The sequence below is a fragment of the Eucalyptus grandis genome, chromosome 6 (assembly GCF_016545825.1).
Source record: "Eucalyptus grandis isolate ANBG69807.140 chromosome 6, ASM1654582v1, whole genome shotgun sequence".
NCBI lineage: Eukaryota > Viridiplantae > Streptophyta > Magnoliopsida > Myrtales > Myrtaceae > Eucalyptus > Eucalyptus grandis.
Window position 1 is genome coordinate 2,567,859 of NC_052617.1, and position 136,202 is coordinate 2,704,060.

The following is a 136,202-nucleotide window of genomic DNA, read 5'->3' on the forward strand; positions in this document are numbered from 1 at the left end:
GCTATGCAATTAATATATATATTTTAGGACTTAAAAATTAATCCCTAATTTTTATGCAATAAGTAAATGACTAGGTCACCAAAATTTAGGTGTCAACAGGAGCGAATGGAAGGATAAATATAAGATGAGATGTAGACCTTCCAAGGTAGTGGTACTACAATGGCGCTACTAGTAACGTTAGTGTAATTAAGTCCACGAACTTACAAATTTTGATTGTGTAGGAATTGAGATGACACTTTCATATCTTGATTGGTTTCTAGCCAACTCTAAATAGGCTAGTGGTGACTTCTAGATTTACTTAGGTTGTTAAAGAATTAAAAGAACGAAAAATATAACGTCATGTTAGGAATGAGCTTTGGAGAACCTACACTCTTAATTGATAGTCTTTTGGGGTTGACATTTGATGGACTATTCGGACCATCATTTCGATGAATTGCTTGGACTGTCTTTCAAGCAATACTTCTAAACTCTTTCCAGAAACTGAATTTTCGGGAGGGTCATGACAAAAATGCCTTGTTTGTTGTTAAGTCTCGGGTCATGAACCCCTAGAAACTTGAGATTATAAACTAATTCTATCTAGGGTGAGTCTAAATCTATGCATTTAATGATGATGAAACTAATCAAAGATATTCTAATTAATTTTCAGTCACTTAAGTACTATAAATTTGAAAACTTGATAATTTAAGTGCCATTAGCGATTTGCCCTAATTTGACATGGACATCAGTCATTCTACGTGGAACCATCATCAACATGGACAAGTTTTGTAATTTTTTTTGCTCACTTATACGCTAAAAATCTGAAAAATCGATCACTTAAATACCATCAACAATTTGCTTACTCGGTAAATCTGCCATCGGCCTAGCCCAGATCGGCAAGGGCCTTTGTGCCCTTGCATATAGCTGGTTAGGCCATCACAACCTCACCGTAAAGGCCCCCAGCCGCAACCGGTGATGGCCTTGCCCAAAGCCTTCACGGTCTCACCAACCAAAAGTGAGGTGTTTGCGGCCAACTCACAAAAAAGAAAAAAATAATTAAAAAAATCAATTTAAAAAAATGCAAAAAAATCCACATAAGGTTATTTGCTAGAAATGACACTCAAATTATTGATTTTACTTCAATGTAACACTTAAGTTAGCTAAAAAAAAAGTTATGGTATTCAAGTAAGTGTCGTATAAAAGTTATGACATTCCTATTATATTTTTTTCAAGTCTAAACTAACCTAAGTTTATCAACCAAACTAGCCTACTTAAATCCAAGCTAACACTAATTAAACTCCTCGGGACGCCACCCTGGCTCTTAACCATCGGTCTTCAAGCTCTCCGCTGCCACCATCATCATCAATTTTCACCATCCATTTCATATAATTCATAGATTTACTCAAAACAAATTATCAATAGGCTCATACAAATCAATCAAGAAATTTGGCTCGGGAATTTGATTTCTCCCATGCAACTCGATTAGCCCCACCGCCTCCTAATCAAACTAGGGGTTCATTGATTCAAGCCAATGATTATTAACCCACGTTTGTGTTCACAAAGAAGTAGGTTAACGTCATTAATCTCTAATAAGATTCTAATCTCCCATCTAAACTATTTACCAAAGGACATGCATATGTAGTCTATCATACACCGAATCATTCACATGCAACCACATGCAAAGCTAACTAAGTCAAACAATTAGGCTAATTAGCCTTAGGAGTCAAGCAAACAATTAGTGAACCAAGAGGGTCACTTCTCAGTTTTTATCCTCATCTGCTAATTATGTTTTAATCTGATTAAGGGCCGTAGTGAAGTCAAAATTGAATGAAATTAGTGGCAATTGAAAGCTTGGAGAGTTTAGTTTAATGTTCATGAAGATCATTTTCTCCAATTATGAGCCAAATTTCTCAATTTAACCCAACTATCTTGAACATGACTTGCTTATGATCGACTCTTGAAAAATACAGGAAAATTATTTAACGAGCTAAATCAAATTTGACATACAACTAGCCTTGCATGTTATATTCAAATTTCATGTTTTTAATATTTTGCAAATAAATCCCCCATCTTAGATTTAATTTAATATTTCCCCAAGGATTCACATGTAAACAGTTTTGCACGCCAGTAAGGAACTTATCAAATTCATGCAAAAATGACCCCCTAAATTCTATTAAAAACATCTGAAACCTTCTAGATTTACAATTAAGGACCTACTCAACAACTTTTATTTTTAAATTTTTTGCAAAAAAGGCATCCAAGTTTCTCAAAATTGCTAAACACTTCCCAAGGACATGGGAATAGATTTTTTACATCAATCATTTTACTAGATTGAGCTAGAACATTTTTGGACCAAATAAGCTCCAACTTTTACAAGTTTTACACAATGAGAAAGCTTATGATCTTATTAGCAACAACTTTCGTTTTAGATAAATCGATAAACACTTGAAAGTTTGTTAGACTCGAGTTTTGTAGAAAAAAGCTTTGAATCTTCAAACTCAAATTCAAGTACATTCAAGCATATTCAAACACATTCAACCTATTCTCTAGGACTATAGTGTATCTTCAACATCAAGAACATTGCTCAATTTTGTCAAACATTCAACATCAAGCAAATCCTAATCCACTCATCTATTAATAAAATAATCCAGAAAACCTCACCAAATCTCTCCCAATCAACATTCATCTAGGACATGACCACACTAAGCTAATAAATTATCAAAATGAACATCGAGGACTACACTAGGTGGTTTGGCTAAACATGAACTTAGGAGAGGATTAATATGCAAATTCAAGCAATCAACTAAACTACGCTTAATTCTCAAGAATAACTATCCTAACATGATAATTCTAATAAAAACAACATGCAATTCCACCAAATCAACTTCTATAGACATGTAAAGAGTTCAACTATCCTAGAAAATTATGATCTCGAAACTTCTTAACATGTAATAGAACATTTATTGTATGAAACTAATCCTAATACATGATCTAACTTCTGACTATCAAATTTTGTCACATCTTAGTTGGAATTGAACATAGATCAAAGATTTTCCTTTGACTTTGAACTATGTTCATCCTTTCAATTTTTGGACAATCACATGAAATTGACTACTAAAGCATTATTGAACCTACCTTTGATCATTGGAATTGGGTAAGCAATTTCAGAATTGGCCAAAACTTATGGACTTCCAGTGATCAATCAAGGAAACAACAATCACCAAAACCTCATGGACACAATGGGAAGCTCAATCACAAGAGTTGATCAGCAAGGAATGGCCAAAAGGAAACTGGAATTGATGAAACTCCAACGAGGAAGAGATTCTAGCGTGAAGCACACACCTAATTTGAGAGGAAGAGAGTGTATCTTAGGAAAAATTCGAATATATGATGCAATCTTAACCTTTGATTAATCTTATGGCTCACATTGATCCCTCAATAACTAAGATAACTCCCTATTGACTACAATTTTGACACATGGATAGATGACTTGTCACTTTAGATGCTAGGATTGAGATGCTAATGAATACCTTTAATTTGCAAGTTAATGACATGGCAAGGACAATTTAGTAATTTTAGGCTAATAGCAATTTTGTAATTTTTGCAATGTAAGGAGAGAGGGCACTGGCCATGCTTGACATTTTCGACCCAATGGGCCAACCTAATCAGGTTGGCCTGAGTTGATCCAAGATCCTTCAATTGTTACTTTTGCTCCTAATTTTTCTAATTGGACTTGATGTATTGGTTAAGTGGGTTGGGTGAACCAAATTAAGGATTAGCCTAATGGATTTGGGTCTAATTGAGTTGACATGAGTTGACCAGGTCGGCTTGAGGCCTTCTAATTGCCTTAAATTCTCTCAAATTAGGCACATGGGTTTGGTCATCACACTTGACTGGGTTCAATATTGGATTTAAAATTGCCAAAATTGAATTAGCATTACTTCTGAAGGACCAATAGAGGTCCTAAATTGGCATTGGAGAATTAGTCCACCTGTCTCAAGCCTAATTTCTTAGAATTCACTTGAATTCCGATGTGTTACACTCTAGATAAAATGCCATGAAGAAAATTATTCTAAAAAATGATTTGGAATTGGCTGATTGATGGTCAAAATTGTTGGTTTGATAGGCAACTCAGTTCCCAGTTGTTTTCTCAAAAAACTACGAATCACAAGTCTAATTAAGGGCGTGTTTTTTTCATAAAAAGTCAATGATATAAGAAAATGCGGCAAAAGTACGCTTCAAATGCCAAAAGTTGGTATAAATTGATACTGAAGTACCAAAAGTTACGAAAGTGACACTTAAGTGCCAATTCGGCCAAAATCCGGTCAAAATGCTAACGTGCACAATTTCCGGCGAAGTAAGTGCAAAATAGCATCGTTTTGGTGTTGCGACACAAGAAAAAATTAATTAAATTTAATTTAAAACTAAATTTATATAATACATTTAATAATAAAAATACAAATATTAAAATATATATATTATTTTTTTAAAATGGAGGTAGTTGAGGGTCGAGCCCTCGCCGCCACCGCCTCATCAGCGAGAAGGGCTGGCAACAGAGGGGGCGGGTCGATCGGGGTCGTTGGCCCCTAGCCAAGGCCTAGCGACCCCGGCTAACCCTCCCCCTCCGTCACCGGCCCTTCCCGGCGGCAGCGGCGAGAGCTCGCTTAGCCGCCTCATTTTTCTTTTTTTAGATTTTTTTTTAAAATTTTAAATTTTTGTATTTTATATGTTTTAAATAAATTTAGTTTAATTAATTTTTATATTAAATTTTTACCACATCAGCACCAAAACGACACCGTTTTGCGCTTATTTCGTTAGAAAATCGCCACATCAGCATTTTGGCCGGATTGACACTTAAGTGATTCATTTTGCTCCGATTTTGGTACTTAAGTGTCACTTTTGGCACTTAAATGTCCATTTATGCAAACTTTTGGCACTCCAGGGATCTCAGTGTCAAGAAAATGCTTTTTGGTAAAACATTTTCAAAGAGTACATTTAGGTTTCCTTTATTTAGTTACATATAATTGAAAGTGTTTTATGATGTTTAAATATTATTGGAAAATGATTTTAATCTCATGATTTTATTTCAGCAAAACAAGTTGGAATTTTTAATTTTTAAATTTCTAAAAAAATCAATTTTTTGATTAGTTTGTTTCTCTTATTTTTTTTATTTTCTTTTCCAAAAATGATTTCTTAGTTATTTTTAATTTTCTTTTTCTCTCTTCCTCCACTACTACCTAGATGCGACAGCCACAAGCAAGCTTCACCTCACTGAGATCAAGCGAGTTGAGAGCTTGCCAACCTCGAAGGAGCTTAAGCTCGCTTGGATCGACTAAGCCTCAAGCTTTTAATAATAGTAATAATAATAATATAAACAATGAAAAAATTGAATTTAAAAAATTATTTTATAGGCAAAAGATTACCGAAAACCCTAAACTTTGCCCAAAGTGACACATTTACCAAAAAAAAAAAAAAATTATGACGTAAAAAAACCTAAACTTTTCAAACCGTGACACATTTACCCCCATCAAGGCCATTTTTGTCTCTTTTTTTTTTTTTTTATGTTTTTCCCTTTTTTTTTTTTTTTTTTCTTCTTCTTCCCTACGCCGACCATGGATAGTTGGCAAAGGGAAGTCGGCGTCAACGAGGGCTGCCCTTGTCGGTGTCGGGTGAGGGCCTGGGCTGGCTAGGGCTGCCCTCGCCGACATTAGGCAAGGGCCTCCCTCGCGCTCTCGCCTGACGCAAGTGAGGGTTGCCCTTGCAAGCGTCGGGCGAGGGCCATCCTCGCTTGACGCCAGTGAGGGCATCCCTCACCAGGCCCTCGCCGACGATTTGGCGAGGGCCACCCTCGCTGGTGACGAGCACCCTCGCCGACAACGAGCGAGGACGTCCCTCTCCGATGTCGGGCGAGGGCACCCCTTGCCTGATGCCAGAGATGGCCTAGTGACAGATGCCCTCGCTGGCGTCGGGCGAGGACAGCCTCGCCCGACACCGGCGAGGGCAGCCCTAACCAACCCAAGCGAGGGTGACCCTCACCCGACGCCGGCAATGGCAGCCCTCGCCGGATGTCGGCTTCTCTCCACATGGTCGGCAGAGGGAAGAAGAAGAAAAAAAAATTAAGAAAAAAAAATTAAAAAGTAAAAATACCAAAATGCCCTATAATTTTGGGGTAGATGTGTTACACGACAGAAGTTCGGGGTTTTTAGTGTCACAAAAAAAAGTTTAGGGTAAATATGTCACGGTTGGCAAAATTCAGGGTTTTTCACATCACAAAAAAGAGAGGGTAAATCTGTCATTTTGGGGAAAGTTTGGGGTTTTCATGATTTTTTTCCTATTTTATAATAGTAAACTTTTTATTAACTAGGGACCTTAAGATTAGGAGAACATTTTGGAAAATATTTTCCAATTTTTTCAAAGGGGAAATTGTCTTCCTAAACTTAAGTTTTGTAGGAAAAAAAAATTTTGAGTAGAAAAAAAAATTTCGTTAAATCATTTTTCTAAGCAAATAAGGAAAATGTTTTACATGAAACAAAGTTGCCCTAAAGTTGAAAGGGATTTTTTTTGGTCGAAAATTTTTTTGTATTCATGACTTAAAAGGATATATGAAAAGCACATACACTTCATAGTAAAGCAAATCAAAGTAGAGCAAAAGCGAGAACACTACAAATAAAGCCAAATCTAGAAAATAAGGAGGATTAACAAAGCCAGACCATCGCCTGCGATGGCTCAATTAGATAAGCGCTCCCATGATGTCTACCTAGGATGGACGAGTTCAAATCCTGCGGGTCGCATGGGATCTTAGGTGCGACGTCGGGGTGGTGGGTACTTCGCTAGCGTCACTCCAGGATTTACCCACCGGTTGCCGGCTATACGGAGTTCCCTGGTGTTGACACCTAAATTTTGACGATTTAGTTTATTTATTTATTACATAGGAAATTAGGGGTTAATTTTTATTAATTGCATAGCATATAGATTTATATTTGCATTTATTTTGTTATTTGCATTTTATCTATTGGACCGGTGGCGGATGAATTCGAATTTAGATGGATCGGGCCACGAGCGGAGTTGGCAGCTGGCCAAGCCCGTTTCTTTTAATAATTAAAAATTATCTCATGGGAATATAATATTTTGAAATTTTTCCGGGATATGAATATTTTGGATAAGAGCACATGTGTGAAAAATATTGCGATTTATCTTTATGCGAGATTTGGATTTTGAGAAAATACTCATCGTAATCTTAAATCTTTATCAATAGTGATCGGTTGGTGAAAATGTATCGCGGATGTAGATTTGAAGGGGAAATCGAAAGCTTATCTCTTACCCCTATAAAAGCAACCGTGTACGATGACTAGAGGGGGCTTCTTTTTAAAAATTTCAGAAAAAAAGTGAAAGGGGAGAGAAGCCATCCGTGGAGGTTAAAAGGAAAGAAGAGAAAAAAAAAAAAAGCAAAAAAAGCTTCTGCAGAAAAGCGAATGAAGAGGGAGAGTGACGTGAGAGAGAGGTAAAGTGAAAAGGGGGTGATTTGACCCCTACTGTTCATCGTCTCCCCCAACTTGCTGCCCACGTTGCTGCTCCATCCGTGACGCTCGTTGCAGCTCCATCTGCACTGCTCAGAGCTCCTTCGACTCGCCACGCTGCAGGACGTGTGTGCGACCACCACCGCTCCTCGCCTTCCACGAAGCCCGACGCCCTCCTCCGCTTTTCGCCGGTAATCGATCCGCTCAACGTCGCCTGCTGTTACTCGGAGCCGAAGCCCTGCGACCACTGCCCATTCCCCTTCTGACGTTGCTGCGGCTCCTGTTCTGCTCGTTGTCGCGCCTACTGCATCTCCACCACCGCCGGCAGTTGAACCGCAAGCCATCGCCGCTCCGCCGGTTGTCCGCGACCGCCCAGCGCCGATTTGCCTCTGACCAGTCCGACGAAGCTACCGCCTTGCCGCACCGCAACCCAGCCGTGCCGACTCGTGTGCCCTGCTCTGAGTACTGCCCGTGCCCCAAAATCGTGACGCCACTGGAGCCCCAAATCAGTCGTACCGCCGAGCCGATTTGCCCTCTGTTGCTGCTGCCGCCCAGTCCGCGCCAATACTCCGACGCCGGCTGCCCACGTTGCTGCTCCAACGTACCCCGACGCCGACTGTCTCCTTCGCCCGTGCCGCCCCTGTCTCGCCTGACCCGTGACCAGCCGTGCCTGCTGCCGCCCTTGCCGGAGTTCCCCTTCGCCGGACCGATTAGCCGGCTCCCCTTGGAAATCCACGAGCGGTGTCTGGAAAAGAAGAAAAAACAGAAAAAAGAAAAAAGAAAATCTGATTAGGTGGTTTTTCTTTTCTTTACCCTTTTTTTTATATATTCTGTTTTTGTGGAATTGTTCCTTGGCATATTATTGATATCCCAATATGAAATAGTCCTCAAGTTTGGGATTGACAAATCGATTTTCGCGCCCGAAATCCGACTCGCAATCCCTTATAAAAATCGACAATCTAATCTCAAGCCCGATATTCGATTCGCGATTTAATTGAAAATTGGTCAACCCGATCTCATGCGCGAGATATGGTTCACTAATTTTTGGATATCAATCTTATCTTGTTTGATTTGCCATTGTCAAGTTAGTTAAGTCGAATCTTATTTTCGTAAAATAAAAATCAAAAAAAAATCTTAATTAGGATTAGGTTTGTTGTCATCTTGCATATTTAGGATTTGCAATCTTATTATGAATTTTTAAATAAAATAAAAAAGGTGCATTCATTTAGGTTGTTAGTTTTTTTATTTGAATTGCATGTTAATTATGTGAAAATTTTAATTTCGAAATTAATTAAAAAAAACCATAAAAAATCATTGTGCATATTAGGTTAGAATTGCATGCTTCATTTTAAATTTAGATCATCTTTTTAAGATAAATGGCATTTTAGATTTAGATAATGTCTTAGTTTAAATTAGGATTTAATATGACTTAATCCCTAGTTTAAATTAGATAGAATCTTAATTTAGCTAGATCATTTGAAATTTCATAAAATTTGTCTTAGGATAAATTAGTTGCAATTTCTAGGATAGATTGCATTTTTTTAATAAAAATGTCATATGCATATGTCATGTAGAATTAGGGCATTCTTTGCACGTCATTGCATACTAAGATTGCATATTATTGGTTTAGATAATTTCTCCTAAATAGATTGCATGCTTATTAGGAAAATAAAAATCATATGCACGTCATATAGAATTAGTTTCATACAATGCACGTCATTTAGTGATTTTTGTTAGGTGCATTTAATTAGAAATTGCCCGTCATTAGAATTAGGTCATTAGATTAATTTAGATTGCATATTTAAATGTTGCATTTCTTAAATTTCGAATCTCATAAAAAATACAAAAAAATTATTTAGAATAAATCATCTCATGCTTAGGATAGATTACATGCTTAGTTATGTCATATTGCTTAAGTCATATAGCTAAGTCATGTTGTCAAACCACCTGTGTTCGCTCCAGGCCACCTTTCCAACACATGGAAGGGGAGGTGAGGGGTTCAAATCCCCACCTCCTCGGGGGATGGGGTAGGGACGCGTAAGTTTCGAGAGTGGGTTGCGACTCCCACGCCCGCAAGAGGCAGGCACAAGTCTGGTGAGTGTAGAGTAGGATTAGAGTAGGACTAGAGTAAGACTGACCAAAAAAAAAAAAAAAATGTTGCCATGTCATATCATTTCATGTTAAATTAGTGGCATGCATTGCATATTGCATGATTTTCATTAATTAAGTGAAAACAAGACAAAAATTGCGTGTTAATTAGAAATCATATTTAGGACTGCCGATGTGAATTCTAAATTAACATTGCGATGCTTTCGTTGCTTTGAGGTAAGTTCGCATCATTTATTCATTTGCTTTCTTGAGTGTTAAATTGGTGGTATGCGCACATGTATGATCACCTCACATGTTAGGAAGTTTATTTAAAATCAATTCAATTGCCAAACATTTTTGAAAATAAAAAGAATGGTACCGAAAGGGCATTAGAGAAATCTAATGTAATCAAGTCCCTGTACCCTTAGTCTCTGGTTCGCAGGAGTAAAGTAATTCTCCCATTATTTTACTTAGGTGTCTAATCGATCTACCATAAACTGATTAGTGGCGACTCCTAAATAAAATCAATTTGCATGTTAAGAATTCGAACCTAAGTCGCGAATTGGTATGGGCTTGGGAGAGCCCGAGTTAAGTCTAGGCTTAACAATTCATTAGCCAAACCCTAGGTGGTTCACACCCGAAAAATTGGTCGCGACAGCTTGGCGACTCCGCTGGGGAACTTGAGTTGAAATTCTTAGTGGACTTAGGCCAATTTTCTTTTTTAAAAATGCTTTTGTTTGGCAGCGAGGATTCCAGTGTACGTCCCTAACATTTAAGGTGTTAAATGTTCTTGCGGATGGGAGGTATAAGGGGAAGTGTTTGTTAACCTTTGTTTTGCGGGAAGGTGTAGGAATGTATGGTTTATTTTCATGAACGAAGTGTTGCTTGATATAAACTGTCGTGCATGCCTTGCATCTAGCACTACACTATTGCACACACAACCCGCCGCCGGACCTGGGCCGCATAGGATCATTTAGGATGGTATTGAGATGGATACCACTTCGACCGCATGCTCGCGGTGAGTCGCCCATCTCAATCCCGAAATTTCTTTCATGGTGTCAAGAGTACCCACCTCGGTCCGCATGCCCGCGACCTGGGTCGGCTCTTTGACCAAGCCGGAGTCATGAGGACCCGACATAGTCCACACGCCCGTGGCTAGTCTGATCATCCTTGTGGCTTCACCTTGATAAGCCTTATAAAGTAGAAATCGAGCCACTTACCATGCGCATGTCTATGTGATTGTCAATCATTGGTAAAGTAAGTTCTCTAATTTTTGCCTTTGCAATTTACTTACTTTGTCACATTATTTTGTCGGTCCATGGCATTAGGATTGTCCCGAGCTTTGATTAATATACAATGGGGACACCGGACATTCGGATCATTCTCTCTCCAAAGGAAGAGCTTAGCACTTGGTGGGACAAGTTAGATCAGAATAGCCGTCAATTCGTAGAGTCACATATTGGTCGATTGCTTCCACTGCTGCGTATCATCATCCATGGCGGCCTTGTCCAAGCACTCGCCCACTGTTGGTGCCCCGAGACTTCTACCTTCATCTTCGGCGGTAAGCATGAACTCACTCCCACCTTGGAAGAATATAGCATCGCCATAGGAAAGTCCTTAAAAGCTGAATTGATAAGTCCGCCTATCGGAATAGATCATGTTATGGCCTTATCTGATTTTCTGAGAATTAAAGAAGATGACTTAAGAAAGGTTTTAAAGGCCCATCGTAATGCATGTCCTTTATCTTTTCTGAAAGAATGTTTTGAAAAAGGCACCTCATTTCAAATGCGTAGGATTTTCCTCTTAGCTTTCTTTGGGTTTATAGTATTTCCTTACTGCAAGAATGCTATTAACCCTTTGATTGCTCAATTTGTTAGGCAAGTGTTAGAAGGAAAAATTTTGTAAACACTGTTTTAACTGAAACTTTTCTTTCTCTCACTCGTTTCAAAAGAGGTGGCGATAAGACTCTCCATTCCTCTCCCGAACTTTTACAAATCTGGTTCCTTTCTCATATAAAAGATTTGGTGGTTCCATGACTATACATGATGTTAGTAATGTTAGTCACCCCATTATGAGATTTGAGAACAATCAAAAACATGCACCAGATTACCATTATTCTAGGTGGCTAGCTTTCATGAAAAAACCAACTCCCAAGGGTTTCCTATGGCATGCTAAATGGTTCCAAGTTCGGGTAGCGAGACTCTCGTGTGGAAGAGTGGGCCCAATCCCTCTATTGGGATTCACTAGAGCATTGGAGTACTATCCGACTAGAGTGACTCGTCAGTATCAAGTCGTACAAGAGCTTCCCCCGGCATTACAAGCGGATCCGCTCCAAGTTAGCTTCGTTGATGGAAGCCGAGGCCATGAAGATTCCATTCTCACCATCAAATCGATGTGGGACATGTGCCGTCCACAAAACTCAAATGGCCCGAGGAGGAATTGAAAGGCAGGGAAATGAAGTACTATGCCTCGATTAAGTATATCAAACGGCACAAGATTCCTGAAGAGCTGCTTCCAAAGATACCGGAGGCACCGTTGAAGATCACCAATCGAGCTGAGAATAAACGCCTCAAAAGAGTTGCTGAAAAAGCTCAAGAGGAGAATAAACGATTGCGCCGAATGGTGTCTCGAGTGTATATTGATCAAGCTAAATGAAATGCTTGAATCAATCTTGCTATTTTTAGTTTTAGATTAGGAAGTTTGAGTCATTTACTTTCCTAGTTCATTTGTTTAGGACGTTTTGAATTTCTATTTCAATAGGTTTGTCAAAAGCTCCATTGATGAATAAAGTTCTAGAATATTGCCATGGATCGACGTATTTTCATATGAGAATGCTTATTTTTGTTCATTTCTTATATTTAGGTTATAACGGATCCATCACGTTCGCCCATCATCACGCGATTAAGAGCTAGAATGGCCGAACAAACCGAAATGCGTGATCGTGTCTCCGCTGTGGAGACTCAACTCCAACAAGTACTCGCCTCTTTACAACTTGTGACGGATCAACTCCAATTCCTCCAAGCTAATCCAACAGCTGCACCTGCTCTTCCTGAAGTAGTTATCCCGAAGCAAACAAACAAGGTTCAAACGATTGACGACAACATGCCCGAGCTGGAAGATGACCCAGTCATTGTTGGAAAAGCCAAGCTTGACGGCGTTCCTAAGACAGATCAAGATGAGCGTGTTGCGAAGTTGGAAGAGAAAATGAGACAGCTGCAAGAGTCACAAAGGTCCCTTCCGTTCGACCTCTCGGTTTATGAGAAGGTCAAAATGCCGAGCAAGTTCAAAATGCCCGAGTTTGAGAAGTATGATGGCACATCTTGCCCAAAATCTCATCTGCAGATGTACCACGTGCGCATGGCCCAAAGACGTCAAAAACGAGCCCCTCATGATTCAATCATTCCATGCGAGTTTGACTGACCCGCATTAAACTGGGTACGTAATGAAAATGTGAACCTCGCTCGACACTTGGAACGAAGTAGCGACGCATTCCTCAAACAATACAAGTTCAACATGGACATCGCACCTTCCCGAGAAGACCTGGAGCGGATGGAAAAGAAAAGGAGCGAGTCGTTTAAAGAATATGCTATGAGATGGAGGAACCTGGCGGCTCAAATTACTCCTGAGCCTACCAACAAGGAGCTGATGAAGTTGTTCGTGAAAACCCTTCCGTCCGAGTTTCGTAACAGAATGGCCAGTACATACGTCGAAAGTTTCAATCAGCTTATTCCTGTATGAGAGCAAATTGAGATGGGGATAAGAGAAGGATGGTTTACTGAGTCATCTAGTAAAAGATTCACTGCCAAGAAGGAGAAGGAAATGGATGTGGATGTGAATGTGGCTTATAGCCAAGAAAATGTCAAACGTGCCCCGACCATCCAAATGAATCCAAGACAACCGCAAACCACTAGCCGCCAATCATTTGCCCAAGCAAATAATAGAAGGCAATTTTCTCCTCTCCCTGGGTCTCCATCCCAAGTGCTGACGATCCTCCGAAAGAAAGGTTTGCTTACTAATGAACCAAAGCGTCCCAATTGCGAAAGCATTCGCGGTTATGACCCAAAGAAAGAAGTGTGACTACCATAACGGTGAATTGGGGCATTCAACTGACGAATGTTTCACCCTCAAGCACAAGATCCAAAATCTCCTGGACACAAAGGCCTTCTCATTTCAAACTGCTCGGCCAAATGTCCAGAAGAATCCGCTACCGGAGCATGAGGGTACAAAGTGAATGCTATCCTAGAACCCGAAGTTAGACGGATCAAGAACTCGAAGGTGAATGTAGCAGATGCCTACAAGGGACTGGTGAGAGCTGGTTATTATCCTGATCAAGAGGATGTTCCTTTATCGTTGATGAAGGAAAGAATTGCCAAAATGGTGGATGACGGCATCATCGTGTATGCTGACCGTAACTGCGTGGTTTCCACCATTTCCCACATCATCATTGATTGGGAGGAGGAGCAGGCTGCTCTCGATAATGGTAAGGAAGAAGTAGATCCGTCACTTGCAGATATGCCCCCGCTAGAGGATGCAACTGATGAAGAGGTTGTGATTGAAATACCTCAGCCGTATGAGTATGTCAATAATAAAGCGGTGCCCTGGTCTTATGACCTAGATGTTGACCTCGTTACAAGGTCTGGTCGAACTTATGCTCCAAATAATACTCAACCTGCAAAGCCTATCACTGACGAAGAGGCTAAGGAATTTCTGGCTGTGATTAAAGCAAGTGAGTATAATATCGTCGATCAATTGCGAAAGATGCCCGCCTGCATCTCTTTGCTCGAGCTCATCCAAACCTCCCCGTGCACCAAAAGTCGATGAAGGTGCTAAGCGAAATTCGTGTACCGAAAGCTTGAAGCGGATAAGTTGGAGGATTTTGTGGGATCATCCTTCTCAAGGACATGATTGCTTTTTCGATGAGGAATTCCCTCTTGAGGGTAGGGGGCATAATAAAGCACTCTACATATCTCGTCAAGCACAAGGTTTCTCATGTGTCCCGAGTGCTCATTGATAATGGGTCCGCCTTAAACATATGTCCATTGGCCACTCTTCACCGCCTCAAAGTAGACCTGTCCAAGGTACATGCTGCGAAGACTTCCGTGAGAGCTTTTGATGGAACGAAAAAGGAGGTAATCGGGGAAATCCATCTCGACGTGCAAATAGGGCCGGTCATCTTCAACATTCCCTTCCAAGTGCTGGATATCCCTACCGCATTCAATTTTCTGCTAGGTCGTCCCTGGATACATACTGCTGGTGCAGTTCCTTCAAGTCTACATCAAGCTGTGAAATTTGTGATCGAAAGGAAGCTAGTCACTGTGTATGGTGAGCAAGACCACCAGATTTATCACGAGACGGCTATCCCCTATGTAGAGCCGGATTCTGAGCTCGAATCAAGTTACCACTCATTTGAGTTAGTGTCTACCATACACGCTTCTCGAGGTTCATCGCCGCCCACTCCTGAGGTTTTAGATGCTGCCCTCATGGTAAGAAGAGTAATGGTTGGGAATGGTTTTGTCCCTGGCAATGGTTTGGGAAGAAATGGTCAGGGTATTCAAAGCCCCATTGAAGCCCCTCGAGGTCCCGATCTGCTGGTTTAGGGTACCATGGAAGAGGTGGAGGAAGTTCCGGAAGACGAGAGACAGGGAAGGCATAACTCGCCACCCGAGCAAGGGCGAGGGAGGCAAAATTTACCACCTCCAAACATTCATGAGACGTTCCACGGTCCTCCAATTATGATGCAACATGAAGCTGAAGTAATGGATACTCTCGGACAGCCAAGTGGGAAGTTCGACTATATGGTGAAGTATTCGGCTCCTCCCAGCTTTTACTTTGATGCCCGCAATATAGTTCCAAGTGGGTGGGATGGCATGGATGATCCGGCGCCTTCAAGGACGGAAAACTCTGACGACACCCTGGAAGGAATTTCAAGTTTGTTTGATGACCTCTCCATTGGAGCCATTGATGGAGAACCTCTGGAAGGAACAGGCTCTCGCCCACAAGAGTAACCCATTTATCACTTTTGTACAGTCCCCAAGGTGGGAATTTTTATTGCTTTCTAGGAATTGTTTTTGATTTCTTATTTTTCACTTTCTTCTTAGGACTTGAATTGCATTTTCCATTCAATAAATTGTAATTGATTGATGAATTTCAATAAAATTACAAGTTTTATTTTGAGGGCATGATGAGGTACACCAAACCAGCCCAGGATGATATCCAGCCGATAAAACAAAATCAAAATCCAAGGAGAATTCTCGAGGCCCGGCTTCATCATGCTTCCTCGTGTCAAAATGTTTAAAAAATGCTTTTGCAAAAGAATTTCAAAAAAAATTTACAAAAAAAAAATGATTAACCCTGTTTGTCTTTTTGATCCTTCTATTTCATGTTTCAGGGATGATCATATAACATGCGAAGGTATGGAAATGGTCCAATCCAATGCAACGAGTGCTGATAATGATCCTGAAGAGTCGATCAATGATTCCATTGAAGATTCCATTGAGGTGCGGCAAAGCTGGGAACAACATGAAAAAGCCAAGACTCTCACATCCGAGCAGACCGTCACTATTAATTTAAGTGACATTGAAGAAGCCAAGGAGGTGAAAATAGGGGCGAATCTCCCCAAAGACGAGGCTGAGCGCCTAATTCAGTTACTGAAGGAATATCAGGACATCTTCGCATGGACCTACGCCGACATGCCTGGGTTAGACCAATCAATCGTGGAGCATTGTTTGCCTACTAACCCGGATGTGCCTCCTAAGAAGCAGCGATTGCGAAGAACTAAGCCTGAGCTCTCGAAGAAGATAGAGGAAGAGGTGATGAAGCTTCTAAAAGTCTGATTTATTGAAGTCTCGCAATACCCTGAATGGGTAGCAAACATCGTGCCAGTGATGAAGAAAGACGGTCGAGTTCGAGTTTGTGTCGATTATCGGGATTTGAACAAGGCTAGCCCAAAAGATGATTTCCCGCTACCTCACATAGACGTCCTTGTTGATAGTACTGCCGGATTTGAACTATTCTCATTTATGGATGGTTTTTCTGGATACAATCAGATAAGGATGAGGGAGGAAGATAAAGAGAAAACTGCATTTATCACTCCGTGGGGAACCTTTCACTATAAGGTCATGCCCTTTGGACTCAAGAATGCAGGGGCAACTTACCAGCGAGCTATGGTAGCACTATTTCATGACATGATGCATCAAGAGATCGAGGTCTATGTTGATGATATGATCGCTAAGACTCGACCTGGGAAAAGCCACGTCGAAACCTTGAAGAAATTGTTTGATCGACTCCGTGAGTTCAAGTTTCGTCTAAACCCCACTAAATGCATGTTAGGAGCAACATCTAGTAAATTAGGCCCCGTTTGTTTGCGTTTCTTTTTTTTGTTTTTAAACAGTTTTTCTGTTTTTTTGTTCCTGGGAACAAAAAAGGAACAAAACGCGTTTGTGTGCGTTTGTTCCTTTTTTGTTCTTTTTGTTTCCAGGAACAAAAAAGAAACAAAACAAGAAACACAAATTTTGTGTTTCTTGTTTCGAACACAAATCGAAACACTTTTTTTTTTTTTTTTCTTTTATTTTCTTGTTCTTCTTTCATGGCCGAGGCCGGTCGCCGCCTCGGCCACGGCCGGCGATCGGCCGACGAGGGCCGGCGGCCTCGCCCGCCACGGCGAGGCTCGCCGGCCCGGCGAGGCCGACGCGCCGTAGCCGGGCGAGGGTCGGCCTCGCCATGGCGAGGCGAGCTCGCCGCCCCCGGATCCGGCGAGGCCGAGGCTCGCCCCCGGGCGAGGTCGGCCTCGCCGGATCTCGCGAGCTCGAGCTCGCCCAGCCATGGCGAGGCCGACCTCGCGCCGGCCTGGGCGAGCTCGGCCGCGCCGGATCTCGCCAGTCCGGCGAGGCCGAGCTCGCCCGCGGCGGCGAGCCTCGGCCTCGCCCGCGGTGGCCCGGCGAGGCCGCGGCTCGCCGGCCGGGCGAGCTCGGCCTCACCAGATCAAGGCGAGGCCGACCTCGCGCCGGCCCGGGCGAGCTCGATCTCGCCCGATCCGGCCTCGAGCTCGCCCGAGCCGGCGAGGCCGAGCTCGCCCGGGGCCGGCCGGCGAGCCTCGGCCTCGCCGGCGGTGGCCCGGCGAGGCCGCGCCTTGCCCGCCGCCGGGCGAGCTCGACCCTCGCCGGCCGGTCGCCGGCCAAGGCCTTGGCCGGCGACCGGCCAAAAGAAGAAAAAAATGAAAAAGAAAAAAAAAAAAAAAAGGAAAAATAAGAAAAAATAGAAAAATAAAAGAAATAAAAAAATTATCCAAATTTACCAAACATGTTTCTGTTTATTTTTTATTCCCGGAACAAGTTTACCAAACGCGTATTTTTGTTCAAAAATTGTTCCCCTGAATGTAAATACTTTTTTCTATTTCGTTCCTGGAACAATTTTTAAACAAAAAACACAACCAAACGCGCCCTTACTTGGGTTCATTGTGAGCAAAGAAAGGGATTGAGATCAACCCGGCTAAAGCTAAGGCCATATGTGAGTTGCAGCCTCCATCAACAGTGAAAGAAGTCCGGAGTCTTTTGGGGAGGTTGAATTACATTGCTCGATTCATTTCCCAACTTTCTGAAACCGCCAAGCCATTCTTCAAGCTCTTAAAGAAGAATGCACGAGTCAACTAGGATTATGAGTGTCGAAAAGCATTCGACAAGTTGAAACAAGATTTTGATGAATCCACCAGTTCTTGTCCCGCCATCGCCAGGTATCCTTTGATTCTTTACCTCACTATTCATGGTGAGTCATTGGGTGCGATGTTGGCTCGGAAAGTCCCGTCGATAAAAAGAACGAGCCGTTTATTACTTGAGTAAAAAATTTACTGTCTCAGAGCTAAAATATTCTAATGTGGAAAAGACTTGTGCTGCATTAATGTGGGTATTGCATAGATTGAGACAGTATACACTGCATTACCAGATGTTCCTCGTAACTGAGAATGATCCTATCAAGTATTTACTGAACCGGCTAGCTTTGGTGGGTAAGTTGGCTAAATGGAAAATTTTGATCTCGGAATTTGATGTGCAATTCATGCCACAAAAGTCGGTTAAGGGTCGAGTAATTGCCGATCTATTGGCTGAGAATCCGTAAGCCTCAAATAATGACGATCGTTCTTTGGATGACTGCATTTTGAGTGTAAATGAAGATTCATGGACAATGTTCTTTGATGGAGCCGTGAACTTGTCTCGGTTCGTGCATCAAGCGTTTTGATATCCCCTGCACGGACAGCATCACCCAGTAGCTGCGAAATTGATATTCCCATGCACTAACAATATAGCCGAGTATGAAGCTTGCATCCTTGGGCTTCAAGCTGCGGTCGAGATGGGTGTAGCCAAATTAAAAGTGTTCGGGGATTCCGCGTTGATCATACTCGCAGATCGTAGGTGAATGGAAGACTAAGGATGCTAAATTGCTCCCATATCACAAGTACCTAGAAGATTTGATCAAGGAATTCGATGAAGTTTCATTCGAATACTTATCGAGGTCTCATAATCAATTTGCAGATGCACTCGCAACTTGATCATCTATGTTGCAAGTCACTGATGGATTAGAAGTTGAACCATTAAAGATAGAGATTCTTCCAAGGCCGGCTTATTGTATGGTAGTGACAGAAGAGCCTGACGGAAAATCATGGTATTACGATATCATGAACTATATCCAAAAACAAGGATTCCCGAGGGAAGTACTCACTGATAGGAAGTACATCATGAAGATGGCCTCAAAGTTCTTCGTTAGTGGTGAGAATTTATATAAGAGATCTTATGATTCAATCTTGTTGCGGTGTGTGGGTGCAGCTGAGGCCACTCAAATCATGCAAGAAATTCACGAAGGAATATGTGGCCCTCATATGAATGGACACATGATGGCTAAGAAGATCATGAGATTAGGCTATTATTGGCTCACGCTAGAAGGTGACTGTATTCAGCATATTCGAAGTTGTCATCGTTGCTAAGTCCATGGTGATAAGATAAATGTTCCTCCAACTTTGTTGTACCAGTTTTCCGAGCCATGGCCTTTCTCAATGTGGGGGATTGATGTGATCGGCCCAATAAACCCAAAGGCTTCCAATGGGCATAGATTCATTTTAGTGGCCATAGACTATTTTTCAAAATGGATCGAAGCTACATCCTTTGCAAGTGTCACTGCTCGCAATGTTGTGAAGTTCATCAAACGTGACATAATTGCTCGCTATGGTGTCCCTGAAACGATTATCACTGACAACGGGACAAATTTGAACAACAAGCTTGTTGATGAGTTGTTTAGCGAGGTCAAGATCAAGCATTTGAATTCATCCCCTTATCGCCCTCAAATGAATGGGGCTGTTGAAGCGGCCAATAAGAATATTAAGAAGATCTTAGCTAAGACAGCCGAGAATTATCGAGACTGGCATGACAGATTACCCTTCGCACTGATGGCGTATCGGACATCGATTCGTACTTCTACCGGGCAACTCCTTTTGCTCTGGTATACGGCATGGAGGCAGTTTTGCCTGTGGAAGTGGAGATTCCTTCCCTGAGAATATTATCCCAAGTGGAATTATCTCGAGGCGAATGGTCGCAACAAAGACTTGAACAGTTGAACTTGATCGATGAGAAAAGACTGAAGGCTCTCTGCCATGGCCAAGCATATCAACAGAGTAGCCAGATCTTTCAACCGAAAGGTGCGGCCGAGACATTTCGAGGTAAATGATCTTGTTTTAAGGAAGCTGTTGCCAATTTTTCCAGATCCTGGGGGGAAGTTTGCTCCAAACTACAGCGGCCCATATGTGGTAAAGAAGGTACTTCATGGTGGTGTTTTGATCTTGGCTGAAATGGATGGTCGTGTGTTTTCTACTCCGCTTAATTCGATGCTATCAAGAAGTATTACCCATGATAGAATTTGCCATGTCATGTTTTGAATTGCAAACATTTTATGATGAATAAATTGCCTCATTGAGTTGCAAATTCAATTGTCTAAACTTGTTGCAAATCTTGCATTTTTCTTCTTTGATGAATTATGTGAGATGGATTGAATGTGTGAAATGGGATACTTTGGAATGATGAAAGGCAAACCCTATTCCATACACTGTTTCATACACTAACCCCTAGTGAGTCGTGTGGAAAAATTTCATGCCTATGAGGAAAAGGGTGATCTCGCAAAGGGTACGCCAACTAAGGTGATGAGAGGCAGTTTCTTCTGCTACCCAAAACACTACAGGTATATCCATTGTTCAGCCCTTTGAGCCCACACACATGAAGAGCTTTTTAAATTATCCCTGTCAAGAATCGTCTTATATTGGGACAAGATTTGAAATGAATGATAGGAATTTTCTTACTCATACTTGCATCAATCTTCGAATATTGCTTTTACAGTATGACTTGTACGATAATTTAAAGTGCCTTAGGACGACGAAGAGCAGTTCTTTCTCTATCCTATACACTTTATTCATTGCATAGCCCCATTGAGCCCATGAATTTATTTCACATTAAAACCTAGTTGGTGACCATCCCCCCACACTGGGGCAAGGAAAGAAACCACAAGTAGCATGATTTACAATGCTGATAAAAATGAAGATTTTGTCCAAAAAAAAAAATGCAAAAAATGGGGCATGAAAAAGCAGTGTGCCTGGTAAAAGCAAGGCCAATGCCCAAAGAAAAAAATCAAACACTTGATGAAGTGAGCCGTATCCCCAACAAGGTGGTACTCAAAAAAAAAAAAAAAGGCTCAAATATTGAGATGTTGCAATCGGTGGAGTCGTGATGTGAAGAAAATCTTCGACGATAGGGAGGAAAATTGTTGGAAATATCAAGATGATCACCAACTTTAACCCCGTAAACACTTTTTGAGCCAAATGATCCTTTCGTTTCTCAACCCATGAACCCAACCTACGTTACGTCCCTTACAAAGTCTCTTCAGATTAGGGCACTTGAATTATCGTAAAAGTTCATATGTTTGAAAGCATCGCTTGAAGAAGTGCGAGTAAGATAATTTCTACTTCATTTCTCATGTTTCTTGGCTTGTAAACCCCAAGATGATTGTGAAATATCGCTCATTTTTCAATAGCCTTGACTCAAATAGTCTCCTTTGCTAAGCCGTTGACCAAGCCCGCATTACGCCCCCGTTAAAGACCTCTCGGATTGGTAAGTTCGTACCACTTGCGAGATTACTCGGACCCTTGTTTGGCATGATGACAAGTGAGATAGAGCTGATTGTCAAAAATCCTGCATCAAAGGTCGATAAAACAACCCATTTTAATGAGGATGAGTGAAAAGTCCTTTCAGACCAAGAGGTCCCTCATTTGACACATTCATGACACTCATGTGCTCGAATGGAAATTAGGTGATGCAAGATTAATGGAAATTATCATGAACCTCCATTAAATTGATGCATGTTTATGATCACAAATGCATATTGCTTCTCCCGTGACCATGTTTTGCGAAGACATTTCCCCAGAATGAGATAATACCGAGTAAGTATATCTCTATCCATACCTTAAATACTTGTCATTGTGCAGGTATTCCTTTTTAAACATACCGACACTCAATTGAGTTGTCCCCCAAAGAGTTCTCCCCAGATTCAATCTTATTAAGGCGACCGAAGAATGGTTCGGGTCCTGGTCGGATGATTTCTGTCACAAGGCTGGGCGACCGAAGAATGGTTCGGGTCCTAGCCAAGCAAAACCCCGTTTAGGCGACCGTAGAATGGTACGGGTCTTAGACATCATTTATTGCTCTAACAGGCGACCGTAGAATGGTACGGGTCCTAGAAAAGCAATTTCCCCGTTTAGGCGACCGTAGAATGGTACGGATCCTAGACAAAACCTTTCTGTTGTACTAGGCGACCGTAGAATGGTACGGGTCCTGGGAAAGCATTTCCTTACAAAACATTTCTGCTGTACTGGGCGACCGTAGAATGGTACGGGTCCTGGGAAAGCAGTTCCTTACAAAATATTTCTGCCGTATTGGGCGACCGTAGAATGGTACGGGTCCTGAGAAAGCAGCTCATTTTTGCCATACTGGGCGACCGTAGAATGGTACGGGTCTTGGGAAAGCAAAGATCTTCACAAAGTCATGTTACTATTCTAGGCGACCGTAGAATGGTACGGGTCCTGGACAAGTAACACCCACTACCTCGAATTACTCTATCCTCCTCGAAGGTAAGTTATTTCAGGTAGGTTCATCTATCATTTGCATTAGCATTTCCATGCATCATATAAATTGCATTAAAAAATGGAAAAAAAAATCATCCATTGCATACACATAACCAAAATTTAGGTCTCAAATTATCTTTGAAGGCAACCTCTTCGAGCTCACCTTCAAAGAGGGGCAGCTTGACACCTAAATTTTGACGATTTAGTTTATTTATTTATTACATAGGAAATTAGGGGTTAATTTTTATTAATTGCATAGCATATAGATTTATATTTGCATTTATTTTGTTATTTGCATTTTATCTATTGGACCGGTGGCGGATGAATTCGAATTTAGATGGATCGGGCCACGAAGCGAGCAGTTGGCCCAAGCCCGCGTTTCTTTTAATAATTAAAAATTATCTCATGGGAATATAATATTTTGAAATTTTTCCGGGATATGAATATTTTGGATAAGAGCACATGTGTGAAAAATATTGTGATTTATCTTTGCGAGGTTTGGATTTCGAGAAAATACTCATCGTAATCTTAAATCTTTATCAATAGTGATCGGTTGGTGAAAATGTATCGCGGATGTAGATTTGAAGGGGAAATCGAAAGCTTATCTCTTACCCCCTATAAAAGCAACCGTGTACGATGACTAGAGGGGGCTTCTTTTTAAAAAATTTCAGAAAAAAGTGAAAGGGGAGAGAAGCCATCCGTGGAGGTTAAAAGGAAAGAAGAGAAAAAAAAAAAAAAGCAAAAAGCTTCTGCAGAAAAGCGAATGAAGAGGGAGAGTGACGTGAGAGAGAGGTAAAGTGAAAAGGGGGTGATTTGACCCCTACTGTTCATCGTCTCCCCCAACTTGCTGCCCACGTTGCTGCTCCATCCGTGACGCTCGTTGCAGCTCCATCTGCACTGCTCAGAGCTCCTTCGACTCGCCACGCTGCAGGACGTGTGTGCGACCACCACCGCTCCTCGCCTTCCACGAAGCCCGACGCCCTCCTCCGCTTTTCGCCGGTAATCGATCCGCTCAACATCGCCTGCTGTTACTCGGAGCCGAAGCCCTGCGACCACTGCCCATTCCCCTTCTGACGTTGCTGCGGCTCCTGTTCTGCTCGTTGTCGCGCCTACTGCGTCTCCACCACCGCCGGCAGTTGAACCGCAAGCCATCGCCGCTCCGCCGGTTGTCCGCGACCGCCCAGCGCCGATTTGCCTCTGACCAGTCCGACGAAGCTACCGCCTTGCCGCACCGCAACCCAGCCGTGCCGACTCGTGTGCCCTGCTCTGAGTACTGCCCGTGCCCCAAAATCGTGACGCCACTGGAGCCCCAAATCAGTCGTACCGCCGAGCCGATTTGCCCTCTGTTGCTGCTGCCGCCCAGTCCGCGCCAATACTCCGACGCCGTCTGCCCACGTTGCTGCTCCAACGTACCCCGACGCCGACTGTCTCCTTCGCCCGTGCCGCCCCTATCTCGCCTGACCCGTGACCAGCCGTGCCTGCTGCCGCCCTTGCCGGAGTTCCCCTTCGCCGGACCGATTAGCCGGCTCCCCTTGGAAATCCACGAGCGGTGTCTGAAAGAAGAAAAAAAAAGAAAAAGAAAAAAAAAAATCTGATTAGGTGGTTTTTCTTTTCTTTACCCTTTTTTTTTATATATTCTGTTTTTGTGGAATTGTTCCTTGGCATATTATTGATATCCCAATATGAAATAGTCCTCAAGCTAGGGGATTGACAGTCCGATTTTCGCGCCCGAAATCCGACTCGCAATCCTTATAAAATCGACAATCTAATCTCAAGCCCGAGATTCGATTCGCGATTTAATTGAAAATTGGTCAACCCGATCTCATGCGCGAGATATGGTTCACTAATTTTTGGATATCAATCTTATCTTGTTTGATTTGCCATTGTCAAGTTAGTTAAGTCGAATCTTATTTTCGTAAAATAAAAATCAAAAAAAAATCTTAATTAGGATTAGGTTTGTTGTCATCTTGCATATTTAGGATTTGCAATCTTATTATGAATTTTTAAATAAAATAAAAAAGGTGCATTCATTTAGGTTGTTAGTTTTTTTATTTGAATTGCATGTTAATTATGTGAAAATTTTAATTTCGAAATTAATTAAAAAAACCATAAAAAATCATTGTGCATATTAGGTTAGAATTGCATGCTTCATTTTAAATTTAGATCATCTTTTTTAAGATAAATGGCATTTTAGATTTAGATAATGTCTTAGTTTAAATTAGGATTTAATATGACTTAATCCCTAGTTTAAATTAGATAGAATCTTAATTTAGCTAGATCATTTGAAATTTCATAAAATTTGTCTTAGGATAAATTAGTTGCAATTTCTAGGATAGATTGCATTTTTTTAATAAAAATGTCATATGCATATGTCATGTAGAATTAGGGCATTCTTTGCACGTCATTGCATACTAAGATTGCATATTATTGGTTTAGATAATTTCTCCTAAATAGATTGCATGCTTATTAGGAAAATAAAAATCATATGCACGTCATATAGAATTAGTTTCATACAATGCACGTCATTTAGTGATTTTTGTTAGGTGCATTTAATTAGAAATTGCCCGTCATTAGAATTAGGTCATTAGATTAATTTAGATTGCATATTTAAATGTTGCATTTCTTAAATTTCGAATCTCATAAAAATACAAAAAAATTATTTAGAATAAATCATCTCATGCTTAGGATAGATTACATGCTTAGTTATGTCATATTGCTTAGGTCATATAGCTAAGTCATGTTGTCAAACCACTGGGGGTTCGCTCCAGTGGCCACCTTTCCAACATGGAAGGGGGAGGTGAGGGGTTCAAATCCCCACCTCCTCAGGGGGGGATGGGGGTAGGGACGCGTAAGTTTCGAGAGTGGGTTGCGACTCCCACGCCCTGCAAGAGGCAGGGCACAAGTCTGCGAGTGAGTGTAGAGTAAGATTAGAGTAGGATTAGAGTAGGACTGACCAAAAAAAAAAAAAAAAAAATGTTGCCATGTCATATCATTTCATGTTAAATTAGTGGCATGCATTGCATATTGCATGATTTTCATTAATTAAGTGAAAACAAGACAAAAAATTGCGTGTTAATTAGAAATCATATTTAGGATCTGATGTGAATTCTAAATTAACATTGCGATGCTTTCGTTGCTTTGAGGTAAGTTCTGCATCATTTATTCATTTGTTTTCTTGAGTGTTAAATTGGTGGTATGCGCACATGTATGATCACCTCACATGTTAGGAAATTTATTTAAAATCAATTCAATTGCCAAACATTTTTGAAAATAAAAAGAATGGTACCGAAAGGGCATTAGAGAAATCTAATGTAATCAAGTCCCCGTACCCTTATCTCTAGTTCGCAGGAGTAAAGTAATTCTCCCATTATTTTACTTAGGTGTCTAATCGACCTACCATAAACTGATTAGTGGCGACTCCTAAATAAAATCAATTTGCATGTTAAGAATTCGAACCTAAGTCGCAAATTGGTATGGGCTTGGGAGAGCCCGAGTTAAGTCTAGGCTTAACAATTCATTAGCCAAACCCTAGGTGGTTCACACCCGAAAAATTGGTCGCGACACCTGGGTATAAAACAAACAAAAAAACAAAGCATCAACAAGGTTAAGCATAAAATCGTTCCAAAAAAATAGATTTTCAAGCAAAATAATTAGTGGCCAATCACTAGATGTCGTAGTGTCGTCAATGATGAGCATATGTTGGAAATTTCTTCTCTAATAACTACAGTGTTGTCATTTGCAGTGTGCACCGCGATTTGGCTTCCTCTACACCATCGTCATACAAAGGCAACTAAAATAGATTGAATAAACACATCTAACCTTCGGAAGAGTAAATCTTAATACGGATTGAATTGATGATTTTTCGAAGTTTTCAAATTTTTGAAAAAAATGTTGACGGGTTGACACTAGGGGTTGACCAAAATCACCTCAAAGGTCAACTTTGAATTTTTGAAGGAATTAATGTCTACGTTTAAACACAAAATGGGATGAAACTTGAAAAATGTTGAAATGCACTTAAATCACTCTTTTTGCCCCATAAATGAGCCATGTGGCAATCAAGAATCCCTCGAGTTTTTATTATGTGACTTGTCGGCTAAAATGAGGTGTCAATAAATTTCATATTTTCAAGGAACAAGATAATGGCAAGCCATGGCAGATTTAAAATTTTTAGGAAGCAGCCATGACGTGACCAGAGAAATAGCACCTGAATCAATCTCACAACACTTGCACCCTAATCTAACCATCATTCTTGTGCCTAAGAAGCATTTCCACCACTTGGCTCATGGTGGGTCTGGTGTTTTTATCTTCCTCCACGCACTTGAGCGCGACCTCGATCAAGACCTCCATTTGCTTCAAGTTGTAATCGCCCCTGAGCGCAGGATGCACCATCTCTTCCAGACGGGACCCCGTCCTCCCCGGTCCCTTCATCTTATTCCTCGCCCACTGGACAAGTTGGATTTGCTCGGCATCCCCTCTGCTCTCCAATGAATCGACACTCGTTGTCGGGCTAATTCCAGTCACCATCTCTAACATGACAATCCCGTAGCTATAGACATCCACCTTGGACGTGATGGGCCGATTTGAGACCCAATCGGGAGCCATGTATCCTCGAGTTCCTCTAATTCTTGAGAAGTTGGAATTCCTCACCTTCCCCCGGTCCATTAGCTTGGAAAGCCCAAAATCCGCAACTTTGGGTTGGTAGTCGGAGTCTAAGAGTATGTTCTGAGGCTTCACGTCGCAATGCAGAACCCACTCCAAGCACTCCTCGTGGAGATAAGCTAAACCCTTCGCGGTGCCCACCGCAATGTCAAACCGCCTCTCCCAATGAAGCTCAGGTGACGACAAGTTCTGTGCCAGCGATCCATGTTCCATGAACTCGTATACTAATAGCCTGCGCTTTCCCTCGGCACAGTAACCCAACATCCCGATCAAATTCATGTGGTTCACCCTCCCGATCGTGCTAGCCTCGGCCAGAAAATCGGCCTCTCCAGTTGTGGCATTGCTGAGCACCTTCACCGCGACGACCCGATCATCCGGCAATAAGGCCTTGTACACGATCCCGGCTGCGCCTCTCCCAATCTCCTTGCTGAAATTCCTCGTTGCCTTTTTGAGCTCATCATAGGTGAACCGCTTGAACCCGGCTGCGGCGTTGAGATAGCTCTGGTGCGCAGAAGTAACGTCCCGCTGGATCCTGATCAGGAAGCACCACACCAAGAACACCACCACGATCTCAATCCCCCCAACAACACAGGCGAACCAGAGCATGAAGCTCAACCCACCGTCTTTGCTCCTGTCCAAGATCTTCACCGCCGAGGTGGGAGGGCAAATGTACTGACTCCTCTTCACCAGCTGGTCCACGGGGAAGGTCATATTCTTGGGGAACTTGATGAAGGACTCGCCATCGAAGCTGGACAAGTTGTGGCCATTCAGGAGCTCGATCTTGGGGTAGCAATCGGTCGTGCCGCCGGAGCCCGACGAGTAGTACACGAATCCTCGGCAGTTGCACAGGCTCAGGCAAATCTGCCGGCACTTCGCGAGAGTGGTGTTAGAGGTCATGTTGTAGTTGTAGCCATAGAAATCGACGTGCTGGAGCTTCACGAACCTGAACTCGTCGGGGACGCACCCGTCGGAGAAGGTGAAATCGGGCACGCAACCGGCCGACCAGTCGCCCGGGACCTTGGGGACGTACCCAGGCAAGCAGGAGCAGCTCCGACCCTTGGCCGGGTCGTAGCTGCAGAGGCTGTTGTTGCCGCACGCGCCGTGGATGAAGCAGGGCACGCTGCTGATTGCCTCCCACGTTACGGCCCAGACAGTTGAGCCCGGCTCGCGGCTGTAGACCCGCAAGTTGCCATCGAAATCGAGGGTCATCCTTCTCTGCGTAGCCGCGACGCCGTAATCGGAGGTGTAGAACGAGAAGTTTTCGGCGAACTGGAAGCGGCCGAGGGGGTCGAGCACAGTGATGCGGCTGTTGTAAAGGGGTCGGCCAGAGTGATTGCCCGGGCGCCAGTCGTTCGGCCAGTACCGGTCCGACTGCGACGGGATATCGAAGATGAGGCTGAGGACACCGTCGTCCTGGAAGTAAAGCTTGTAGAACCCGGTCGAGTAGTTGTGCCGGCTCCGAGCGGAGATCAAGGACATGTTTCTGGCGAGTGGCTGCTGAGGGAGCAGGGTGTCGGTCGGCGAGTCAAAGCTCTGCCACAGGACGCCGCCCCAGTCATCCGTGAGGAAGAGGTTTCCGGTGTCGTTGAGGCGGAGCTCAGCGGCGGAGGGGGAGCTGGGGCCGGAAGACCAGACCTCGGCGCCGGCGTCGGTGAGGACGAGGTTGCCCGAGTCGAGGAGGGATAAGGCAGAGCGGCGGCCGTTGACAGGGGCCTGACGATTGGCCATCCAGACGGGCGTGCAGGCGGCGCCGGTGCAGGGGGGGTCGCTGAACCAGACGGCGAAGCCGTAGGCGTTGTGGCCGACGGGGAAGAAGCCAGCGGAGAAGGCGCCAGAGGGGGAGACGAGGAGGTCGTCGGGGTTGTCCACGGAGAGGGACGCGCGTTTGGCGAGGCTGGGCAGAGCCGACGTGGAGAGCCGACAAGATTGGAGGAAGAGGAAGAGGAAGAGAGGGAGAAGGAGAGAGGATGGCGGAGCCATTAGGACTCGGGGGCGAATGGCGGGTGCAGTGAATCTCGGCGAGGATATATGTTATATATATATATATAATAAATATATACACACACACATGTACACATACACACGGCAGAATAGTGTGTGAAATGTTGACGGCTCCGCATCTAGAAAGGTTTGTCGCCTTGTGGTCAACATTGACCATGGCGTCCACCGTCTGTCCATGCACTGTACACTCACAGTCTCACACGCGTCAATTCGGTCGGTTAGATATCGTCTCCCCGGTGAATGGTGAATGTGAAAACACGTGTTTCGCCGAAAATGATTATTGACAAATACTTTTCACCAAATATTTCATCTTGGCCTTTTGAGTTAATTGGATTCCGTGATGACTTGGATAAGAAACAATGCGTATGGAATGAGTTACTAACGCTAATCGAACCGAAAGAGTAAAGAAATATGAATAAGAATGATAAATCGATAAATTGAATAATAAAATTTTATTAAGTGTTATTGAATGCAGATTCTTTACAATTAATTCTGTTGAGGCTTCTATAGCCCCATACAAAGTGTAATCATAGATATGAGGTTATCTTTTAAATCACATACTAGATTGCTCCCCAGATTCTACATCTCAACTTAATTGCCTCTTTTGCGCCAAAATTGGTTTATCGGGCCTAGAATAAAAGGAAAGCCCATTAAACCTAATTTGCAAGAAAGCAACCAGTTATCAGAGATATCAAGGGTTCGAAATTAGTAATTGCTCGAGAGCAAAGCGATAAGAATGGAGACGGCTTCAAGGGTTTGGTGCCGACAATGCTGTGGATAAGGCAATACATTTATTGACATGGTATTAAAGTCTCCGGAAGTAGTTTGAGATTGAAGATAATAACTGTTGGAAAGCGATTACTTGTAAAACTAGCTGTAAATTCACAAAGAGACATAATATTTTTCTTTAATTCTTTTGGCTTGTTTATGAAAAGTATTAAAAAATCATTGTCTAACTTCTTTGTTTTCTTCCGAATTAAATTCTTCATTTAAATACTCACGGTTAGGTTCAAATTCTTTTCAAGAACAAGAACCTTGGGATCTACTAATTGTGAGTAAGTAGGAGAGTGATGAAAAAAGTCTGGGTTATCCAAGTTTTGTTCATTTTGGTCTTGTTGATAAATAGGCCTGAGAATTCCAGACCGATTATCAAGACCCCTAACACTAAGATTATTGGGTCGATTAGAAGTTGTAGCCCCATCATGATTTTTTGGTGGAAGATTAATCATAGGAGGGAGGTTTGGATGGAGATCAATTGATCTCCTAGAGGAAGAGGAAGGAATGGATCTTATATCAAATGATCTTCTTGGGAATTGAATGGTTACTTTTCCTTTCAAGATGTTGGACTATATTTGTTGGTTCACTATTACGAACAACCTTGGGAGGAGTTTGGTCTTCTAGCTCCCATTGTTTGGGTAAAATAATATCATTCCAATTTATAGATCTAGGAATAATGATGTTGGCTCTAGTGATATCAGATTGGAGTAAAAGAGTTTCTCCTTTTGGACTATGTTTAAAAGCATTAATCCCAAAACATGAAATTATGGCTTTATAGTGAACTTTTGTAGACAAGAGTAAAAGAAATTGACCAATGGACTTACTAGGCTACCAACTAAAGTTGACCAATGGACTTACTACCCTACTGGGTTTAACTACCAATACATCTTATCTAAGGCAGGTTCCAACCAAATTGGACAAACATATTAAAAGAAATTATTACGTTAACCAATATACCTCCCTCTTGGCTCTGATACTAGATAGCCCTCAGGATCTAGGGTGCTACATAGAGGATAAGAAATATTAAGTTAACCACTATATATGTATGTATACATGTGTATATATATGTACAGTTGAATAGTGTGTGAAAATGAATCAACGGCTCCTCATCTAGAAAGGTTTGGCGCCTTATGGTCAACCCTGAGCAAGTCACCCATTAAATGCATGTGATCATGGTCAATGGTCAAAAGAGGATATTTTGGATTGATCTCTAGATGTTGATTATCGTGAAATATGGATCGTTGTGTCCAGAAAAAAGGGGCAAACTATGAGGGAGGTCTTGACCGGTTTTAACTCGCTTTCCGTCGCGTTGCCTTTTATTAAAACGGGAGACTAAACTTATCAATAGATAGTTTCATTTTGATTTTATTTTCAATGAACTCGCTTTCATAACCGACAAGTATAAATGTGACGAAAAATTTGTGTGGCTACTAGCATGACAATGCTAATAATTATTGAACTTGCATAATAGCCTAGCAAATTTCTCAGCTTTTTGAATTCTACATCAAATTTACCCGCTTTCTTTTACAATAAGTAGGTCAACATAAGTCTCAAAAACACCATTGCACTTTCAGTTAAACCATACAAGTGAAAAGGATTTTGTTAAGGCTTGCGACATAATCTTAATTAGTACATACATACATACATACATACATACATACATACATACATACAGATATGCCTCCCCTCGCCGTTGTCATTTATGGATCACTATTGGAATGTGTGAGGATGACCTGTCACTTTTATTTTTCTTTTTCTTATGAAATTTCTCTTCCAGTGTTAAAACTAGAGTAACTATACTTGGCTTGAGATCTCAAATTTCAGACTTTTTCTTACTATGAATTTTCATCTCCCACTATTAATCTCTAATTTTAGACTCTATGGATTTTTGTCTCCCTTTTCTTTCTAGGAATTTTTGCCCACTATTGCACATCCAAAACATGCCACCCTCCACCGTCCTCTCTAGGTCTCCCCATCAGACTTTTGTTTCTATGGATTATGGTCTCCCTTTTCTTTCTAGGAATTTTCGCCCACTATTGCATGTCCAAGATATGCCACCCTCCACCGTCCTCTCTACGTCTCTCCATCATACTTTTGTTTCTATGGATTTTCGTCTCCCTTTTCTTTCTAGGAATTTTCACCCACTATTGCACATCCAAGACTTGCCACCCTCCACCGTCCTCTCTACGTGTCCCCCATCAGACTTTTCTTTCTATGAATTTTGGTCTCCCTCCCCATGTATCGATGGATGGCACTGAGAGATTCACAAGTCAAAGTCAAGAGTGATATGACTGTCGTGAAGGCGGCAAAAGTTAAGTAACAACTGCAATGTTTAATGGAAGATCCGGGCATCATGGGGCCGAGGCGTCTGAAGATAAGGTCAACGTCAAACAATGCGTCAGTCACCTGACGTGGGACACTCTGCTGCATGATAAATCCCTCATTTTGACATGTCGCTGCTTCTCCTAACGTGGGTAGTTGAGGAGAGACGCAATCGGGTCTAGACAAAGGGGTGCAACGTGTCCGCTGCGTCGCTTCTCCCCAATAAGTTAAAAAGCATACTAGAAATATATCGTTTGCCCCGATCGAGATTGGCCCGGTCTGGTCGGTGGCTCTTCGCACGCAATATCGAAGTATCGATTAGAAAAATAGTCAAAATTGGAGCCTATTCGGTCATTTTTTTTAACCTCATCAAAGAGCGAACGGCCAAAAAAAAAAAAATGAAATATAAAAAATTATCATTAAACGCTGCGGTTAATTATTCGGCAAAATATACTCATTGAGCATGATTTCAATTTATAAATTTAGCCATTTGATGTGGAGGATGTTCTTGAGTTGCAGGCATTTTCAAAAAAAATAAAAATTGCAGCTATAATCTAGCAAATTTGAAGTAGTTTTTGCTTTTTTTTACATTTCAAGTTATAGTATATTAAAGGCCCGATTGTTGATAGTGAATAGTGAAAAGTTTTTAAGTATGAGAAGGTTAAGTATCAAAATAATACAATTGTCGAAAATATATACAAGTCAAATCTACTTGATATAATTTGATATTCGATTTTGAATTTTGCTTTCACTGCTTGGTAACTAGCATAAGTGATGGTCATGATAATACTAAACTTTTAACAAACAATATAGGATAGTGAAATTAATATAAAATCTTATGGTCGTATCATATGCATGTTTCATTAGCAAACTTTAAAGGCATTGGTAATTTATTAAATGAAAAATTGAAGATCCAAAATTATAAGCCAATTCTTTCATAAAAAAGATCGATCAAACTCAATATTATCAACTGATACAAGATGTCTCCATCAGCAACATATAAAATACGAGATAAATAATTTTGAAATGGTATAAAAAACTTGACCAAAAGCCTTTATGAGAAGATAGTAGGTTGCAATTGCAGAATTTGTTCTCACACGTTGGCTGATGGGTTTTAGCCTATGTAGCACGGACACGGTGACACGGACACGCGATACGACACGACACGACACGCGACACGTCATTTCTCAAAAAGTAGAGAATTTCGACACGTTCCGACACGTTAAATATTAAATAAATATTTTTATTTTTAATTAATTTGATTCAAATTCACAAATAAATAAATAAATAAATAAATAGTTTATAATGAATTTATACTAGTAATATTAATAAATCTTACACTTTTTTTATTTCATTATCCCAAATTTACATTTATTTTTCGAAATCCCCCTCTCCCTAAATTTACTTTTATTTTTAATCTCATTTATTTATTTTTTCTGATTAAAAAAATCCCCATTAGAGTCCACCCAACTCTCTTCTTTTCCTTATCCATTTCCCCACATCCCCAAATTTATTTTCCTTTCCCTCCCCAGTCCCCACCATCGTCCACTCCCCCACCCAAATTTATTTTTTTTTTCCTTTCCCTCCCACAATCGTCCATTTCCCCATCTGTCCGTCACTTTCCCTCCCCCAAAATAGGTACCCATTGCTCCTTTACTCCTCCTCCTCCTCGCCGCTCGCGACCCTTCCTCTTCTCCTCCTCCCTCCTTGCCGCTCACCGCACGACCTCCTTCCTCACCAGTTGCCACTCCTCACCGCACGCACGACCCCCTTCCTCGCCGAGCGACTGCCTTCCTCTCCTCTTCCTCTCACCTTTGGTCCTTTCTCCCTCGCAGCTGCAGCCTCGTCGGATCCATTGCAGCATCACAGGGTCGGCCCTCGCCTCAGTCTATGCTCGGCCGTCTCTCGCCGTCGCTCGCGGTCTACTCCCTCCTGGACACGCGTGTCAAAACGTGTCGGGCAAAGGTTGACCACGTGTCCGAGCGTGTCGGACATGCTCTGACACGTGTTGGACACGACATGGAAGCACGGACAACGTGTCTGTGCTTCATAGGTTTTAGCTGGTGCGATTTTTGGAATATTGGATGAAGGTTTAGGACCATGAGGTGGGCCTAGACAAAAATTCGGTGCCGAATCAGTGGGCAAGTTGGGCCTGGGCGAGGGCCTTGAGACGGGGCACGACCATGTGTTAATTAAAAGCGATTATGAATAATTATTGTTAATGATTTTACTTTGATATATGATATTTGTAGGCGCTGAAAAGATAAGATAATCCCGAATTTCTATTAAAGCAAAGAAATACCATAGAACTCAGGGATTAAGCAACAACCTAAAATAACACAAACACCAAAATGAATTTTATTTGATTTCCATTTCTATTTTTTTAGCTAGAAAGTCATGAAAAAATTATAACTGAGTCTATGTGTCAAATTTTGTATATTACGAAAATTTCAGGTGTCTCGAATTAAAAAATAATAATCAAATTGCATATTCATTAATATTTTCTCTCAGCATAAAGTACAAGTCAATCTAAATACGAATCTTTTCATCGTTTATAAAGTGGCACTTTGGTAAAGATAAATGTAATGGCTAATAAGCTGTCATTAAAGACCCTAACTCCTCTCTCTTCCAATCAGATGGAGCACCTCTAATATTGCAACCCAGGAGTTGCCAGTTAGGGTTGCCTTGGATTCTATGATCTTCCAAAATCCTAAGTTCGAATAATTTACAAAATAAAATTTGACTAAAACTAAAATACTAGACTAGAGTCACCACTGATCAATTTAGGTAAACCTAGACCGATTAGATCTCAAGTAGTGTAGGGGAAATCAAACCAACTCATTGCATGCGTGAAGGAATTGGTCAAAAGCAATCTAGAAATCTTAGGTCCATGAGCCAGTTACGCGTGGGACAGATTAACATCCTAAGATGCCTTTTTTGGGCACCACAGCCCTACTTTTGGTTTAATCACGTGTCATTTGTAAGTTAATTTTCCAAGTACACATGATGCTTTCAAGAATTTTGCCAAAACACTTATCTGGCGACGTTATCGATCAACGGAACCATTTTCCCATGTAGGGTGCGTGACTCCACTTATGCGCGCCAACGTGAATCTGGACCGAACGTATATGCCAGTATCTAGCCCCCTTGGCAAGAAACATTCGATTGGACCGGACTTAAAAATGTAGGCCGACTTGACTTTGGACCCACTAACTCATGGATAGGATTTTATTAGCCCGCTTGATTTGGTTTTGACCCGCAAGACAGTTTTCCAAGTCCAACTCTATCTCTCGTTTCTTCATTGATCCCATCCACTAGTGTTCAGTATTCCCATTATAAGCATTTCTATTAAATCATCATAAGATAATTAATGATTTATTGAAAAAAAAGCAATACAATTTTCAACTTGTCATTAAAGTCAAAACGGGGTTAATATCATCAATTATCCATGATCATATCTCTTTCTCTATCCAATGCACCTAACGTGTACATCATCTAGATAATATACAAGCCATGTAATCTCGTCTTGGTGAGCCACCTTTATCATTATTAATTTTGATATTCCCTTAATTTCTAAAATTATAAGTATATATGTTGACATAACTGGTGATGGCTAGTGTAGAATCGAATTAATGAATTTCTGTTTAACAAAGCTAATGCTCTTCAAATTTTAAATGAACAAATAGTTTATTGCATGTTCATCAATTCATCTTCTTCTTTTTTTCCAGTTATTGTCACTCGATTGGCGGTTGGCACTTGACCCTTAATCATTAAGTGAGATTTGAAACTTTGTGAGCTCTCCTGTGACCCGAGTCTAATCATTCACGACATTGGCTCCTTTTCATTTGTTTACATGTTCTAATTTTTTGTGGTACTACATCATGCCTCGATTCTTCCTATCGAATTAAGTAATTGGGCATGCTGGTACTGACCTAATAACAATCCAAAAAGTTGGTGTTAGTGATGATGCTTCTTTGCCGTGAGTTCCTCCATGTATGAATACATATAAAATCAAGAGTCATAACTTGCATGTTTGGCATTTTTTTTTCCACAGTAATTATAGTTATCAAAATGAGTGCTCCTTTTTAAAAAGATGTTTGATCAATGTTTCATAGTTATTAGCGATGAGCGATCAACTGTGGACCAACCCAACTCGGCCGATCTAGCTCCTAGAGGGATTGGGCTAGTGCTTGATCTCAAGATCCTCGGGCCTTGCACTATGCGAGATAGCCATTGAACTTGGAAGTTTAGGGTTGGTCCAATTCGGATCAACCTTGTACATATGATAATATATGATATATTATATATTATATTATAAGCTTTTGTCTACTCTAAACCCCTAGTGCCTCCTTCTCTATTCTTTTTATAGTTCAATTTGCCTTGTAAGTTAGAAAATAGAAAGAAACCCAGCCCTTATTTGAAAAAAAAAAAAAAAAAAAAAAACTCATCACTCACCTTGGCTTTGCTTGCCTCTATTCCCCTGCATCATAAGTTTGTTTTTATGATTTGTTGCTTTTAGCAAGTATGAAATATCCATTGTTACTTACTTATACTTATATTCGATATGTATTGGTATTCATAGTTTGACTGCTTAATGTCACATAATTGATGGAAATATAATTTGAAATAATATATTTGTCCTTTTAAAGAACACAAAAAAAATGAGATAAAAAATAATCAGTTGGTCCCGAGTGACCCTAAAACCGAACCAAACCCATTGGGCCAAAATATCAAGCATGGACAGCCCCCTCTCTCCTTACATTGCAAAAGTTACAAAATTGCCATTAACCTAAAATTACTAAATCACCCTTGCCATTGCATTTGATTGCAAATCAAAAGCATTCATTAACCTCTCAATTCTAGCATCTGAAGTGGAAAGTCATCTATCCATGTGTTAAAATTGCAGGGGAGTTATCTTAGTCATTAAGGGATCAACATGAGCCATAAGATCAATCAATGGATAAGATTGCATTATATATCCGAATTTTTCCCATCAAAATGCAAGATACATTGTCTTCCTCTCACATTAAATGCCATTCTCACTAAAATTTTCAGTTCCACAAACTCTCTCTCTCTCTCTCTCTCTCTCTCTCTCTCTCTACACAAAAGGTTGTGCTTCACACTGGAAATCTCTTCCTCATTGCAGTTTCATCAATTCTGATTTCCAATCGACCATTCCTTGCAAATCAACTCTTGCAATTAAGCTTCCCATTGTGTCCATAAGGTTTTGGTGATCGTTGTTTCCCTGAGTTTTGATCAATCTTGAGATCGCTTACCCAATTCTAATAATCAAAGGTAGGTCCAATAAAGCTTTAGTCATCAATTTCATGTGATCATCCAAAGATGAAAGGATGAATATAGTTCAAAGTTCAAGGAAAATCTTTCATCTATATTCAATTCCAACTACGAGGTGACAAAATTTGACAGTTAGAAGTTAGATCATATATTAGTATTACTTTCATAGAATAGATGTTCTATTGCATGTTAAGAAGTTTTGAGATCATAATTTTCTAGGATAGCTTAATGCTTTACTTGTCTATAGAAGTTGATTTGGCCAAATTGCTTGTCATTAGGATAGTTATTCTTGGGAAATTAGCCTAGTTTAGTTTATTGCTTGAATTTATATAATTCTATCCTAAGTTCATGTTTGACCAAATAACCTTATGTAGTCCTCAATGTTCATTTTGATAATTTATTAGCCTAGGATGATCTCATGTTAGGTGAATGTTGATTAGGAGTATTTGATGATGTTTTCTGAATTATTTCATTAATATATGAGTAGATTAGGATTTGCTTCATGTTGAATGTTCGAAGAAATTGATGAATGTTCTTGAGAGCATGTTGAAGATACACTATTGTTATGGAGAATAGATTGAATGTGTTTGAATATGCTTGAATATACTTCAATTTGAGTTTGAAGATTCAAAACTTTTTCTGAAAAACTCAATTCTGAAAAACTTTCAAGTGTTTATCTTTTTCTTTTCTTTTTTTTTATTTCAAATTTCAAAAATGGTGTAAAACAACAGTTTTAGCCCATAAGATCATAAGCTTTCTCATTATATAAAAATTGTAAAAGTCAACCGTTTATTTGGTCCAAAAAGGTACAAGCTCAATCTAGTAAAATGTTTGATGTGAAAAATTTATTCCCGTGTGCTTTGGACATATTTGGCAATTTTGAGGAACTTGGATGTCTTTTTTGCGAAAAGTTAAAAAAAAAAAAAAAAAAAAAGTTGTTGAAGAGGACCTTAATTGTAAATCTGCAAAGTTTCGTGTGTGTGTGTGTGTTTATAGAGTCTAGGGGGTCATTTTTGCAATGAATTGGACAAGTTTCTTACTAGCCTACAAAACTGTTTACATTTGAATCCTTGGGGAAATATTTAATTTTGTCTGTTTCGTGTGTGTGTGAATCCTTGGGGAAATATTTAATTTTGTCTGTTTCGTGTGTGTGTGTGTGTGTGTGTGTGTGTGTGTGTGTGTGCGTGTGTGTGTGTGTGTGTGTGTTTGTTTATAGAGTCTAGGGGGGTCATTTTTGCACTGAATTGGACAAGTTTCTTACTAGCCTACAAAACTGTTTACATTTGAATCCTTGGGGAAATATTTAATTTTGTCTATTTCATGTGCGTGTGTGTGTGTGAGTCTAGGGGGTCATTTTTGCAATGAATTGGACAAGTTTCTTATTGTTCTACAAAACTGTTTACATTTGAATCCTTGGGGAAATATTTAATTTTGTCTATTTCGTGTGCGTGTGCGTGTGTGTGTGAGTCTAGGGGGTCATTTTTGCAATGAATTGGACAAGTTTCTTATTGTTCTACAAAACTGTTTACATTTGAATCCTTGGGGAAATATTTAATTTTGTCTAAGATGGGGGCTTATTTGCAAAATCTTAAAAACATGAAATTTGAAGATAACATGCCGGGCTAGTTGTTTGTTAAATTTGGTGAGCATTTAGCTCCTTAAAAAATTCACCTTATTTTTCAAAAGTCGGATCATAACCGAGTCTGATTCAGGGTAGTTGAGTTAAATTGAGAAATTCAGCTCACAATTGGGGAAAGTGATCTTAATGAACATTAAACTACACTCTCTAAGCTTTCAATTGCCACTAACTTCATTCAATTTTGACATCATTAAGGCCCTTAATCAGATTAAAACATAATCAGGCATATGAGGATAAAAATTTAGAAGTGACCCTCTTGGTTCACTAATTGTTTGCTTGACTCCTAGGGCTAATTAGCCTAATTGCATCACTTAGTTGGCCTTGCATGTGGATGATTAGGTGTATGATAGACTACATATACATGTCCTTCGGCGGGTAGTTTAGGCGGGGGATTAGAACCTAGTTAGAGATTAGTGACATTAACCTATAACTGCTTTGTGAACACAAATGGGGTTAATAACCATTGACTTTAATCAATGAACCCCTAATTTGATTAGGAGGTGGTGGGGCTAATTGAATTGCGTGGGAGAAATCAAATTCCCAAGCCAAATTTCTTGATTGATTTGTACAAGTCTATTGATGATTTATTTTGAGTGAATGTATGAATTATATGAAATGGATGGTGGAAACTGATGATGATAGTGGCGGCCGAGAGCTTGAGGATCGACAGCTGAGAGCTAAGGTGGCGTATCAAGGAGTTTAATTAGTGTTAGCTTGGATTTAAGTAGGCTAGTTTAGTTAATGGACTTAGGTTAATTTAGAATTGAGACAAGTATAACAGAAGAATTATAATTTTCACACAACACTTAGTTGAGTGTCATAATTTTTTCTTGGCTCACTTAAGTGTCACATCAAAGTAAAATCGATCATTTGAGTGTCATTTCCGGCAAAATATCCTATGTGGATTTTTTGAATTTTTTTAAAATAATTTTTTTAAAACTTTTTAGTTTTTATTTATCTTTTTTCCGTGTTTTTTCTATTATGTGAGTTGGGCGCAAAGCCCTCACTCTTGGCCAGTAGTGTTGCGAAGGCCCTAGGCAAGGCCATCATTGATTGTGGGCGAGGGCCTTCAACGTAAGGTTACAATGGCCTAGCTAACCACAAGCAAGGGCATGAACGCTCTCACCAGATATAGGGTAGGCCGACAGTAGATTTATGGGGTAAGCAAATTGTAGATAATACTTAAGTGATCGATTTTTCAAATTTGGGATATATAAGTGAGTAAAAGAATTATAAAAATTGTCCATGTTGGCGGTGACAATGCTATATAGGATGACCGGCGTCCATGTCAAATAAAATAAATCGCCGATGGCACTTAAATTATTGAATTTTCAAATCTGTGGCATTTAAATAAGCGAAAAAAAATTATGGCACTCAAGCGAACTTCGTATGAAAATTATGGCACTCCTACTTTACTTATATGGTTTAAACTTTAACAAATAATCTAGCTTAAATTCTAATTAATAAAATCAAATTAGACGTAGCATCACCTTTTAATAAATGGTTAGAATATCTTGGATTAGTTTCAACATCATAATATGCATAGATTTAGATGCACCCTAGATAGGATTAGTTTATAATCTCTAGTTTTTCAGGGTGCATGACCGAAGACTTAATAACAAGGCATTGTTTACGTGACCCTCCCCAAAATTCAGTTTCTGGGAAAGAGTCTAGAAGTATTGCTTGAAAGATGGTCCAAATGATTCATCAAAATGATGGTTCAAATAGTCCATCAAATGTCAAACCCAACCAGACCATCAAAAGAGTGTAGGCTTTCCAAAGCTCATACCTCACACGACGCTAGATTTTTCATTTTTTAATTCTTTAATGGCCTAAGTAAATCTTGGAGTCGGCACTAACTTATTTGGGGTTTGTTAGAAACCAATCAAGACATGAAAGGGTCATATCGGTTCCTCCACAACGAAAATTTTTAAGTTCAGGGACTTAATTATGCTAATGTTACTATTAAAACCCTTGTGATACCACTAACTTGAAAGGTTATTGTCTAAGTAGTCAAGCGCGTTTTTACCAATTATGACCTTAAGATATCAAAGTCACCAAGTGTTCATGCATATATTTGCGAGGGGTTTATTATAATCCTAAACTAATCCTAACCATTCTAGAAAGAAAATTAACAAACAAGTTATCGAAGTGCAATGTGGTAATATAACAACTAAGTATTGAAAGTGCAAGCATTAGGCACACAAATATCATAAGGACTTGCGGTAAGGTATGAGAGAGAAATCTCGATACTCATCGGGCAAATAAAATACATGGCCACGTTTTTAAGCCTTGGGACATGAACCACCATAAGTCTGAAATTAGGGACTAGATTCTATTTAAGGTAAGCCTAGTTCACTCACTATTCAACAAACCAACAAGCAATCGATTAACTCCAGCCACTTCCTAATCAAACTAGGGATTTATTAATTGAAGGGAATGAATATTTTGTGTTTGCAAAGCAGTAAGATAACATCCTTGATTCCTAATTATACTATAATTATCGTTCTAATCTACTCGTTGAAAGATCATGCCTTCCTAATCAAGATTGAAAAAAACATTTCATCATCAATTCGATCACCTCCTAATCAAATTGGGGAAACATAATAATTATCATTAACCTCCATTTGTGTCCGTAAAGCAATAGACTAATATCATTATCCCTAATTAAATTATAATTTCCTGCCTAAGCTAACCACCGAAGAACATGCATATATGTAATTGAAAGGCAATCGAAGCATCCACGAACAAGGGTAATTGAACATTTCGATTTTAGCACACAAGTCAACGAGCGATCAACCAAGCAATGGCATGAATCCACTAAGAAGAGAAGAAGTAGCATTTTCCCAACCAAATTCCCAAAATTTCTACCTTTGGATTTATTAAAAAAAAAAAACATTAATATTATTATTTTTAATATTTATTATTTTTTAAATATTAAAAATCAGACCTAGGTCGGGCCGAGTTCTTGAACCCAACCCGAGAATAGAGACCGAGTCCTATCCTAGGCCGCGATCATGACCGGGCTCCTAAATCGAGCCCAATTGGATCAAGGCCTAGTTTCTTTTTTGGCTTGACCCTATTGGTGCCAATTTGTGGTTTCAGTCAAATTATGCCAAATTTCCATGATTTTGCCAAAATTGACTTTGGAATTGAGTTGATTTGATTTAATCGAATTTCAATAGGTCTAATTAGCATTATTTATGAAGGATCAATAGGACTCCTTGAGAATTGGTCCACCTGTCTCAAGCCCGATTTCTTAAAATTGACTTGAATTTCAATGTGTTACGACTTTAGATCAAATGTCACCAAGAAAATTATTCTAAAAAATGATTTAAAATTTGATGATTGATGGTCAAAATCCTCAATTTGATTGAAATGTCAAATCCTAGTCATTTTTTGTGAAAACTATTGATTACAAGTCTAATTAAGGGTGTGTTTTTATCACGAAAAACTCAATGATATATGAAAATACCTTCTAGTAAAACATTTTCTAGGAATACGATAAATTTTCCTTTGTTTAGTAATATTTGATTAAAAATATTTTATGATGTTTAAATATTATTGGATGATAATCTCAATCTCATTATTTTATTTAAGGCAAAAACAAGTTCGAATTTTTAAATTTTAAATTTCTAAAAAAATCAAATTTTTAACTATTTTATTTTTCTCTTTTTATTTTTATTTTAGTTTTTCAAAAAACTAATGTTTAAATTATTTTAAAATTTCTCTTTCTTTTCTTTCCATTTTCAATTTCTCTCATCCTCTATTGCTACCGAGTAGGGACAGCCACAAGCAAGCTTTGCCTCGTCGAGATAGGGTGAGTCGTGAGCTTGTCAATCTCGACGGAGCTCGAACTAGCGAGCTTGGGCTTGCCTAGATTGGCCAAGGCTCGAGCTTGCTGGCTTGTGTCTTGGCCACTTGCCGAGCTGCTAATAGACATGGAGGCACACGGCCGACGGAGGAAGAAGGGGGAAGAAGGAGAAAGGAAAAGAAAGAAAAGAGAAAAGAATGAAAAAAAAAAAAAGGAAAGAAAAAGAAAAGAAAAGAAAAGAAAAAATCAAAATCAAATATAAATAAGTAAATATTTGATTTTTTAGAAAAATTAATTTATAAGAATAAACATTTCATTGATCAATGACCCTTAGACTAAGAGCACAAGTTTTGGTAGGAAAACATTTTTTTGTTGACTAGGAAAGCATTCTTTGTTGACTCATTTTTCTAAACAAACTAAATGCAAGAAAATAAGGAAAACGTTTTCCGCAAATCGAACCCACTCTAAGCTTGAAAATAAGTGAATTGATGATATTTCGAAGTTCGCAGATTTTTGAAAAAATGTTGACAGGTTGATATTAGGGGTTGACCAAAATCAATTCAAAGGTAAACCAAGGAATTAGTGTCTAAGTTTAAATAAAATGTGATGAAGCTTGAAAATTGTTGAAAAACACTTAAATCACTCTTTTTACCCTAGGAAATGGGTCGTGTCGCAATCAAAAATACATAATTTCGAATTTTTATTATGTGACCTACCAGCTAAAATAAGGTGTTAACAAATTTCATAATTTCAAAGAATGAGATAATGCCAAGCCATTGCAAATTTAAAAATTTTAAGAAGCCCATCACGTGTGACCAGAGAAATAGCACTTGAATCAGTCTCACTTCACTTGCACCCTAATCTAACTATCATTCTCATGCCTAAGAAGCATTTCCACCACTTGGCTCATGTTGGGTCTGCCGTTTTTATCTTCCTCCACGCACTTGAGCGCGACCTCGATCAAGACCTCCATTTGCTTCAAGTTGTAATCGCCCCTGAGCGCAGGATGCACCATCTCTCCCAGACAGGACCCCGTCCTCCCGAGTCCCTTCATCTTATTCCTCACCCACGGGACAAGCTGGATTTGCTTGGCATCCCCTCTGCTCTCCAGTGAGTCGAAATTCGTCGTTGGGCTAATTCCGGTCACCATCTCTAAGACGACAATCCCGTAGCTATAGACATCTACCTTGGATGTGATGGGCAGATTTGAGACCCAGTCAGGAGCCATGTACCCTCGGGTTCCTCTAATTCTCGAGAATCCGGAATTCATCACCTTCCCTCGGTCCATTAGCTTGGAAAGCCCAAAATCCGCAACTTTGGGTTGGTAGTCGGAGTCTAAGAGTATGTTCTGAGGCTTCACATCGCAATGCAGAACCCACTCCAAGCACTCCTCGTGGAGATAAGCTAAACCCTTTGCGGTGCCTACCACGATGTCGAACCGCCTCTTCCAATGAAGCTCAGGTGACGACAAGTTCTGTGCCAGTGATCCGCGTTCCATGAACTCGTATACCAATAGCCTGTGCTTTCCCTCGGCACAGTAACCCCACATCCTGATCAAATTTATGTGGTTCACCTTGCCGATCGTGCTAGCCTCGGCTAGAAAATCGGCCTCTCCAGTTGTGGCAGTGCTGAGCACCTTCACTGCGACGACCCGATCATCTGGCAATACGGCCTTGTACACGATCCCGCTTGCGCCTCTCCCGATCTCCTTGCTGAAATTCCTCGTTGCCTTCTTGAGCTCGTTGTAGGTGAACCGCTTGAACCCGGTTGCGGCATTGAGGTGGCTCTGGTGCACGGAAGTGACGTCCTGCTGGTTCTTGATCAGGAAGAACCACACCAAGAACACCACCACGATCTCGATTCCTCCCACCACGCAGGCAAACCAGAGCATGAAGTTCAACGGCCCTTTTTTGCGTTTCTTGGAGTAAGTCCTGTCCAAGACCTTCACCTCCGGGGTGGGAGGGCAAGTATACTGAGTCCTCTTCACCAGCTGGTCCACGGTGAAGGTCTTATTCTTGGGGACCTTGAAAAAGAACTCGCCGATGAAGCTGGGCGAGTTGTGGCCATTCAGGAGCTCGATCTTGGGGAAGCAATGGGACGTGCCGCCGGAGCCCAACGCGCTGTACTGGAATCCTCGGCAGTTGCACAGGCTCAGGCAAGTCTGCCGGCACTTCGCGAGAGTGGTGTTATAGATGATGTTGTAGTCGTAGCCATAGAAATCGACGTACTGGAGCTTCACGAACCTGATCTCGTCGGCGACACACCCGTCGGAGAAGGTGAAATCGGGCACGCAACCGGCCGACCAGTCGCCCGGGACCTTGGGAACGTACCCAGGCACGCAGGAGCAGCTCCGACCCTTGGTCGGGTCGTAGCTGCAGAGGCTGTTGTTGCCGCACACCCCGAGGATGAAGCAGGGGTTGCTGCTGAGCGCTTCCCACGTCACGGCCCAGACGGTCGAGCTCAGCTCGCGGCTGTAGACCCGCAAGTTGCCATCAAAGTCGAGGGTCATCCTTCTCTGCGTAGCCGCGACGCCGTAATCGGAGGTGTAGAACGAGTAGTTGTCGGAGGACTGGAAGCGGCCGAGCGGGTCGAGCACAGCGATGCGGCTGCTGTTGTAAAGGAATCGGTCCGTGCTCCACGGGTAAGGCCAGTAGACGCCCGAGATCGACGGGCCGTAGAAGAGGAGGCGGAGGACATTGTCGTTGTCGAAGTAAAGCTTGTAGAACCCGGTCGAGTAGTTGTACCGGCTCCGAGCAGAGATCAGGCATGTTTTTCCAGTGAAGGGCTGCTGAGGGAGGAGGGTGTCGGTCGGCGAGTCGAAGCTCTGCCACAGGACGCCGCCGCTGCCGTCGGTGAGGAAGAGGTTCCCAGTGTCATTGAGGCGGAGATCGGTGGTGGAGGGGGAGCTGGTGCCGGAAGACCAGACGTCGGCGCCGGCATCGCCGGCGTCGGTGAGGACGAGGTTGCCCGAGTCGAGGAGGGATAAGGCGGAGCGTCGGCCGTTGACGGGGGCCTCGCGGTTGGCCATCCAGACGGGGGTGCAGGCGGCGCCGGAGCATGGGGGGTAGCTAAACCAGACGGCGAAGCCGTAGGCGTTGTCGCCGACAGGGAAGAAGCCAGCGGAGAAGGCGCCGGAGGGGGAGACGAGGACGTCGCTGGGGTCCTCGACGGAAAGGGACGCGCGTTTGGCGAGGCTGGGCAGCGCCGAGGTGGAGAGCCGACAAGATTGGAGGAAGAGGGAGAGGAAGAGAGGGAGGAGGAGCGAGGGCGGCGGAGCCATTAGGACTCGGCAGGGAAAGAGTTGCAGTACTATATTCAATTGACCACCAAATCCAGTGATTTTTACTTTTGGGTTGAGCGCGGTGTATGGTTTGGATCAATCGCAGCAGTCCGGTCGTGGAAAACAGGGGAAGTCCAATTATTGGGATGTTGACTTCAAGTGTATCAATTATTAGACTCGAGTCTATTGTTAATACTCTGAATTATCCCCATAAGAAAGTGGCCATTTGATGCGGGAGCTAGGATGTCCGCCACCATGGTAGCTTCTCCTCCCTCGCTTCTCTTACGTATCTCATTTTCCTTTTCTCTGGATTTCTTATTTTCTGTATATTGGAACACACTCATTCTATTTTGAATTATTTTTAAACTTTTCTCTATTTACCAAGTGAAATGCCACGTAGGATGCCATTGCAACACTTCACAACAAGTTCTAAGCCAGGTCGGCATTTTCATTTATTTTTTCAAATGGACTGATTAACTCGAACAAAGAAAAAAAAAGTGTATGATTTAAGAGCCCAATTACCCAAAAACAGATTTAGGGACTTGATTGCGCAAATTCAAAATTTTTGGGATTACTATGTGTTTTTCCTTAAAAAAATAATGAAAGTAGTAAGCCTCAAAAAAAGTAGCACGGAAGAATTTGCACCTCCAAAGCAAACAAGTTACGTGATTGAAATTAAGTGACACTAATTATACAGAGGCATATTGGGATAGAACCTGCTACACACATTGAGCATCCATACATATCCTCAAATTGCCACATCCTAGAAGGCCGAACCCGAAAGCTATATCACCTTATTCACCCACTAAAGCAACGGCGTTGCCTGTATCTGACTGAACATGGCTCTAGAAAGAGAGCAATTTGTGACATCCAATTATTTTGCACTTCAACTAAGCTGACGAAGAGCCATTGTTCCTAGTCACATTACAAAACCAAGCTTATGTTGAGTCAGATTCCAATAGCCTATTGATTGCAATTCGTCTTAATGAGCATCATACAAGTAAAAGAAAAAGAAGCAAGGGAATTTTATTTGGATTTATTTTAAAATACTATAACACCAAAATAGGGTTTCAAGTAAACTTACAGTGGTCAAGAGTGTGTGCGCATCGCATGCTTATGCTAGTTTAAAATACGTACATATACGGATGACATATTATAATCAACTATCATCTTTAAGAAAAAGATGTCCAGTTATATATTTACCTGTAAATTTGAGTTTGAGTAAATACGACTAAATATATAGCTACTAGAGAAGAGAAAACTTAATAAATTTTACCATACAGCTTTTGTAAATCCAATGGAAAGAGTTTTTCCCTAATCTTTTTACAGCTGATTTGGGAGGAGGGGGGCGAAGGGTTGGTGGGGGTGGGGGTGGGGGAGTAATTTGGTGAAAAATGTGCTTTAAATAACATTGGCGTGGATATAACCCACCCTTGTCGTTATTCCATAAAATAAGATATATGATTTTAATTGTTTCATTACAAATATTTTATTGCCGTAGAGTTTTGGAAATTTGCTCAATTTTAGTAAATTTTATTCTGATATATTTGTTGACATTTGATTCTTGATGTGAACATTAAGATGTGGTTCTTATAATTTAAATCGGAACTAGAATTTATGGTTGCATTTGTTTCAAATTTCCTAAGGAGCTTCGGAGAAATAAATCAATTGCTCCACATCTAGCACCTTGTGCTCAACCTTGAGCATGTCGCCCATCCTCTATAGACGTACAATATATCACCTACCAAATTAAATGCATGCTTCTTGCAAAAAAGAGAAAAAAAAATTAAATGCATGTGATTGTATTGTCTACATTGTGAATGGTCAAAAGAGGATATCTTCTATTGATCTCTAGATGTTGACTATCGTGAAAACATAGATCGCCATGCCCAGAAAAAAGGAACAAACTATGAGGGAGGTCCCTGCCGCTTTTAACTTACTTTTAGGTTGCCTTGCTAGTTATTGGAACCGAGAACTAAACTTATCGATGGATAGTTTAGTTTTGATTTTGTTTTTGACAAACTCGCTTTAATAATTGACAAGTCTAAATATCACAAAAAATTTGATGTGGCAGCTAGCATACAATGATAACAATTATTGAACTTGCGTAATGGCCTAGCAAATTACTGTGCTTTATGACATCTACATCAGATTGACCTGCTTTATTTTACAATAATAAGTAGGTCAACATAGTATTGCATACGATACTAGTATCTTATGTCCATACGTGATCACTTTCTTTTTGGATACGCAAAAGCAGAATGGGCACTGTTTGGAATTTTCAATTAAACCCCTCAAGGGAATTTATATATTGAATAAATACGATACTAGCATCGTATGTCCATACGTGATCACTTTCTTTTTGGACAAGAAAAGGCAGAAGGGGCACTGTTTGGAATTTTCAATTAGACCCCTCAAGGGAATTCATATATTGAATAATGCGATACAACTTTGTTGGACATTAAAGGCAATCTACTAGATCAAAAAAAAAAAAAAAAAAACTCTGCTTTTACCTTTTATTGATAAGATCGATGGATACTTGGATACTGTGGACGCAAGTGCCGTCTGGGTCCATGACATATTGACCTGCGCTTAATGGCGTGCGAGTGCTGTACAACACATGGCTTAATCAACTGCGCTGAAAACAAAATATGTAGGAATCGTTCGTTTCGTGCGGTTTCCCAGGCCACTCATGATGAGAAAAAAGAAGCTGAAATCGAAGAATTACGATCAATGTCCTGTTGCTTCGTGGCAGTCGATCGTGGAAAGAAGAATGCGAATACGGGAGCCACCGGATCAGACCGAGGACCCTTCTTCTGTCTGCCCAGGCCAGAAGGTCGAAACGCACTAACTTAATAAAAAGCGCAGGATTGCATAGATTCTCTGTTCAAAACTGGACGCACCCAGCGTGCACCCTCATCACATTCATTATACGAGCAGAGATCGAGAACATGCCCCGTGAGTTTCATACCGTCAAGTGTCATGACTCGTTCGACGGAAATGGAAGACAAAAAGTCATAATTTGATTAGGTGATTTGGTCTGAAATGGAAGACGCTAATAGAAATTCTATAGGCACCCATCAGCGTGCGCATAAAATCAGGGAAAAAAGGAAAAGATTCCGGTATGGGTGGAGTGGTTTTCTGGAAGAGCAAAAGAGATAAGCACAGAAAACTGATATCTCCACAGTTTAATCTTTGTGGCTAGCAATCAATTGGGTGAATTCGTTGGGTTCAAGTGGACATAAATTGGCTGGGAAACCTTTGACGTTTTCTGCTTTTGTGTTTGGGTCATAGTCTTATCGCGGGAGCGAAAGGTATGGCTTTCGCTACCATCAAAACCTGTCGCTGATATTGGAGCCGAGCGTTGATTGTTTCTCGGGCGCTGTCGTTCAATAATTCACTACACTAATTCCAAGAAATGCCACCAGTTAGACCTTACGGATATGAATATGACGCTTGTCAAAAACGATCTTCTTTTTGCATGATATTGATCATAGTCAATATGTCATTCGTCAAATCTGAAATGTTTGATTGTTGACGGAATCCCTTCATGAGAAATTTCTACTCGAACTTGAAAATGTCAGAAGTGCCAAGGCTTATATTATACTGTTTAAATTATGCCATTAAAAAATTTTCAGACTAAGTTTTCCAATGACATGTCATCCGTTTTTTTGGAGGCCTGTAGAATATTTTGTCAATTATATGAGTTTGGGCCAAATCTATAAGTAAAGAAGAAGATGCTGGCATAAGCGGCCTAGTCAGCGTAAGAGGCAACACGTGTCACCACGGGTTAATGTGAGACTTTTAAAGATATTAGAACTTTCAACCGTGTTTCGAAGTCTTGATATAGGGACCTCTACTCTGGCATGTTTCCTCCAGCTAAGAATGACACGGCCTTCTGTGCATGTTAAGAATGTGACTAGTCTGATATCAAGAGACTCAAGTAGGAAAGAGGGCCAACTTGGATTTATATAGACACATGTATTCTTTGACCAAACTGTCACATCTACTTTAAATGGTTATGATCTAATTGTGAATGCATATAAGGGTCAAGTATGCTTTTATGAGGGAATTCAAACTCTTATTGATGTGATAAATTGAGCTCAAGGTACAATGAGATTGTTTAATCATAATCTTGTGTATCCTTAATCGGTGCATAGAAATTTTAATGTATGTGTACTCTCGGGTTGCACGATCAAAATTGCTTGTATAAATTGATCCACAACAATTTTTGTACTTATATAGGGGCTTCGAATATGGATGGATTGACTGGAGCATGCCACGGTTCACATGGTACGCTCATCACTGGATTTGCATAAAAGAGCGCAAGCCTTCTTAGCCCTCGGCGTGGAAACCTAGCAGTGAAAGAGACTTTGTTGTGTCTAATCAAAGATGCTGAACTAAAGCATTTAATTGATCAGCATATAGAGATGTTAAATGATACCACGATGATGGAGCTCTTATCGAGCGCAAACCAAAGTCCATGGGCTCTTTGAAACCTCACGAGGAATGCAAAAGCTCCCTAGCCTAGTTAAAAGGAGTTACAATAGCCCATTGTCCTTGATAAGCCAACCACCTAGTAGATTGGATTAAGAAAGCCCATCGAAAAGGAACCCTTCCTCATAATTGGCTATCTAAGCCTCCCCAACTCCTTTAGGATATTTAATGTTTAGAAACTAGTAATCTATGTTTTACTAGTAATGCATTTTGAAAGACAAAAGTTCTTTCCGACCTTAAAAAAAAAAGATCAAGTCAAGCTAATCATGTACAAGTGGGATTTGTTAAAACTTGGTCCGTTTCAAATCCACCTATGATGGGCGGACCCAAAGCCGGCCCATAATATTCTAATGGTTTCCGTGGGGGGAATGGATGCGGAAGTTCTTCATCTCAACTTTTCAGGCACTCACAAGAGTGTCCATAAAATAAATTAAAGAAGATATATATATATATATATATATATATATATATATATGAATAACGATAACGGGTATAACTATTAAATCAAGATATCAATTCTATGACAATACTTGACAACTTACCCTCTATCTTTGTGCCTTTAATGGGCCTAATATTTCCGTTAATTGTAATGGCTTCTTTTATCTCTAAGTGTTCAACAAAACAAGATTCTTTGAGAGTTAGAAGGGAAGGGAGTAGAAAGATAAAAGGATTCCTCATATTTTGTATTAATTGACAATTGAGCTGCTATGTTGCTGACTTTCTCTCTCACACTCACTCAGTAGTGTTAACATACTTACTGTTCACAACTAGTAGAGTGTACTAATATCTATTTCTCTATCTACAACAGTGCAAACCATAGCATGTAAGATAGCCAATGTCTTTATCAACAACTTTTGATCAAAAATTGCCAGAATGATTACATTGGTAAATTATCAAAAGATTTAAAACTAAATTAGCCAAATTGAAAAGTTTATGACTAAATTAGCATATGTACAATAGGTTTATAACCTTTTTGATAATTATCCCCAAATCCAAGAAGAGCAAAATAGAAAAGCACAACAAATTGATTTCTCCATAATTCAATCTTTGTAGCTAACAATCTATTGGGTGCATGGTTAGATCAAGTGGCATCATTAAAAGTACGACAAATTGATTTCTCCATAAATTAATCTTCGTGGCTAACAATCTATTGGGTGCGTCGTTAGATCAAGTGGCATTTCTCGGTTCTCTTATGCGTCGTTAGATCGTTAGTAATACATGTATAGATAACACACCCTTTGATCAAGGTGCGATTTTTTTTTTTCTGACAGGAATTGAAATATTTCATTACTAAGAAAGATAGTAGAGCCCGATATATGTGCTTTAGTACAAAAGAGCTCCCAAAAGGGATAGGGAGGGGACAAAGCTCAATTCGAAGGTGAAGAGTCTCTCTAATAGGCTTTAGCAACCCAGTCCGTCATTAAATTGGCCTCTCTAAAACAATGAGCTATATGGATATTTGAGAATGACAACTACATATCTTAGCATTTCAAGATAAGATCATGTGCTTCTCACATGAATTGATTTAAACTCTGTTGGAAGATATGCAGAAAATTCTGAAAATATATCGGGAATTGATTGATTCACATTCTGATTACAGAGAATCAATCTGATGTTAGATTGATTTGTAGAATATTACATTGCCTTTTCTTTGTGTATACACTTTGTAATATAAACAGCAAAGCACTGTACATTGATAGACAGACAAAATACAAAAAAATCTTCTTCCCAAACTTTGCTCTTCTTTCTTTGTCGTCTGTTCCTTGCTTGCCTTCATATTCTGACATGGTATCAGAGCTTTGGCTTTAAGCTCCATCTTCCGCAATCAATTGCTTTTGAAGCTACAAGACAAATCAACGTCTTGATTACGAAAGAATCTGTACGAAGGAAGAAGAAACGGAATTTTTACCATGAATCCAGAGGATCTGCTCCCTGGGACAACCGGCGTTCCCCCCACAGGCGACGTCACACCGACAGGAGAGACACAAGGCCACAGCATCCATGCAATACCTGCAACTTCCACAACCCAGCAACAAATCCAGACTCAATGGCAGATATTCCCGGCTCAGGCGAATATGGGGCAGCCCATTCCAGGCCATCCTTACCAATGGGTACCCTATTCATGGTACGTCGGGCAAGGCCCGAATCCATCATTGCCGGGGGTAACGAGTTACCAGAGCAATGTTCAACCTGACGGGAGTCTACCAGCCGCAAGTGGGGCAAACTCAACCGCTGAGACAGAACGTATAAACGAGTCTGGAGAAGCAGGTTCCGGAACAAGCCCTCATCCGGGATTTTTTAATGCGGGTCATGGAACCGGGTTCAATGGGTCGGGTACAGGGACGAATCCCTACCCGAACCTCTCACCCGGATTTTTACCTTTTTCCGATTGCAGCCATCACCGGTCGACCGGAGCCAAGCGATCCCTTGCACGTATCAACCGCCAACGGTCCAAAGTTGTGACTGATCAGTCTACAACTGACCGGGCCGGAAAAATACAACAAATGGTCGCAAGACTTCCGGCGGGCCCTCATCACAAAAGATAAAGACGGTTTCCTTGATGGAACCATACCTGTTCCGTCGGATGAAAGGCTGGCGAGGCACTGGCGAAAGTGTAATCACCTTATCCGCACCTGGATCGGCAACTGCGTCTCACCAGACGTCGCAGCAGGCCTCCCACCGACGGAAGATTCAAAAACCATGTGGGACAACATAAAAGAAATGTATGGGAAGCTCGACCGAGCAAAAATCTTTTGTCTCATGCAGGAACTTACAGATCTCAAGCAAGGAAATATGTCCGTCACAGCGGTTTATAACAAACTATCATCGCTCTGGAACGAGCTCGAGGCCACGGAAGAAAAACTTGAGGGACCTCCCAAAACCCTCAGGCAGTATAAATCCATGAAGGAGAGGGAGAAATCCACTCGGTTTCTTTTGATATTGAACGAAACATACCTAACATTTTGTTCACAGATCCTGGCAATGGATCCCGTGCCACCCCTTGGCTAGATTTTTCAGCTGGCCGTCCAGGAAGAGAGCCAACGGCTCACAGCACCGGAGCAAGCACGAGGAAGTGAAGTCGTCGCTCTCGCTCTTCGCGGAGACCGCCGCGGAAGAGAATCGGGGGCGAGAACCCTAGCCCGGGAGAGAGAAATTCGCGAGGGGCTAGGGTTTGCAACCGCGGACAAAACCCTTAAAAGGGAAGGAACCTACGGTGGAGATTCAATCCGGAGATCTGACGGCCTTGATTTCCCGCGGAGATCTGACGGTCCCGATTTCCCGCGAAGATCCGACGGTCCGCAAGGGGTCGATCTATACGCTGCATCGGACGGTGGAGATAATTCCACGATTAAATCATCCGACAGCCAGATTTATTCCGCATCAGTTCGGAATTTCGGACAAAATTCTAAGGGGAGAGGTAAATTATACTGTGAACATTGCAAACGTCCACATCATACCATAGATAACTGTTGGAAATTGCATGGAAAGCCATGAGAAAAAGAAAAAAAGAAAGGGTATTCTGCAGCTTAATATCAGCAATTGATGCAGGCATTACAGAAAGCAGACATTGGAAATAAAGGAGGAAGTTTCTCAGGTATATCCCATTGCCTGATTAATTCAATTTCAAAAAGGGCATGGATAGTTGACTCAGGAGTAAGTGACCATATCATTTGTGATATAAATTTTTTCTCACAAGTGCACAGGAAATTGGACACGCCTATTTCTGTGCAACTCCCAAATGGGAATATTACTCATGTCACAATGACAGGAACTGTTCAACTTAGCTCCCAAATTATCCTGCAAAATGTCCTATATGTCTCACAATTTCAGTTCAATCTCATTTCCGTATCCAAAGTCTGCAAAGAAAATTCCTGTCAAATACTTTTCAATGCTGACACATGTTTTTTTCAGGCCCTTTCGACTGGGAAATTGATGGGCTTGGGTAGTCTTTCTGAAGGTTTATATTTCTGGACCAGTATTCCAAGTCATCTAGATTTGAATTCAATTCCTTTCAAGAAGTTGTCATTGTGTAATGCTATTGCCAATGATAAAGACTTTCTTTTACATTCAAGGATGGGGCATAGTACTTTTTTTCCATACTCTAAATGTCCTATCTGTCCTCTTGCAAAACAACCTCGCACATCTTTTCCTTTAAATACAAAGCGTTCCACTTCTATCCTTTCTTTAATTCATGTGAATGTTTGGGGACCGTATCATACAGCACATCGTGATGGATCACGATATTTTCTTACAATTGTGGATGATCACTCTCGGGCCACATGGGTATTCTTGATGCAATCAAAGGCTCAAGTTCCATCTCATTTGAAAACGTTCATCACTATGACTAAAAATCAGTTTGGAAAGTCAATTCAGCGAATACGAACTGACAATGGGAAGGAATTTTTTAGTCATGATTGCAGATCACTTTTCTTGCTTCATGGTATTCTAATGAAAGCTCTTGCATTTATACTCCACAACAGAATGGAGTAGTGGAACGTAAGCATCGTCACTTGCTAGAGGTTGCACGAGCTTTGAAGTTTCAGGGATCTGTTCCGGCAATATATTGGGGAGATTGTGTCCTCACTGCAACCTATCTCATCAACTATATGCCTACTCGAATATTAGCTGGTAAATCACCCTTCGAATTACTTTATGGAAAGAAACCAGCAATAGATCATCTTTGAGTTTTCAGTTGTCTTTGTTATACTGCAACTATGGGACCTCGAGACAAAATGAGTCCACGTGCCAGGAGGTGCATTTTCATGAGTTATCCTACCTTACAAAAGGGTTATTATGTTCTAGATCCATCAACAGGAGAATTTTTCGTTAGCAGGGATATCATTTTTCACAAAACTATCTTTCCATTTCGTGAATCTACAGAAGATTTGGATATCTCAACTAGTTCTCATCGTTCTTCAATTGAGGAAAATATATCTCCTGAATATTTTCTCGCAGCATCACCAGGAAAAGTCATTCCACCTTCTTCAGTTGATCAGTCGACTCAAAAGGCCACATTGGAAAGAGACCCTGCTCTTCCAATCAACACTGAAGATGATTCTGGTGAACAAACCACCAATAATGCTGCGGAAATATCTTCACCTCCACCACCAACGAATCATCCACGTCGTTCGGGGCGAGCTACGAAACCGCCAGCGTGGACCAAAGACTATGTCTGCGCCTCACTAAACGGACCAGGTATTCACTATCCAATATCTTCATATGTCTCCTTTGACAAACTTTCATCGAAGCATAGATGTTGCATTAGTCGTATATCAGATGAGAAAGAACCGTCTAGTTATCATGAGGCATCCAAAGACCTACGGTGGCAAAAGGCCATGGGAGTAGAATTACAGGCCCTATCTGATAATCACACATGGGAAATAGTTCCTTTGCCCTCAAATCGGAAATCCATAGGATGCAAATGTGTTTATAAAGTAAAGTATAGAGCTGATGGATCCATTGAACGCTACAAAGCTAGATTAGTAGCGAAGGGATATACGCAACGAGAAGGTTTCGATTATCACGAAACTTTTTCACCTGTTGCTAAAGATGTCACCGTCCGCTCTTTCTTATCAGTTGCAGCTATCCATGATTGGGCGTTGCACCAAATGGACATTCATAACGCTTTTCTTCATGGTGATCTGGATGAAGAAATTTACATGGATATTCCTCAGGGCTTACGGAGACCGGGGGAAAATAAAGTATGTCGTCTCTGCAAATCCCTTTATGGGCTAAAACGAGCTTCCAGACAATGGTATGCTAAATTTGCCAACGCTCTCATCAGTGCAAACTTCAAACAGTCAAAGTATGATCATGCCTTATTTACATGGACCAAAGGTACGTCATCTATTTACTTGATGATCTATGTAGATGATATTCTTATCATGGGAAATAATGAAGTTGCAATAAAGAGCCTAAAGAAATATTTACATACTACATTTCATATAAAAGATCTGGGAGCACCAAAATATTTTCTTGGGATTGAGATCGCCCGATCTCATGAAGGAATTTCTCTCAGTCAGAGGAAGTTTGTGTTGGAGATTATATCAGAGGCCGGTTTATCAGGATGCAGGCCAGCCGTCATTCCAATCGAGCAAAATATCAAATTGACTACAGCAGACCACACTGGAGGAACTTCTCAGGATGACCCTATATTACAGGATCCGACGAGTTATCAGAAGCTCGTTGGAAAACTGATTTATCTGACTATGACCAGGCCTGATATATCATATGCAATGCAGAATCTTAGTCAATTTATGCACAAACCGAAGGAATCCCATATGAATGCCGCTCTAAAGGTCGTGAAGTATTTGAAGGGATGTCCAGGACTCGGGATACTTCTATCTAGAAGATGCAACATGGAAATGACAGCATATTGTGATGCAGACTATGCAACGTGTCCTATGAGTCGAAGATCCATAACTGGGTTTTGCATTAAGTTGGGAGACTCTCTTCTTTCGTGGAAAACCAAGAAGCAAGCAACAGTTTCTTTATCCTCAGCTGAAGCAGAATATCGGGCCATGGCAAAGACCACATGTGAAATTGTGTGGATACGAGGATTACTTGGTGATCTCGGAATACAGCTAAAAGGTCCGACGAAGTTATTCTGCGACAATGAATCAGCTCTGAAACTTGCGGCAAATCCTGTAATGCACGAGAGGACCAAGCACATAGAAGTGGATTGCCATTTCACTCGGGAGAAGATTCAAGAAGGGATAATCGAGACAAGAGGGATTGGAACTACTGAACAACCTGCAGATGTATTTACCAAAGCCCTATGTCAAAGACAACATGCATATCTACTGAGCAAGCTAGGTGTCTTGGACATCTACAAGCCACCAGCTTGAGGGGGAGTGTTGGAAGATATGCAGAAAATTCTGAAAATATATCGGGAATTGATTGATTCACATTCTGATTACAGAAATTCAATCTGATGTTAGATTGATTTGTAGAATATTACATTGCATTTTCTTTGTGTATACACTTTGTAATATAAACAGCAAAGCACTGTACATTGATAGACAGACAGAATACAAGAAAATCTTCTTCCCAAAGTTTGCTCTTCTTTCTTTGTCATCCATTCCTTGCTTGCCTTCAGATTCTGACAAACTCCGCAAGGCATTGACTAAGTCATGGCCATCAAGAAGCCAGAGAGCTTTAGGCAAAAAGCTACCACTGCCAAGGCAAGCGACAACGCCACCGATCTCGCCACTCTATTCATCAACTTCCCGATGAAATCGCGATAGATGCACGGTATTGAGCCTTCAATAGTTCCAATTTTGTATGATCCCTATATATTTATGTATCAACCAACGCACGTTTTCAAAATCGTGATAGACGCTAAAGGTACAATTAACACGATGCCGATTGATTTTAAAGTGGGGGCATTGCATGACAAAAACCAGTCCGTATGAACACACGCCTATACATACATACATATAAATAAATATATATACGTGTGTGTAAGGACATGTTTGAGAGTCATATGGGAAGAGAAGAGAAAGAGAAAAGATTACTCATGTTCTTGAATAATTGACAATTGGACTGGTAGGTTGTTGACTCTCTTCTCACACTCGACTCGCGAGGGTTATCGTAAAGAGCGGAGACCAAGATCGCGCAGTGGGCTCGCGGGACCCCCTTGTACAACCAGATGGTGAGTCGAGCCACAGCGGCCGTAAAGAGCGGGGGCACCATAAGGGCGTTGCTTTGGTATCAAGGGGAAAGCGACACGGTGGTTCAGGCGGACGCTGAGGCGTACAGGACCAACATGGAGAAGCTCATCGGGGACATTCGCACCGATCTTAACAGCCCTTCTCTTCTCATAATCCAGGTAAAATTAATTAGAGCTTGTTGATCGTCTTTCTATTGTAACGATCAACGGTCATGTTTCCATGTTGATTCTTTTAATCTTAACGTATTCGATGTGATTAGATTCTCTTATACGGAATGTTGCATATATCTTTGGTTACTCAAGTATGCTATAGCGTCCTTTTGCCGATAATCAACCAAAAGCAAGGTGTTACTCATGTCACAAAAACATGTTTCATATCTTAGGATATGGAGAAATCAATTGCTTAATCACAATCGAGGCTTCACTTTTAAATTTAGTGGTATGATTTTTTGGAGGCATCGTATGTGTAAAAATAATTCGGGTCCAATATATGAATGTCGCAAATTAGCCTAGGTAAGGCTAATCATATTAAGTTGTATGATCATCTAGAATTCTAGTTTGAAATTTGAATTATCTTAACCACCGGTCATATTACCTGTGGAAGACCTTTTATATTTAATAGTAATAGACAGCAGCCACTATCCAAATTCCCAAGAAGCTGCCAAAGTCTAAAAGGGTCAATCTCAGGACCTTGGAACTAAGCCTATGGGATTCACGCGATCCTGACAAAAGCTTTGAATTGCACTTCATTAACTTCCCATTGTCTCTATGAAGTAGGAGCGATGGACAGAATTCTCAAATAGGAGAGTACTACGATTCAAGCCCTTAACATATGCTATCGGTCTCGAAATTATGTTAAGACAATTGATTGCTCCACCATCCTCCTAATGATTGAACTTGATTGATCTATCGACATGGCAGCCCTTCACGAGCAACACAGAATAACGTTTTTACTAGCTTCGTCCCCCTTGAGATAAGTATGTGTTTTGGTGTTTTGATCCCAGGTGGCCCTTGCATCAGGAGAAGGGAAATTCGTGGACACGGTGAGGAGCGCGCAGCTTGGCATAACGCTGCCCAATGTGAAGTGCGTGGACGCAAAGGGCTTGGACCTCAAGAGGGATCGTCTTCACCTCACCACCACCAGTCAGGTTCGCCTCGGTTCCATGTTGGCCGATGCCTTTCTCGCTTCTCGGTGAATGGTTTCTTCTCCAGCATCAACAATTTTTTGAAGCCTGTAGCTCTTTTGATGTATGGAGGAAGTACTTGGCATTAAGTTGCATACCAAAAAAGTGACCTTTTAATTTGCTGAGATGAAACTGTTACGCGACTTTCGTCTGACGGGGTGCAACTTTTTGATTGGTCTTCCGCATTTCCGGTGGATTGAAGGATCGCAGACATAAGAATTTTCTAGTTGATCATGACAGTGATTGAAAGATAGTAATTTCAGTGTGGAATACAAGTCTTATATCATTCAGAAGGCTTCTGAAAATTTTGAGCCGTCAAATTTTTGAAGTTCTCTCATTGTACACGGCATTAGCATGGCGTAGCAAGAGAGAATGCAACTAGGAAATCCTGCCGTTATAGCGCTTGAGGAACACGATTGCCAATTCTATTCCCATTTCATCTCACTTCACTTATCAAAAGCGAATGATAGGCAATGAGGACACGTTTGATCACCCAAATAAAAGGGTTTGTAGGATAAAAATAATCATATATTCTACATTTGATAGTGCATGTCGAATAGGAGAAATCCAAATAAATTTGAAAAAAGAGCGACGGACAGTAACTTATCGGGAGCCCAAGGGCATGAAAGATATATCATTCAACTCAACTCGGATAAATAAGCTCTTTCAGAGAAAGAATATAAATTTAAAAAAAAGAAGAAGCAAAAAGCAAAAAATTTCGGAAGCTGAAGTGACAACACCACCACCGGTGCCCCCCCTAATACAAAAGCTGCGACCACCTCACGGGGGTTGCCTCTCTTAGGCGACTACAGCACGGTGGTTGGGGCCTTCAAGCGAGCCACATCACATTGCCTGAGCTCTCGTGGGACTGCATGGCGCCATCTTCAGTCCTATAATTGAGAGGAAAAACACACCCGATTTTGAAATTTTCTGGTTATTATACTAACAACAAATTTTAAAATCTTCCGCCTTTTCAATCCTCTCATGTTCTCAAATTTCCGAAACAAAACGCAATGGTCTCAATTCAATATAATAATTGTGTACGATGCTCAAGTTCGAACTCCCCCAAAATAGTCGAGCCGTGTCCATCGGCTTGTCACTTGTTGCTGGGACATAATAGCGCTCAAAACAACAGCACGAATCGTTTCCCCGTTTGAGAGCTAAGGATCGAGGAAACATGGAAGAGACAATGGGCCAGCATCCGTCCTCTCCACCTGGACTTCTAAACGGGTCAGGCGTTGCCAACATAATGGGCCTCAGTAGTAGGGACACGAGGCCCAGTAAGGCCGTGACAGGACAATGTACAATTGAGGTACCCCCAACCCCGCGCGATGTATGCACATCTACTTCATACGAACTGAAGCGCAAAAGTTGGAGCATGTTAGTCGATTTTCTTTTAGAGAAGATTCATGGTCCCGGTCTGTCAACTCTAAGTTGATATTTACATCGTCGTGGAAAAAATCGAGCCAGGTCGGATTCATTCATGTTTTGATGTTTAGATGCTGTTGAAACGAGTTTCATGTTCCCCGCGCTCGTACCATCACTTAACCTTAGACCTACAATCTAGAAAGCATTAGTCAAATACGCATGCTTTGCGGTGGACTCGGAAGCAAAAGAATACAGAGCTTAATAAATCGCCAAGAACCAACCTCAAAAGCTGCGTGCAGACGGATCAAGACACGCTGAAACGCGACCGAGCAAAGCATGTTTCTGTTCAGTTCATTCCGACCCTTGGAAAGGAATCTCAAGTATTAAGACGAAAGTACATTATCATATTTCTTTCGGCGGTGGAAAACTCTTCCAAGAACGAGGACGTCCGCGCGCAAAACAAAAACAAAAAGAAACCCTGAAAATATCCGACCCCACATCTCTCGCAAACCAGCCAACTCGCCATAAAAAGCCCTGCAGGCAAAATGCCAGAAGCTCGACAGGGGGGTGGTACGTACGCTTACATAGTACACCACTACATGAATTGCGAGACCGGAATGTTGTTGGGACCTTGGCCTCTGGCAATCATTCCGAAGAGGACCACCACCTTATAATATTACCCATCGCATGGCGAGCGACGTGACGCGACCGCGAGTGGAACCCCCTTTTGCCCCTCCCCCTGCAGAAAACAACATATTCATAACGCCCCCTGCAAAGAGCAGCACACAAAGGAGATCGACCCAGCAGGCTTTCACAATAATTGCTGTAAAAAGGGGGGGAGGGAGGAGGAATTGCGCATTTGACATTTATCTGAGATGGGGACTGCGCAAGGGTTTTCAGTTCAGAGAGGAGGATGATGAGCCTAGGCCCAGCGAGGCCCCCCATCGAATGCCCGGATCGAAGAGACGACATCCTGCTCCGAGGTGGTCCACGATCCGAACGGGGGAAGGGAAGAGAATCTGACAAGTCTTGTTTCGGATCGTCGATATGATGTTTCTTGGATCGAATGCCAGAGAGAGAGAAAGCCGTGGATCGTGTTGTTTCACCATTATAGTACTCACGCGTGGAGTGTGCGCCCCCTGGCAGGTCGATCGGATAGAATCTGGTTCCCAAACCCAGCATTACAACCCCCGCCGCCCCCCAGCACAGTAGACCTCCTCCCCATTTCATCTCGTACCATGTCATAACTCAACAGCGTTCTAACTTGTCATCATTATCCCTTGTTCTCTTACTTTATCAGCGTAACTTTTTCAAGATTCAGCTTCCAAATCATGTCAATGCCTTGAGTTATCTATTCCGCAAACCAGAAGAAATGGAGCTTCGATTCGAGCTGGTCAGGCCTTTTCCCAAGAAAATGTCTTTGAAGGCTGAATTAGTTGGATATGAAAGGTTGAATTTTAAGAGCGTGAATCGGTTAGCCAGGTCGGCAGTTCTTTCAGCATATGCATTGCTTTGATCCTACGAGTTGAAAAAGGGAAACCGGACCATCTTAGTCTGACAAAGGGGCTTTGGAGCGTCGTACCGTGACTTCAACCTTCATTTAATTATCCCCAAAGAAAAGACTAAGAACCTTTGACCTTAAACAAGGCCAGTAAGTAGGTAAGGCTTTTACTAATGTTGAGGGGGAGGCCCCATCATTTGAATTTTCCATTTTCTTGGTCAGTTAGGTAATTCGTTAAGTCAGCATTTCGACATCACCCTTGGACACGATGGAAACTTGAAGCATCGTAAGGTCAAACGAGAGAGCGTTTTGAAGAGTTTCAAGATAATAGAATTTAGATAAACTTCAGAGATATTTACTAATAGTTATAATCCTCGAGTCAAGAGAAGATAGAAGTTGTTACAAATTTTTTCTTCACACTCTATAATTTTATTTTATTTTTATAGAAGGTAAGATATATATTGACTTTAAACCAATAAGTTATACATCTGTACAACAAGGAAACTCAGCACCAAAACTTACACTCAAGGTGACATAGAAGTCAACCTAAGTGGAAGGGTGTCGAGAAAAGGAAGAGAAGCAGAAGAGGAGAAGAAAAACAACCAGCAAAAAGAGCAAATAGCCAAACAGTGGCCACAACCAAACAGAGAGGAGGGGTATCCAGCAAACAACACAAAACCACCCCAAACAAAACCAAGACAAGATAAGGACAGGAATAGCAACAAAGAGACGACCCACAAAGGAGGATCAGTCGATATCAGCTTCCGAAGAGGTGAAACCATCCCAACCACATCCTTGAAGGCCGCGAGCAGCTCCATCTTCGAAGAGTCCAAGCCAGCAGCAACCAAAAGACCCTATGAGGGGAAAGACGAGATGGGACTAGCCTCCTATCATAGACGTAGAGCGCGTTTTTTCAGTGATTAGTCGATCACTCTGTAATTTTTTTAAACTCTTGAAAAACCCCTTTTTTCACATTAAGCCGTCCATGATTTATTCTTTTCATTTAATAAAAGTATGGGTTAATACTATCAAAAATCCTAAACTCTACCCATTATATAATGTGTTGCCTATGTTGTGCCGTCAAAAATTCTAAATTATATCAATTGTGATACCAAAATCCTCTAGCACCAAAAATGCTAGAAGCCCCGATCGAGCTGGGAAGGCCTGGTCGAGCCAGAACAACGATAAATGAATTTGCATGAATGTCGGTTATACATAAGCATGATGTGTTGATGTGTTCATTGGTAAGTTGAAGGTATATTAATCGACATCATGTGTTGGGTCAAGGCATGGCAAGTAATTTGCTATTGATCTGTCATCGACCCTAATTGCAAGTGTTGTACTTAGGCTTCGATAATGAGATACTTTCTTAGTAGAGAATTAGTAATTTTACTTACTGAGTTTTCTCCAAAACTCACTCTCTTATCTTTCAATCTTGTAAACATGGAAGTCTCACATCAATTTTTTGGAGCTAAAGTCACGCTAGAGGAGATAGGAATTTCCCTGGCCAATGTAGAAACTTGTAGTGTGATGTAAAAAGGAAAAGAGAGCCCATAGAGAAAGGGCTTGTAAAAGTACTGTTGTAATATAAAGTAATGTGTTTTGTGTGATGTATGTTCCTGTCTTCAAATTGTTATTTGTCTAAGGATTTTGTTTCTTCATGCTTCCACATGTGTTTAAGAATAAGATAAAATAAAATAAAAAAATCCGGATGGCGACGAGCCTCGAACGTAGTGAAAAAAACCCTTGTTACTCATGATCTTGGAGATAGAGTTGGGGTCGTGACACAATCTACTCGTTGGACTGGATCTTGCTTAGAAGATTTGATTACTTCAAGGTTGTAGAAGATGAAGCTTCCCTTAGATTCTAATGCCCATACAGCAGTTTAGGTTTCCGTAAGTCGAGTACTTCAATTTGGAAAGAATACTTTACCTCAAGTTTATGTTCCAAGAAATCCAAATCTTCAAGAGATATTTTGGAAAAATTTCCTTTGGAACTCCTTATATATAAGGAAAGGAATCCAATCAATCACAACTAGCCATTGCACAAATATATTACCTCCTTCCTAGTCGTGACAGAACAATTAAGGAATGAAATAATTAAGCAACAACTTTGACTTTAATTGATAACATCTTATCACATTCTATCAGACTTTTTACTTGAAAAAATACTTATCATCATAATCAAAGTCTTTACTATGAATAAGTTTTGTTAATCTTCAAAATTACTTAGGGAATGTTTTCTCAGCACATTTTGCATAATTGCCAAACAAAATGCTTGAATTTGGGTTGTGTTTTTACCTATCATATTCTATTCCACAGTGCTTTAAGGGTTTGAAAAGATGAGGAGGCTTGGTCTTGATTTATATCGCTCTATTTGTCTCGTATGAAACTGTATGCACTTTTCACTATAAATATGCCAGCTTTAGTTGGCGCCCACCATATTTTTATTCTCCTGCAACAAAGAGCTTAAGAGGATGTCAGAATCTCTTCTGCTAGTTCTCAATCAATCACCTCCCTAATTCTTTGTTCATTCCATTTTGTTTCCTTTCTTTCTATCAAATCCGACACCATTCTAGGGCTTCTATATGATTTTTGAAATATTGAATAAAGGTTAGGGACACAATGGTCTATGTGAATTTTATTTGTTTTCAATAAGTAGGTTCGGCCTACTCATGGTTTCGAGTGATTTTTAACCTAAACGGTTAATTTTTATTGTGCCTTTTACGTTAGTAAATCCACTTGATAATTCCACTAAGGTTTTGTTTATTTCACGAAAAATATTTTTAGAGAAAATATTTTCCTCATTTTTTAGCGTTTTGTTCGCAAGAAAAGAGTCCATGGAATATCTATATTTAAATTCAAGAAAATGATTTCCTCTTTAAAAAATCGAAAATTATTTTCTAAAATATAACTAGATATTAACACTTGGACTTGAAACTCTATGCTTGGGCTTGAAATCCCAATGCTGGTTTCCGGTGTCAAAGACCAAGTCTCTGAATTCCCGACACTTGCAGTTGGGTCCACTAAGGCCAAGCTCAAAGCATCAATGCCCATTACCTTGGCACCCGAGGTTTGATCCACAAAGGTCGAGCATAGGATCCAGGTACCTAAGCTTGGAGCCCCAACACCTAAGCTAGGGTCCACAAAGGTTATGCTTGGGTCCATCGAGGCTGGGCTTGGGTCCACAAAGGCCATGCGTGGGTCCATCTAGGCCAGGCCAAGGACATTGGTGCTGATGCCCAAGACCATTGAGGCCACACCCAAGACGCATATACCCGTGCTTAGATTCTCGGCGCCCAAGTTGTGGTCCATCAAGGTTGGACCCAAAACTCAAGTGCCTGTACTTGGTTTATTAGCTACCTATGCACAACTTATTAGCTACCTATGCACAACTTACTAGCATCCAAATATTGTACATTTATTTAGGAAAATCAAATAAGATCCTCTATGATAAAAAAAAAAAAAAACGAAAAATACCTTTCAATTCATTTTCAGGTTTGAGCCAAATACTAGAAGATATAATCATTTTTTTTGGAAAATGACTTCTTAGAGAACATTTTCCAAAAATGTCACATTTTCTATTAAACAAATGGAACTTAAGTGTTAGAAGTTTTGATACCAAAAAAAGTCATATATATATATAGTGCTTGTGTTAATTCAGTTCTAAACATTTTCATTGTACCAATTGAGTTATAAAGCTTTTAATATATTGTCAATGTACTCCATTTAACCAATTTTGGTCATAAGTTACTAAAGTGGACGCTAACTATCTTACGTGGCATGATCAACCCAACACTGACATGGACAATTTTTACAATTATTATTATATCTTTTATTTTCTTCTTTCTTCGCTAGTTGCGCGGGCCTCGGAGATGGCCAACGATTGATCAAAGGTAATGACCACCAATGGTTGCCCTCAATAGCCTTAAGCGAGGTCACCCATGCCTAGATTGGCAAGGGGCAACAACATCGGCCTCCGACGAGGCCTCAAGCTAGGTCAAGCCTCGCTAGAGGCTAGCAATGGTTGGCATCGTCGGTTTCGGGCGAGGTTCACCCTCACCAAATCTCGTAAGGTCAAGCCTCGCTCAAAGTTGGCAAGGTTGGCCTCTCACTAGCCTTTGGTGAGGGCGAGCCTCGCCCGAAGCTGGTGAGGATGGCCCTTGCCTGAGGCCGACAAGGGCGACCCTTACTAGTCGTCACTTGTGGCTGATCTTCAGTGATCTGGCCATCGTCGAGGCCCAACGATCGGTGAAGGAAGGAGAAAGAAAAAGAAAGAAAAAAAATGGAATAGAAAACAAAAATATAATAAAAAATTGTCCACGTCATCCATATCAATGACAGTCATATCACATAGGACGGTTAGCGTTCACGTTAATAATTTCCGCCCAAAGTTAGTCGAATGAACTATATTGGCAAATTATCAAAAGGTTTAAAAGTCAATTGGTACAATTAAAAAGTTTATAACTGAATTGGCACAAATGTATATATTTAGGACTTTTTTAGTATTTTTCTCGCATTTAATGGAGTGATCAAACAAGTCCCTAATATCAAACGTTTCATGATCTTAGGAACCAATGATACACATGGGCATTATTCTTGACTTTTCAATTGTGGCGTTTGGCCTTTGGATTTTATTTATTATATGATTCATAATTTGAAGGACATTCTAATATAGAGGTATTGACCCTTCTTCTCGTGAACTTTTCAAAGTTAGAATGCAATTTATATGGATAGCAATGTCAGATGACTCCCGAAAAGGACTGTATACATGTCACCCTCCGCACATTGCTCGCGACAATTTTCTTTTTCTTTTTCTCGTCCATGAACATCAAATGAAAAAATATTACAATGATTATTGGTAGACCTCATCAACCAGCGGGCGCTTGCAAAAGGGAAGAACTAGGCTGAATTTTTAGGACCATTAGGTGGGCCTAGACAAAGATTATGAATAATTATTCTTAATGATAAATATATGATGTTCGTAGATATGATAAGATAATATAAGCCCAAATTTCTAATATAGTAGAGAAATACTATAAAACTCACCGGTAAAGCAAAAACATAAAATTACACAAATTCCAAAATTAACTTTCATTTGATATCCATTTCTATTTTCTTTAGCTGAAGAGTCATAGAAAAAATATAACTGAGTCTATGTGTCTAATTTTTTATATTGCAAAAGTTCCAGATGTCTTGAATTAAAATATATATATCAAACTGTATATTCCTTAATATTTTCATCAAGTAAAAACTAATAAAGTCAATCTAGATATGAGTCTTTTTATCATTTATAAGATGGCACTTTGATAAAGATAAATGTAACAGCTAATAAGCTGTCACCAAAAACCCTCTCTCCTTCCTCTTCCAATCATACTCAGCACCTCTAATTTTGCAAACCAGGAGTCACCAGTTAGGGCACCTCGAATTCTAAGATCTTTCAAAATCCTAAGTTCAGGGAATTTACGAAATCCAATATGGCTACAAACTTAAATACCAGACTAAAGTCGCCATCAATTTAGGTAAGCCTAGATTGATTAAATCTCAAGCAGTGTAGAGGTAATCAAACTAACTGATTGTGCACGTAAAGGAACTGGTCAAAGGCAATTTAGTGATTTTAGGTCTAGGAGTTGGTTAAGTGTGGGGACGGATTAACATCCTACCAAGCCTTTTCAGTACAGCAACCCTACTTTTGGTTAAGTCATGAGTCATTTGGAAGTTAATTTCCTAAAGCAATACATGATGTTTTCAAGAATGTCGGCAAAACACTTATTCGGTGACGTTATCGATGGACGAAACCGTTTCTCTATACGTAGGGGCGCGACTCCATTTATGCGTGCAAGCGTGGTGAATCTGGACCAACAGTGGTTCGAACGTATATACCAGTACTTTTAGCCCCTTCCTCTGATAATTCTATCAACTGTTGGCATTGGCAGGGAACATTCAATTGGACCGGGCTTAAAAATTTTGGGCCGACTTGACTTTGGACCCATCGACTTATGGATCGGATTTCGTTAGCCCGCTCGATTTGGGTTTTGACCCACGAGACAGTTTTCTAAGTCCAACTCCATCTCTTCTTTCTTCATCGATCCATCCACTATTCCGTATTCCCGTTAGAAGTATACGTATTATCTTCTTGAGGTAATAATTTGGATGTGACCCTGTTGTTCGAATACAAGGATCCGGTCTGCCAAACTCATTTTGCAGACAGAAGTGGAAGTACATAGCTAATAGCCTTACAACTTCATTTGTTTTACAAAAAATGATTAATTTGAAGAACTTATTTTGAAAAATAATCATTTATATCGCTTATAAAAATAAATAAACGAAGAACATCTTCATCATCTACATAAATGTTTAAACATAAATTATTGTCATTAATGAATATATTTTTTATTAATTAATTATTTTAAGTGATACATGTCATGTGTCTATGTCAACTGCCTGCATTTCGATCACCTCTCTGCTTGTTCGGTGCTCTCTTACGTTGCATAGTGGCGTGGGAATATGGTGGTTCTGATTAGAAGGCGAGGTGAGTTCAGATTTCAGAACTTGTAATGCTGGAAAAATGATCGTTCGTTCCTTATTTCATTTTTGTAGCCGCGAAGTCAGGTGATTTCAAGTGGATTGAGTTTAATGACAAATCCAAGCTCAATTAAACTCTTCCTTTAAGGAATCTAAAATCGTCTGCACATAAAGGAAGGACTGAAATTTAGCGTCCACTCTTAAAATTTCATTAAACATGATATTAATTTATGATTTATTAAAGAACTCAACTCAAGGGCTCAGGATGTCACTAAGTTATGATGGAATCAGTTTCGTCAATTTTCATTAACATCTATCTCTATCAACATGCACATCGTCTAGGTGATATACAAGCCATGTAATATTGTTCCAACAAGCCACCTTTATCATTATTGATTTTGATATTCCTTGATTTCTAAAACTATAAGTATACAGATAACAACATAGCTGGCAATGGCTAGTGTTAAATTTTTATTACAGAATTTCAGTTAAAAAAAAGCTAATGCTCTTCAAATTTTTAATGAACACATAATTTTGTTCACGATCATCGATTCATCTGATTTCTTTGTATTCAATTATTGTCACCCATATGGCAGTTGGTACTAACTCTTAACCATTAAGTGGGATTTGGAACTTTGCGAGCTCTCTTGATGTGACCCAAGTCTAATCATATCCCAAACCCAAAATTTGAAAAAAGAAGCGATTTTTTGAAGGATAAATATAAGATGAGATGTAGACCTTAGTTTGCTCCAAGCAAATCATCCACTCCCTAAACTAATTTATTTAATGTGACAAGTTAAATTGGGGAGCTTTTGTTAGTTGTAATCCACTTAGAGAATAATAAAAAAAGGACAAATGCGGAGTTAGGTGATTGATGTTAATTTCGGAGTAAAGTAATAAAAGTGGAGACAAGAGACATCAACGAGTTGGGAATGGGGCTGACTTTTTATCTAATTAGTCAATTCGGGAGTGGGGACCCCTTCCTCCCCCCTTCCTTCCTTCCTTTTTAGCTAGCGAATGAGATTGAACACGAGGTTCACGACACTGGCTCCTTTCCATTTGTTTACACGTTTTGATTTTTCCTTTTTGTACCGCATCATACATCGATTCCTCCCATCGAATTAGGTTATCCGGCATGTTAGTAGTGACCTGATTACGATCTGAAAAGCTGGTGTTAGTGATGATGCTTCTTTGTTGCGAGTTCCTCTATATATGAATACATGTACAATCGAGAAGCTAGACTTAATCATGATTGGTAACAATGTCCGATATGTTTTTTTATAGTAATTACAGCTGTCAAAATGAGTGCTACTTTTAAAAAGATATTTGACTGATGTTTCATAGTCATAGCGTCTCAATAGACCTTAGGAAATTGTTCCATTCACTTGCACATCTAACCTCAAATCAGCGTATAGCAATGGCACGAGTACATATATACATATTATACACACACATACATATAGAGAAGGGGGGGGATAGGTGGTGCATGAAGGGTGGTGGTGGATGATGGGTCAAGCGTCGCGGCGAGAGGAGTGAGGTGCTGGAGGATGACGTTTTAAGGTAGAGAGATAGTATGGAGGACGGTTGCACACCGGTGTTGGTGGATCACACTTGGGAAGGAAGAAGAAGACGAAAAAGGGAGAAGAACTTTAATAAATAAATAAATAAATAAAAAGACGAGAGAGAAAAATTCCAATGCAAGTGGGCCTCTTTAATGAGGATGTAAAGCATCTGAACCGTTCGATTAAGCACATTAGATGCCAATCCAGACAATAAATGATATTAGTAGTCACATCAAAAATTTCTTTTGGCCAACATAATGGAAGGAACCCATTAAATTCAAATAGAAAAGTTTAGAAAAAAAAATCTGTTGGGAGTGTGCGGTAGAAATCCAATAACATCACTTGAGGAGATTATCAAGAGATACACAAGCCTAAACTTGTCAACATGTTAGTTGAATCAACATTCACTCTAAAGTTTAAATCAATGAGTTATGATTCAAATGATTAGAAAGATACTTAATAAGTAAGGGCAAAGAGCTCAATTAAGATATAACACAATTCACACACATGCACGCATATCAACAATCTCCCTCTCATGTGTGAAACAAGTGTAGATAATGAGATATTCACAAAACACTAACACAAATGGGGGTGGAGCACTAATCAACTATTAGTTCTAATATAATTTGTTGGGAGTTGCAATAGAATCTAGATTCTATTACTTGGGGAGATTATCAAGAGTGCTAATGAGTTATGATCGTGTGAACTTCTTTTCTAACATGACTTATGTGTATACCTCAACAATCTCTCATTCATGTGTATCTCAACAATCTCCCATTCATGTATAAAACAATCGTTGAAATCTTTCTTGAGACTTTGAGATGTCCATCAAACATAGAAACAAATTGAGGGTGGAGTACTAACTAGCCATCGGTTGATTATGATATCGTTTGTTGGGAGTAAGCCACAAAAGTCTGATACCATCACTTGAGGAGATCGCCAAAGAGAGCCAATGAATTATGATAATGTTTCGATGTAAGACTTCTCTAACACAATTCAAAAATCTTTCTGGAGATATTCATAAAACATCGAAACGTATAGGGGTAGAGCATCAATCATCATTTCTTGAGATTCTTGAAATATTCACTAAACATCATAACAAATTGGGGCATTATTTTTGCTTATGATACCATTTGTTGGGAGTGCATGACAAAAAAACAATATCATAATTTGGGGAGATTGCTAATGAGTTATGATAATTTTTCAATGTGGACTTTTCTAACCCAAATAAAAAAATTTCTTGAAATTATTGAAATACTTAGCAACTTAGCAAACACCATAATAGACTTAGAGATAGAGCACTAATCAACCATTGGTTCTTGAGATATTCACAAAACACCGGAATAGATTAAGGATGGAGCACCAATCAACCTTCTTATCTTATGCATCACAGATATAGCTACACCAAAAAAAAAAAAAAAAAAAATGAGATTATAATAATTTCTAGGGGTGGCCTACTATCCAAGGAAAAATTTGAGAAACTAATTAAATCGAGCAAAACCAATATTTTTTTTCAGTTTATTTATTTCATTTTAATTTGATGATGTACGATTTGGTCCTCGAAATTCTTTTTGGTACAAATCAAGTATTTTCCTTTTCGGTTTGTATAATCAAATTCTTCAAGCAATTTTTTGATTAATTATAATATCGTTGCATCATTAACGTGCTTCAGAATAGGTGTATGATATCAATGTAAGCAAACAACAATAAAAAGAACATTAAAAAACAAAAGAAGAAGAAGAAGAGAGGGTGCCCTTCTTCACGATGAGAGGGAGAGAGAAATGGGGGATAAGGGCATTGTGCCCTCTACAATCACTTGCCTTAGTCACTTGGTCCTCATGAGAGAAGGGTGTTTAGTGCCATGAGATTAACACATGAGAACTCTACCAATAAAAATGAACAATTTTAAAAACTTTAAAGTAAAAATCAAAAGTGACACGTATCGCATAAATGATATGATTCCAATTGATCGTACTATATAAATCGGGGAAATGACACATGGAATGCTTCATCACGAGTGCACCCGATGGTCTAGAGGATCACGAAACCATTTCTCGAGGATCACAATGGCGGAGATACGTAATGGATGGGACCTCTAATTAGTGTAAAAAAAAGCCTTTGTTTCTTCTCTATTTTCTGGTAATTTTTGTGGAAATTGCTACTGATACGTCAATACCTGACCACTTAAACAAAGAAAAACACGGACATTTCATACGTCAAATGACTCGACAATCGCGATCTCAAGGACCGGCGCGATTGCGTGGAGCGTTTCTCGAGCGAGATTTCCAAAGGCCGCCGCGAAGGCACGGCCTCACACGACAACGTCAGAGAGCGGGGGGGATCGCGTCGTACGTTAATGAAAGAAAAAACATGCAATCCCGTGGGGACCGTTGGTGGGGGTGGGTCCCGCATTCCCCTCTCGTCGCGAATCCCCATGAAGTAGGTAGGAGGCGAGGGCGAGGAGGAATTATTCTCTCGGGACTCGAGCGCGTGCGCAGCAGCCGCAGTGGGATATAGCTGGCATCCAGTTGGCGCCCTTTCAAACTTTCGGAAAAAGAGCCCGCTCTACCGTTACCGTCAGTTAGGCCCGTTAACAGGCCCCCGTTCCCCCGCGCCACGTCACCTGCCTAACGGACAAAAGGATTACCGGAAGAAGCGCCCGCCCCGGGGGGGTTGGTGGGCCCTCCCCAACCCCCACGCGCGCCCCCCACTGACCCCCCGCCCTACGTGGCCGAACCGTGCTTCGTGAGATTTGCTTTTTCGCCGACGTCGTGTCGTGTGTTTTCTGCCGACGTGTCGCGGTGGGTCCCGGCTCGGCTCCTTGTTTTTGGCGTTTTGCGCGACGTTTACGTGTGCGGTGGAGGACAACGGGGAGGTCCTCGGAGGCGTAATAATTCAGGGGAGAGAAGGTGGAGGAGGGGGGATGCCCGTTTGGATGGACAAAAAGCCGAAACAATCTTTTGTATGGAGAAGGTACGATGTCGCGCCTGATCCGGCGTTAAACTGAAAGCGATGAAGTTGATTGACTCCTTTTCTTTTTCTGGTCGGAGAGATAAAAGTTTAGTTGCGCAGTATGTTTTGATCAAATCAGTGAACACGTTGATTTGCAATTTAGCTTTAAATGTCCGCAGATGGTTTTTTTTGTAAAAATGGAACCAAGTGGGAATCGCATTTGAAGTACTAACATGTGACAAAATACACATGTAACGGTTGTTTCGAGTAGATCTTTAGAACTTTTCGTGGAGCGAGAGGGTGTCCTTGGGTGATTTGGATGAGGACCATCTTGATCCAACGATTTTGTCCATTGCTTAGCCTCGTGAGCAACGCATTAGGAGATCGGTGGCTGTACTTAACCTCATCCATCATGATTTGCAACGGTGAGGATCTTCTTTGACACTATCTAGGCCGTGATCGCGCAGTGGTGCGCATGCCGTGTGGGTGATTCAGATTACAATTATCAAGATGTTAGCGGCGATCGCAAACTAAAGAAGGAGAATGATGCGTACAATAGTTGATGATCTGAAGATGCTAGGGTGATTGTATTCAAGAACGTCGGTCTGAGTTTTCTTCATTGTTGGTCTTCTCTTCTGTCATCAGACTTAGACCTAACCTAACCGTCTAAAGGTCATAAGTCAACGTGACCTAACGACACCCGTCAAGGACTTACTGTAATAACAAGCGTTCTTCATTATCAAACCACTTAAGAATCACGCCCATCGAGAACCAGTTTTCCATTTCCTGAGCGTGTGCAGCTTCAGTTGGCGGTGTGGAGCCGTTGCCCTAATTGCTGGGGCCACTGTAATACACCGCATCAGCGATTATTTCCACCTCTTTCGTTGAGTGACGCACCGCTCGACGCCATCGATGGTTCGGTGCTTCGGTGCGGAAGCCCGCTGCGTGACGTCTGCCGCGTTCGAATTATTCCAGGCTCAAAGAGGCTGACAACTGTATCACTCAAAACCCTACGCATTCTTGATGATGAAGTCTATAGAGGAGGCTATGAGGGTTTGGTCCGACGAGAGAAAAGTCCTGCACACAGCTTTTATTTCGGCAAACTGACGCAATGCATTATCTCTTTTCGTGTGCACTCTTGTCTCGCTCATCGCCGGCCTGGCTGGCCACCTTTAAGCAGAGACTTGCGCGATTAAACTGTGACAACTGACAATCGCATCTGATTGGATCGGTTCCTGCTTCCTCCGAATCACTTTGCACATGGTACAGAAGGTGAAAGCTTGGTGAAGTTACGAGACCCCGTCAACATAGGACGGTAGCTCATGGTGGTCAAGCAATGCGACTAATCCATTTTGGTGTCACCGGAGCTTTCGCGGAGATTATATGAAGCTGCGACTGCGTTGACTTTGAAATGCTACAACTTGTATGTTCTGTGAAATGCAATTTGCTAAAAACTAATGTGAAGCTACTAGCACCACAAAGGTGCCCGTTGAGGCGTTTGCCACGCATTGAAATATGTGAATAGACAATCCTTTTCTCAGCTGAAATTGTTTGTGTGAAAATTGTCCCAATCTATCACGTCTCTTGAAGCTCTTTTGTGTCAAAGCCATCTTCACATATCTACCAACAGTCTGCTTATACCATGCACTTTCGTGGGTATAGCTAGGAAATGATTATATATGATCTAGCTAGTGGTTAATTGAGTCGAAAATGGTAGGAAAAAAAAATCGGAACTGGCTTCTAAAGTTGCGACTATGATTAGAACCTGACTTTACTGTTTAGTGATCATTGTCAGTGAATAGTTATGCTAGTTTCCTTTGGCTTTTATGCGCATCTTATCTTTGAAGCTCTCAGTGATAACTAAACTACAAAATGCTGTCCTTCATATCAATGGGGAATCATCTGTCAAATTTATTCATACCATTGTGTCCTCCTAAGTTGATCTCATTGAGAGTATCTTTGCTTTTAAACGTGAAATGTCAACTATCTTTTTGTTATGTCAATTGAGAGGCTCCTAACATTTTTCGTTATGTCAATACAAATTGGAATCCTCCAACAGCTCTTTGGGCCATCATCAGTTCTGAATAAGGCCAATTGATGTGTCAACCTATCATTAGTTTTGAATATGGTTCACTCGTTCAAAAAGCCACCGGTAGTCTAGCATCACTTTATATTTTAATTTTGTAACCCAATCTTAAGACGCCTAACATTGCTTTGACTGAAGATTTGCCAATGAATCTAGGGTTATTTATGAACATGATAGAGGTTTGCCAGCACATTAGTCAAAGACAAAGGTGGTAGAATAACATGAAGACATGGTTGTTAGGTGGTTTATGCCTATAATATCGAGATTTGTAAATTATTGTTAGATAATGGATTATCATGTCTAGACTCTCGAAAAAGATAAGTGTTCATTGATAACTGTACAACAATAATATAAACAAAATCCATGACTATTTGTATGTAACTTTTAATATTAGGAAGTTATTCGTGGACTCAAAAATCAATTCGATTCCCAGCTACAAATTTTTGGAGATGAGAATATCTAGTCCGATTCCCGATTCCCGATTCTTGGGGAGGAATCGGACTGACCGAACCGAACAAGCGGAACCGGCCTAGAGTATATACATACAAATGTATTCAACAAGGGCAAAAAGCACAAATTCTTTGTGGGAGTAATCTCTTTTTCTACTCGTAACTCTCTTATAATTAGTAATTTGAGAAAGAAAATAAAACTTTTTTAAAACAAGATAACATCACTTTTTTCTCGGATAACCTAGGAATTGAACCAAGTGGACAAGGGTGGTTCCTAGTTCTATAGATGGGGAATTGATCTTGTCCCTAATTTGAGTATACTTCTTTTTCAACACCATCCACTATGGCTACATAAGTTACAAAAATTTAGGCTTTGTTAATCTACCTATTAGTATGATTTCTTTTCTATGCTCAGGAGACTGTAAAGCACGAGACTTCGAAGGAAAGATCAGTTCATGTAAACACCAATCTCGCCATCGGATTGGGAAACAGGTGAAAGACTAGTGTGTGATCACAGCTTTCATGTCCAAGTCCGAGGCGTTTGGATCAGCTGCACGTCCGCGTTTTCTCTTCAATGACTGTAATGGATAAATGTAATTTCTAAGAAATAATAGAATGCAAATGAGGAAGGAAAATGTAACGTTCGCATATATATGAAAAGGTTTTTCAATACATTATATTCGGCATTCTTTCCTCCCGCCTGAATTGGCGTTTCCGTCTATTTCTTTTCCCTTTGTATCTCTAGTTTCTCCCTCCGTCGTTACAGTCTGATTTCATTCTCTTTCCATGATTCTGAACCAGTCAACGCTACGTGTTTCCGTTCTCCACAGATTAGAATCGAACCTAGACCGTACCCTATAGTATTGTGTAGAGGCGGCTAGTTACTCGGAAACCCATTTGAATACGCTTCGTTATTCGAATCCTAATCCTACAAGGAAGGGACGACTATTGGCGACGAGAAGGCGGAAACTGATTCGAAGGCCGAGTTGCTTTGCCAAAAGAACAAAGGAAGAACGATCGATCCAAGTCGAAATGAGGAGCATCAAAGTACCTAAGGCAAAGAGAGAGATGGTTGATTTCTAACAGCCTCGCTCCTAGAATCTTTACTTTAACGTCTGAGCTCGAAACCCTAAGAAGAAATTCCCATGGCCCATAGGGCAACACGGCAACCGAAGCGCTGCTCCTCCCAACGCCTCCGCCTCGTCGAGCTGAACCAATGCGTCCTTCGCATTACACGCACGATGACGTCGCCTTCCGCCATCTCGCGACTCTCTAGGGGTCCCTGCGCTCGCCCATGATGTCTTGCCGAACGCAAAAGCATGTGGGGACTTGGAATTGCGGAGAGGCATTTTCAAAGCGGACAGCTTTCAAACAATCCTTTTACTTACGCCGATCTAATTGCCCCCCTTTTCCTTTTCTCTCCCTCCTTGATTTTCCCCTTCCATTTTTATAATCGGGGTGGTCTTCTGCGCGAGGAAACATCCTACTGCTTTCTCCAAACCCATGTGGGGAATCCACAGGCATCATCCCTATTCCTCCCCCCTTCCTTTCGACGTACTTTAGTGCTAATGATTCGGTTTAAATTAATGTTTGAGGGGGGCGTTCCGTGGTGTGTTGCGTACCAAAAGATGCAGGCTTTTGCTTTACGGGGGAAAAGGCTGACAAAAAAAAGTCATGCAAAGGGCCATAAAATAAGAGCGATACCAGGCATTACCGGGAGAATCCGAAGCATTGCAATTTGCTGCAAAAAGCCACGCAAGACCACCGGCGTGTTCCCCCATTGGGGCCGGTTTTTATTCTCGTTCATATGGTTTTTTTTTTTTTTTTTTGGCAAGTTCTTTCGAGGAAGCTGACTACGCAAAGGAATAAAAAAGAGGGAATGCCTAAAACCCAATTAGCGAATTAGGTGGGGGGTTTTTGACGTGAAACTAAAGGCCGAGGCATGCTTACAAGTTTGGATTTGGTAATTGCCATATGACTTGAATTCATCTCACATGAATCTCACACTTTCGACATGATCGTAAATAAAGTAAATTTTTGGTAAGGACAAGTGAAAACATCTCTCTAGTTAAGTGCGACTTAGAACCCTAATTTCTCTCATTGATTTTTTCCCTCGGAAAAGAGATATTTCAAAATGTTTTAGATATTCGGGGTGACAATCACACCACGAAAGCCATAAACCTATTCTCAAAAATGAAATTTGAAAGGTGAAATGAGTGTCGACGGGAAGAGAGAGGGGAGAGGGCAGCAGCCACGGGGGGAGTCACGTGAGGGCCAAATTACGAAACGTGCGAGTACGGGGAAAAGGGACAGAGTTAGGTGAGGGCGGCACGTGAGGGTGGGTAATGACTTATGTTTATTGTATGGCTCAGATGGTGCCCTCCAGCCAGCTGTTTCCCGCGTAAATCGTGGACTCTCCTCGACCCTTTTGTCTGCTTTCCTCTCCTTTTTTTGGGGGAGTTGCTTTCGCTGCTTTTCTTCTTCTTTTTATTTTTATTTTCATGACTTCGGTGCTTGATTATTAACCCCACCTTTTCTCCCCCTCCCATTAATGACTTCTAATCTCAACCCGATTGATCGATCGATCTAGGGCCCGAAAGAAACATATCGAGTCGTGCTCGTTAGTGGTCGGTGATTGCACCGAGCAATTAAAGGGGGACATGTTTACTGGCACAGATCAGTTCCGTGGTCATTTGCCATTATAATTAGGCCCACGACTTGATCATCACCCCCGTTCCATGGCTCAACCTCAATTTCAGCATCTTATTTCGGGAGCGAATCACTGCCACAAAAGTGGGTGGATGATGATCCAGGAGAAAAGAGAGTCACTCTCGCAAAACCCCGAATTCCTTCAAGACGAGAGATTGAGAAAGGAAGAATTAAGGCTAGAATGTTGTGGGGGGTCTTGGTCACTACGACCGCAAGCCTGGAATGTAGCTTGAGTGAGAATTGTATCTCAATGATTATGAATAGTTTCAAAGTAGTATCGCTATCTTTACGGTATCTTTTGTCAACTTGTTCTTTATAATACGATTGATACATAATCAAGTAACAAATAAAATGAAATAAGAATCTTATTATGATTTTGTTGTGCAATTATAAGAAAAGTATGATTTGAGCATCAAAAATATTTCACGTATATAACATTAAATGATTATCTAAAAGAAAGAACAAGTAAAATAAAGATACACTCGAAAGCAATAACTGTATCTAACCTAGTGGAAGTGAATTGGACAAGAAGCTTAGAAGTAAAATTCGATTTTGCATGTAATGTTAAAGCAGGTCAACATGTAAAATTCTATACAATGCATTTTAACGAGATTAAAAAAGGATAAAGCATTCCACGCTGGGAACAAGGACAAAGCACCAAGAAGATTCTTCGTTCAAGATTTTCTCTTGAATAACAAAACACATGTTTGACGAGATTATATAGCTTAACGAATCGTGGGGAAGTAAAATATTTCCAAGCGAAGCGAAAAAAAAAAAAAAAAAAAAAAAGAAAGAAAGAAGGAATCAAACGAGGAAAGACTAAAAGGAAAGCCAAAAAATAACGGACGGAGGAGAGGAAAAGACCTCCCCAATTAATTCCCGTTTCGAAATTCGGATTGACAGGTAAGGCGGTTCGGATCGAGGCAACCGACACGTGGCGGTCCTCAGATGGCCGTTAGGGGGGGGTCTATAAGTCGATGACAGGCTGGACTGACACCCAGTGGCAGGAGTACCGATCGTCCTCCGATTCTGCTACCCCTTTTTTGTCGTGTTGTGAGCAACTTCCGTGCGTCCTTTTCTCCTTTTTCTTTTTTCCCCCCCTTCTTTTCTCAATTCGTATATATTTTTTATAAAAAATGATAAAACCCATCTCTCACGCACACTCTAAATACTCCTCACTCAATCAGGAAAGAGAGAGAAAATATCGTCTCCAATCGATCCCCTCCTCTCTCTCTCTCTCTCTCTCTCTCTCTACAAAATGGTGTACAGGCTGGCTCCGAGGCTCGGTCAAAGTGTCATCCATCCGTCATCCAACTTCCTTCGCCTTTTGTGATGGTTACGCGAACCGCAACCAAAACCCAAAAAACTCGTTGAATTTCGAAGGAAAAGTAACGAGAGAGAGAGAGAGAGAGAGAGAGAGAGAGAGTGTACCCGAAAATCACGTTTCTTTTCCCATTCATTCATCCATCCCATCCCTATCCGCCCCCCTCCCCCTTTTAACCTCCTTATTAACTTCCAAAACGGTCGGTCCCCCGTCGTGCCAGTGCACCGGCTCGCCCAAACCGTAACGAGCACGGAAACAAATCTCGGAATCGAGGATCATAACGCGCACAATCGCAATCATCTCGCATAGATTAGGAATTCAAAAGTCTTCGGACGGTGCGAGTCGAGGACTTGTCCACTGATCTGATCATTGTTCAGTAACATTGGTTCAATCAAAACTTAATTCAACCAGGCAAAGTATCTACAAATCGCATGTCGTGGGCATGAAGTTTGGAGTTTTCGGTGGGCGATTGAGATTATTTCCGATAGAAATTTTTTGGATTGTTTTAGCAATATGGTAGAAATGTTTGAAATTTTGAATTTTAGAGGTTTGTATTATTTTGTCAAGGAAAAGGAGGATGGAGAGATAAAATGAGGGGCGAGGGGCAAAAGGGGGAGAATGAATGCTGGGCCTGACGACGTGTAAACATCGAGGACAGCAAAGTAAATGGAGCGACAATACGTGTAAGCCCGACGGGCGGAGAGCGCGACGCGTGTCCCGACGACAGCTGTACCGCTAAGTAACTGCCCCCTCCCCTGCCTGGAAGCATCCCACCCCCCAACGGCTCATCACCGGTCACCGCAACCGGCTCCCCCCGGTCATCCCTATCCCCTCTCTTTCACACTCAAAACGCCCCGCCACGATATAAATACGGCCATCTCGCCCTACCTCCTCTCGTTCTCTCTCAATTCCCTGAGAGGTGAGGCGCTGCCTCCACCACCACCGCCGTCCCCACCGCCGCCGCCACCACCACCACCACCACCTTATACTGTACAAATAATCCCTTGGCCTCGGCCGTTATAGCCTCTTACTCAAAAATCAGTTTTTACCCTTTTCTGTTGCGTAGTCGTAGTTTTGGGCCAGGGGTTCTATTCGGTATATGTAGAGAAGTCAGTGGGCGAAACCGAGCGTCGAGCGGTCGGCCATGGCTTCCTCTTCTTCTGTAGCTTCCGCGAGGAAGGACGCGGATCGGATCAAGGGGCCGTGGAGCCCCGAGGAGGACGAGGCGCTGCAGAGGCTGGTCCAGAGCTACGGCCCCCGCAACTGGTCCCTGATCAGCAAGTCCATCCCGGGGCGGTCCGGCAAGTCGTGCCGACTCCGGTGGTGCAACCAGCTCTCGCCCCAGGTGGAGCACCGCCCCTTCACCCCGGAGGAGGACGAGGCCATCGTCCGCGCCCACGCCAGGTTCGGCAACAAGTGGGCCACCATCGCTCGCCTCCTCAACGGCCGCACCGACAACGCCGTCAAGAACCACTGGAACTCCACCCTCAAGCGGAAGTGCTCCTCCGCGTGCTCGGCCGGCGGCGACGACGCCGACGCCCTCGCGGAGCAGCAGCCGCTCAAGCGGTCGGCCAGCCTCGGGACGCCCACGGGCGGCAACAACGCCGTCTCCGATCTGTTCTTCAGCCCGAGCAGCCCCTCGGGATCGGACCTGAGCGACTCGGGCTTGCCGGTGGGGATGCCCTCGCCGCGCGTGTTCCGCCCCGTGGCGAGGACGGGGCCGATCATGCCCGCGCTGTCGGGCCAGCACGCCGACGCGTCGTCGTCTACCACCACGGATCCCCCGACTCTGCTCAGCCTGTCTCTGCCCGGATCCGATATGGCCGAGGTCTCGAACCACGGATCGGCTTCCGGGTCCGTACCGACCCCCGACTCAAGACCCAGCCCTACCCTATTCTCAGCCAGGACCCAGACGATGCAGGCGACGCCCCCTCCTCCCCCGCCGCCGCTACCGCCGCAGCCCCCGATTCATCATCTGGGTCACTACGGCGATAGGATGGAGGCAGCGGCTGGGTACGAGAAGCAGTTCTTCAACGCGGACTTCATGGCGGTGATGCAGGAGATGATACGGAAGGAGGTGAGGAGCTACATGTCCGGGATCGAACAGGGCGAGGCCGTTCGGAATGTGACCGTTAAGCGCATCGGCGTTAGCAAGATCGACTAAGACAAAATGATAAAAAGAGATTAGTAAGGGACCATCTCAGGTTTTATGTTGTCGATCATCTTCACTAATGATCGAAGCACAAGAACTCGTCAAATCGGCGCTAGAGAGGGAGAGGGAGAGAGAGAGAGAGAGATCATCGTCGGTTCGTTTTAGTCCAGCGTTTTTTTATTTTAGTCTTTTCCTTAGTTTCGTATCATCTACACAGATGGTAATAACTTGGGTGGAGGGGTTGTATATAAAGGGGAAGGGAAGAGGAGAATGGGAGGTGGGTTTTGTCGGAGATAGAATGGATCGGTTGAGGAGGACGAAAGAAAAGCCATGAAGAAGAAGCAGCAGCAAGCAAGCAAGCAAGAGCAAGCGACGTAATTCCCGAATGTGAAAAATCAAGAACACAAAGAACAAAAAAAAAAAAAAAAAAAAAAAGAGAAATATTTCCAAGGAATTGTCATTCCCCTTTCTGCTTTCGTGACGTGCTCGTTTTCCCCTTCCATCCGTATAATAACGCAAAACCCAAAAAACCCAAAATTGAAATGACAAAAACAAAAATGGTTATTGATGGGCGGAGGAGACTTTTATTGTGATTTTTGGGGGATTTGATGAACACCGACGAACGAGACAGATGACGATGATGGGGACCCGAGGTTTTTTTGTTCGAGAGCGCGAAGAGGAAGAAAGATACAAAGGGATTTGGTTGGGCGAGGGTGGAGTCGCGAATGATTAGATGGGTCGTCGAGTCGTTATGCTGTGTGATTGGAGAAGAGGAGTGGGGAGATTGGTCCTACAAGTGAATCCCTCCAAAACCCAAAGTCCAAGAAATTCCTGTCATCCATCCCTAGTTTGCCCAATCTTCGGACCCGGTCAAGACTCTAAGCGGTCGATTTCCTCGTTTAATATCTCACCAGTGAGACTGAACCCACAGGTCTCGCCCAATTAGTCAAAATTAGATTTAAAAGACCGACAGGGTGAATGGGACACCGGCCTCTTCTTATCTGCTTGACTTTTTAATCCATCAAAAGGGTTTACCACGGTTGCCGTAGACCTCAACGCTATGTCGGATTTTTCTAGTCATAAGAATTACGATGCTTTGGTGACTAATTGAGAAATTATGGCATTAAAATGTTGTCTATGGCATTTGTGATTTATTTATTTATTTATTTATTTTATGGGCGGCTCGAACGGATTGGGTCTCCGATAATAATCGTTTCTATGTCCTAGTCATCCCCGTCTCCAGTGCATAGGGGAAATTCTTAGGTCTTTCACGTGACACACTCCATTTTTATCGGCTTAACCCGAATCAAAACTCACGGCACCGGATGCCTTCCTTTTCACACACAGCTGCTCGATTTTGGATGGGCACGAATACGAAAATCTTTACCTAAAGCTCAGTCCACGATGGCCGGTGCGATCCAAGCCGTTGATTCTGTCGTTGGTCTCTATCGTCTTACCTAAAGATCCGTTCCGTTTCGACACCTATATTCATCTCCCAATCTCCACCAGATATCAGCTGAACCTGCTCGTCCCCTTAAATCTTGCAGCAGATCACCATCAATTCGTTTGAAACCACACACATACCCACAGAGAGAGATTCTGTTTTCAGGATGACTCAAGTAGAAATCTTCTTTGGATATTTTAATAGATATATTAGCTGGAGTCATCATCCTAGAGACAGTAGTGAAGCAAATTGCGTCCTCAAGCGCAAACACAACTCATTTTCCCACTGTATCTGGCTCACACGAATTCAACAGGGAACTCCAAAACCTCAAAACAAGAATAAGGATGGCCAGAAAGTGGACAAGACACTATGGATTTTTATCTATACATAAATATATCATAATATGTACATCCTATTGCTGCAACAGATCCAATCAGTCCACTAAATTGTTGGTGCTGGTCTCGATCTCTTCTGGAGCATGGTACGCTGAAAGGAAGAATGAACTCTGATTTTTGTGAAGGAACCTGCATGAGGATAGCGTTCCGTTGTCACAATCTTTCCTGTTTGAAACTTTAATCATGCAGTAAGTAGATGGCAAGCACGCCCTTTCATAGGCTTGCTTAATCATATGAGATGGAATCGGTTGGTCACCCAATTAAATGTCGCCATTTCCATGATAAAGAAAAAAAAAAGCCACCATAAGGAGTTCATACTTTAGAAAGTCGTTTAATTTGTGCTGCAACTCTCTCAGCGTCTCCTCTTCGATATTTGCGTAGACCAACAGCTCGGGCAACTTGACTGCAGAAGCCATGAATTAGGAAAACCACAAAAAGATAAGGTGAGCTAGCAATATTCTTATTGCACTATCAGAGCACGTGCATATTATTGAGGCACCTATGACACTATCAGGGAATGAACATACTTTGAAGATTGGAAACATTGACACTTTGATGAAGCATTTTCGAAGAAGTAGTGCTTGTCTGAAAATTATGAAGGCTATGATGGAAAATGAGGAAATGTGGCATGAACTTTATGAAGCGTTTTGTCCACATCCATGATTGTAACTTGAAGCGTACCGAAGAGGCGTAACAGATGTTCTGCACCGTAAACAGTTGAAGGATCAACATCATCAGTGACTGTTTCCTCATATTGTTGACGCTCGCTTTTGTACAGGAGCATCACTGGCAGGGCTTTATCAAAGTAACAGCGCAGGCCTTTCATAATTTCTCCCACCGAATCCGTCATCCTACATTGGTAAAGCAAACTGAGAGAATACAATCATGACAATGGTAAAACAAAGATTTTTCTTTTGGCGGACAGTAAAATAAATAGATTTACATGCTGAGAAAATCAGCCCATGTTATTCCCCATGCAATAATAACATATCTCAAGCTAACCTATTAGTTGACTCAGTTAAAGACCACTGATACTATTCTTCTACCTATTTATCAACTGGACTTATGAGAGAATGAAAAGAACAAATATGCCCAGGAAAGAGTTTGACTACAACATCAAAGGTTAAATGGAGTTGAAATTTTGTTCCAAAAAGTACCATTTCTGAACAAGAACATGCTTTCATTTGACAGCCACTTCTCACTCATGGGACACAGTCATATGCTTGTCCTGCATTAACTTTTAACAATTGACCATATCTTTCACCCTTCTCACTGAATCTTGAATTTGTTGTTAGTCACACATTAAACGCCAATTTAAATAAATTAACAAATTTCTCCATGAAAAAGCTAGCTGTACCACTTCCGTTCATTAGACTTCATGAGTTACCAAGCTTGGTGTTTATTTGCAAAGATAATTAAGTTCAGTCAGAAGAGTTACTTTATCAAAGAATGCGTATAAAAAATTCCAAATTGCGTTGGGAACATCTAGCGCATGATATAATTTCACAACAAAAATTGATTTACCATAACTAAGTTTAATTAAAATAAGGATCAAATAGCATGCCTATAATAAAAAGCAAAGTAAAGAGCTAAGTGTATGTTGTGGACTTACATTCCATCTTTCCTTAATCTATAATCAAGATACTTCTTCAAGATGTCATCAACACTTGGAGTACGTGGAAGTCTGACCAGCTGTAAATAAGGTTTTGATTAGAGCAGGTTGTTGCTAATAGTGCTCAATCTGACTTCTCAGGCAAGATACATCTAATTGCATTATAATGGTGCTCTGGCTCTGTCACAACGATGGTTGCATTCATAATTCAAGGCCAACTCAAGACATGGAAGTATTCAAAATTCGCTACCTTGCCCAGATGAGTAACAAATTCACAATCATCGATGAGCTGCTTCTTCAGTGTTGGTGGAATCTGTATAATCACAAGCTTCTCCAAGGGTAAAGCACCCTTCTCCTAAAAACCAAAGATTATTACCAGAGATTGCCTTTCTAAAAATCCAAACAAAGGTACAAAGTCTAAAACTGCTATTATCACCAGAGTAAACATTATTTTTGGAGAGGTCTCTATAGCATGTGTAGACAATGTTTGAATATAGGTACAGGTTCATACCTTGAGAATAGAATCATGCTTTCGCTTCTTGCCTCTTGGCACTGCATAGCACCGGAACGTAATTAGTAGCACAAAAGTCAGCACATAAATGGAGAAGAGAGAAGAATTGAAGCATCTACAAGCACCATCTATCAACAATAAATCACCACTCTTCAAGTTTCCTCAATTATAATGGAGGGCTAGGATGTCAAGCTTCAGAGGCATGTCACACTATGACACTAATGAGAGGAGAAATGAAGCAGAAGCACAAGTTTGTAAAGAGAAAGGCTGCACAGCAAGCAAAATGTCGGAAATGAAAAGCATCAATACCCTTTAACTCATTAGGTCTCTGCCATGACTTTGTATGTACCCTTCTAGAACATGACTAATATGCCCATTCACAGGAAAAGAAAGTACAAACTAACATACTAGTTGAAAAAACATCATAATATATTTAAACTTAATCTCTCAATTAGAATGGAAATAAACAAAGCATTAAAGGAAAAGTAGTAATTCCTTTCTCAGTCCTTGAAGTCTGTCAGGCATTACAGAGTCACTTGATCCTGCATTGTCAAATTTTTATCCCTGAACTTCTATTAGTATAAAAGCTCTAGAAAAATTATTTCCTAATCATTTGATAATGTTATGCATAGTCATTCAATATTCTTTCACCACAAAGTTTTCTGCACTCGAACATGCTCATCGCTCAAGAATTTTCAAACAAAATTTCCAAGGAGAATTAACAAGCTGATCAAGTGCAAACCACCTTCCAAAGAAGGAAACATTAAAGGAGATCGCATGAATTTAATTTTCATGATGCTGATAGAACTATGGTATGGCGAGGAACAGTATTAGGGACCAAAATCATGGTATGCCAATTCCACTTATATAGTGGAAGAAAGAACTTCAATTTCTATATAAATATACACTCTGAGGGGGGAACAAACTAACCATTTGAACCCTTTGGTTTAGTATAAGATACGCGGCTGGGTTTTGTACTTTTCTCTGCGTCTTGTTTATTATTGAGCTCCCGCTGTTTCTGTAGGTTCTCATCAGTGTATTTCATCAGTCGATCCACGCCGACCCATTCATCCCAACTATTTAAAGGAAAGGTAGAAAAAAATAATCATGAAATAAGATGAATTAACAAGAAAGGTTTGGTAATTAGAAAAAAGAGAATGAATATGGCAACATTAACAAATATAACAAGAAGAGAAGATATGATGAAGACAACATGAGACTCATAGACATATCAAACATTCTGTCTGGATAATTAACGCATAGATAGTTTCTGTCGAAGATCATGTGACCATATATAGCAAAAGCAATCATAATTTTGACTGATAATGAACGGAGTTAGAAACAACATGCCAAAAAGGAACTATAATATCAGGAGAACATAAGAAGCCAATGAACATCTTAGAGCAGGACTGAACGTCAGACTCAGCAACTTAACCACCTAAGCAGCCAGCAAGCTCAGCTTAAGAAGGACAATGCACTCACTTTTTGCTCCAACCCTGCAAAAGAGAGGCATCTAAAATCAATATATGCCGTTTTTCAGATGTTCAAAGCAACTTAGCTCCTTGATCAAATATCTTCACGATGATCTAAGAGAAGTTTGGCAGGCAGTTTTCACGAAAAGAGATTTGCTTAGAAATATTCATAAGGATACTACTTACCAGGTAATGAACATAGTATCTCCATTCCTTGAGTCGATATTCAATTTTTTTGACCTTGCACATAGAGCACTCAGTGTGAAAATATATTGAATAGAAAAGCAGTTAAGCTGGCTAGAAGACAAAACATGTAAAGAGCAGGGAAGTATGAGCATAAATAGCTTGAGGAAATGGATATATGCCCTTGGCAGTAGCCTGCATTTTATTGTCATCAACCATGAGAGTTCCTGATAGGAACCACGCACTCCATGCACCGAATTTTAATTGAAACAAGATGAAAGTATTGTGGAAAAAAAGCGGAGAAAAAGAAGCGAACACAACTTAAAGTCCGTAACAGGCACTTGACTTTGTTAAGGAAAATTTGACTATTCCAGATTAACACCAACATCGGTTGATTTTGTCGAATAGCAGGTTAAAAAGAAAGATAATTCCTACATAATAGCACTATCCTTTAAGTTACTGTCTCTAGCTTACAAGGCGATGAAATAGCTTTGATCAGATTATAAGTAAAGCTTTCTGCTGATCATTACTGAAGCTAGAGTACCAATGCATAAGGCAGGCACACGAGTTATCATTGCTTAGATTCGTTTCACCGGACCAAGTCAACCAAGCATCACGCATCAAGCATGTGACGCCACACCGTGTTTAGAGGAAAAAATACAAGTTCCTATGCAGTTCTAATACTGCGACGGGCTCTGTCCACACGATAACAAAATGCCCATTACAGTCCACTGAAACCTCAGACCACTCGCTAGAAAATGAGCTTCATCTCTACCCACCATGAAAATGCCCTTTATTTCATCGTCAAATTACAGAATGAAAATACAATCAAAACCAAGAGGGGAATAAATGGAGAAAGCCCAGGAGAGCAGAGCAAGAAAAGAGAGAGAAAGCAAGCACCTTGGCCTCGTAAATGTGAAGGCTGTGGAAAGCGAGGACCTTTTCCTCCTCAGCGTAAGGGCTCGATTCGAGGGAAGGCGGGCACTCATCGTCACGGTCGGCCTCCGCGTCGCTCCTGGTCGCGGCGGTGCCAGCGCTGCCGCTCCCGCCGTAGGATTCGCTGGCGGAGTCGTCGTCGAAGCCGCTTTTGGAGCTACCCATGATGTCTCCCGAGCCTAGGTCGGCCGAACCCGAGTTTTGAGGCGATGGAAAGAGAAGGGTTCTGCTGTTCTGGCTACGGCAGATGTAGTAACCGAAATTCGAAGGAGTAATTCTCAAAGATGGGTCTGGATGGGAAAATCTTGCCGAGAACAATGGGTGGGGAGGAGGGGAAGGCGTTGGGGACGACGACTACTACACGAGAGATCGCGCAAAGAGAAAGTTGACGACGATGACTCTGGAGACTGGACACTGTAGCTTGAGATGGGAAGGATCGGAGCTCAGGCCCAGACACGGGAAGCCATCACTGTTGCAGCTGCTTCGAGAGAAAGCCAAAAGGCCCAGCGAATTCGCAACGCATGCTCTGTATTTGCTTGAGAATAATCAGATTTGTTTCACAGGAAAATGGCAATTTCTGCTAAATGAAATGCACAAATCTTCATTCAATAGTTTTCGGATGGTTGCTGTTTCGTGCACGGAAACATGAATTTTTATAGCCGATGGAATTAGATTGAACTTTTAATAGGCAATTACTTGCACGTGATTAGGTCACGTGATGTAATGACGTATGAATATTAAATAAATTGCATGATTCGATTATTTGTAAAGATATATTTACCCATATGGATAGAGATCGAGATAACTTACTATAACTTACCCGGTCCTTGAGATTTCCCTTACTCAAGAAATATTATGAGGCTCACTTACGTGCAAGTTCACCGGATTTATTCAGTTTTTAGGTTTTGATACAAGCATTCAATCAAACAAATTGTGGGATTTAATAGATTTTCATCAGGTTGTGTAGAAATACAGCTTTTATATAGATGTAGGAGACACCAAATTTTTTTTTTTAATACAAAATTTTGCATCCTTACACTTTGATTTTCGTTCAACGTAAAACAAGGAAAACCTTTCAAAGTTCACAGGTATACTGGCATGTAGAATCAGTAGAGACTTTTCACTGCATTCATTCGTCTACTAGTTCCCTTGTAATGACTTGATAGTACAATCGATACAATCTTTTCACAGCATTCGGTGAATAATTTATTAGCTATTTTATTGACAATCCGGAAATCAGATCGATGAGTCGAGGACTGGTTAAGAATGTATTGGCTATACGAATCTTTTGCTCTTGTTGCCAAAATGACAACCCTTTGATTTTACTTGGCATTTAAATCCATTAGAAATGTTTAGCGCTCTTTCCTATGAGTGGGTCATGTGCGTTCAAGTCAAAACAGAAAAAAGTAACTCGACCTTAGGCAGATGATAGATAGTCGCTCAAACAAAGAGAGCTCCTTAATCCACGTATCTCATTGATTTGGCTGACACGGTCGGAATGTCAACCCGCTCAAACACCATTCCACCATGGGAATCCCGACCTTTAGACGGACGAGAAAGAAAAAGAGCTGAGGGGGCTGCTCTTTTCCTCACGCCCTCACTAATTCATCCCGCTTTTGACGTTATTTTGATCACGGTGCTGGCCCTTCCTCAAAATCGAGCATTCTCGAGAGCAAACCTCCTCAACGACGATAGTCAAAACCATCGGCATGGACGTACTCCGCTGGTTTAAAAGGGTGGCTGACAAAAGGGATCAACTTAGCCAATCGCGGGGCATCTTTGAAGTCATCAAAGTCCGCGAACAAAGCGCCCAAAGCCAGTCGAGTTTCTTCCAAACCGGCCACACCGCCCAGCACCATTAGACGCCAGTTCGACTTTAGACCGGTACTACATTGGACTTTTGATATTTGACTGGATCACATAGAAAGGGAGGGGACCGACCACCTATCATTCTCCCTGTGCTACTTAATTGGTCTTGTCCTCTACTATTTATTGGAATTGACTTGTTAGACGGATGACTCTCCTGGACCATTGATGTTTGCGAGTCGGCATAGACATGATCCTCTCATAGTCGGCAATCTTTAAGGTTGTTGTTGCCTTACAAAATAACCCGTATCAGCTGACCCAAATCGGTGATGAATGTTCTTGCTTAGGTAAAATATGTATATTGACACTGGGCATTCAATCCAAGATGAATCTCTGCAAGGATGACTTCTTCTGGATATGAAAATCCTCTCTCTCTCTTCTTTTTATACACTCCTATAGTGCTTCGGTTATTTCATCATTGATTCATTGAGTGATAAATTTTGGAATTAACATTTTTCACATGAATCAACCGTTGAGATGACTGAGGCATCGAAAGAGGAAACACAAAAAAAGTAAGAAGTTCTCTATTGAAAAAAGTGAGATGCCATCTCCCAAATAAAGATGAAAACATCATTATATATTACGCAACATGCATCATACTTCCATAAGATTGATGTGATCCCAGGAACTATTACAAGTCACGACTGGAAAACAACAAAATTTTTAACATATACAAAATCACACCTCATACTATGCTCAACTAGTTGAATCAATAAAGAAATCAACCGAATATATCTCTCTAGCTAGAAGGCTAAAAGATCAATAATGTCAAAATCTCTCTCCAGCACCGAAACTGCTTTAAATCAGTGGCCCTCGCCGGAGCTGGGACCGGAGTTCTTGAAGGCGACGCTGGGGGGGGGTAACGATGGCCCTTCCCTCCAGGGCTGGGCCCTCCTCCGGCCTTGATAGTCTTGACATGCGGTGCCTTGATCGATGCTGCAACCCCATTCCCCAGAGCGTCGCCGGAAACAGGATCTGCAGCGACATTGCTCAGAGACCGAGCTTCTGACGCAAGAAGCGACGAGCCCATGAGTAGCGCCAGAAGCCAGAGAACGCAGGTAACAGTGAGGCAACTCTGGGGGTTTCTCGCCATTTCTGAGATGGGAAACGGAAAACTACTGATGGTCTATAATTCTCAGGCAAAATGCGACAGGACAAGTGAAGTCAGAAGATGCTGTTTTCGGGATGCGTTTGAGCTGAAGAGTGCAGGTTTGCATTGGTATTTATAAAGACTCGGGAAGGGGATGAACGGCTCGTGCAAAAGGACGGTCGAACGAAGGACTTCATGAACGAATCGTAATTGAATTGCGATAGGAGAGAGAGAATTCAATCCTCTCTCCGTGTTTGCCAAGCACGTGGCGGGGTGGTGCTGCCGCCGTCTCCACGGCTCACGCGATCGCTTGCGTAAGTTTTTCTATTTATGAAAGTTGGACTTCCTTTGTTTGGAAACGTCAGGGAAGTCCACTGCAGGGAGTGGCGACGAAGCACGTGCATGAAACCTAGTACTCTAAGTCTGTGGTCCAATCTGGAAAGTTGCTACTACATTCTGTCCAAATTTCAACAGCAAACTGTCGAATTTCAGAAATTGTAGATTGCACTTTTCTGTTCATCGGGATCGACTTTATTTACCAGTTGGTTTATAAATTGGATTTTTTTTTTTTTGGCTTTTTCTGTCCTTTGCTCAAAGTCCTTTCTCGATTCTATGTTCATGGATATGAAGTGTTAGCTTTTTATATCGTTTCAACAAACTGATTGCTTAAAAAAAAAGAAAAAACAAACTGATTACGGATAACCCAATAAGCTTTCATTAAGAAATGTCATGAGGAAAAGGGCAAATCAAAATGAAAACCGAGAAACTCGATAAAAGCAAATTATTGGAGTTTCATGATACTTTTGTTTCATGAAAAATAAATGAACAATAGAATATATTTCTAAAAGTGCTCATTTATGTTGTTTACAAAAATAAGTAAATGAAAAATATTTTCATCATCCATAAAGATGTTTAGATATAATTTGTTATAAATAATAAAAATATTTTTTCATTGATTAATAATTTTAAGCAATCATTTAAAAAAATATTTTTGGTGAAATAAACCCACCTTAAAGCGTAACAACTTCTCTAGGATTGCAGGATAATACCAAATCAAAGCGCCTCGAAATTTGTAAAGGTGAAAAATAAAAGGAAAAATCTTGATAATACTTAGCACTTTTGTGTATTCCACAATTTTCCTTTTACTTCTCCAAGTACAAGTCGAGTTCTAAAGTAAATTTTACCATTACAACTATCATGAAATACATTGGTGCTAAATTTTTAGTAATATTATTTATAAGGTATATCTTATGTAGTTACGAATGGCATTACTATGATAGAAATCATAATATAATTGCAAAAGTTCATGAAATTTTTTTGTCGTTATTTTGCAGGACTTTATTGGCACCCAAAAAGCAGGAGAGCCACCCGGTACAGGCTCATAAACTTCTATTATGATGGTTACTACTCCAATTGATCATTTCTTTTTTCTTTTTAATGAGTAGGAATATCAATCCACTTATAGTAGGTATATAGCTAGTTTGAGTTAAAAAAATGGTTCGCGGGAAGTTTATTGAATTAATTATAAATTTATTGTGTAGATGTCAATTTAGTTTTAGATTAGTCAAATTACCAATTCAGCCCAAAATCTTTACGCAAAATTCTAATGTAATTAGTCTCAAAATTAGCCAAATTAATTACATTAGGATTTCGAGTAAAGATTTAGGACTAAATTGATCAAATCAAAAAGCTTAAAAGTGATATGGCATTAATACAATAATTTCAGAGTTAGATTTGGGGATTTGCTCGTAACAAGTCTTGTCAACCATCCATCGAGCAGCATTCTTAACACACGCACCCCACGCACATTGTAGATATCTGGCCGACACCAAATTTGTCCATTGTCGCGCGATGGCGGTGCCGCATTTTCGATGTTGACCAGAGGTCTGATCCGTGTGGTCCAACGTAGCTAGCTATGAGTCACGTGCCTCTTTGCTCAACCTCGTTGCACGAGTCAAAGAGGACGGGGCAGCGACGGCGACAGTGAAACGCTCCATTTCGAAGTCTGAGGTGATCCCTTGATTCGTGATCTAACCATCAGTTTTTCAGTTCTCAACCAAAGAAATTAAAACCACGGTTTATGCCTTTCCCTCCAATTACTTAAAATGGAAAAGAAAAGAAAATTTAAGTTTAAGAAAATATGAAAATATTACGTGGATTTTATATTGCAATGTTTTTACAATGCGAAAGGTTTGGGAGCCTCGAGTTAACTTGAAATTAAAGTATTAGATCAACAAGATTCACAAAAAGAGTGAAAAACAAATAAAAAATACGTACGCCAAAAAACGATTTTTTACATGTTATGTGTATTGCTTAAAGAGAGGTAGATAGTTTCCGAAAGCAACATAATTACTCAAATGAATGTGGTTTAACATCGTTTACGCCTAACCTTGTTTTCCTGGACATTTTAAATATGTTCAAGCTCTTTTGTAGGTGTGTAATATTTAGTTTCTCTTCCTGTCGATAAACCCATTCATCTCTCAAAACCTCTTCCCTCTTTTGAAGCTCTCCTGTAGGCTCTCAATTTCAAGCTCTTCCCAAAAACTGTTCACTCTTTTGAATTTTCTGTCGAAAATTAATCACATGAATAATTAATTAATCAAGAAGAATCAAATCCATATATGACTGTAAAACACTAAGATTAATAAGCACAACGGTATTAAAGCGTATCTGTTTGAATCATTGCTTCACTTGAAGAAAAATTAATCAATGTGATAATCAGAGCTTTATTGGAGTACTAGATCTTCCTCTCTATGACCTATTTTAGTATAACAACTTTTAATGAGATTAAGCAACTAATAAGTATAACCTACCATTTTATAGGCTAAAGGGGATCTAACAAACCCTAATCAATAGCGTGTCAACTGGACCCTTCCCATTATAGGCTTCAGTTAAATACAATTGCATACTTTGCTGCTCAACTAGGCTCGTTATTAATAGATACCAAAACAAGGTTCAATAAAATCACTTAAGGGTTTAAGAAATATTGGAATATCCATTAACCGGATTATTTAAAATAGAAAATCAATGAATTAATGTAAGCTCATATTATAGGAAATTTCCAACATTCTCCCACTTGGGGCTACATTAATTAACTTATTTTTATTTTAAAAAGATTTTATATTGAAAATGACACTATCAGGTTAATAACATTTTTTTTTTTGTTTTATATGGCCACAACTTTAAAAAATAATATTTCAATAATGGCATCTCAAAACCAATCTAATCTTATATAACCTCAGTATAGAACTATGGAGATCAATGTGATAAGAAAATACTGTAACACATGATCTTCAATAATCACATATAATAAGTGTTATATTTTCATAGATCATGGGCCTAGTAGTGTAGTAAGAAATAATGTCAACATGTGATCAAATTATACATTATTTCTTATCGGTCCTCACTACAATTTCTCGACGACATAAAACTATATTAGCGCAATTTTTAAACAACATGAAATTGCATAACTATGTCACAATCCAACATGCTCACAATTAGTGACATCCAGTCATTTTTAAACTAGAAATTGTTTAAAAATACTGTTTTATACTTCTATCTCTCAGTTAACAGGAGAAAAGATAACAATATAATCAACAATAATAATAATTGAAAAAAAATGCTTTAATATATATCATGAAAGTATCATCAATTTGCATATAACTATAATATCCAGAAATACAAATTATATAGCTTCTACTAACAAAAAAAATTAAAAGAATCTAAAACATCCATATTCTTTACATGTTCTTTAAACAAAACGAGTTGTAAGCATTTTGTTAGAGGATCAGCTAACATGGACTTAGTTATGATATTTTCGATCACAATATCTCCCTTTTTGACCAAGTCTTTAACAATATAATATTTGATTTAGTTAACATTTCAATCGTAACATTTTTGTTATCTACAGTAAAGGTAACTATTTGTCATATATAATGCAATAAGATAAATTATAGGCAATAAGCAATTCAATAAAAATAATAAGTACATTATAAACTTCCCTTTGAGCAAAATATATAATGCACCATTATTTTCAACAACATGAAGTTTGTAAAGCGACGATAAAGAAAAATATATATAATTGTCAAGGATCCATCCCATTTGGGCAAACAAATTCTTTAAATTATACATCTCCATTACGTCAGTATATAGAGACAAAAAGGAAAATTACATATAATCATCAAGAATTTATTCGCTTTGTTCAAACAAAACCTTTAAATTATATATCTACATTATCACAACATAGAGGGGAATTATTTTTACCAAAAAAAAAAAAAAAAAACATAGAGGGGAATTACATATAACTCTAAAATTTATCCTCTTTAGGAAAATAGAACTTTTGAGTTATATATTCTCATCAATTCTCTCTAATATATCAATATAGAGGGAAATTACATATAATTTTCAAAAAAACTATCCCCTTTGGCAGATAAATATTTTTCAATTATACATCCTTATCTTTTAAATTGGGAATTAATCTTCATGCAATTTTCCAAATTAATATACACAATAACCCCCTTTGGACAAGTTATTACATATACTAATTTTTATCAATAGACAACTCCAATAAAATTTATAAATAATATTCCATTTAATCAATGCCCAAAATTTATCTAACAATATGAAACACTTTACAACATGTTCTTCCCAAGAACATATTGCATTTATCAATCAGCAATTTTTGCCACAACTTTAATTATTATTATTTTTTCATTTGCGTGCTCTTCTTCACTCTAGAATTGGATTACTAGCAAAATGAAGAAGTGAAATAAGTAGCAAACGCAAGCAAATTACACTACATAGTCCAAACATTACATCATAAAAAAAAGGCTACAAATCGATAGATTTAAAACATAATTCCCATCTATAAAGTTCATTCATGTGCTTCTCATCATGCATCATTTACGATTTTCCCCTTTTGAACCTAGGGTTTCCACAAAGTTCTACACAACTGACTATGGACTTTTCTTCCTTTGCTAAAACCTTCAGCTTTCACATAAATTTTTGATAAATAACATCATCTTCATAACTTCTTGAGCATCTACTTTTGAATATTATACACGTTCATGGTTTATAAGCTACCTACATAAGACATATTAATTTATAGTCAATAATTTTTTTCCCCTATTCAAGAGGACTTGTCTTTTCTGATTAAGAATTATTGTCCTTCGTTGTTACAAACCATTGGTCATATCTATACAGGAGGATCTTAGAACTCAAAAGAAATGACATTGATAGCACAAAGATGAGAGACAAATGCAGTGAAGAATCCCCGCATGTTACTGGCATTCGAGGAATTTGGGAAGAAATTTGTTGTTTACAGATTGAATTATTGACCAAAGCATTTTTCATGAATTTTACTTGCAGTTGTTAATGGAACAATTGTTAGAATCCAAATAAAGTAGCCAACCAAAAATCAAAACGCATGAGCTGCAAGAACTTCCAGTCATTTGGCCCCCATCTTTGGCAAGAACCAAAAGAAATAATGTATTAAGATGAACACTCGAGTGTGAATTAAGTGATCCCACCAATTCTAACTCACACTTATGGTATTTCCTTCAACAAAAGCTGCAAATTCAAGATCATTCTCTAACTTCCCACATACAACATAGAATGGCAACACAAATGCTATAGAGGAGGATGTAGATGGTGCCAAGCAACTCCAAAGTGTAACAAATATATACTCCAAGGCATATGATTCCTTGAGTTGACCAAATATTGCAAATAGATAATGAAGTCTTGCAAAGCACTTTAGATAATACTATTTACCACGAAAGGGATTTAGAGAAATCTTTGGTGCTGGCTCATTCTTTATCTATCATATATTTCTAACCTAATTTAGCCTTGTGCACTCCTAAAAGAACAAAAACAAACACACACAATTTGAGTGATTCTTATTCGAACACTCTAGCCAATATTCTACTCCATATGTAGTTTCAAGACAAAGCCTATATAAAGAGGCACCACACACCTGCTCCTAGTAGTTAATGAGCCCGAACCAATCGCTTTGAAATGTATGGCGATCTAAATTGGAGAACAGATATTCCCTCTCGGTATACAGTTCTAGTTGAACCGTAGCTAGGATGAGCCAGGTAGCTATGCAATGCACTAAAAGACTAGGGGCGCTTGAGCACGATGTATTTCGCGTCGAGCGACATCATCAAGGCGCGAAAAAACCCTAACGAGCTAGACTTAAAAAGCCATCATCAAAAAAGGATTTCCTCCTCAAGCAAAATTCAAAAGGAAAAGGAAGCTTAGTCCGGAAGAAATTAGTCATTTACGTAGTAACGCTGAAGCATTGTTCAGCCTCCATATGTAATGGTTAATTGCAACAATATATCAACCGTAGTAGTTGCAATATCTACAATAACTCTGTCGTGCTATCTAAAATAGACCAAAGGCAACTCAACAGAGGAGACTCTAATAAAAGACAAGACAATTTGAGTGAACAGATCACAACCCTGCTCTGTCGCATCACAGGCAAAGCAAATCATCACCAAGGATCTATCTAAAATTACCATCTCAAAATAGCTCCAAAATCCAATCTTGAATAAATAATTAAAAAAAAAAACACGAACTTCACGAGTTTGCAATTCATCCTACAGACCCTCCTCCATGTATGCATCGAAACGAGATGGACGACCGCCTCATGACGGGGAGAATTGAGCAACAACCACGGAAAGAACTACACGCAATGCATATGGACTAATCTACTAACATGAATCGCATCGAAACCCTAGAGATCAAGTCAGCAAAATTGGTCGAAACCCTAATCGCTCGTCCAAGGGGAACAAACAATCGGCTACAGTAATCTCCAAACCAATTGTTGCTAGGGAGAATTACCAAAAAAGTTCTAAACGTATTGCAATTGTGCCAATTCAGTCCTAAACTTTTTTTTTGCCAATTTAGTCCTAAACCTTTTATAATTGTGCCAATTCAGTCCTTCCGGCCAAAATTGGCCGGCCGGAGCGACGTGGACGCCGGCCGGAGACAGGCTGGCGGAGAACAATTTTTTAATAATTTTTCGATTTTTTTAAATTTTTAAAATTTTTTTTTACCTTCTTCTTCTTCCTTTGGCCGGCGCCGGCCGAGGCGAGGCGGCGGGCCGACCTCGCCGGCCACCGGCGAGGCTCGCCCCGCCCGCCATTGGCTAAGGCGAGCCTCACCCGCCAAGGCGAGGCTTGGCCTCGCCTAGCCATGGCGAGCTCGAGCCTCGCCCCGATCCGGCGATGGCGGCCTCGCTGCCTTGGGCGAGGCTCGCCTTCGCCGGTGGTAGGGCGAGCCTCGCCTAGGGCGAGGCGAGGCCTCGCCTAGCCAAGGCGAGGCGAGGCCTCGCCCATCCATGGCGAGGTCGAGCCTCGCCCGGATCCGCGACGGCGAGTCCACCGTCGCCCGCCAAGCGAGGCTCGGCCTCGCCGGATCTAAACGACGGCGGCCTCGCCGGCCACTAGCGAGGTCGTACCCAGATCCGGCGAGGCTCACCTCGCCATGGGCCGGGTGAGGCTCGCCTTCGCCCGTGGCGGGGGCGAGCCTCGCCGGATCCGGCAACGGCGGCCTCGCCGACCACTAGCGAGGCCGTAACCGGATCCGCGAGGCTCGCCTTCGCCGGTGGTCGGTGGGGGCGAGCCTCGCCCGGTGGCGGCGGCCGACGAGAGGAAGAAGAAGAAGTTAAAAAATTTTAAAAAAATTAAAAAATCGATTTTTTTAAATATTAAAAAAATTTTCACCGGCCAGCTGTCTCCGGCCGGCATCCACGTCAACTCCGGCCGGCCAATTTTGGCCGGAAGGACTGAATTGGCATAATTATAAAAGGCTTATGACTAAATTGGCCAAAAAAAAAAGTTTATGACTAAATTGGCACAATTGCAATAAGTTTAGGACTTTTTTGGTAATTCTTCCATTGTTGCTACTCTCGAATTGAAGAGAAAAATGAAGGTAACGCTAGAATGAAGGTTTATGACTAAATTGGCTAAAAGGTTTAGGACTTTTTCTATGTATAAACCCTAGAATTTCAAATTTAAAATTCTCACTCAATTTTCAACAAAATTATACAAATTATATATGGTTGGAAAGATCTTGACATATAGCAAAAAAAAACCTAAGGTTTCAAGATCAATCAACAAAAAAATCCACATGGAATAATAACGCCAATATTCGGTTCAAGAGGAAAAATTTCGAATTTGTTTATAAAAGAAAATAATTATGGGTTCTACAATCATATATGACTTGCTCTTGTACCACATGTAGAAAATTATTCACATGAATTATTAATTAATCAATAAGAATCGAATCCATATATGACTGTAAAACACAAAGATTAATAAGTACAACAGTATTAAAGCATATTTGTTTGAGCTATTACTTCATTTGAAGAAAAATAGATTAATCTGACAATCAGAGATCTATTGGAGTGCCAGATCTTCCCCTTTATGACATATTTCTGTATAGCAGCTTTCAATGAGATTAAATAACTGATAGGTATAACATACCATTTTATAGGCTAAAGAGGAGACCTAACAAACCCTAATCAATAATATGTCAGTTGGGCCCCTCCCATTATAGGCTTCAGTTAATACAATTGCCTACACTTTGCTACTCAATTAGGCTCGTTATTAATAGATGCCAAAACCTAGTTCAATAAAATCACTTAAGAGTTTAACAAATATTGAAATATCCATTAACCCGATTATTTAAAATAGAAAATCAATTAATTAATGTAAGCCCATATTATAGGAAATTTCCAACATTTTCACCCTTTCCATCAATATAATTAGAAGAGAAACCTACAACAAGTTAGGGGAAAAAATAAGTCCCCCTATAACACATCCTTCTTGTTGACACCTAAATTTTAACGGCCCGTTTAGTCATTTATCGCATTAAAAATTAAGGTTTAATTTTATAGCATATAGATTTAGGTGCATTTTATTTTAATTTGCATTTTATTTATTGGACCGGTGCGGATGGGGTCAAATTAGTTGGATTAAGCCCACGGCGAGTAAGTTGGCCCAAGCCCATGTTTTTTTATTAAATCAATTATCTCGTGGAAATTGAGATTTTATGCGATATTATGGTAATTTTTGGAATTGGGTTGCAATCTTATCTTTGGTCTTTAGATGATAAGATCGGGGGAGAATATTTTTGAGATAAGGATTTGGGTGATCGGGAGGTTATAGATTATCTTCGTGCATATTGAAAAAATGAGATAAAATATTCTACGAAGATTACCTATTTTTACCTATAAAAGTAATCGTGTACGGTGAGAGAAAGGGGGAGCTTTTCTAGGGTTTTCGTTTGGGGGCTTCTCTGGAGAAAAAATTCAGAAAAAAAGAGAGGGGAAGAAAGGTTTAGCTTCTGCGAAAGGGAAAAGAGAAGAAAAAAGGAAAAACTGCAGAAAAAAGGAAAAGTCAGAACGTGAGAGAAAGAGAGAGGAGAAAAGTAAAAGGCAGAGGTGATTTGACCCCTACTGTTCATCATCTTCACCACTTTCACAGCCCCAATCGCCAGTTTCTCTTCACCCGCGCTGCGCTCACACTGCCGGTCTCCACCAGCCATCGTCGCGCCGACCCACGACGACCCAAGCGCCGACCAGTAGCCCACCGTCGGTCCCTGCTTGCGCCTCCACCTCGGCGTCCCCGTAGCCGAAGTCTCACCGCGCACGCCGACGCCGCTTGGAAGCCGAGCCGAGATCCGGCGAAACCGGAGCCCCACTGCTCCCGATCCGCGCAACCCGACGCCGCTCCTACCCCTGCTCCGCTCGTGTTCACTCCGCCCGAACGCCCACCGATTGCCCTCCGTCTCTGCTATTGTCCGAGCACCAGCCCCGCGCCCTGCGACGCCTGATCCGCGACGGACGACCTGCCTGCTCTCGCAGTTCCGCGACACCATCGTTGTCCCAATCTCGCCGATCTACAGCACCAGAAGTCCCAGCGCCCTTGTTCGCCTCTTCCCCGACGCTCGGCCGCCGCCGTGCCGCTGTTCCTGCCGTGACCCGACGCCACCCGAGCCCACATCGCTGTTGCTCGCGCCTCCTCGGTGCCCGACAGCAAGCCCCATGCCAGACGCCCACTTGCCTTGCCTCGCCGGAACCTTCCCTTTGCCGGAGCTGCCCTGCCGGACCGACGCCAGTTGCCGTAGGTGACCTCCACGAGCAATCCGTGCTTGGGAAGGAAAAAAGAAAACAGAAAAACAAAAGAAAAAGAAAGGAAAATCAATTAGGTAGTTTTTCTTTTTTATTTACTTTATTATTTTTTTGTTAGTTTCATTTATTTACTTTGTTTTTTTTTTAGTAGGATTATTCCTAAATGAATGGTTGAATTCCAACATGAAATAGTCTCTCGAGCTGGATCGACAGTCAGATTTTATTGCCCCGAAATCCGACTCGCAATTCCTTACTAAAATCGACAATCCAATCTCTGCCCCGAGATTCGATTCGCGATTTAATTTAAATCACCAACCCGATCTCACGCGTAGATATGGTTCGCTAATTTTTAGATATCAATCTTATCTTGTTTGATTTGCCATCACAAGTTAGTTAAGTGAATCTTATTTTCGTAAAATAAAAAATCAAAAAAATCTTAATTAGGATTAGGTTTGCATATTTAGGATTGCAATCTTATTATGAATTTTTAAATAAAAAATCCGAAAAAGTGCATCCATTTAGGTTGTTAGTTTTTATTTGAATTGCATGTTTAATTATGTGTTAGTTTTAATTTCGAATTTTTTAAAGAAAAACACAAAAAAAAATCATTGTGCATATTAGATTAGAATTGCATGTTTCATTTTAAATTTAGATCATCTTTTTAAGATAAATTGCATTTAGATTTAGATAATGTCTTAGTTTAAATTAGGGATTTAATATAACTTAATCCCTAATTTAAATTAGATAGAATCTTAATCTAGCTAGATCTTTTCAAATTTCATAAAAATTTGGCTTAGGATAAATTAGTTGCAATTTCTAGGATAGATTGCATTTTTAAATAAAAAACGCCATTTGCATGTCATATAAGATTAGGTCCATGAAATGCACGTCATTTTAATGATTTTTGTTAGGTGCATTTAATTAGAAATTGCCCGTCATTAGAATTAGGTCATTAGATTAATTTAGATTGCATATTTAAATGTTGCATTTCTTTAATTTCGAATCTCATAAAAAATACAAAAAAATTATTTAGAATAAATCATCTCATGCTTAGGATAGACTACATGCTTAGTTATGTCATATTGCTTAGGTCATGTAGCTAAGTCATGTTGCAATGTTATATCATTTCATGTTAAATTAGTGGCATGCATTGCATATTTCATGATTTTCATTAATTAAGTGAAAACAAAACAAAAATTGCGTGTTAATTAGAAATCATATTTAGACTTGATGTGAATTATGAACTAACATTGCAGATGCTTTCGTTGCTTTAAGGTAAGTTCTGCATCATTTATTCATTTGCTTTCTTGAGTGTTAAATTGGTGGTTTGCAACCTGCATGGTCACCTCACATGTTAAGAAATTAAAATCAATCCAAATTGCTTGCCAAACATTTTTCAAAATAAAAAGAAAGGTACCGAAAGGGCATTAGAGAAATCTAACGTAACCAAGTTCCCGTACCCTTAATCTCTGGTTCGTAGGAGTAAAGTGAATCTCCCATTGCTTTACTTGGGTTTCTAATCGACCCACCAAAAATAGATTAGTGGCGGCTCCTAATTAAAAATCAATTGCATGTTATAAACTTGAACCTAAGTCGCGAATTGGTATGGGCTTGGGAGAGCCCGAGCTAAGCTTAAAGACTTAGCAATCCATTAGCCAAACCATAGGTGGTTCATAACCCCAAAAAAATTGGTCGCGACACTTCTTCAATAACTCAGTCCAGAGAGGCAAGTTTCCGGAGAATAACTCTTCAACATGGCAATCCAAGCATTTCATTTGTCCTAAGCTTAGATGTTCATTTGGTATCTATATCCATCTGTTGCAACATACTGCCCTTACTCCTAAATGGGTGATTATATCTTGCAATCTCCCACTAGAGTTATTAGTAGTATCAACATGCTGAACACAATTTGTGGGCTCCAGGCCATATGCAATAAGCAACTCACGCTTGCTTTTCTCATTGACTTCAAGCCTATTTATCAAAAGCTCATTCTTCTTCTCCAGTTTACTCACAGAATCAACATATAACTGAAGTCTAGAATGATGGATTTTACGCAACCGAGCATTTGTCTCCTCTGAATCAGTCTTTTGATTGGCAAAGCTAGTCAGCAATAAGAAATCTGCTCATTCATCGTGATGTTTTCCTTAGTGAACATCTATATGCTGCTTAATCATGATTTATATTATGCTCCTTCCTCTGCCAAATCTCGGAGCTAATGTTTCTTACAATGTTGGTAATTTGATTGAGAACAGTTGGTTAGTTGCAAAGGGTGAGGACATAGTGAAAATCGTGTTGAAGCTTACTAGAGATGAATATCTAGAAAAGTAGCTTACTCGAAGACTTAATTAATGATTTGCACTGAAAATATTAGTTTTCATATATAAAAGACGAGTATGTTAGTTAGAGCTCATAAGAAAGGTAAGAGGCAAACAAAGATGCCCTCCAGTTCTAACTTGACTGAGGCTCTGAGTATTCCGAGAAAGTCGATGAAAATGGGCACTCTCTTTTGTCACAAGTGTACCGGAATTTTTGTGACTCAAAAATTAATTTTTAATACATTTATTATAGGTGAATTAATTTGAGGTTTTTCCATCTATTTTTTTTTTTCATGTTAAAGTTAGTTAGAATTTTTCCTCCTCTTTTCACTAGGGCCATCCTAACTCCTAGCTTCGTTTCTCTTCATTTTTACTTAAAAACCATGTGAGGGACTAGGTTGAACTGATCCTATCTTTTTTGGTAGTTTTAAAGTTGGTTCATCATCAATGACATAAACCTACCATTACTAGTCAATGTCCTTGTGGCATGATTCAACGTCTGTGATTTGACCATATGGCAACATTTCTTGAATCACCAAATCATAGCTTGACTATAAGTACCTCAATAGCATTCAATTGAGCTCTCATAATTCATCATTTATGAATCACTTGAAATAGTTATTTGATGAAAAATGTTTCATTATTGACAAAAATTTATGTCTTAATATTTCTGTGAACATTTTCATGGAGGATGATTTTTTTTTCGTTCATTCATTTTTGTAGGCGATATAAGTGATTAATTTTTTAAATCATTTTTTTTCATGAAACAAACACATGCGAAAAGTTGCTTTTGAAACCAAGTATAGCATAAGTTTCTATATGTAGTGACCTTCCCAGAGGTGGATCACCTCGAGGAAAAGTTAATGGATTGCTAAACGAGAACAAAAGTTCTTCTCATGAGGCTATTGCTTGCGTTTATTGCAAGTTCTCTCAAGAACTACAAATCGCAACTTGGTATTCAGTACTCAATTATGTGATTAAATACCTATGGAGCCACCACTAACTAGTTATGGATCGATTAGACACTCAGTATAATGCGGGAGCACATTTTAGTTTTGCAAAGTAGACATTCATGAATATGGGGACTTACGCTAGATTAATGAAACGCCCTTTTGGTACATTTTTTCTTTATTTTGAAAATATTTTGCATGCAGTCTTTATCCATTTTTACCCTATGCCACTAACATATAAGAGGTGATCATACTGGTTTGCACTCAAGAAAGTAGCATCCAATAATCAATGTAGTGAATATATTGCAAAAGACTTTAAGAACCCGAATGTGCTAAGCAAGTGATAACTCTATTTTAGATAGAGTATTTTTACTAATTTAAGCTTGATATTTGCTAAGTTTTGTTGAATTTTGGATGAACTTATTTTCTTCTTATTTAATTTTATTGAAATATGACTTTTAGATTCATAAGGGACTGTGAGCATCATTTGCAAAGAACATGCCGGGACTATATGCGTAATTTTTCCATGTGTCTATGTTGGATTTGCATATAAGTCCCTATGCCTCACTATTTTCCAGAATATCTCAGCGTCTTCTAGAATATTTCAATATCTTCTAAAGATTTCAGTATCTTCTAGAATATTTTATCTTGAAAAAAAAGCCAACCAAGACCTAATGGGAGGCTAACCTAGGGTAGATTTTTAATATTTCAGATTCCGAAGGAGCCTTGGAGCCGCCATCAAATTTTAGGTATTCTTAGTTAGCTTTTATGCTCCTATTTTATTAGTGGAATTGGCACACATCAAGGAGAGAAAGAGGAGGCAAATCCAAACCTATTTATGACTCAAATTGGTGAATTGGTTTTAATTTAGTATTATGTTCTCTTCAATTTTTGTTGTTAGTTTAGCTTTAATTATGTTATAAATTTCTTTTGTTAGAGCTACAATGGATTTTAACTATGATGATTAATTTTCAAGACTTGTTCATGCAATATAATTGTTTTGATTGTGATGTTCTCTATCGTGATCTTAATGCTTTTAAAAGTTTGGCCAATTTTTAAATGATTTTCGATGTATGCATGATACCTAGTGGAAACTGCAAGTGTGGGCACTAGTGATATTGAACCATAAATTAAATCTAGGTCAAGATATACTAGGTTGTTTGTGTGGTTGTGATGATAAATCTAGGTCGAGACTACTTAAATTAAATTAGGGAATTTCCACAAGAACTTAATGCTTTTAGGTAGTTTAAATTCACCTAAGGTTAGTGTGGTTAATATACCTAATTAGGTATTATTAGACTGAGGTTGGCTTGTAACCTAACTTAGGGAAATTCCACCAACACGATTGGGAATTAATTTATTGCATGACAAGTTAAGAGAATTGATTATGAATGGTTATGTGGAGTTGAATGTTCTAATGCTTTGTGATCTTGGTTAAAATCTTGAAATTTGCCTTGTTAATTTTCGGTTTGCTTTAAATTATGTTTACTTTGCAATTTTAATTAGCTTTTGAATCCTTTAATTTTCGGCTATTTTATATTTCGGTCTTTTGATTAGTTTAGTTCACTTTTTACTTGCCCTTTCGACTTGGTAAGTTAAATATTTGGATTGATTACATTTGATAAGTAATTGGATAATTAAAGATAATTATGGTAGGGATGATAATCTCTCATCACTTTATTACTTGTAGATATTGTGCACTTATAACTCACCTAGCAAGTTTTTGGTGCTCTTATCAGGGATTACTTTGATAATTTTCCAATTACTATTGATATTGAGTGATTCTTGATTTAGAATAGCCTTTATTTTGTCTTTAATTTGTTTCTTTTGTAGGCCAAACTCACCTATCTATAAAAGGTGGGAGGAGCATTGCATGACCTAAAGCTAATATGGAGACCTTGAAGAGTTTGATCTTGAGATTGAAAGGACCTTTTTTTAGGATAAGAAGAGAGCAAGCACAAGCAATCTTCATTACAATGGCTGAAAATCAAGAAGGCAAACCTCCAAGAAGAACTTTGAAAGATTATGCCACACCAACAATTCAAGAAGCACAATCAAGTATAAGAAGGCCGGTGGAGCAAGCTAATAATTTTGAGATAAGGTCATCCTTAATTTAAATGCTTCAAAATTTAGGGCAATTCAATGGATCATCTAATAGTGATTATGTGAGTTCCTTGCAAGTAGTGCCAAAAAAGGGAGGTATGATTGTTATAACCAATGAAAATAATGAATTAATTCCAACTAGAATGGTTGCGGGTTGATGAGTTTGTATGGATTATAGAAAATTGAATGATGTCACTCATAAGGATCACTTTTCTTTGCCTTTCATTGATCAAATGTTAGAGAAACTTGCAAGACGTGAATATTATTGTTTTTTAGATGGATATTCAAAGTATAACCAAATCCCTATTGTACCTAATGATCAAGAAAAGATTACATTCACTTGTCCTTATGGTACATTTGCATATAAATGATACATTTTGGTCTTTATAATGCACCCACTACTTTTCAAAAATGCATGATGGCTATTTTTCTCATATGATAGAGAAATACATTGAGATTTTCATGAATGGTGTCTTTGTTTTTGGTATATCTTTTTATTCATGCTTGCATAATTTAACTTTAGTATTACAAAGATGCGAAAAGACTAACCTTGTACTAAATTAAAAGATGTGTCATTTTATGGTACAAGATGGGATATTGTTAGGCCATAAAATCTTTGCCGAAGGTATTAAAGTGGATTGAACCAAAATTGAAGTTATCTTCAAATTGCTGCCTTCTACTTCTGTGAAATTACTTTAAGGATTTTTAGGACATGCGGGATTTTATAGGTGATTCATAAAGGACTTCTCCAAGATTGCAAGATCACTCACAAAATTTCTTTCAAAAAGATGCTAAATTTGATTTTAACTTTAAGTATTCGTAGGTATTTGAGACCTTGAAGGAGAAGCTAATTTTGAATCTTGTAATGACATCATCGAATTGGAGCTTGCCTTTTGAATTGATGTGCGATATCGGCGATTATGTCATTGGAGCCATGCTTCGTCAATGCAAGCCAAACCTTTAATGGAGCCCAACTAAATTATATCACCACTGAAAAGGAGCTTTTGGAAGTTGTTTTTGCTTTTGATAAATCATGTTCTTATTTGATCACCTCTAAAGTGATTGTCTATGTAAGTGCTAGTATGAACACCTAGAGGGGGATGAATAGGTATGAAGACAATTTTTCACAAGGAAAGAAATATTTTGTTTCTAAAACTGAGTTTAAAGAACAACAGACTTTGAACGAGTTTAGACTTTAGTAGTTAAATAGAATTTATGAACAAAATAAATGAGCTAAGGGAAGAGAATAAGAACACATAATTTATAGTGGTTCGGCTTAGATCAAGCCTACGTCCACTCTTCACGCTGACAACCACTTGGCTAGATTCCACTAAGAATCAAAAGAGAATTTTCAATATTGCGATCTCGACTTCATAGTGAAGAGTTTCTATCGTTCTCTCACGAAGTCTCTCTATGAGTCTCTCTCTTTTATGTACAACTTTGAGCTCAATATTTGGAGTAACAAGGAAATGGAAAGTTTCAGACTTTGAAATTTCTCTTTCAAGCACTTTGTCGAACAACTAGAGAGCTTACTTTAAATACTCCTTCATGCCTTCTCGACCGTTGGCACTTTCCAAATGAATTCTTTCATTCAACCCGTCGGACAAAATCAATTAAGGAAATCTCGAGCCGTTTGAAGATTGTGATGAAAGCCCGTCAATCTTGTTTGCCCACACAATCAGGATCTTGGTTTCCATAAGTATATTCTTTCCATATTTACTTGTAATCCGAAAAGATTTGATATATCTAAATTGATTTTAATAAAGATAATCAATCTCGTAGGTGTTATTTCCATCCAGAAGGCCATATATAACTTGTATGAACCGAACTCTTGAAGTAAGAAAGATAATCTCGCATCTGGATAACTCTTCTTTCTTCACTTACATTCAGTCTAGAATTTGTCATAATGGACAAACTTCTTATGTCGAACAAACTTGACACTAAAGTCTAACAGTCTCGAGACTTTGACACTGAAGTCTGGCCGTCTTCAGACTTTGACACAGAAGTCTGGAAATCTTCATAATAAACTTTGGATAAGTTTTGTCAACTTCAAAACATCAAATGAGTTTTCTCCAACAGTCTATACTAATTATGCAGCTTTAAAGTACTTGTTGCCAAAGAAGGTTGCAAAACCAAAGTTGATTCATTGGATTTTATTGCTTCAAGAGTTTGATTTAGAGATCAAAGACAAGAAAGGGACTGAGAATCTTGTGGATGATTACCTATCTAAGTTGTTGAATGTCCCTAGTGATGCGTTATTGATCTTGGATGACTTTTATGATGAGACACTCTTTTCCTTGAAAATCAAAATGTCATGGTATGCAGATATTGTGAACTATTTGATAAGTAACATCCTTTCCCCTAATTTGAAGTTGACAAACGAATAAATTTTACTTCGATGTTAAACACTACTTTTGGGAGGATCCTTACTTGTTTAAGGCATTTACTAACTGAGTTATTAGACGTTGTGTTGCTAATGAAGAAATATCTAATATTCTTTTTCATTGTTATGATGGACAGGCGAGTGGTCACTATAATGCCACTAAGATTTCTGTTAAAGTCTTATAATGTGGACTTTATTGGCTTTCTTTTTTTAAGGATACATATGCTTATATTTCTCATTGCAATAGGTGTCAAAGGACTAGGAACATATCTAGAAGGCATGAAATGACCTTAAACAATATTACGGTGTGTTAATTGCTTAATGTTTGGGGCAATGACTTCATAGGTTTGTTTCCACCTTCTTTCGATAATACTTACATATTGGTTGCCTATGAGTTTATGTCTAAATGGGTATAGGCCATGGCTTGGCAATCTAATGATGTTAGAGTTGCTTGAATTTCTTGAAAAAGTACATCTTTACTTGGTTCGGTACACCTAAGGTCTTTATAAGTGACAAAGGCACACACTTCATGAATAGACAATTTGAGTCACTTTTGCATAAATATGAAGTCACTCATAAGATAGCTACTACTTATCATCCCCAAACTAGTGGTCAAACTGAGATATCTAATAAGGATATAAAGAGAATTTGGAAAGGATTGTGAACACTAATAGGAAGGATTGTGCAAGAAAACTTGATGATGCTTTGCAGGCTTATAGAATTGCTTTCAAACTCTTATTGATATGTCACATTTTTGGCTTTTGTATGGTAAAGCATGTTATCTACTTGTTGAGTTGGAACATAAAGCATATTGGGCTTCACAAAAACTTAACTTTAATATGCAGGCAATAAGTGACAAAAGATTGCTTTAATTGGATGAAATGGAAGAGATGCGCAATGATGCATACGAAAGTGCAAGAATTTACAAGGAGAAAACAAAGAGATGGCATGACCGATGCATTTTAAGGAAGGAGTTTCATGTGGGTGAAAAAGTTTTATTATATAAGTCCCATCTTCATTTATTTCTAGGTAAGTTGAAGTCTAGATGGACCAGTCCTCACACCATCACTAAAGTATTCCCTTTTGAAGCCATCAAGATTACCAATGAGAAGGAGCAGACTTTCAAGGTGACCGGTCATAGGCTCAAGCACTACTATGGAGGAGGTTTTGATACCCAAATATCAAGATTACCATGTTTACCATGGTTCCAACTACTTAAAAGTATGGGAAGAGTTCGGCTATGAACTATAAAGCAAGCACTTCTTGGGAGGCTTTTTAATCTTCTATTTCTTGTGTTTGTTTGGTTTGTGTTATCTTAAATAAAAAGGGAAGAAGAATTTTTGTGGCGATAAATCTTTTGTTTTACAATGATAACAGCATGCACGGGCATGAGGCAAAATGCATATTCTATTGCCTTATCGTGTGCCACAAAGGCAAAAGACGGGTTAGGGACACATGGCTGTGTGACCGTGCAACCAAGAAATTTTCTTCGAATAGTCTCTAACCATAGACCTAAGCTAGTCCTCACTCTACCAAGCTTGATTTAACATGGAGAATTGGCATCTTCACATATCCAGTTTGAACCTCACTCTATTCTAATTTGGTTGCCTCATTAGTTGTGTTTAATTCTTTATTCTTATGCATTGAGGGCAACACTTCATTTTAAGTTGGGCATAGGGGATAAAAGAAATTTAAAAATTTTCGTGCTAAAATTTTTGCTAGTTTTGAATATTTTTGGGCTTATTTGAAATTTTTGAAATATTTTTAAAGCAAATTTTATAGGAGATGATGACTTTCAAATCTCAATTTACAAGATTGATGTCCTTTTCATGGTTATGAGTAGTTGTGATTTTAGGGGGATAATAAATGTTGTTTAACTTGAGATTGATATATGAATCAGTCTTAACCTTCATTGTGCAATCCATATTTTGAGCACCTATCCTTGTTTTTTGAGTTATGTTTACTTAGAAAGGATTAATGGGAAGTATGTGATTCTCTAGAACTCACCTAATTCTAAAAAAATTAGTTGATGTTCTCTTGAAATTGATATGCTATACTTAATCAAGAAGATGATATAGGCATTCTTTGGATCGTTTAAGCCTTTCAAGCTTATCTTGTCAATTGATCCCTGGTAACCTTTTGAGTTTTTAGTTAGCCTATTTTCCTTTGATGACCTTATAATGTCGATCCAAATTAAGTGTACTATCTTACCCTATACCCCATAGGCATGTTTATCCTTAAAAACTACTTTAATAGTTAGGGATTCTTGATGCATCTGAAGTTGTTGAAGCTTGAAGTAGTCATGAAAAGTTATAAAAAAAAAAAAAACGGTAACAAAAAAAGGAAGAAAAAGGTTTAAGTACAAGTTATTAAGTGGAAGTTGTTTACTCTGGTACTGCCCATACAAGTCCTCACCGTTGACTTTCAACTTGAGTAAGCCTTTTGAATATTTCAATGAGTTAACACTGCACTATGGGAGAGACTTAAAGAGGGACATTGCCGTAAAGTGTGGAAAGAGAATCAGTGGAAGCTTTAAAGTATTAAGTGTTTGTAAATTACATCACTATTGTCGCGACCAAATTTTCGGGTGTAAACCACCTAGGATTTGGCTAATAGATTGTTAAGCCTAGACTTAACTCGAGCTCTCTCAAGCCCATACCAATTCGCGACTTAGGTTTAAATTCTTAACATGTAGATAGATTTTATCTAGGAGTCGCCACTAATATATTTTTAGGTGGGTCGATTAGAAACCCAAGTAAAGTAACGGGAGATTTACTTTACTTCTACGAACCAGAGATTATGAATACGGGGATTTGGTTACAATAGATTTCTCTAATGCCATTTCGGTACCATTCTTTTATTTTCAAAAAATGTTTTTTTGCAGGCAGCTTAAATTGATTTTAAATTTATTTCCCTAACATATGAGGTGATCATACGAGTGCGCAATCAACCAATTTAACACCCAAGTAAAGCAGTAAATAAATTGCGGTACTTACTTCATAGCAACGAAAGCACTTGCGTTGTTAGATCATAATTCACATAAACAGTCATAGATATGATTTCTAATTAACACGCAATTTTTTTTTCACTTGATTAATGAAAATCATGCAATATGCAATGCAATATTAACCAAATGTACTAACTCTAATGATATGCAATTTCTAATTAAATGGACCTAGTAACAATCAATAAATCACGTGTATTTCATGAATCTAATCCTATATGACATGCGCATGATTTTTGTATTTTTTATTTGTAATTAAAAATAACTAACAATAAAAATCTAACTAAAGTGAGATATTATCTATTTTAAGTTAGGAAATAGACTTATCTTAATCCTATCTTAACTTAGAAATTTATCTCGACATGCAATTTAATTCAAAGAAATTATCTAGCCTAGATACCATCTAAACATGCATTCTAATGTAACTAGAAAAGAATTTAATTATTCTATCATGCAATTCTATCCAGGAAATTAATTCTAATATATATGATATGCAAATGCAATCTTTTTTGTATTTTCGAGATACATAAAGCAATTAAAAGATAAACACTAAATCATTCAGAATCATCAAAGATATCATACATCGTTCGAATCAAGGAACAATATCCAAATCAGCTTGATTATCTTGCTAATAAAATCGATAAATTGATCTTAAGCCTTAAAGATCAAGATATCAATTTTATTCCCACGTGATTAGTTATTTCATCTAAAGCCTTATAGATGGAATAAAAAATCGGTGTGCGGTTGCGAATTAGGTAGTAAAATATAATTGGGAATGCGTTGATAATTCAAATACGCACGTAAGATATTGAAAAGCATGTACTAGGCAATAAAATATCTAAATCAAATTTAGATATGATAATTTCTAAATTCCGCCAATGATATTACCACCGCAAATGATATTACCAAATTTGGATCGAGTGGAATCCACTCAACGGGTGACTAGCGGTGCATGGTGGTGCTTGGCCTCGGTTGATGGTGCGGTCAGGATCAGGTCTTTGTGACTCACGGATAGACAGGATGGTTCGGCATCGATGCCTCACTGGAAAATCTGCAAAAAGAAGAAATCTTCAGCAATTGTGTTCTTCGTGGACGTCTCTTTCTTCGGATGGGTTCTTCTCTGCTTGGACCAATGTTTATCATATCGTGCGTGTACTATCTCTGGAGAACAAGAATTTTGAGAAGCTTTTATGAATTTTGATCAAGGGGAAAGATTTAGTGCAGCCCTTTTACGCTTCTTGCAAAGAATAAAGACCAGCTCATAAGTCTTCTTCTGCACAAGTGGTGGAGGTCAATAAGCTTGATCTGGACAAGAAACGAAAACACAATTATAAATAGTTTGAATTGCAAAAAGTAATCACACACAATCAAATTTAAAAAAAAAAATGCTCGACTTAGGTTAATGATTGTCATCAACGTCCATAAAACAAGATGAATGCAGGAGGTCCGGAGGACGGGTCTCTCTAGAGTTGAACGTGACCTTCAGCCAGATGGAAAGATTTTCTTATCGCTCCTCCAATGATCTTCTCAGAGAAACATCATCGGACTTCACTTTTCTTGTACCGCTTTGCCAACAGATACAGAGCATCGTTCTCTGTCTTCCATTTCGAAAATGGCGAGAAACACCAGGAGTGGCTTTGCTGCCGCATGCGCTTTCTTGCTTCCGGTGCTGCTCGTGAGCTTCTCGTTCCTCGCATCAGAAGCTCGGTCCCTGAGGAATGTCGCCACGGATTCTGTTTCTGGCGTCGCCGTGAAGAACGGGATCCAAATGTTGATCGAGGGGCTTCAGGTGATCAAGGCTGGAGGTGGTCCGAGTCGGGAAGAGTCACGTCTACCACAGCGTCACCTTCAAGAAATCTGGTCCCGGCCCGGGCGACGGCCACTGATTGGAAGTGGTCGTGATAGCACCAATATATATATATATATATATTGGTCATAGATCTATGAGATATGAAATGAAAGCTTTATTAATTTACGTGGAGTCGTGTCCTACTTTCTTTCTTCTTCTTCTTTTTTCCTTCTTTCTATCCGGTAATTCTACATATATTAAAGTGACTGGAGTGATAAATAAAAAATGAGATAATAGATCAAAAGAGAGGATAAATTTAAAAAAATCATAAACCTATTGTAATCATGTCACTTTAGTCCTAAATAGTTTTTGGCCAATTGTAGACACGTGGCGCGGCTCATGTCTAGGTCAATAATTTTCAATCAAAATTGATTGGGTGAACGGAATTGACGCAAATGCTAAAGATTTAAGATTCAATTGAGAAAAAAAAATGATTTAAGATTGAACTTGTATAATTGCAATAAATTTATAATCTTTTTTATAAATCTTCGTAATAAGAGATGATAAGGCCTATTCAATTTTTTTTTCCTAAACAAACTTTTTTTGGGTATATATTTATTTATATTCTTTCATTTTACCTAATCTTAAAACTACTATTTTCACTACAAGAAAACCAAGCTTTAGAAAACCAAGCTTTACCAACAAAAAATCATTCCGTTGCTATAAGTGCATGTTTTGTTGCTACAAGTACTGGCTCCTTGCCTAGTTTCAATCGGTACATTCGTGTCAATGTAGGCCATGGTACATTGGTAACGGATTTTCTAATTTTGATGGTAATTCTATCTATACCAACAAAGCATTTCTTGTTGCTAAAGGTAATTCAATTCTGGCATTATTAGTAACCAAATGTATTGTTGTTAAAAACAGGCAACACGTTCCTCGTGATTGGGAAAGTTTCAGAAATGACAAATTCCAAACAAAAAAAAAAAAAATTCAGAAAGCTTGGGTCATAAAATTTATAAAATTAAAAATAAACATAAAAATAACTCCAAATACAATCCATCTTTGTTGTCCGGCCATATTGCGTTTGAATTGGCTAGTTTTCCCCAAGTTATCCCCAAGTTATCCCCTTCCCCACAAATTCATGTTAGACTAATCATGGGATGCATCCAAATGGTCCTCAAAATTTAAGTGGCAATTACTTAATAACTAAGGGGTGTCAATAATTCGATTTGGTTTGGATTTCATATGAGCTTATCTGAGCTGAACATGATTGTTGTACGGTCATTGCGACCGGAACAGTGTGCCACCCGAACTGGAAATGCGGTAAAGACACTGAGCCAAGGTTTGCTCCGATCCAATCACAAGGTTTAAGGCCAAGTCGAGCCCTACATATCAGATGTGGCGTTTTCCTTATTTATCTGTATAATGGAGTTTGGGGTTCCAATTTTGCGGAGCTTTGCAAGGAAATCTTCTTCTCCTGCCGTTGATTTTCATCTTCTACTCAGCATTGTTGGTAATACTTGATTTTCATCTCCAGATAACTTTAAAAGTATCTGGCTCAATCTTGAATTTGGCATTGATGAGTCGATATTCAACATAGATAAATGTGTTTTTCTATCTTTAGATGTATCAAAGTGCAAATGGCAACGGGATAATAACGGAGAAAAAGACATTTTTTGGAGGGCTTCATGCTCTCTGGAGACGAGAATGTGTTTTGGTTTCATTTGGGCACCCGAACCAAATCAGAACTACTATGACGCGGGTTATTTCACCTATTACCCAAAATAAAAGAGAACCAAACCCAAAATATCTCAACTTTTCGGTTCGGGTTGGGAATTTCCAGCAACCCTAAATTAATAACACATTATCCACATATCCAAATGGTGATTAAGATTTGTGCTAAGTACATAATTAGCGACATCGTGATTTAACGTAAGGGGTGTGCCTTGGATCATAGGTGTTGTTTATCGGGTAACCTCGTCAAGACAGGGGTTGTTTCCAATCAACAGGGGCCAATCACGCCTGTCTTCCAATGAAGTGGGCTCCCAATTTGCATTTCTCATTTTGATTGAACTAGGATGAAGCCTTTTAAGAACTTGCTTAAGTCCAAATGGTTATATATCTTTTAACATTCATTGGACTCTCGAAAGAGTGATAACATCCCATGATCTATCGTGGATCTTGATTAAAAAACGACCTCGCTAGAGGGCCGAGAGAACATCAATAAATCTGTTGAAATATAATATGCGGAAAGAACATGATCTTGCAATTTACATCAACACGAAATCGTTAGAGAAATAAATGAGAAATAATAATGACACTAGAATTTACGTGATTCGGTCTGAGTATCGGTATATCCACTATAATCAGAGAATCAAAGTTTAAATTGCTCACACACTCGAGTGTTTCTCACACTTAAATTTAACTTCAAATCTAAAAAATTTGTAAATAAACAATTCACTTGAACATAAATTCACGGCACAAAATTTTCGCATGTTCAAGCTCAAGATAAAATGCTCTACGTACGTCAAAATCAACAATTTCAACATTCATCTTTGGTCTGCGTTATGTACTGCTTCGCGTTGTTGATCAAGGCCTCACGCGGCTTCGCGCACTCTTACGTGCGGCTTATTTTCTTTAACTCTCGTAGGGCTTTTAGCCACTCCACGCACGCACGCACAAAAAAAGAAACTTGTATTCTGCTCATACATATGTGTCTAGAGTCAAACTTTGACTCTGGCCCCACCATTTGTTTCCTTCTTCAATAGGTAAGGAAGTGGGACGCTGCAGACCGTCTTTCGTAGCTTGTGTGTGCGACTTTGACTTTTGGGCCCCACGAAAATATCTCTTTCATAAAGAAAACTTTGCTGCCCTTTTTCCTTTATCCTATTATTTCATTTTTGGTAAATCTTTAAGAGTTCAACAATTTTCTCATCCAATTTAAAATCTACTTAAAAAATCTTTATCAACAAATTCGATTTAACAAATCATTATTTAAATTCTAACTCGACATAATTTAACAAAATTATGATCAGTGGCCAGAAAACTGAATGAATAATAATGTAAAGAATCTCACCCAAGTGGTGTGACCGCTTCTGATCAGTGGCCCATGCCGCCAGGGCTGGGGCCAGAGTTCTTGATGGTGACAAAGTAACCCTGGCCCTTCCCTCGGGGGCTCTTCCAACCTCCGGCCTTGATCGCCTCCACGGGCAGCCTCTCGATCGACGCCTCAATTCCCCTCTTCACAGGGTTGCCGGAAACAGAACCAGTGGCGACAAAACTCAGAGGCCTAGCTTCTGACAGAAGGAGCGATGAGCTCACGAGCAGCACCAGAAGCAAGAGAACGAATGCGACGGTGAAGCGAGCCTTGGTGTTTCTCGCCATTGATATGGAAAAGAAAAGGCAGTGGTTTTGTTATTAGCAAAATGTAAGAGGACGAGCGAAGTTAGATAATGTTTTTCCAGGATGTATTTGAGCTGTAGCGTAGGATTGGGGTGTGTGTGTGTTTGTAAATGAGAGAAAGAGAGAGATCCGGCCCTTGAAGAGTTTTCAATGACTATAATTTTTTTGCAAGTTTTCTTTATATTTATTTACGTTTCTTTCGATTCACCTAATTGTAAATCTACTATTTATGGGACAATAAAAATGAGCTTTACTAACAAAAGGATTCTGCTGCTATAAGTTTGTTATCTCGTCGGTCCATTTGCGTCCGCATAGGCCCTGGTAACGAATTTTCCAATTCCGTTGCTAATTCTATCTATATCAACAAAACAAATGTTGTCGCTGAAGGTATTTGATTTCTTTTTGTTATAGGCAACAAAAAAAAAAAATTTGTTGTTGGTACAAAAGTCATAGCAACCAAAATTCGTTGTTGCCTAAAACCCTAAATGAGATTTCTTTTATGTAGTCCGCGATTTTTTTATTACTTCACATAGAGGTTTTGTTCTAAACTAAAAATATTATGAAGGTATGAATGATATTACCGTTATAACAATTAAAACATAATTATATAAATTCATAAAAGAAATTTCTCTATAATGCAGAGTTTTCTGGCCTATACGAAAAGCGGGGAAGCAACCTTCTACAAGGTCATAAACTTATATAGAATGGTCATTATTTAATATAATCATCTTTTTTAAATGATTGTCTCTGAAAATTTAGGTATCAGTATGCAATTGGTTTTAATTAAAAAAGTGATTCTTGGAATTATTTTGCCACTTCTACTAGTGGTATCGGCAACGAGTTTTGTCATTGACTATATCTGGAGCAATTTGCCTCTCTATCTCTCTTATCCTAGACATTTGGCTGACGCCTAATTTGTCGACCGGAGATGGTACGGCAGCACTGCTGCTCAATGACGACCAGAGTTCCGATCCGCATTGGGGTGGCATGGTGGATAGATCCAGCGATCTTCTTCCTCGCCCAATCGGCGGACTCATGTGATGTTGTTAGTCGCGTGCCTCTTCGCTCAATGGCACGGCATGAGTCAAAGAGGACAGGCAACGATAGTGACAAGGAGGAGCAGGCAACAAGGAATGTTCGTTTCGAGCTCTTCAAGTTGATCCCTCATTCTTGGTCTAAGTTGCTGTTGAACTTTGACTGAATTTAGCGTAGCAACCTTCAAAATTGGACAGCCGCATGGAGTTTCTATACATGTGCTTCCTCCAAATAGTGAACTTCCATGATGTTTCCAGGTATTAAGTACCATCGTTCCATGCAAGCGACCCCAGCAAGTGGAGGTGGCGGCAACACGACTCCCCACGTGCTTCAGAATAGCGAGAATTTAAATTCTCTGTACCCTCAAATTCAACTGTGACTCGTGTATGAGCCCTTACCGCCTTCCTGAAATCCTTATATATACCCATCCACACCTGGGTCCTTCAGCTCAAACGCAATCCCGGAGAAACATCGCCGGACTTCACTTTTTCCCGTCAATTTTTGCCAATACGTAGAGACCATCCTTCTTCTGCCTTGTCTTCCTTTTTGCAAAATGGCGAGAAACACCAAGAGTTGCTTCGCTGCCGCATGCGTCCTCTTGCTTCTGGCGCTGTTCGTGAGCTCGTCGCTCCTTGTGTCAGAAGCTCGGCCCCTGAGCAATGTCGTCGCGGCTTCTGTCTCCGGTGGCACCGTGAAGAAGGGGATCCAAGTGTTGATCGAGGAGTTGTACGTCGGGGTGATCAAGGCCGAAGGAGGTCCGAGCCCTGGAGGGAAGGGCCACGCTTACCCTGGTGTCGCCTTCAAAAACTCTGGTCCTAGCCCCGGTGAGGGCCACTGACCGGAAGCGGTCGCCATAGCACCGGAGAGATTTTTTACTTCAGTACTCTTTAAGCCCTCTAGCTAGCTAGAGATAATATACAAAGTTGATTTATTTATTAATTTGACTGGTGGGGTATGGTGTAATTCTTTGATTTCTTATTTGGATAGTGCGTAATATCGGTCTTTTTTTTTTTTTTTTTTTTTTTCGATATTATATTGAAGGACAAGCAGACATGAGTTGATATGGCACTTACATGTTTAGACCGACTATGGGATGCATCGGAATCGTCCCAGAAAAACATCTTTTGGGCGGGGCATAACGTAATAAGCCATTATACACACGGATCCGAATGGCGATTAAGATTTGCGCTAAGTGCATAGTTAGCCACAACGGCAGTCCATGGCTGAACTGACCGCATGCACGAGCGACTATGGTCACGAGCTCCATGTGTATTTGCCCTAATGATTTTGAATAGATTTTTCACCGGCACAATGATGAAATATTGTTCAGCCCAAAAAAAAAAAAAAAAAAAATTGACGAAATATCTTTCTAAGTAGTGTTTGATCAACCAATCGGTAGAGAATGTGAAGGGTCCTAGGCCGATTATTGGATAGGAATGGAATCGACGAGAAAATCAAAAGTTTGGAGATTAGAAACAATTGTGTCTAAGCCATGTAGAGGGTTACTTAAATGGGAAGGTGAACTAAAAAAAAATTGAATAAGTGTTGTTCATTGTTTTTTTTTTTTGCCGGTCATACTCTATTCATATTCTAACTCTTACTCTCAGACTTTTGCCATGCCTCCTTGTAGGGCGTGAGAGTCGAAACTCACACTTGAAACTAAATCATCCATATCCTAACTCCTGAAACTAAATCGTTCCCACACCAACTTCGCAAGGCGTGAAAGTCGAAACCCACATTTAAAACTAAATCGTCACCACCCAAACTCCTGAGAATGTGGGGATTCAAACTTCCCACCTCCCCCTTCCATGTTGGAAGGGTGGCCAGTGAGACAAACCCCAGTGGTTAGTGTTGTTCATTGTTTGATTTGTGGTTCTTTACATAAATTACAATTCAGGCATTTATACCAACTTGCAATCGTTAACAACGGTTACAAAAAAATCAAATGCATTCCATGTGATTTCTAAAACTTATTGTATGTACAAACAATCAAATAACTCTAGTTCCCGACGGTGATTTCTTCTCCACTCTCCACATCTACTATCATTAGTTACTTTAGAAATTCCTCATTCCACGACTCAACGATTGTAATAATTTTCATTTCTCGTTTTCTATTATTGATTGCTTCCGAGATCTATGGCTCCGCCGGTTGTGTTGGTTTTGCTTCTTCACAGCCGAGATGATCTTCATTCTTTATGAGTCTTGACAGTTACATCCAAAATTATCGGCTCCATGACTTAAATAACTAGTTTGTATTCAGTTTATCCCGATCGGATTAGTCATGGCCTTTTGTTTATTAGGTCAAACCTCGTTTTCCGACGCCTATGTTCCAGGACTTGGTTATTTCCCTTCACATCTCCCATTGGCTAAAACTATTTATCTCGACGCCTAGTTGTACTTCATCTAACTTCGCTCGTCCTCTCACATTTTGCCGATAACAAAACCACTGCCTTTTATTTTCCATATCAATGGCGAGAAACAATAAGAGTTGCTTCTTCAGCATGGGAAACCATTCATGGGAAGGGCAATTTGGTTCCATGGTTCTTTTTTATATGGGATAGAATGCTCATCCCCTGGTACCAATTCCATCTATGGCTCATCACAAGGAACAGGCTACCTACCCAAGTTTTGCTACTTTCCTATAGCAGAATTGCGAATGTGTCTTGTGCGTTTTGCAACTCTTCACCAGACTCTAGAGATCATTTATTTTTTGGGTGCCATGTTTCTACTAGCCTTGGTTTTTTTTTTGGGCTTCAAGATGTAAACTCTTGTGGCAAAATAGGTCGTGGATGGAAACTTTACAATGGGCCATGAAATTCCTTCCAGGCAACGAATTCTATCAAACTATTGATCGGTTCTCCTTTGGCACTCTTTGTCATATAATTTGGAAGACTAGGAATAATATACTGTTTCGGGGACAAGCCTTGTTCGTATTGGCTTTGAAGCAACACCTCATCAAAGTTGTCGAGGATGAGGCTATCACTTTCAACCATGTTGTGGACACTCCAAGGAACAGGAGAATACAAAGAAGTTGGGGACTTGATCCTTCTATTTTCTCTTCCAAGGTGTCAGGTCTTACTTAGAGCTTGCTTGAGGGTTGCCGTTGTCTTGGGTTGCGGGTAGGTGCACTCAGCGAAGTTGGGGGTTAGATCCAGCTTTTTTCTTCGGAGGTTCTTGATGTTGTTGTGGATAGGAGGACTAGCTGGGGACTAGATCTAGTTCTTCGGAGGTTGCCATTGCTTGCTGTGAGGGTTGCTGCTGTTTTGCTGTTTGGTTTCCTTTTCCTTTTTCCCTTCTTGATTGTTGCCGTTGTTTGGCTGTTTGTTGCCACTATTTGGTTGGTTGTGTTTCCCTCTTTCTCGACATCCTTCCACTTGTTATGACATGTTTGTCATTATGAGTATAAGTTTTTTGGTGCCGAGAACCCCTACTGTATAGTTTTTGGTTAAAAGTCAATATATTACTTACCTTACCAAAAAAAAAAAAATATAAAAAGCAATAAGAGTTGCTTGGCATGCGTCCTCTTGCTTCTGGTGCTGTTTGTGAGCTCGTCACTTCTTGTGTCGGAAGCTCGGTCCCTGAGCAATGTCGCCGCGGCTTCTATCTCCAGCGACATCGTGAAGAAGGGGATCTAAGTGTTGTTTGAGGGGATGTACATTGGGCGATCAAGGCCGAAGGAGGTCCGAGCCCCGGAGGGAGGGGCCATGCTTACCCCAGCGTCGCTTTCAAGATCTCTGGTCCTAGACCCGGTGAGGGCTACTGACCGGAAGCGGTCGCCATAGCACCGGAGAGATTTTTCACATCAGTATTCTCTAAGCCCTCTAGCTAGCTAGAGAGGGTATACTAAGTTGATTTATTTATTCATTTGATTGATGGGGTATGGTGTAATTTTTTGATTTCTTATTTGGATGGTGCGTAATATCCGCCGTTTCTTCAGTTGTAATTTACAAGATTTGAGGTGATATTTGTATCAGTATATGTGGAATCGCGTCCCGCCACTTCCTTTTCTTCTTTCTGTTTATCTGCTGATTTTGTATATATTGAAAGACAAACGGAAATGAGTTGATACGGCACTTCTTTAGAACGACCGTGGAATGCATCGGAATCATCTAGAAATAACATCTTTTGGGCAGGGCGTTACGGAATAACCCATTATCCACGGATCCGAATGTTGATTAAGATTTGTGCTAAGTGCATAATTAGCAACTGTTGACGTGAGCTGGAATTTCTTAATTTGTAAGAGATTTTATTTTCTAGCGCCTAATTTGTAGGGGATACTATTTTCCTTATTCTATTTTCCTAATCTATAGAGACTTGACTTGTAGAAGAAGTCCGTCTGATTGTACATATACGGGTCTGTACATACTTGATGATTAGGAGTATATAGGCACACTATCTAACCTCATTAATTCTTATGTTTTTCTCCTCTTCTTCTTGATATGCATTTAGATTGTTAACAGTGACAACGGCAGTCCGTGGCTGAAGTCACTGCATGCGCAAGTAACCATGGCCTTGAGCATCATGTGTGTTTGCCCTAATGATTTTGAATATATTTTCACCAGAACAATGATGAAATGATGTATTGTTTTGCCCAAGAAAGACGTCAACAAAATGTCTTCCGAAGTGGTGATCGATGAACCAATCAATAGAGGATGTGAAGGGTCCTTTGCCGATTCTTGGACAGGAAACATAGATGACGAGAAATTAATAGTTTTGAGATTAGAGAGAATTGTTTCTAAGCCATGTGAAGGATTCTTAAATGCGACGATAAATTGAAAATAAAGAGGAATAACTGCTGTTCATTGCTTGATTGGTGGTTCTTTACACAAATTACAATTCGAGAATTTATACCAACTACCAGCCGCTGACAACGGTTACAAAGAAATCAAATGCACTCTAAACCTCAGTAACTTGAATTTACAAACAGTCAAACGATTCCAGTTCCCGATGGTTATTTCTTCTCCACTCTCCACGTCTACCATCATTAGTTACTTTAGAAATCCCTCGTTCCACGACTCAACGGTTGTAATAACCCTCATTTCTCAGCTTCCATCATTGATTACTTACGAGATCTATGGCTCCACTAGTTGTGTTGGTTTCGCTTCTTCATAGTCGAGACGGTCTTCTTTCTTTATGAGTCTTGACAGTTGCATCTAGAATTATTGGCTCCATGACTTAAATAACTAGCTTGTAATCAGCTTATCACCGATCGCATTAGTCATGGCCCTTTGTCGATTAGGTCGAACATCATTTTCTGATGCCTATGTTCCAGGACTTGGTTATTTCCCTTTATATCTCCCATTGGCTACAACTATTTTCGACTAGCTGTACTTACCGATTAAGAGCCTTCAACAATTAATAATTTTACCTCTGTCGTGTCTTGCTCAACATCTTTCAATCCGAGTCGATAGTCAAAGATTCTGATGTTTTTTTTGTGTCTAACAAGTATTGTCATAAAACTAAGAGAATTCGATTATGGTGCCTATCTGATCGAAGTCGTGCTCTTACCACATGAACATTATAATTTGAAAGAAAGAAAGTGGTGAGACGCGATTTATTTATTTAAATAAGGAAAATATGATTTTATATCCCGCAACATACATAATACTCCCCAAAGAATGATTACATCCAGGGATCTTTTGCGGTTCACAATTGGAAAATGACCCACATTACAATCTAGTACTCTAACCAATTAAGAAATCACAATTTACTACCATATTCCGCCAATCGAATTAAATAAATCAACTGAACATCCTCTCTAGCTGGAGGGCTAAGAGAATGATAATGTAAAGAATCTCTCCTGGGCAGTCGGGTCCACTTCCGTTCAATGGCCCTCACCAGGGCTGGGACCAGAGTTCTTGAAGGCGACACCCGGGTAACCGTGGCCCTTACCTCCGGGGCTCGGCCCACCTCCAGCCTTGATCGCCTGGAAGGACAACCCCTCGATCAACACCTCGATCCCCTTCTTCACGGGTTTGCCAGAAACAGAATCCGCGGCGATATTACTCAGAGGCCGAGCTTCCGACACAAGAAGTGACGAGCTCATGAGCAGCATCAGAAGCAAGAGAGCGCATGAGACAGTGAAGCAACTCTTGGTGTTTCTCGCCATTGATATGGAAAGACAAAAGAAAAGTGATCTTGTTGTTGGCAATACGTGACAGGAAGAGTGAAGTCAGATGATGTTTCACGGGATGTGTTTGTGCTGAGGAGTGAAGGTTTGGATTGCTATATATAGAGATTCAGGAACCGGTTAGTCCTCATGCAAAGGTTGATCAAGCAAGGACAAAATGGACGAATCGTAGTTGAATTTGACGTTGAATCTGATCCTGTGTTTTCGAGCACGTGGTGAGGTAATGTTGCCGCCACCTCCACGATTTGGTGCCATCGCTTGCATGGAAAAGTAGGACTCGAAGCTCGGAACCATCGTGGAAGTTCTCTATCGGCACGAAACAATCTCCGAAATGGAAACTAATTCAATGGTCCATTTTAGAAGGTGACTATACAGCAACGGCCTCTACCTTTCTACTGTGCTGAGAGAGAAGTTGTGGGACCAATGTGGGCAGGGTCTTTTCGCAACGTGAGGTGGCTATGTCTCCTTTTGCTGAACTTTGAATTGATGCTGTATACCATCACGAGTTAGATTTCGTTCATTGTCCTAGAAATTCAAAAGATGCTTTGAAGTACTCCAGTTTCCACCCCAAAACTTTCCATGTCTCCACGCATTGGAATATTCATGATCCCGTGAACAAACAACTAATCTCCACTAAGTATGACCATCTTGAGGGAACTAAAGAAGAGAGAAGAAGATATTGCCCACATTCGTTTTAACGGATTCAAGTAACAAACTCAATTTACAAAATTAGGCCAAATAATTTTGTACACCACGATTGGTACAGTTGTGGCAGTGTTGTGTCCGTACTGTGGTTGTGTTGACACGCATGCGTTCGGCAACTCATCCTTTAAAGGTACCGTGCTGTGGCTAAGCACAATTAATGTGTTGGGCCGAAACTGTCGCGAGATTATTGTGATTATCCAAATGATTGAAAAATAATTGTAACATAACTGTACAAATTTCACCAAAGTTTATTGTTGCATGATATAGTAAGGACATCAAACATGAGAAAAAGTACCAAAAAAGTTCTAAACATATTGCATTTGTACTAATTCAATTTTAAACATTTTGATTAGACCAATTTAATTATAAATCTTTTCATATCAATACCAATTCACTCCATCCAGCAAATTTAGATAAGAAATTACTAACGTGGATGCCAGTCATCCTACATGGCATAATCGATGACATGGAAATTTTAAAATAAATTTTAATAATTTTTTTTTGTTCTCCTTTTCTTTTTCTTTTTTCCATTTTCTTTTTCTTTGATTGTGGTTGACAAGCAAGAGTGGCTCTCGTTGGATCTAGCGAGGGCTCAACCTCATGGCTTGGGCGAGGGCATGATCTCGCTGCCTAGGCGAGGACTCGACCCTCGCCGTGACCCTTGCCCAGTTGAGCCCTCACTAGAGACGGAGGGGTTATGTTCTCACCAAATTCGACTTTTGGCGAGGGCGGCCCTTGCCTAGTAGCAGGGGTCGTGTGCCCTCACCAAATCTAGCGATGCCCTTGCTGGCCCTTGTTTGTGACTGGTACTAATCACACCCAAAGAAAAATAAAACGGAAAAAGTAGAAAACAAAGAAAAAAAAAAAGAGAAAAAAATTAGCAAAAAGTTCAAAATTAATTTAAAAAATCGGCCTCAATGTAAAAATGTTTATAACTAAATTAATCTAATTAAAATGTTTATGATTTAGTTAGTACTAGTATAGTAAGTTTGCCTTTTTTTGGTACTTTTCTTATCAAACATGTGCCATGCACCAAATTCCAATTATTATTATTTATTTTTTTGTAATCCGAGAACCGCTGTACTGTTGGCAGTCGACGACGTAAATCCGGGGGCACTAGCACGGGGATCCACCTCCCACGACACTCCACTTAAGTCGCGCAATGTGATGAGGAGGGGAATCGAACCCTGGCCGTCGTGTGGCCAACACGCGCCCTAACCAACTTGCCCACCACGAGATGGATGGTAAAAAGGCAATTCCACGGAGATTTTACAGACGGCTGCGCTACCTAACACAAATACAAGGGAACCCTTGTCATGCAACCCGCAATATTCGCAAATGATCCACCGTAATTGGCTTTGACTATCAAAACCATCTAGACAATTCAGCTTTTCTTTTTTCCACAAATTCAAACACGACTTCGAAAAACGAAGAACGAGCGTGGAAAAATCTCGGACGCCTCGCAAATTCGCCTAAGCTCGGGAGTTACTTCGTTCCTGGTCTTCGTCTTACGCTGCTGCCGCCGCCACGTAATCGCCTACGTAACAATCCGGAAAGGTGGAGCCAATTCGTGGACCGATGAGCCCGATGCACTTGTCCTTTTGCGAGTCGTATGTCCAAGTTGACTAACGCTCGGTCCAAGTAAAAAATTAAAACAAGTTGGTTGGGAAACCAGAGAGCTGGTGAAGATTTCGTGCGTTAGAACGTAATGGGTTTGGCCGCAGACGTTGACGAATTCCGTCCTCCACAAGGCGTGGTGACCATTCCGGAAGGGAAGGGGGAGAAGTTGGATTTGGGAATGCGATGAAGTGGTGCGCAAGCATAGAAAGCGGAGTTTCTCGGTGGATGAACGACGTGGGGAGCAAAAAGTGGGTTCACGGGTCACATCGATGAGGTCCCTTTTTCTTCCCCGGGTTCCTGCCTTCTCGTGCACAGAGCCCTTGGACAAGGCTTTGAATAGTCAGGTTTTCGTTTAATTTTCAGGTATACCACATTAAAAATTGGTTATTCAGTGATCAGGCGGATTCGATAGCCCCTTGGTTAGTTTGTCTCCTAAAATTTATGCATCTTACACGATACCTAGCAACCCAAATTTAAGGCTTTCCTTGAAATTTACTCTCCATTTGTTTGATAAATAATTCAATTTTTTTAAATTGAATTATTTATTTATTTTTCTTCTTTTTCCTTCAAAGTGCCAGCGGGGCTGCCAGACATTAGGCGAGGGCTAGTGACCCTTGCCAACCCTTGGGCAAGGGCCATGGACCCCTCACCAATTACGAGCGAGGGCATCATGAGCCCTCGTGGCCCTCGGTTAGTGCTCGCTGGCTCTATGTAAAAAGTGGGAAAAATAGAAAATAAAATTTAATAAAACATTTAGTTTTTTAAAAAATAATAATAATAAATTATTTGTATTAGCGCTAGTCATATCACGTAAAATGGCCAACGCTTAATCTACATATCAGCAATTTCCTATAAAAATTAGTTAGAATGATTGCATTGTTAATTCATGAAAATATTTAGAATTAAATTGGCAAATCCTCAAAAAGTGTTAGAAGTAAATTGACACAATTGAAAATGTTTATGATTGAATTGGCGAATTATCAAAATGTTTATAAAAAAAATTGACACGATTGAAAAGTTTGTGAGTAAATTGGTCGTGGCACAATAGGTTTCTGAATTTTTAGACAATTTTTTTAGTGAACAATACAAATGATCGTTCTTAAAAATATATATATTTTGCAAATCATTTAGATAAAGGTTCCTAAATCATCCTAACTTCCCATTGCTTGCACTCAGACCATTGACTAATGTTATCAATTTAAATTATTTCGATAATGTTGTTCATTAGGTGATAGTCCATAATCAAAGTGCTTGTCCCTTGAAATTCATGTCTCATTTTCTTCCTTACATATTCCTAACTGCTAGAGTCGGTCACCCGTGACGCGTGACAAGGGTGGCAAATGGGCCTAAACAGGCCCAGGCCCATAAGCTTGGGATTTACAGAGGACTAGGTCGAAGTTACTTCCTATATGTCTGCTGGGGCTGAGTCGACATTTGGCAAAAACAAACAAAAACTTCATTTGATCACAAAGTAATCAAACTCTAGAGAATGTGCGAAAAGGGCATGTCAGCTTCTCAGAGCAAAGTTTGCGACGGAGATTGCTAAATCGATTCGAACGACGTAAAAAAGGGCAAATTGCTTGAAGAGTAGAGTGAAAGGAATCCAAGCACCGAAAAGGAAAATATTGGAAAGAAAATATAAAGCATTGAGATTGTGATCAAACGAACGGTGCAAACGCCTTCGAGCTCAAATGGAAATATCGAAACGGACGTCACGTTGGGATTCACAATGCACCCGGCGAATCACATGCGCCACTCTAAAAACTAAAACCCAAATGGAAGGAAATTGCTTTTCAAACGGGGATGCTTCAGACAAAAAGTTTGGTGAGAGTTTTTTGGCGTGATTTGATCGTGCGTTCTTCCTCCTTGGTTCTTCTATTTAAAATTCTTGGACCTTTCTTCAGCGGTTGTATGAATTCACACGCAATCCTCTCTCTAACGGCCGCATGGATAATGGCACCGTCTATCCCTAAACTTTTGCTATACGTTCAATTTGAGCCATTGAATTTCTTTAACCCCCAAGCCAATTTTGCAGCTCTTTTTAGTCCAGATTCTTTTGTGGGGTTTGCTTGCTGTGTAGTATGGTATCGTGAAACTATTGATTTTTCTTTAGCATTTCGAGTGGATTAATGCCTTCTACATGTTTGGCAAAATTCCTAGTTGGCCATCCTCGTTTATGATGTTGCGTTGAGGTAACAACCTAGAAAGCATCAATACTCTTCTAGGCTTTTCGTGTCATGTCGAACGCTCTAATATATGTTGGATACTCTCGAACACTTGATCAACATATGTTGGAAAATTCAACGCTCAGTTAACTTTCTCGATACTCTCTGACACTTGAGTTATAATTTCGACATGCAGATTTCTAACATGTGATTCTGATATCACAATGTCAATTTTAAAAAATTTCAATAAATGAATGATCAAAATATATGTATATAAAATAATAAAATAATTAATTGGGAAAGAAGAAAATATAATTTTTTTTTCTTGATTCTCACTTTTCATGATATACATACAATTCACCTCCAAGTTTTCTACTCTTCTCTTCGACACGTCTAACACAGGAGTCTATAATGTGAATTGTTTGTTTTTTCTCCAAGTTTACGAATTATTAAAATTGAGTTGAATTTGTTAAATTGAAATAATAAATGATGTATTAGAGTTTTTAGTGTAAATTCATTATAAACTTTTTTATTATTTATTTATGAATTTGAATTGAATTAATTTGATTGAAAAATCATAAAATGATAATATAAATAAATATATATTTAATAAATAATATATTCCAACGTGTTGCAATTCTCTATTTTTTTAAAAATGACGTATCGACGAGTCGTGGCGTGTCGTGTCACGTGATGTGTGTCAGTATCGATGCTACTTAGGTAATAACTTCGCTTGAGCTTGGATTGGGACACCAAGTTATTGCCAGTGGTTGGTCGCTGCCGCATCTCGTGACCCTCCACTTTCTCTCTCTGTTTTTCTTATCTTTTGTTTCTCTTTTTCGGACTTTCCTTTTTCTAGATTTTAAAAGAAAAAACATTTTATTTTTTTCCTTATCTCTTTCAAGCATGTTAATAGCCACTTAGGATCTTAACGACAAGTCAAACACCACGCGAGCGTTCTTCTTTGACAGTTAAACGGAATGACCAACTCGAGTACAAAATATATAATCTCATGACCAAATCAAAAAAAAAAAAAAAAAGGGTCCAAAAACCTGCTCGAACATTTTGTGAAAGTTTAGGAAACGCACGGGTGCCTTTATCCCAAACTTGTTTGATCATCACACATTTGGTATTAGCTGTCCTCTCACATACAAGCCAAGTAATTACCAAAACCAATCCTGCTTTCCTTAACTCGAAACAGATCAAAGTTCCCTATTTCCTCGCTAGGGTCGAAGCGTCCATTAGCGAGCTTCAGCTCGATGTCGAACGTGACTTCGCTTACTTTACCTCCCCTGTTTTCTCAATAAAGAAACGAAGAGGAAAACTAAAGATAAGGGAACATTTATGAAATCTTTGTGTTAAGCTGTTTGTTCAACCGAAATAGAAACAAAAGATCACTAAGAACTGCAGAAATGGCAGTCCGAAACAATTGTTTTTGCGGCCAAAGTCCAAAGCAATATAAAAATAAAAATAAAAGCATAAGTTAAGTCGCAAAGTGAAAGAAACAGTTTCCAGAAACTTTAAAAGGAAATGAGAATTGGTCAACCAGTCCCTAGTCGAATGCTGTCCATTAGAGCCCCTGTGTCGGCAACAGCCATCTTCTTCTTTCTTGCCGCTTATCCATGACACAGGAGCGCAACTAGAGTTTGCGTGATCAGATCACAGCAACCCCAGAATGTCTGGGTTGTTGGAAACCAGATGGGATTGCTTCTTTGCGGTCCAAGTTGACTTCCAGGAAGTCCATGAACATAACATCATTTGCTATGACTGGGATGTGGGAAAGGAGTTCATTTTGGAAGCCTGTCTTCGTCATCATGTCAGATGACAGATTGATAATATACTCATAGATCAAGAGGGGACATGAGAGTTACTCTTTCGGTTAACACTTCTTTTCCTTAGGATGCGGGTGCTGTACATCTTGGTCTCGGGGCATCAGATATCGGGTTTTCATCACTGGACTTGAGAACCTGATGCATTTTAACAAAGTCCAGATTGTAGATGTACAGAATAAACAGCCCGCACGCAAAATTGCTGCTCAAAATCCCTAGGACCTTTCTCATCCAACCTTTCCAGAGGGAACCCAATCGCCACTCAGAAGTTTAGTGATCTATACGGATTGCTCCGCAAAATTGTTGGGCAATAGCTGCCTTCCGTCTCTCCCTTCTAGTGAGTCCCAATTGCACGATTCAACGCCTTCTGCTTTGTTTTAATAATTTGGTTTTGAGGGCTCACAAAATTGCTTGGAAAAAAAAAAATCAGAGATGATCGTTTTGGGGCCATTGATATCTATAGACAAGCAGCATCGTTGTTGAGTAAAAGAAGAATGGTTCAGAGAAAATTCCAAACGGAAACCTCCAAGCATGCAAGTCAAATTTCGGTAAAGAGAATAAACGCACGCTACACCGTATCCTTTGCGATGGTAAGAGTGCAGCAGCTGCATTGTACCGGCGCATAAGTCAAGCAGTACCTGCCCAAAGAGAAAATTGCCCACCAATACGACAACATCGTTTGCCAGAAGCGTTTTGGCTTTTACAGATGCAACAGCATATCACTGTCTCTCTCTCTCTCTACCCAAACTCAGTCGATAAAACGTGAGCAGAACCGGACATTAAAGTCCCAACTGGAACTTTTGGTTCTGTCTCCTTGTGCCCATTCGAGTAAAAAGCATCTGCAACTGCATTTTTCTCCTTCACACAAACACCCACTAGAGCGAATTGAAATGACAATAATGGGATGCATACAACAAATCCACCTCAATTTACAGAAAAGGGTTGAGAAGAGGTCAACAAGCATTTGATTCATTCAAAGTCAAGTTTACAGAGGAAAAAGGAAAATACAAAAATCATCATACCCACATACTATTTCACAAGAAATCAGAAGGAAATCCCCAGGTCCTACGCTAATGTAACCAAGTGATAAATTGGAAAAAGAAGGGACAAGAACAAACCCAAGAGCCCCATAAGAGAGGAAAATCGATAACCCGAGTTAGAATAGAAAGGTACAGAGTTATAATTATCATTAGAACAATAATACGATTCCTGCAAAAGGTTTCATCATCTTCCCCTGCTGGTGGGATTCATCTTCTCGTAGCACCGAATCGAGAGCAGGGACAGGAACAGATTCACCTCGTCCTTGCCCCACCTGGTCTGCGGCTTCACCCCCATCATCGGCGGCAACGGCGGCGCCCAGGCCGAGGCCGAGCCGGGCTGCTGCTGCTTGGAGAGGGGCAGGTAGAGGGAGTGGAGCCGCTTGAAGCCGCCGAGGGCGAGGACGACGGATCTGAGCTGCTGGTTGCCGCAGCCGATGTTGGGCCAGTGCCGGGTGCAGATCAGCTCCCAGAGCCGCTCGTCCTGGGCCGTCCGGTGCCAGAGCTTGCTGACGCAGGCCGCCATCGCCAGCGTGCGGGCGTCCGCGTGCTTGAGCACCTCGAACAGCAGGTCCTCGTCGAGGTGGGCGAACCCGGCCGGCGGGGCCGCACCGCCGCCGCCGCCCTCCTCGGGGGGGCCCTCCTCCTCCTCCTGGTCGGGCCGGAGCTTCTTCTTCATCTTGGCGTCGGCGTCGTCGTCGCCGCCGGCGAGGGGGCGCTTCATCTTCGGCCTCGCTCCCGGCCTCCGAAACCGAAGACCCAGAAGAGGCTCAAGGGTCGGTCGGCCGGCGGAAGTCGAGATTGAGGAGGTCAGGAAGGGGAGGGCGACGGTGGTGGCGATGGATGAAGAGGGGTGGTTAAAGGGAGGAAGATGAAGGTGGGGGGGCAGCACATGATATGATGGGGAGGAGGTTGGCTTTCGAAGACGACAAGCGAAGAAATGAATGCGCTTCGATTCTTTCTCTGATTGACGATTTTGTCCTCACTCCCCCTTTCTTTTTCTTAATTCATCGTTTTCCCTGCTTCCTTCCTGTTTTTATATTTTTTTTTTTATTCTTTTTTAACTTTAACTGCTTTATAGTTTTTTTTTTTTTTTTTTGTTGGGCTCCAGCACGGTGCGTTTTGTTCGGGCCAAAAGAAGCCAAGAACCCCGCAACTACTGGCCTATGCGGTGCTCTTATTTTGTCTTGCGCTCTGTTTCCTGACTCAATTCGAAACTGTTCTGATTAGTGCTCGCCCGGAGAAATCATTAATTAGTGAGGGCGTTTTGTTGATAATTTATTATACAAGGTATGTTACTCTTTTTTGGTCCATGTACAATGTATGTTAGATTTGCATAGTTTATTCCAGGTTTTAGGTAATAGTTTATCTTATGCAGAAAAATATCTTACCTAAGGTGTTTTTTTTTTTTTTTTATACTCAAAAGTACTCATCTTTTATTCCTTTTAATTCAATAACCTTATGAACTTGTTATTGGTGTGTATAACTGCAACTAACAAGCATGTGCTTGTCGGGCCATCATTGTTTTCTTTTTCTTTTGTTGATGATGAGGTCAAGGGGTTATCGGATTAAAGTGATGAAGTTAGGGGTAATCTGTGGATATCTCCGGCCTTTGTGAATCGCCATTGATGGTGTGTTGCGACAATACTTCTACTTTGATCCACATGGAATCGTCCCAAAAAAAGAAAGAATAGATGAAATTATATTGTATAAATATAAGAATTCCCAGTGGAGTGCAATTTGCATATTACGTGTCCAACCATTTCATACTCTGTTTCTGTGGCAAGTTGGGCAGTGTTCTACCGGGTGGTTTTGCTTTCAAAACAGAGCATGGCCGTGATGAATGATGATCATTGATCCCCACGAATTTGGGCAATTCCTGGAATCGTTTCCTCAAAGCAGATAAGTATAGCTTCGCTACCGGTTGCCATTTCCTAACATCAGAGATTAGTCGCAATCTGGACCAAACGTCTCCCCCGCGTTTTCCCCACTTCTGTCAAAAGCTAATGGTCTTTTTTTTGGGCCTTGACTGGAAAGACACCAATTAAACCATTAGAAAGGTATTTTAAAAAAAAAAAAAAAAAAAAACTATTATAAAGATAAGATAGCACCGGTGATGTTGGGCCAAGAATAAGTAATACGAGATTGCGAGCACGAACCCTTTTGCAATGCTAAAAAGATAAGATAGCACAGGGGTGCGGACCTCCAGCCCCTTAGAAGGGCTATTATAACGTGACTTGTCCTACTCGGACAGATGGACCGATTGGGGTGTCTGATGATGATGACCTCTTCTTGATGTCCAATATGAATAATGTCAAATAAAGTAACCATTCCGGATGTTCCTTCTCGCTTTGTCTATAGGCAAAAATAGCTGTTTTGGTTTGACGGAAATTGCTCATCATCATGTGATGTTGCATTTATTTTTCTCATTGCGGTCATATCTATAGAACTAGCTTCGGGGTTAGGCACAATATACAAGGACTTTTAGAAGCACATGCCCCTTTGGGGGAGCGATTAGGGTGTTGATATGAAGGTCTTTATGACGTAATCAATAATTCGATTAACTTTGGATGAGGCATTGCTGTAGTCTCTTTAAGTGTTATTATTTCCTTGGCAACTAAACACATGTACTCTTTACTTGCATACGTGTCTATAGCACAAGACTTTACTATTAAAGCTACGTTATGGATTCATTATAACAGGAGATTTTGCTCATGAGGCTATGCAAAAATTGTTGTGGCTCTTACTTCCTCCTCATCCTCCTCCATATCATCGGCTGAGCACTTTGATGATCTAACAATTTGATAGTTTATTTGGGCCAATCATGCTTTTAATCCCCTAATTCCCATCAGATGTTCGATTGGGTTCCCAATTTTTTTTTCTTATATTGCAATTAAGTTCTTTAACTTACTCAATTGGTGTGATCAGATTTTTCCATTACATGTTATTAGCAATCTTTCATTTCGATTACATTGCATTGCTAATGTAGCAAAGATCCTCTCTCGCCATAACAGGTTATTGAAGTTTTTTTCGTCCTTCACATAGATTTGCTGGGCAAGAGTTCAAGGCGGTGCCACCCCATTTCTCCTCCCTCTCCCCCCCTTTCTCACTCTCTCTATTATTCTCTACTAAAGTGGCATATCACTTTGTTAACATATCGATACTATTGAGAATTTTCGGCATTTGACCGTGCCTAAGTGAAGCAAAAATGACGGAATTGTCATTATCGATTAGTAAATGACTAAATATTTTGATTACTCAAATCCATTAAATTAAAAAATTCGATGGCCCATATTAGTGCCGATAAGGCATTTGGCAAGACAGGAAGGATTGAAGGTGGATTTAACCCTTGATTCTTTTCGAACAAAAAACGAAGATGCTCAACTCACTCAAACAGTGTAGTGACGCCCCTGCTGGGTTGGGTGGCACGTGAGTTGCGATTGAAACTCGTAAGATTCTCTCGAGCACAAAGCGACTTTTTCTTTCAACTGCTTTTGTCGGAGGCATAAAGTTTCTGATCTGACACGACTATGCTTAAATTGCGGCAGGGGCGGAGCTGATTTCTTGTAATGGAACTTATCACTTGGAAC

General features: G+C 40.2%; 6 protein-coding genes across 7 annotated transcripts; 2 read left to right on the forward strand and 4 right to left on the reverse strand.

Moving 5' to 3' along the window:
• Nucleotides 1-26,798: 26,798 nt before the first annotated feature.
• Nucleotides 26,799-29,367, reverse strand: LOC104451131 (putative receptor protein kinase ZmPK1). Its single transcript, XM_010065867.3, has one exon. It carries the CDS (start codon nt 29,365-29,367, stop codon nt 26,965-26,967), a length of 2,403 nt encoding a protein of 800 aa, XP_010064169.3. The 3' UTR covers nt 26,799-26,964.
• Nucleotides 29,368-43,993: 14,626 nt separating this feature from the next.
• Nucleotides 43,994-46,562, reverse strand: LOC104447851 (putative receptor protein kinase ZmPK1). Its single transcript, XM_039315101.1, has one exon. The coding sequence runs from the start codon at nt 46,513-46,515 to the stop codon at nt 44,098-44,100; it is 2,418 nt and encodes an 805-aa protein (XP_039171035.1). The 5' UTR covers nt 46,516-46,562; the 3' UTR covers nt 43,994-44,097.
• A 9,165-nt stretch (nt 46,563-55,727) lies between these two features.
• On the forward strand, nt 55,728-59,880 carry LOC104451075 (retrovirus-related Pol polyprotein from transposon RE1). Its single transcript, XM_039315943.1, has 4 exons — nt 55,728-56,649; nt 57,019-57,773; nt 58,634-58,843; nt 59,689-59,880. The coding sequence occupies exons 1-4, from the start codon at nt 55,728-55,730 to the stop codon at nt 59,878-59,880; spliced, it is 2,079 nt and encodes a 692-aa protein (XP_039171877.1).
• Nucleotides 59,881-81,249: 21,369 nt separating this feature from the next.
• LOC104447747 (transcription factor MYB44) lies at nt 81,250-83,003 on the forward strand. The gene has a single exon (XM_010061451.3). It carries the CDS (start codon nt 81,488-81,490, stop codon nt 82,505-82,507), a length of 1,020 nt encoding a protein of 339 aa, XP_010059753.2. The 5' UTR covers nt 81,250-81,487; the 3' UTR covers nt 82,508-83,003.
• A 1,107-nt stretch (nt 83,004-84,110) lies between these two features.
• LOC104447748 (protein MRG1) lies at nt 84,111-89,518 on the reverse strand. 2 transcript variants are annotated; one of them, XM_010061454.3, is made up of 10 exons: nt 89,013-89,518; nt 88,116-88,169; nt 87,940-87,953; nt 87,388-87,533; nt 86,458-86,498; nt 86,197-86,301; nt 85,947-86,026; nt 85,016-85,203; nt 84,653-84,737; nt 84,111-84,463 (listed from the first exon to the last, which is right to left on the reverse strand). In XM_010061454.3, the coding sequence occupies exons 1-10, from the start codon at nt 89,211-89,213 to the stop codon at nt 84,373-84,375; spliced, it is 1,005 nt and encodes a 334-aa protein (XP_010059756.1). In that variant the 5' UTR covers nt 89,214-89,518; the 3' UTR covers nt 84,111-84,372. The 2 variants fall into 2 exon arrangements, with proteins under 2 accessions (XP_010059756.1, XP_010059757.1); XM_010061455.3 differs by having other exon boundaries at nt 85,016-85,185; nt 89,013-89,512.
• A 42,999-nt stretch (nt 89,519-132,517) lies between these two features.
• Nucleotides 132,518-133,560, reverse strand: LOC120294578 (F-box protein GID2). The gene has a single exon (XM_039314763.1). It carries the CDS (start codon nt 133,334-133,336, stop codon nt 132,800-132,802), a length of 537 nt encoding a protein of 178 aa, XP_039170697.1. The 5' UTR covers nt 133,337-133,560; the 3' UTR covers nt 132,518-132,799.
• Nucleotides 133,561-136,202: the final 2,642 nt, after the last annotated feature.

What these genes read in the sequence shown, in the direction of transcription:
- LOC104447747 (XM_010061451.3), top strand. Translation starts at nt 81,488, where the DNA reads ATGGCTTCCTCTTCTTCTGTAGCTTCCGCGAGGAAGGACGCGGATCGG.
- LOC104451131 (XM_010065867.3), bottom strand. Translation starts at nt 29,367, where the DNA reads ATGGCTCCGCCATCCTCTCTCCTTCTCCCTCTCTTCCTCTTCCTCTTC.
- LOC104451075 (XM_039315943.1), top strand. Translation starts at nt 55,728, where the DNA reads ATGGGACCTCGAGACAAAATGAGTCCACGTGCCAGGAGGTGCATTTTC. An exon ending in TCATAACGCTTTTCTTCATG is followed by an intron (nt 56,650 to 57,018) that starts GTGATCTGGATG and finishes GATCTCATGAAG; the next exon opens with GAATTTCTCTCAGTCAGAGG. An exon ending in CTTCTCTTCTCATAATCCAG is followed by an intron (nt 58,844 to 59,688) that starts GTAAAATTAATT and finishes TTTTGATCCCAG; the next exon opens with GTGGCCCTTGCATCAGGAGA.
- LOC104447851 (XM_039315101.1), bottom strand. Translation starts at nt 46,515, where the DNA reads ATGGCTCCGCCGCCCTCGCTCCTCCTCCCTCTCTTCCTCTCCCTCTTC.
- LOC120294578 (XM_039314763.1), bottom strand. Translation starts at nt 133,336, where the DNA reads ATGAAGCGCCCCCTCGCCGGCGGCGACGACGACGCCGACGCCAAGATG.
- LOC104447748 (XM_010061454.3), bottom strand. Translation starts at nt 89,213, where the DNA reads ATGGGTAGCTCCAAAAGCGGCTTCGACGACGACTCCGCCAGCGAATCC. An exon ending in TTCACATTTACGAGGCCAAG is followed by an intron (nt 88,170 to 89,012) that starts GTGCTTGCTTTC and finishes TCTATGTGCAAG; the next exon opens with GTCAAAAAAATTGAATATCG. An exon ending in ACATCTGTTACGCCTCTTCG is followed by an intron (nt 84,738 to 85,015) that starts GTACGCTTCAAG and finishes TGGCTTCTGCAG; the next exon opens with TCAAGTTGCCCGAGCTGTTG.